General features: G+C 48.0%; 1 protein-coding gene, 1 long non-coding RNA gene and 1 pseudogene across 3 annotated transcripts; 2 read left to right on the top strand and 1 right to left on the bottom strand.

Moving 5' to 3' along the window:
* Positions 1–49,716: 49,716 nt before the first annotated feature.
* On the top strand, positions 49,717–85,002 carry NOX5 (NADPH oxidase 5). Of its 2 annotated transcripts, XM_042941565.1 has the most exons (17): positions 49,717–50,032; positions 55,634–55,757; positions 57,403–57,553; positions 62,165–62,375; positions 64,015–64,249; positions 65,996–66,149; positions 66,334–66,512; positions 67,447–67,629; positions 69,116–69,248; positions 72,486–72,622; positions 74,664–74,855; positions 77,203–77,247; positions 77,649–77,773; positions 78,049–78,133; positions 78,804–78,903; positions 82,876–83,042; positions 84,070–85,002. In XM_042941565.1, exons 1-17 carry the CDS (start codon positions 49,983–49,985, stop codon positions 84,199–84,201), a joined length of 2,403 nt encoding a protein of 800 aa, XP_042797499.1. In that variant the 5' UTR covers positions 49,717–49,982; the 3' UTR covers positions 84,202–85,002. The 2 variants fall into 2 exon arrangements, with proteins under 2 accessions (XP_042797499.1, XP_042797500.1); XM_042941566.1 differs by lacking the exons at positions 49,717–50,032; positions 55,634–55,757 and adding an exon at positions 55,773–56,071.
* A 12,679-nt stretch (positions 85,003–97,681) lies between these two features.
* LOC122222523 lies at positions 97,682–103,277 on the bottom strand (annotated as a pseudogene).
* A 451-nt stretch (positions 103,278–103,728) lies between these two features.
* Positions 103,729–124,936, top strand: LOC122221864. The gene is made up of 3 exons (XR_006203481.1): positions 103,729–104,037; positions 123,210–123,316; positions 124,619–124,936. It is a non-coding gene; the product is annotated as an uncharacterized LOC122221864 (long non-coding RNA).
* The last annotated feature ends 16,616 nt before the right edge of the window (positions 124,937–141,552 follow it).

Here is a 141,552-nt window from a genome sequence, read left to right as displayed (position 1 = left end):
TCTCCCCTATAGTCTGACAAAGTGCTTGAAACTCTACTTTGAGAAAACATTTAAATTGGATTAAAGCATAGTCAGAAACTGCTTTATCTGTTTTGTATGTTCTTGTTTTGGTGGAATATATTATTTTAAATTGAAACCAACTTCTACTTGATTTAAAACTGTTATTAATTCCTACTAAAATCCATTTTAAGTTTTTTTTTTTTTTAGATTAATCTCAATCCAACATGGGGCTTGAACTCATGACCTGAGATCAAGAATCGCATGCTCTACTGACTGAACCAGCCAGGAGTCCCTCTACTAAAATCTCTTTTGGTGTTCCCTGCAGACTGAGACTTGAACCTAGGACCAGCTTTGACTTTAAGCAGGAATAATATAACTCAACACTTTTGGATTTAGCATCAACTCACCTTGACTATTACACTGGCCTTGATCTTGTGAACCAGTTCTAAGATCCCTATTTCTTCTTTATTCCTGAGACTTCATCGCCACCTCACACCCCAGGTTTAATAACCAGAACCTTGTACCTGAATCCCAACTTTAGTAATCTATCATTCCTTTCGTACTGCTCTAGACTAATTCCTGTTCAGGGGCTAGAATTTTGCCAGATCCCAGCCCACTGGGTTGGCACTAATAGGCTTACCTGATGCTTGCTGCCTTCATGAGTGTTCTTTTCCTCTACGTCACTGGTTGTCAGACTGTGCTCCTCAAACCAGCAGCATGAACATTGCCTAGGAACTTGTTGGAAATGCACATTATTGGGCCACACACACAGAGTTTCTAATTCGGTGGTTCTGGGAATGGAGTTTAGAAATCTATGTTGTAATGAGCCCTCCAAATGATTCTGATGCATGCTAAAGTTTGAAAACCACTATACCATAAACACCTGCTCCTTTCTAGGGCACCCAGTCGCACTGTGTTAACCACTGAGAGCACATCAGTGTTCTATATTCTCATCCATGTGTTCTGCCCGATAGACTACATATTCCGTGTAGATAGTTGTATCTGACCTTCACTGCCTACCACATCTTTGTGAATTCAGTCGAGTATTTGTTCCTGCCAGACTGCTCAATCCTGTTTGCCTTTATGTGCAATTAGGAAAGCTTTAATACGTAGTCAGAGGTTTGATAGACAAAAATCTACATTATGTCTTAATTCTCAAAGAATAAGTCACAAATTAGCATATATAAGTTTCATTAAATTAACACAACATATATTTATTGTTTTTTATTTTTTAATTTTTTTAATATGAAATTTATTGTCAAATTGGTTTCCATACAACACCCAGTGCTCATCCCAACAGGTGCCCTCCTCAGTGTATTGTTTTTTAAAGAACAGCATTTAGTAGACAACTATTGGGCTGTACTTTGCATTTTGCTTTGTAATAGACACTATGAAGAAAAATGATCATTTCTGATTCAAATATGATATAAAAACAATGAAGGGTATTCTGTAGAAAAAATACACTAGTGACTTTGCTAATATTGCCTATAAGAATTTGCTAGCATTTCTTTTACAAAATGGAAGTTTGTTTTCTATAAATTATTTTATGCTTATTTTTTGTCATATTTCTTATTTAAGAAATAAGGTATTTATTTATAATAAGGTGTTTATTATAAGGCTTTATTAAGGTATAACTGAAAAATGAAATGGTAATATATTTGAAGTATACAATGTGATAATTTGATATATTATACATTGTGAAAGGATTCCCACAAGTTAATTAACACATCCATCACCTCACATAGTTACTGTGTTTTGTTTTGGTGAGAACACTCAAGATCTACTTTCTTAACAAATTTCAATTATACAATACAGTATTACCAAATAGAGTCAGCATGCTATACATTAGATCCTCAGACCTTATTCATCTTATAATGGAAAGTTTGTAACTTTTTAACAAGCTCTCCCCATTTCCTCCGTCCCTTATCTTCTGGCAATCACCATTGTACTCTCTTTTTCTATGATTTTGTCTTTTCCTTTTAGCTAACACATGGAAAAGATACCAGGTGGTATTTATGTGATTCCCTGTCGAGTTTATTCAATTAGCATAATGCCCTCAAGATTCATTCATGTTGTCATAAATGCCAGGGTTCCCTTCTTTTTTGGGGGTGGGGCATGAGCGGGGAGGGGGCAAAGGGAGGGAGGGAGTAAGAGAGAGAGAGAGAGAGAGAGAGAGAGAGAAAGAGAGAGAAAGAGAGAATCTTAAGCAGGCTTCATGCTCAGTGTGGAGCCCAATACAGGGCTTGATCCCACAATCCTGGGATCATGACCTGAGCCAAAATCAAGAGTCAGATGCTCACTGACTGAGCCACCCAGGTGCCCCAGTTTCCTTTTTTAAGGCTGAATAATATTCCAACACACACACACACACACACACACACACACACACACACACACACTCTTTATTTATTTATCCACTAACAGACACTTAGGTTGTTTCATATTTTGGCTATAGTGAACAATGCAATGAATGTGGAAGTACAGAAAACCCTTCAAGATCATGATTTCATTTCCTTTGGATATATAACCAGGAGTGGGATTGTTGAATCATACGGTAGTTCTATTTTTAATTTCTTGAGGAACCTCCTTACTTAAAGTTTTTTTTTTAATGTTTATTATCTATTTTTGAGACAGAGACAGAGCATAAGCATGAACAGGGGAGGGGAAGAGAGAGAGAGAGAGACATAGAATCTGAAGCTGTGCTGACAGCTCAGAGCTGGATACGAGGCTTGAACTCATGAACCATGAGATCATGACCTGAGCTGCAGTCAAATGCTTAACTGACTGAGCCACCCAGGTACCCCATACTTTTTTTTTTAATAATGGCTGTATCAGTTTATATTTACCAATAGTGTGTAGGGGTTCCCATTTCTCCATATTCTTACCAGTATTTTTCTCTTTTCTTCTTGTTAATAGATATCCAACAGGTGTGAAGTGATATTTCACTGTGGTTTTGATTTGCATTTCCCTGATGATTAGTGGTGTTGAGCATCTTTTCATATACCTATTGGTCATTTGTATGTCTTCTTTGGAAAAATGTCTGTTCAGATCTGTTGCCCTTTTGTTTTTCAATGTTTATTTATTTTTGAGAGTCAGAGACAGAACACAAGTGGGGGAGGGGCAGAGAGAGAGGGAGACACAGGATCTGAAGCAGGCTCCAGACTCTGAACTGTCAGCACAGAGCCTGATGTGGGGCTTGAACTGACGAACTGCGAGATCATGACCTGAGCTGAAGTTGGCTCCTTAATCGACTGAGCCTCCCAGGGCGACTCCAGTTGCCCATTTTTAAATCAGGTTATTTGTTTTTGCTATTGAGTTATATGACTTCCTCATATACTTTGGATATTAACCACTTATCAGACACGTGGTTTGTAAATATTTTCTCTCACTTTATGGATTGCCTTTAATTTTTTTGATGGTTTCCTTTGCAGTGCGGAAGGTTTTTAGTTTGATGTAGTCCCAATTGTTTATTTTGCTTTTGTTGCCTTTACTTTTTATTTGTCAAATCAAAAATCATTGCCAAGATGTTAAGGAACTTACTTCTTTGTTTTCTCCCAGGAGTTTTACAGTTTCAGGTCTTACATTCAGATCTTTAATCATTTTGAGTTGATTTTTATGTATGGTGAAAAATAAGGCTCAAATTCCAATCTTTTGCATGTGAATGCTCAGTTTTCCCAACACCATTTATTGAAGACACTGTTTTTTGGCATCTGTATTGAAAATTAATTGACTGTATATGAATGGATTATTCCTGGGTTCCCTCTTCTGTTCCACTGACGTATGTGTATGTTTTTATGCCAGTACAATACTGTTTTTTGATGACTATAGCTTTGCAATGTAGTCTGAAATCAGGAAGTGTGATGCCTCCAGCTTTGCTCCTCTTGGTCAAGATTGCTTTGGTCATTCAAGTCTTTGTGGTTCCATATGAATTTTAGAATTGTTTTTCCTATTTCTTGGAATTTTGATAGGGACTGCATTAAATCTGTAATATTTCTCTGGGGGTATGGACATTTTAACAATATTAGTTTTTATAATCTACCAGCATGGAATTATTTTTTATTTGTGTCTTCTTTAATTTCTTCCATCAGTTTTTTGTAGTTTTCAGATTACAGATGTCTCACCTCCTTGGTTTACATTTATCCTTAGTATTGTATTCTTTTTGTTGCTATGGTAAATCGGATTGTTTTAATTTCTCTTTCTAATGGTTATTAATGTATAGAAATACAACAGGTTTTTGTATATTAATTTTGTATCCTACAACTTTACTGAATTCATTTATTAGTTCTAACAGTTTTTTAGGGTAGAATCTTTAGGGTTTTCTATATAGAAGATCATATCATCTGCAAACAGATATACTTTCACTTCTTCTCTGATTTGGATGCCATTTAGCTTAGTTTAGTTTAGTTTAGTTCAGTTTAGTTTTTCTTGCCTGATTGCTCTGGCTAGGACTTCTAACACTATACTGAATAAAAGTGGTGAGAGTGGGCAGCCCTGTATCGTTCTTGATCTTAGGTACAAAACTTTTCACTATTTAGTATGATGTTACCTGTGGGCTTATCATATATGACCTTTATTATGTTGAGGTATAGCTTTTCAAATAATCTGATGTTAATTTTGTTGATCTTTTCTATTGTCTTTCTAGTCTTTGTTTCATTTATTTCCACTTTAATATCTGTTATTTCTTTCCTACTATCTTTGGGATTTGTTTGTTCTTTTTCTCGTTCCTTGAGGCAAAAATTTACATTGTTTATATGGAATCATTCTTATTTCTTAAAGTAGGCATTTATTGTTACGAACTTCACTCTTAAAACTGCTTATAAAAGTAAATGTTCCAAAATACACATCAGTATGACAAAATAATTTAAATTTTATTAATCAGATATTTTAATATAAAGACAGAAATGTTATTCAAATGACTTTCTCTAAGCAAAGTATTAAAAGAAACTTGTTTTTTTTAAGTTTGTTTATTTCGAGTGAGAGAGATAGCACACAAGCAGGGGAGGGGCAGAGAGAGAGAGAATCCCAAGCAGTCTCCATGCTCAATGCAGAGCTTGATGTGGGGCTTGATCTCGCAACCCTGGAATCATGACCTGAGCTAAAATCAAGAAGCAGATGCTGAACTGACTGAGCCACCTAGGCACCCCTGTTGAGCATCTCTTTTTGGGCATATTGGCCATTTATATATCGTCTTTGGAGATAGGACTGTTCAAGTCCTTTGCCTATTTTTTGATTGAGCTGTTTTTTGTTTGTTTGTTTATTTGTTTTGCTTTGAGTTGTAAGAGTTCTTTATATATTCTGAATGCTATACCATTCCTTAGCAGATGTATGGTTTGCAAATATTTTCTTCTATGAGTTATCTTTTTGCTTTTTTAAAAAAAATTTCTAACATTTATTCATTTTTGAGAGACAGAGACAGAGTATGAATTGGGGAGGGGTAGAGAGAGAGGGAGACACAGAACCTGAAGCAGGCTCCAGGCTCTGAGCTGACAGCACAGAGCCTGATGTGGGGCTCGAACTCACAAGCCGTGAGATCATGACCTGAGCCAGAGTCAGATGCTTAACCGACTGAGCCACCCAGGTGCCCTTCTTTTTGCTTTCTTGATAGTGGCCTTCAATGCACAAAAGGTTTTAATTTTGATGTACTCCAATGTGTCTATTTTTTTTTCTTTTGTTGCTTGTGCTTTTGCTGTCCTTTTAAAAAATCCATTGCCTAACTTGTTGGGATGAGCACTGGGTTTTGTATGTAAGCCAATTGGACAATAAAATTATATTCATAAAAAAATAAAAAATAAAAAATAAAAATAAATAAAAATCCATTGCCTAATCCAAAGCCATCAAGATTTACTCTATGTTTTCTTTTAAGAGTTTATAGTGTTAGCTCTTTTTCTTCGTTCATTTGAAAATTCTTTCTTTAGTCCTTGCTTTTCAAGATACGTATGATCGTGTATATTTTATTAAGTGTTTTATAGTATTAACTCTTATATTTAGGTCATTGATCCATTTTGAGTTAATTTTTGTATATAGTATGGAATAGGAGTCCAATTTTATTCTTTTGCATGTGAATATCCAGCACCATTTTTGAAGAGGCTATTTTTTTCCCATTGAATTGGCTTGCACAAATTCAGTGTTGAAAAACAACTGACAATAGATAAATGAGTTTATTTTTGGACTCTCAATTCTATTCCATTGGTCTATATGTTTATTTCTGTGCTATTACCACACTGGTTTGGTTACTGTACTTTGTAGTAAGTTTTGAAATTGGGAAGTATGAGTCCCCCAAATTTGTTTTTCTTTTTCATGATTGTTGTGCCTATTCAAGGTTCCTTGTAATTCCATATGAATTTAAGAATTGGCTTTTCCATTCCTGCAAAAACAAAAACAAAAACAGAAAAACAGAAACTGCTGTTTGAATGATGATAGGGATTGCATTTAACCTGTAGGTCTCTTTGGATAGTGTCACTATATTAAAATAGCAATATATCATGAACGTAGGAATTTCTTAAAAATTTAGCTCTTCTTTAATGCCTGTCAGCAATATTTTATATTTTTCTGTGTATGAACCTTTCACCTCCTTGGTTAAATTTATTCCGAGGTATTTTATCCTTTTGATGCTATTGTAAATAGAATTATTTTCAGCTTTGCTGGTCTATAGAAGCACAACTGATTTTTTTTGTGTGTGTTGATCTTGTACTTTCCAACTTTCCTGAATTTGTGTATTAGTTCTAGTAGCTTTTCTTGTGAATTATTTGGGATTTCTATATATAGAAACATGTGTTCGCAAATAGAGATGGAAGGTTTACTTCTTCTTTTCCTTGTGAATGCATTTATTTTTATTTTCTTGCCTAATTGCTCTGGCTAGAACATCCAATACAATATTGAGTAGCAACAGTGAAAGTGAGCATCTTTATATAGTTCCTGATGTTACAGAGAAAGCTTTCAGTCTTTCACCACTGAGTGTGATGCTAATTGTGGGTTTTTTATGAATGCCCTTTATCATGTTGAGAAAGTTCCCTTCTATTTCCAGTTTTCTCAGTGTTTTCTTTTTTTATCATAAAATGGTGTTGAATTTTTGTCAAATGCTTTTGCCATGTCAATTGAGATGATTGCATTGTTTTTTTTCCTTTATTCTATTAATGTGATATATTACACTGATTGATTTTATTTTTCTTTTTTTATTGTTTGTGAGTTTACTTTTTTTTACTTTTTTGATTTTTTTAATTTTAATTTTTTTTTTATAATTTACATCCAGATTAGTTAGCATATAGTGCAACAATGATTTCAGGAGTAGATTTCTTAGTGCCCCTTACCCATTTAGCCCATCCCCCCTCCCACAACCCCTCCAGTAACCCTCAGTTTGTTCTCCATATTTATGAGTCTCTTTTGTTTTGTCCCCCTCCCTGTTTTTATATTATTTTTGTTTCCCTTCCCTTATGTTCATCTGTTTTGTCTCTTAAAGTCCTCATAGGAGTGAAGTCATATGATTTTTGTCTTTGTCTGACTGACTAATTTCACTTAGCATAATACCCTCCAGTTCCATCCACCTAGTTGCAAATGACAAGATTTCATTCTTTTTGATTGCTGAGTAATACTCCATTGTATATATATACCACATCTTCTTTATCCATTCATCCATCGATGGACATTTGGGCTCTTTCCATACTTTGGCTATTGTGGATAGTGCTGCTATAAACATGGGGGTGCACGTATCCCTTTGAAACAGCACACCTGTATTCCTTGGATAAATACCTAGTAGTGCAATTGCTGGGTCTTAGGGTAGTTCTATTTTTAGTTTTTTGAGAAACCTCCATACTGTTTTCCAGAGTGGCTGCACCAGCTTGCATTCCCACCAACAGTGCAAAAGAGATCCTCTTTCTCCGCATCCTCGACAACATCTGTTGTTGCCTGAGTTGTTAATGTCAGCCATTCTGACAGGTGTGAGGTGGTATCTCACTGTGGTATTTCCCTGATGATGAGTGAAGTTGAGCATTTTTTCATGTGTTGGTTGGCCATCTGGATGTCTTCTTTGGAGATGTGTCTACTCATGTCTTTTGCCCATTTCTTCACTGGATTATTTGTTTTTTGGGTGTTGAGTTTGATAAGTTCTTTGTCGATTTTGGAAACTAACCCTTTATCTGATGTCATTTGCAAATATCTTCTCCCATTCTGTTGATTGCCCTTTAGTTTTGCTGATTGTTTCCCTTGCTGTGCAGAAGCTTTTTGTTTTCATGAGGTCCCAATAGTTCATTTTTGCTTTTGTTTCCCTTGCCTCCAGAGACATGTTGAGTAAGAAGTTGCTACGGCCAAGATCAAAGAGGTTTTTGCCTGCTTTCTCCTCGAGGATTTTGATGGCTCCCTGTTTTACATTTAGGTCTTTCATCCATTTTGAGTTTATTTTTGTGTATGGTGTAAGAAAGTGGTCCAGGTTCATTTTTCTGCATGTCGCTGTCCGGTTTTCCCAGCACCACTTGCTGAAGAGACTGTCTTTATTCCATTGGATATTCTCTCCTGCTTTGTCAAAGATTAGTTGGCCATATGTTTGTGGGTCCATTTCTGGGTTCTGTATTCTTTTCCATTGATCTGAGTGTCTGTTCTTGTGCCATTACCATACTGTCTTGATGATCACAGCCTTGTAGTAGAGCTTGAAGTCCGGAATTGTGATGCCTCCTACTTTGGTTTTCTTTTTCAAGATTGCTTTGGCTATTCGGGGTCTTTTCTGGTTCCATACATATTTTAGGATTATTTGTTCTAGCTCTGTGAAGAATGCTGGTGTTACTTTGATAAGGATTGCATTGAATATGTAGATTGCTTTGGGTAGTATCGACATTTTAACAATATTTGTTCTTCCTATCCAGGAACATGGAATCTTTTTCCATTTTTTTGTGTCTTCTTCAATTTCTTTCATCAGCTTTCTATAGTTTCAGTGTATAGATTTTTCACCTCTTTGGTTAGATTTATTCCTAGGTATTTTATGGGTTTTGGTGCAATTGTAAATGAGATCGATTCCTTGATTTCTCTTTCTGTTGCTTCATTCTTGGTGTATAGGAATGCAACCAATTTCTGTGTATTGATTTTATATCCTGCAACTTTGCTGAATTCATGAATCAGTTCTAGAAGTTTTTTTCATGGAATCTTTTGGGTTTTCCATATAGAGTATCATGTCATCTGCGAAGAGTGAAGGTTTGACCTCCTCCTGGCCGATTTGGATGCCTTTTATTTCTTTGTGTTGTCTGATTGCAGAGGCTAAGACTTCCAATACTGTGTTGAATAACATGGTGAGAGTGGACATCCCTGTCTTGTCCCCCTTAGGGGGAAAGCTCTCAGTTTTTCCCCATTGAGGATGATATTAGCGTTGGGTCATTCATATATGGCTTTTATGATCTCAAGATATGCTCTTTCTGTCCCTACTTTCTTGAGGGTTTTTATCAAGAAAGGATGCTGTATTTTGTCAAATGCTTTCTCTGCATCTATTGAGAGGATCATATGGTTCTTGTCCTTTCTTTTATTAATGTGATGAATCACGTTAATTGTTTTGCGGATATTGAACCAGCCCTGCATCCTAGGTATAAATCCCACTTAGTCATGGTGAGTAATTTTTTTAATGTATTATTGGATCCGGTTGGCTAATATCTTGTTGAGGATTTTTGCATCCATGTCCATCAGGGAAATTGGTCTATAGTTCTCCTTTTTAGTGGGGTCTCTGTCTGGTTTTGGAATCAGGGTAATGCTGACTTCATAGAAAAAGTTTGGAAGCTTTCCTTCCATTTCTAGTTTTTGGAACAGCTTCAAGAGAATAGGTGTTAATTCTTCCTTAAATGTTTGGTAGAATTCCCCTGGAAAGCCATCTGGCCCTGGGCTCTTGTTTTTTGGGAGATTTTTGATTACTAATTTGGTTTCCTTACTGGTTATGTGTCTGTTCAAATTTTCTATTTCTTCCTGTCTCAGTTTTGGTAGTGTATATGTTTCTAGGAATTTGTCCATTTCTTCCAGGTTGCCCATTTTATTGGCATATAATTGCTCATAATATTCTCTTATTATTGTTTTTATTTCTTCTGTATTGGTTGTGATCTCTCCTCTTTCATTCTTGATTTTATTTATTTGTGTCCTTTACTTTTTCTTTTTGGTCAAACTGGCTAGTGGTTTATCAATTTTGTTAATTCTTTCAAAGAACCAGCTTCTGGTTTCATTGATCTGTTCTACTGTGGGTTTGTTCGTTTGTTTGTTTGTTTTGGTTTTGATGGCATTAATTTCTGCTCTAATCTTTATTATTTCCTGTCTTCTGCTGATCTTGGGTTTTATTTGCTGTTCTTTTCCAGCTCTTTAAGATGTAAGGTTAGGTTGTGTATCTGAGATCTTTCTTCCTTCTTTAGGAGGGCCAGGATTGCTATATACTTTCCTCTTATGACCGCCTTTGCTGCATCCCAGAGGTTTTGGGTTGTGGTGTTATCATTTTCATTGGCTTCCATATACTTTTTAATTTCCCCTTTAACTTCTTAGTTAGCCCATTCATTCTTTGGTAGGATGTTCTTCAGTCTCCAAATATTTGTTACCTTTCCAAATTTTTTCTTGTGGTTGACTTCAAGTTTCATAGCGTCGTGGTCTGAAAAGATGCACAGCATGATCTCGATCTTTTTGTACTTGCTGAGGGCTGATTTGTGTCCTAGTATATGGTCTATTCTGGAGAACGTTCCATGTGCACTGGAGAAGAATGTATATTCTGCTGCTTTAGGATGAAATGTTCTGAATATATCTGTTAAGTCCATCTGGTTCAGTGTGTCATTCAAGCCATTGTTTCCTTGTTGATTTTTTGATTAGATGATCTGTCCATTGCTGTGAGTGGGGTGTTGAAGTTTCCTACTATTATGGTATTAGTATTGATGAGTTTCTTGATGATTGTGATTAATTGATTTATATATTTGGGTGCTTTCACATTTGGTGCATAAATGTGTACAATTGTTAGGTCTTCTTGGTGGATAGATCCCTTGATTATGATATAATGCCCTTCTGCATCTCTTGATATGGTCTTTATTTTAAAGTCTAGATTGTCTGATATAAGTATGGCTACTCTGGCTTTCTTTTGTTGACCATTAGCATAGTAGATGGTTCTCCATCCCCTTACTTTCAATCTGAAGGTGTCTTTAGGTCTAAAGTGGGTCTCTTGTAAACAGCATATAGATGGGTCTTGTTTTCTTATCCATTCTGTTACCCTATGTCTTTTGATTGGAGTATTGAGTCCGTTGACATTTAGAGTGAGTACTGAAAGATATGAATTTATTGCCATTATGATGCTTGTAGAGTTGGAGTGTCTGGTGGTGTTCTCTGCTCCTTTTTTTTTTTTTTTTTAATTTTTTTAACATTTATTTATTTTTGAGACAGAGAGAGACAGAGCATGAACAGGGGAGGGGCAGAGACAGAGGGAGACGCAGAATCTGAAACAGGCTCCAGGCTCTGAGCGGTCAGCACAGAGCCCGACGCGGGGCTCGAACTCACGGACCGCGAGATCATGACCTGAGCGAAGTCGGACGCTTAACCGACCGAGCCACCCAGGCGCCCCTCTCTGGTCCTTTTTAATCTTTGTTGCTTTTGGTATTTATTTGCCTATTTATTTATTTATTTATTTATTTATTTATTTATTTTCATCTTTTCTCCCCTCAGAGAGTCCCCCTTAAAATTTCTTGCAGGGCTGGTTTAGTGGTCACAAACTCCTTTACTTTTTGTTTGTCTGGGAAACTTTTTATCTCTCCTGTTTTGAATGACAGCCTTGCTGGATAAAGAATTCTTGGCTGCATGTTTTTCTGATTCAGTACATTGACTATATCCTGCCACTCCTTTCTGGCCTGCCAAGTTTCTGTGGATAAGTCTGCTGCAAACCTGATCTGTTTTCCCTTGTAGATTAGGGACTTTTTCCCCTTGCTGCTTTCATGATTCCCTCCTTGCCTGAGTATTTTGTGAATTTGACTATGATGTGCCTTGTTGAGGGTTGGTTTTTGTTGAACCTAATGGGGGTCCTCTGTGCTTCCTGGATTTTGATGTCTGTGTCTTTCCCCAGGTTAGGAAAGTTTTCTGCTATGATTTGCTCACATAACCCTTCTACCCCTATTTCTCTCTCTTCCTCTCCTGGGACCCCCATGATTCTGATGTTGTTCCTTTTTAATGAGTCACTGATTTCTCTAATTCTTAAATCGTGCCCTTTTGCCTTAATCTCCCTCTTTTTTTTCTACTTCATTATTCTCCATAAGTTTGTCCTCTATATCACTGATTCTCTGTTCTGCCTTATCCGTCCTTGCCGCTGTGGCATCCATCCACGATTGCACCTCAGTTACAATATTTTTTATTTCATCCTGACTAGTTTTTACTTCTTTTATCTCTACAGAAAGGGATTGTAGTCTATTTTCAACTGCAGCTAGTATTCTTATTATCGTGATTCTAAATCCTGATTCAGACATCTTGCTTCTATCTGTGTTGGTTAAATCTCTGGCTGTCGTTTCTTCGTGCTCTTTCTTTTGGGGTGAATTCCTTGGTTTCACCATTTTGAAGGGAGAAAAGGAATTAATGGGGTAGAAAAAATTAAAATTAAAAAAAGTAAAACTAAAAAACTAAAACACACACAAAAAATTGAATAAATGATGCTCGATCCTAGGTGTGTTTTGGTCTGGGTGTTGAAAGTGGTTTGATAGATTAGAGAAAAAAGGGGGGAGGAGGAAGAAATCATTTTAGAATTTGAAAAAAATGAATACACTGAAGTAGACTAATATGAAATGATGGAAGTAAAATAGAATTTGAAAAAAATTTACACAAAACTAAAGAATATAGTAGAAAAAATTAAAGAAAAATATTTTTAATAAAAATTAAAAATAAAAATGATTTTTTTTCTCTTTCTGTATTCAAGAAAAAGAAAAGAAATGAAAAAGAAAAAAGAAAAAAAGGGAATCGTTTGAAAATTTGAAAAGTGAATACACTGTAGTAGACTAAAATAAGACGATGGACATAAAATAGAATTTGAAAAAAACTTACATAAAAGTAAAAAATATAGTAAAAAATTAAAGAAAAATATTTTTAATAAAAACTGAAAATAAAAATGATTTTTTTCTTTCTGTATTCAAGAAAAAGAAATGCAAAAGAGAAAAAAGAAAAAGAAAAAAAGGAAATCATTTGAAAATTTGAAAAAGTGAATACAGTACTGAAGTAGACGAAAATAAAATGATAGAAGTAAAATAGAATTTGAAAAGATTTACCCAAAAGTAAAAAATTGTAAAATTTTTAAAAAAATTTACTTGTTTCTTTATTCCAAATTTAAACTTTTTTCAGTAATACAAGTTGCAAATACTGTCCCATTCTTGGATACTGTGTCCCATTCTTTCTTTTATCTTTCAACCCCTATAGGGTGCTATCGTTATGAGATGTTGTTGTTGTTGTGATGACTTTTGTTGTTGTTGTTGTAAGAACACTTAAGATGAGATCTGGCCTCTCAACAAAATGTTAAGTTGTTAACTATAGGCACAATGTTGTACAGAAGATCTCTAAAACTTATTCATCTTACATAACTGAAACTTTTTACTCATTGAACAGTAATTCCTTGTCTCCCCTACCCCAGATCCTGGAAGCCGCCATTCTCTTCTCTATTTCTATAAGTTTGACTATTTATACACCTCATACAAATGGAATCATGCAGTATTTGTCCTTCTATAACAACAAGGTTTATTTTACTTCGCATATTATCCTCCAGATCCATCCATGTTGCAGCATATGGCAGGATTTCCTTCATTTTTAAGGCTGAATAATATTCCATGGTATGTATATACCATATTTTCTTTATCCATTCATCCATTGATGGACCTTTAGGTTGCTTTCATATCTTAGCTATTGTGGACAATGCTACAGTGAACACAAGAGGGCAGATATCCTTCAACATCCTGATTTCAATTCTTTTGTTTTATTTTTTTTTGTTTTAATGTTTATTTATTTATTTATTTATTTATTTATTTATTTATTTTAATATATGAAATTTATTGTCAAATTGGTTTCCATACAACACCCAGTGCTCATCCCAAAAGATGCCCTTTTCAATACCCATCACCCACCCTCCCCTCCCTCCCACCCCCCATCAACCCTCAGTTTGTCTCAGTTTTTAAGAGTCTCTTATGCTTTGGCTCTCTCCCACCCTAACCTCTTTTTTTTTTTTCCTTCCCCTCCCCCGTGGGTTTCTGTTAAGTTTCTCAGGATCCACATAAGAGTGAAAACATATGGTATCTGTCTTTCTCTGTATGGCTTATTTCACTTAGCATAACACTCTCCAGTTCCATCCACATTGCTACAAAAGGCCATATTTCATTCTTTCTCATTGCCACATAGTACTCCATTGTGTATATAAAGCACAATTTCTTTATCCATTCATCAGTTGATGGACATTTAGGCTCTTTCCATAATTTGGCTATTGTTGAGAGTGCTGCTATAAGCATTGGGGTACAAGTGTCCCTATATATCAGTACTCCTGTATCCCTTGGGTAAATTCCTAGCAGTGCTATTGCTGGGTCATAGGGTAGGTCTATTTTTAATTTTTTGAGGAACCTCCACACTGTTTTCCAGAGCAGCTGCACCAGTTTGCATTCCCACCAACAGTGCAAGAGGGTTCCCGTTTCTCCACATCCTCGCCAGCATCTATAGTCTCCTGATTTGTTCATTTTGGCCACTCTGACTGGCGCGAGGTGATATCTGAGTGTGGTTTTGATTTGTATTTCCCTGATGAGGAGCAATGTTGAGCATCTTTTCATGTGCATGTTGGCCATCTGGATGTCTTCTTTAGAGAAGTGTCTATTCATGTTTTCTGCCCATTTCTTCACTGGATTATTTGTTTTTCAGGTGTGGAGTTTGGTGAGCTCTTTATAGATTTTGGATACTAGCCCTTTGTCTGATATGTCATTTGCAGATATCTTTTCCCATTCCATTGGTTGCCTTTTAGTTTTGTTGATTGTTTCCTTTGCAGTGCAGAAGCTTTTTATCTTCATGAGGTCCCAATAGTTCATTTTTGCTTTTAATTCCCTTGCCTTTGGGGATGTGTCAAGTAAGAAATTGCTACAGCTGAGGTCAGAGAGGTCTTTTCCTGCTTTCTCCTCCAGAGTTTTGATGGTTTCTTGTCTCACATTCAGGTCCTTTATCCGTTTTGAGTTTATTTTTGTGAATGGTGTGAGAAAGTGGTCTAGTTTCAACCTTCTGCATGTTGCTGTCCAGTTCTCCCAGCACCATTTGTTAGAGTGTCTTTTTTTCCATTGGATGTTCTTTCCTGCTTTGTCAAAGATTAGTTGGCCATACTTTTGTGGGTCTAGTTCTGGGGTTTCTATTCTATTCCATTGGTCTATGTGTCTGTTTTTGTGCCAGTACCATGCTGTCTTGATGATTACAGCTTTGTAGTAGAGGCTAAAGTCTGGGATTGTGATGCCTCCTACATTGGTCTTCTTCTTCAAAATTACTTTGGCTATTCGGGGCCTTTTGTGGTTCCATATGAATTTTTGGATTGCTTGTTCTAGCTTTGAGAAGAATGCTGGTGCAATTTTGATTGGGATTGCATTGAATGTGTAGATAGCTTTGGGTAGTATTGACATTTTGACAGTATTTATTCTTCCAACCCATGAGCACGGAATGTTTTTCCATTTCTTTATATCTTTTTCAATTTCCTTCATAAGCTTTCTATAGTTTTCAGCATACAGATCTTTTCCATCTTTAGTTAGATTTATTGCTAGGTATTTTATGCTTCTTGGTGCAATTGTGAATGGGATCAGTTTCTTTATTTGTCTTTCTATTGCTTCATTATTAGTGTATAAGAATGCAACTGATTTCTGTACATTTGGATACAGGATTTTGTATCCTGTGACTTTGCTGAATTCATGTATCAGTTCTAGCAGACTTTTGGTGGAGTCTGTCGGATTTTCCATGTATAATATCATGTCATCTGCAAAAAGTGAAAGTTTAACTTTATCTTTGCCAATTTTGATGCCTTTGATTTCCTTTTGTTGTCTGATTGCTGATGCTAGAACTTCCAACACTATGTTAAACAACAGCGGTGAGAAAGGACATCCCTGTCGTGTTCCTGATCTCAGAGAAAAAGCTCTCAGTTTTTCCCCATTGAGGATGATGTTAGCTGTGGGCTTTTCATAAATGGCTTTTATGATGTTTAAGTATGTTCCTTCTATCCTGACTTTCTCGAGGGTTTTATTAAGAAAGGATGCTGAATTTTGTCAAATGCTTTTTCTGCATTGATTGACAGGATCATATGGTTCTTATCTTTTTTTTATTAATATGATGTATCACGTTGATTGATTTGCAAATGTTGAATCAGCCCTGCATCCCAGGAATGAATCCCACTTGACTTGATCATGGTGTATAATTCTTTTTATATGCTGATGAATTCGATTTGTTAGTATCTTATTGAGAATTTTTGCATCCATATTCATCAGGGATATTGGCCTGTAGTTCTCTTTTTTTTTTGCTGGGTCTCTGTCTGGTTTAGGAATCAAAGTAATTCTAGCTTCATAGAATGAGTCTGGAAGTTTTCCTTCCCTTTCTATTTTTTGGAATAGCTTGAGAAGGATAGGTATTATCTCTGCTTTAAACATCTGGTAGAACTCCCCTGGGAAGCCATCTGGTCCTGGACTCTTATTTGTTTGGGAGATTTTTGATAACTGATTCAATTTCTTCGCTGGTTATGGGTCCGTTTAAGCTTTCTATTTCCTCCTGATTGAGTTTTAGAAGTGTGTGGGTGTTTAGGAATTTGTCCATTTCTTCCAGGTTGTCCAGTTTGTTGGCATATAATTTTTCATAGTATTCCCTGATAATTGCTTGTATTTCTGAGGGATTGGTTGTAATAATTCTATTTTCATTCATGATTTTATCTATTTGGGTCATCTCCCTTTTCTTTTTGAGAAGCCTGGCTAGAGGTTTATCAATTTTGTTTATTTTTTCAAAAAACCAACTCTTGGTTTCATTGATCTGCTCTACAGTTTTTTTAGAGTCTATATTGTTTATTTCTGCTCTGATCTTTATTATTTCTCTTCTTCTGCTGGGTTTGGGGTGTCTTTGCTGTTCTGCTTCTATTTCCTTTAAGTGTGCTGTTAGATTTTGTAGTTGGGATTTTTCTTGTTTCTTGAGATAGGCCTGGATTGCAATGTATTTTCCTCTCAGGACTGCCTTCGCTGCATCCCAAAGCGTTTGGATTGTTGTATTTTCATTTTCGTTTGTTTCCATATATTTTTTAATTTCTTCTCTAATTGCCTGGTTGACCCATACATTCTGCAGTAGGGTGTTCTTTAACCTCCACGTTTTTGGAGGTTTTCCAGACTTTTTCCTGTGGTTGATTTCAAGCTTCATAGCATTGTCGTCTGAAAGTATTCATGGTATGATCTCAATTCTTGTATACTTATGAAGGGCTGTTTTGTGACCCAGTATGTGATCTATCTTGGAGAATGTTCCATGTGCACTCGAGAAGAAAGTATATTCTGTTGCTTTGGGATGCAGAGTTCTAGATATATCTGTCAAGTCCACCCAGTCCAATGTATCATTCAGGGCCCTTGTTTATTTATTGACCGTGTGTCTAGATGATCTATCCATTGTTGTAAGTGGAGTATTAAAGTCCCCTGCAATTACCACATTCTTATCAATAAGGTTGCTTATGTTTGTGAGTAATTGTTTTATATATTTGGGGGTTCCCGTATTCGGCGCATAGACATTTATAATTGTTAGCTCTTCCTGATGGATAGACCCTGTAATTATTATATAATGCCCTTCTTCATGTCTTGTTACAGCCTTTAATTTAAAGTCTAGTTTGTCTGATATAAGTATGGCTACTCCAGCTTTCTTTTGACTTCCAGTAGCATGATAGATAGTTCTTCATCCCCTCACTTTCAATCTAAAGGTGTCCTCAGGTCTAAAATGAGTCTCTTGTAGACAGCAAATAGATGGGTCTTGTTTTTTATCCATTCTGATACCCTATGTCTTTTGGTAGGCACATTTAGTCCATTTACGTTCAGTGTTATTATAGAAAGATATGGGTTTAGAGTCATTGTGATGTCTGCAGGTTTCATGCTTGTAGCCATGTCCCTGGTACTTTGTCTTACAGGATCCCCCCTTAGGATCTCTTGTAGGGCTGCTTTAATGGTGAAGAATTCCTTCAGTTTTTATTTGTTTGGGAAGACCGTTATCTCTCCTTCTATTCTAAATGACAGATTTTCTGGATAAAGGATTCTCGGCTGCATATTTTTCTGTTCATCACATTGAAGATTTCTTGCCATTCCTTTCTGGCCTGTCAAGTTTCAGTAGAGAGATCCGTCACGAGTCTTATCGGTCTCCCTTTATATGTTAGAACATGTTTATCCCTAGCTGCTTTCAGAATTTTCTCTTTATCCTTGTATTTTGCCAGTTTCACTATGATATGTCGTGCAGAAGATCGATTCAAGTTACGTCTGAAGGGAGTTCTCTATGCCTCTTGGATTTCAATGCCTTTTTCCTTCCCCAGATCAGGGAAGTTCTCAGCTATTATTTCTTCAAGTACACCTTCAGCACCTTTCCCTCTTTCTTCCTTCTCTGGAATACCAATTATGCGTAGATTATTTCTCTTTAGTGCATCACTTAGTTCTCTAATTTTCCCCTCATACTCCTGGATTTTTTTCTCTCTTTTTTTCTCAGCTTCTTCTTTTTCCATAATTTTATCTTCTAGTTTACCTGTTCTCTCCTCTGCCTCTTCAATCTGAGCTGTGGTCACCTCCATTTTATTTTGCAGCTCATTAATAGCATTTTTAGCTCCTCCTGGCTGTTCCTTAGTCCCTTGATCTCTGTAGCAATAGATTCTCTGCTGTCCTCTATACTGTTTTCAAGCCCAGCGATTAATTTTATGACTATTATTCTAAGTTCACTTTCTGTTATATTGTTTAAATCGTTTTTGATCAGTTTGGTAGCTGTCGCTATTTCCTGGAGATTCTTTTGAGGGGAATTCTTCCGTGTCATCATTTTGGATAGTTCCTGGAGTGGTGTGGAACTGCAGGGTACTTCCACTGTGCTGTCTTGAATAACTTGCGTTGGTGGGCGGGGCCGCAGTCAGACCTGATGTCTGCCCCCAGCCCACCATTGGGGCCACAGTCAGACTGGTGTGTACCTTCTCTTCCCCTCTCCTAGGGGCGGGATTCACTGTGTTGTGGCGTGGCCCGTCTGGGCTACTTGCACACTGCCAGGCTTGTGGTGCTGGGGATCTGGTGTATTAGCTGGGGTGGATCAGCAAGGTGCACAGGGGCGGGAGGGGCAGGCTCAGTTCACTTTTCCTTCAGTGATCCACTTCGGGAGGGGCCCTACGGCACCGGGAGGGAGTCAGACCCACCGCCAGAGGGACGGATCTGCAGAAGCACAGTGTTGGGTGTTTGCGCTGTGCAAGCAAGTTCCCTGGCAGGAACTGGTTCCCTTTGGGATTTTGGCTGGGGGATGGGCGAGGGAGATGGCGCTGGCGAGCACCTTTGTTCCCTGCCAAGCTGAGCTCTGTCGTCCGGGGCTCAACAACTCTCCCTCCCTTTGTCCTCCAACCCGCCCGTTCTCCTAGCAGAGCTGTTAACTTAATAACCTTCCAGATGTTAAGTCCCACTTGCTGTTCGAACATACTCTGTCCGGCCCCTCCACTTTTGCAAGCCAGACTCAGGGGCTCTGCTTTGACGGTGGGCTGCCCCTCCGCCCCGGCTCCCTCCTGCCAGTCCGTGTAGCGTGCACCGCCTTGCCGCCCTTCCTACCCTCTTCTGTGGGCCTCTTGCCTATGCTTGGCTCCAGAGAATCCATTCTGCTCTAAAAAAATTTTTAATAAAAATATTTTTAATAAAAATTGAAAATAAAACTGAATTTTTTCTTTCTGTATTCAAGAAAAAAGAAGTGAAAAAGAGAAAAAAAACAAAAAAGAAAATTTAATGGATCTGCTAACAGATTGAAATACGACTGAAATTACTTCACTTTCCCCTAGAAGTCAGACTATGAAGTACTTTATAGTCCATAAACTAAGCAGGCGGTGAGACTTGTGTTCTTGAAGAGCAAGATTGGCCCAGCTGGGCGGGGCTTAAGTGTAACGGCTCCGTTCTCCACTAGATGGCGCTGCTTAGCTTACCGGGATGGGCATGCGCGTGAGCGGTGAAAATGGCATCACCCAGCTACCCAGTCTATAGTATCGGAACTCTGTTCTCCCTGATCAGCAATCGTGCACCTGTCCTATCTTCAGCTTTCATCCACTCCCTGCTTTTTCACTATCCATGACCAAGCCCCAGGCAGCACCTCCCTGGTGAGTTTTGTCTCTGATACGGCTGGTTTTCCCGACCCCTTACTTCTGAAGGACTGCGGCTTTGACCCATCCCGCCCCTCTGTGGGAGGGTCTCACCAAGCAATGGCCGAATGCCAGCTGCCAGCTGCCCCCAGGAACGATTGCTGGACTCTGCTGCTGCCGGTGCCCCGAGACTGCGGCCAGGTGCCAGCCCGCCCCAGAAAAAGTTTGTAAGATAGTGTAGCAGTAGCATTTCAGGGATTGTGGAAAATCACAACACACATCTGGCACCAGGCTTCACCCTTAATGACCTTGTTCCAGCACCAGCGAATGTGGCCGTTCTCTGGGGTCTGCTGGGACCAGAGGGCCTCAACAGTCTCTACCAAATGTCCTTCCAGCAGTGGAACCTCTTCTCCCCGTGTGGCCCAAGAACCTCCTGGACCCCACTCTGCTCCTGGGAATTCGCCCTTCCCACCAGAGCACCGCCAGGTATGGAGTTGCGGAGTTGCAGACTTTGCGCTCCCCTTGTTTACAGTCTTAATGGAATTTAAACCCTCTCCTTTCTCCTTTCTCCCTTTTTAGTTTAGTCCCTGTGGCTGTTTCCAATTTTCCACTTTCTCTCCAGCTGCTTTTGGGGAGGGGTGCTTTTCCCATATTCTCCACACCCCCATCTCCGTCCTGTTTCTGTCCTCTCTCCGTCCGCAAAAGCAGCTCCCTGCCCACCGCAGCTTCTTGCTCCCCAAGTTCACCTCTCTGCACCATGTACCTGCTGAATTCTGTGGTTCAGATTGTGCAGATTGTTGTGTTAATCCTCACAGCAGTTTTCTAGGTGTGCAGGATGGTTTAGTGTTGGTCTGGCTGTATTTCATGGACACGAGACACACAAAAAACTCCCATGCTATTCTGCCATCTTGTCTCCCCCCTTGATTTTCTTTTTTTTTTAAATGTTTATTTATTTATTTTGACAGAGAGAAAGAGAGGGAGAGAGAGAATCCCAAGCAGGCTCTGTGCTTTCAGTGCAGAACCCAATGCGGGGCTGATCTCACAAACCATGAGAACATGATCTGAACCAAAATCAAGAGCCTATCGCTTAACTGACTGAGCCACCCAGGTGCCCTGAGATTTTCTATTTCTTCTTGAGCCAGTTTTGGTATCTGTGTTTTAGAAACTGGTCCATGTCATCTAGGTCTAATTTGTTGGCATATAACAGTTCATAGTATTCTTTCGTAATCCTTTTTATTTCTGCAAAGTAGGTAGTAATGTTCTCATTTTCATTTCTGATTTTAGTTATTTTAAGAAACTTCTCATTCTCTTTTTTTGTTATTCTAGCTAAAGATTGTCAATTTTATTGATCTTTTCAAAAAACCAATTTAGTTTTGATTGATTCTCTCTTTTGTTTTCCTATTCTCTATTTTATTTATCTCCACTCTGATATTTATTATTTCCTTCCTTCTGCTAGGTTTCAGGTTAATGTGCTCTTCTTTTTCTAGCTCCTTAAGGAGTGAAGTGGCTTATTTATTTAAGATATATTTAAGATATATTTTATTTATTTATTTATTTATATTTATGTATATAATATATATATATTTATATATATTTTTATATATTTATATATTTATTTAAGATATATTTAAGATATATTTATATTTAAGATATATTTATATTTAATATAAATATATTATAAATATATTTATATTTAAGATATATTTATATTTATATTTATATATTTTAAGATATATATATATATATTTAGTTTTAGTTTTATTTATTTATTTTGAAAGAGAGAGTGAGAGAGAGCACATGCATGCATGAACAGGGGAGGGGCAGAAAGAAAGGGAGAGAGAATCCCAATCAGGTTTCACACTCAGTGTGGAGCTCAACATGGGAGCTGATTCCCACAAACCATGAGATCACGACCTGAATCAAAATCAAGACCCAGATGCTTAACTGACTGAGCCACCCAGGCATCCCAAGATAATTCCCGTTTTCTTTTTAATGTAGGCATTTACTGCTATAAATTTCCCTCTGAGCACTCTGAAATTCACTGCTATAAATTTCCCTTTTACTGCACCCAATAGTTTCGAGATCTTGTGTTTCATTTTCACTCACCTCTAAGTATTTTCTAATTTCCTTTGTGATTTTTGATTTGACCCATGGTTGTTTTAGAGAGTAGTGTTTAATTTCCACATATTTCTTACTTTTCTAGTTTTTGTTCTGTTATTGATTTCTACTTTTTTCCGTTGTGTCTGGAGAGAATATTTTGAACCATTTCAATTTTTAAAAATTTATTGAGACTTTCTTGTAGCCTAACATATGATTTATGTTTTATGTACCCTTGAGAAGACTGTATTTTCTTGTTGTTGGGTACAATGTCCAATATGTCTGCTAGGTCTAGTTTGCTTGCAGTGTTGTTCAATTGTCTAAATATTTAAAATACAAAAACATTTATAAATCAAGTTTTGAAAAGTTAAATTTGTCCTCCTACCTCAAAAAATATATATAGAAGGTTAAGATTTAGAATTTTCTAAGACTCCTTGGAATCCACTCTGGAGTATGGTGGCCCTGTCTATGGGTAAGGGCCTGGAAGAAGAGTAGGTCTAAGGACAGTACTGGCCACTGTTGAGGTCAGGCCTCATTTAGATAATCTAGCAGACTATTAATGCTACCCCCCACACCCCCTCCAGGGCTTAAGCCATCATATTAAGTCCTGAATCTTGGGTGAGTGCACTGAAGTCAATAAACTCAGTTGCTTCTAGGGATATGTTAGGGCCAATGGGGTTCTCTGGTCATGTGCCCATTGTCATACTTCCTTCACCATAAAATGGGTACCTTAGTCCAAGGCAATGTAACACGGGATCCCATGAGCAGGCATTCTGTAAGCCCTCAGATGGCAGTTTTGGCATAAGTGCTGTGGGCAGAAAAGAAAATCCCCATATATAAAGAAGAGGAAGGATAAATAACTTCCCCCTCCATGATGAAGGGGTTCGATGTAGTTAGCTGCTTGTTCTTTTCAAGAGATGGTACCACACTGACTGCTCAGGTTCAGTCTATGTCGTTGTACAGTCAGGCAGTCAGCAGTAGCAGTAACTAGATCAGCCTTAGTGAAAAGGAGGTTATGCTGTTGGGCCAACATATGGCCTTACTCCTTCCACTATGGCTGTTCCATTCATGGGATCATTTTGCAAGCACCGAGGTAGCCAAAGACAGAGACTAGCTTACCTGCACTTGATGAATCATCGTTTTCACTGGGTTTCGCAGTGCTCCTCTGAAGAGATACTCTCAGGTAGGCATTGATTGAGAGTCAAAGTTCTACACACTCATGCCCACCCATATGGAACATCTACCTGTCTCTTTCCCAGAGCCGCTAATCTCCATTCTTTCTCCGTTCAGGCCATTTGTCACTATGCAGACACCCCCATATATCTTTAAGTCATTTCTCCCTCCCCAAACTCTTGTGTTCTCAAAGCTGTACTCACTGAGAGGATTCCCCACCACCTACACTTTCTTTGGGTACACTCCTAACGGGGGATGTGCTGCAGCAGGCAGTCCTTCCTGCTTTATACCAACATACCAAGCTAACCCATCTGTGAATCAGATCCGAGTTATTTCTCCTTCCTTTATCTGATTGTAGGGAACCCCTCCCCAAGGTTCAAGGTGAGGTGTTGCTGCGGGCATCTTGAATGTTTGGGTCTCCTGTTCATGTATTGTTGCTGCGGGAATCTTGGATGTTTGGGTCTCCTGTTCACGTGAATTGTCTGTGCCTTCCACGCCCACGTGAGCCCAATCCTGATTATGCCATTTCCGCGAGACAATGGATTACCGCTATATCTATCCATCTTTTGAGGTGGTAGATATGATGATAAACACCTTATGACGGGTGTTTCACGGTCACTTGATATGCTATGGTTATGTGCTCAGTCTCCACTAAGATTCACCTCAGGACCTCTTTTCCAAGCAGAAAGAGTTTTTTTGTTTATTTTGGTTTGTTTTGTTTTTCTGCAGAAGGCCTGGCTTTGCTCCAAACCCTATAGGTCAGAATCATAGGTTTCCTATCAGGGCTTGCCAGAGACTCCTCATTGTGTATTTATCTACTCTGTTTATCTCTAGTGCCTTGGATAGGCTGGGTCGTATGGCCCAAATGTCAGTGCTGTTCACATCCTAGAGCCAACAGAGCCCTCTCTTATTCTGGGCCTCACTCAAAATTGATAACCTGCTGAGTTACCCAATAAATGAATGGAAGCAATACCAAATGAAGTATACATTGTCTCCAAAATCCAGAGACCCATCCCGTGCTGTGTCTCTTTCTTAAAGATACGGGGGAAAGAGGTACGAAAAATTGATATTATGAAAGGATGAACTGGCATGGCCAGACTATTCACTGATATGACAGGCTTCCAAATTTTGGTAGGGTTCACCTCCTACCCTCTGGCACATTTCCCTAGAACTTCCTACTTCTTGTTTACTGAAACGGATTAACATGATGTTTTATCAATACAGTGGACCAGCACGATATTCTGTGAAATGATAAAATTATCAAAATCCCTGAGGACTGTCTCATGACAGAGAACAAGAGTGTTTAATATAGCTCTGGGTCAAGACAATGAATGTGTACATCTGCCTTTTTCATGTAAATATTATCCTCATTTGCTCTTCTTTATTGATGGAGATTGAAAATACTGCATCTGCCAAAACATTAGTCACATACTAAGTATTAGGTCTGTTGTAGCAAACCTGTAACACCTGGTCCAGCAGCTGTAATTAGAGCTACCACTTGGCTTAATTTTTGGTTGTACATCACGTGATGCCACAGTCTGTCTGGTTTTTGCAGGGGCCATAAAAGTGAATTGAATGGGGGGTGTGATGGGGATTACCACCCAGCATCCTTTAAATTTTTGAGAGTGACACTCAGCAAATGCATAAGGATTCATTATTTCTACTGATTTGCCATCTTGGTTGTTGGGGGGGGGGACACTAAATTAGGAGCTTTCACTTGCCCTTCCTATATAATGACCCAAATGCTACAGGTCAGGAAGACAATGTAAGGACTAGTTGCTGCTAAGAAACTCTGCCTCAATATACTCAGGGACAGTGAAATAACCAGAGGGTGGTGTATGGAGACTTTGGAAGCAGTGTGAAACAAATATGAGCAAAGAACCAATTGACCACCTGGGGTCCTAAATCCCCACTCTAACCAGGAGCCAGGATGCCAGGCCAGGATGAGGGTGACCAAGTGGAGGCACCTACAGTGCAGATTTCAAGGAAACACTCTCAAATGCCAACCCCGCACTTGCACAGCCCTGAGAACATGCACCTCCTTGGATGCTGTGCCCAGACATCTTACTTGCTTCACCTTAGTCTTGGCCCTCTGTGATGGCCTCACACCGAGTGTAGAGCTTTTGCGTGTACTTCCCCTCCCTCTTTTAACCACCTGCCAACTCACCGCACGGGATACTCTTAGTAGTTCTGAAGCTTCAACATACCAGGGGGCGCAACTGCCCCACTTACTACCAGCAATGAGACGTGTGCTGCCATCTGACTTAATGGCCCAGTTCCAGAATCTCATCCCAAGGGGACTCCTTTCTCGGGCCATTCCTGGCACCCATTACGTTCCTTTGGCTCCTCCCAGATAGCAGAGTTTAGGACAAAGATGTGGACACAGGAAGTTTATTTGCCAGATGATCCAAGAGAGCAGGGATAAAGGCGTTTGAAGAGAAAGACAGCAAATGCAAAGAGTATTTTTGAGCTGGTGTTTCTGCGAGCAACTGGGGTTTAATCATTCTGGGGACCCTCTAACAAATCATGACGTATATACCTCAGGCGTGTTCCCCCAGAGGAAGTGTGGCCATCTTTTAATTCTTACGGCTGTCTCCCAAGTGTGGAGGGCAGCTCTCCGACAGGTCCAAGCTGGGTGTTCCTTCCACGCATGCTGAGCACGTTCTTCTGGCGCAGGGGAAATGCCTGAGGCAAAAGGGTGGTGAGAACAAGGGAGGTATCTGAGGCTGAAATCAGAGATGGGCGCAGAGAAGGTAGCCTGAGAGCACTTCTGATTTCCACCACAGCACTCAGGTGATAATTTGAGCATTTATGATACCACTATACTCTGTGGATTGTCTGCTTCACCCCTTCTCCCAAGCAAGGAGTATATATCCTTGTGCTGCACAAATATGTGAGCACTCTCACCCTGGAATCCCATTCTGAGGGGCTTTCTGGGGGCCACATTCCATACCACTCAGGGAATCAGATGGCCCTCTCAAATTACGTGATTTTAGGAGAGTTAGTAAAGAAACTTTTACAGAGGTACGGGCAGGGATACCACAAAGAAGAGTGCAGCGTCCCAGGGCAAGTGACAGCGGGGACACCATTATTTCCCTCAGCCCAGAATGGGGAGGAGAAGGAGACTTACCAGAACCCGGGGACAGAGCGTGCTGTGTGAGAGAGCTCCTAATAGGAGGTGTGACCTTAGATAGTAATACCTGTGACCTTAGAAGTAAAAGGTGGTCCGCTTTTCGTTATCATCATGCATGAGCAATTCCAAACAACACCAGTGATAAGATACGCCGTGCTCCACCATGACGGCCTGGCAGCCTTGCACGTATCCACATAGGCCGTGCAGGCCATGGCTTGAGCCGCTAATCTGAGCCTTGAAAGAGTGTAACGCTCTGTACCTGGGCAAGGCCTGGGTTAGGTTTGGTTCTCAGTAAATGAGTCGTGAGTCGCCCCCCAGCCCCATGGGGACGTCCTCTCCCAGGACTCAGGGCTTTGCCTTCTCCGTGTTCTCTGTTCCTTCTCCTCTGTTCGCCTCAGCTCAAGCCAGGCTGGGCCTTCCTCGCTTGCTCCTGACTCCCTTCCAGACCCACCTCCCTTATCCTTGTCCTCTTGCTTGCAAAACCTTAGCTGCGGTTTTAACTTCTCTTTTGCTTTCTTTTTAATTTTTTTAAATGTTTATTCATTTTATGAGAGACAGAGACAGAGTGCGAGCAGGGGAGGGGCAGAGAGCAAGGCAGACGCAGAATCCGAAGCAGGCTCCAGGCTCCGAGCTGTCAGCACAGAGCCAGATGCGGGGCTCGAACTCACAAACTGAGAGATCATGACCTGAGCCGAAGTCGGCCACTTAACCAACTGGCACCCCGCTTTTAACCTTTCTACTGGAGTCTTTCTGGTGCTCTCATTCTAGCAGTGTCCCTATCTGCTGATAAGTCTTCTTTGGCAGTCCTGGGCGGGGACCCCTGCCTGAACACACAAGCTGTCTGCTAATCTTAGCTGCCATCTGAGGGTGAGAGTCTATTATCTGTCTTCCTTTATTAAAAGCATGCAGTTTCCCACCTCCCGGGGCATCCTGTCATATTTCTTGTCTCAAGTCAAAATCACACCCTTCGAAACAACCTCTTTCAATTTGACTTCCTTCCTGACGTCACGGCATTCTATCAGCATGATCTTGGTTGGTAGGATCTAATCCAAACTGCCGAAGGATTGAACCTGCTACTTGGAGCCAAAAGCTAACAGTCAGGGAGCTATGGCAGGGCTTGTGCCTGGAACACCTTGGAAAGGTCTCCAGCAGGTCTGCTCTGGGAAAGAGCTTGAGGGGCAGGAACCAACAGTGTCCAAGCAGGGAGACAAACTGTCCCGGTGTGCCTGGGGCCAGGGGTTTTGCAGGACACAGGACTTTTAGTGCTAAACTGAAAAAGCCCCGATCGCTCTAGTCTGGGACAGCTCAAGAGGCCAGAAGGGGGGTCGTTTCAGTTCCTGTGTAGCACCAAGTCTCCTCCATTGAATTTGCTCAACAGATGCAAGTGTGAGCAGGGGTTTTGCCCGAGCCCAAGTGCTCTGTCCCTATCCAGGTAAGTGGTGACAAGAGACGGGCCCAGGCAAGCCCATGCTGGCCCTCAGCATCCCACCCGAGCACGTGGGGGAGGGAGACTCATACACAGGGAGAATGGAAGAAGTGCCATGTCGGTTTTAGCTATAGTGGCAAGGCCCCACCAAGACAAAAGAAACCCTAGTAAATAATGATATAGCCCATTATCAGGTCAGTTTGCTGTTGCCCAATGACGCCTGTGTAGGAGGTCCAGAAGAAGGTACAAAACAGACCTTGTGTTTTCTTTTGTAAAAGTGAGGTTGTTTTTTTTTTTTAAAGTTTATTTATTTAGTTTTGAGAGAGACGGAGAATGAGCAGGGGAGGGGCAGAGCCGAATACAGGGCTCGAACTCATGAACTGTGAGATCATGACCAAGAGTCAGATGTTTAACCAACTAGGCCCTGCAGGCGCTCCCGAAACAGACCTTTTCCTCAGGTGGATACAGTGGGGAAAGGATCTGGAAATGCATCCTGGATGATTTAATCCATCTGTTCCCTCGGCGCAGACCCGCCACCACTCAATGCGCCTACGGCCCCTCCCTCCTCCCCCCCTACATATCCTCACCTCCGTGACCTTCGCCGCTCCTCTGTTTCAAACCGCAGCCCTCTCCTGGCTTCCAGATGCACAAAGGGGCACTGAGACTCTTGGGTGATGGCTTTCTGTCCTGATAGCCTCCCCAGTCTCACAGATGTCTTGATGTCACCCTTTTATGACTGGGGGGGTGCATCTCCCACTGCATCTCCCACTGAAGGGGTGGACTGAAGCATCGGTGTGATTCGTGTGTGCAGGCTGGAGGCCAGTTCAGATGAAAGTTAAAGCCTCCTTAAACGGTGAGGCCTGACAGAAAGCCAATGACAAAGCCACTCTTCTGTGCCGACCAAAGGGGCCCTCTGGGTGCCCACCAGGGGAAGGGGGCTCACTCAAGGACCTGCACGCAACATAGCATGGAGCTCTGGGGTCAAACGGTTTCCGGTCCTGGCTGTGTCCCTTACCGATCTGTGGCCTGGATAAATTGCTTGATGTCTCAGGGCTGTTTGGAAAGGCACAAGATAATGTCTACAGGCCTGTGGCACATGGCCTAGAAGTGTGATAAAAACGTATTAGGCATGCATCAGTGCATTACCCATGCCTTCTTCTTTTCCTTTTTTTCTTAATGTTTGTTTATTTTTAAAGGAGAGAGAGACAGAGCGTGAGCGGGTGAGGGGCGGGCAGGGAGACACAGAATCTGAACTGGGCTCCAGGCTCTGAGCTGTCAGCACAGAGCCTGACATGGGGCTCGAACTCACGAACCGTGAGATCATGACCTGAGCTGAAGTCCGACGTTTAACCGACTGAGCCACCAGGGTGCTTCTACGTCTCCTTATTTTCTAAATTTAATCTTTGACATCTGGGGCCTTGCTGCCCCTAAAGGAACTGCCCCTCCCCGGGTGAGCTAATTGCTAGAGACAGCAAATAACTCACATATATGAGTGTACCTTTCAGACGGATTGGGCACATTCAGGTGGTGTGGCCGTAGTGTGAGAGCACTTTTCAGTGCAAACCAGCCACTCTGGAGCCCCCACCCCCCCAACCCCCTCCTCTTGCACTTTGGGAAACTACTCACCTCAGGGCCAGGTGCCAGACAACTAGGGACAGACAGCCCCTATGTCCCAGAGCCTGCTGAAAGTATTCAAACTAGCCAATCCTGAGCCTGCCTACCCTGCCTCACCCATCCTTCCCATGGAAATGACCACAAGTCTCCTGCCCACCGCTTCCCCTCTTCCCTCCACCTCCCCACTGGTGCTGGTGCTTACCCATGTGGCCCTGAGAGGCGTGGCATGCCTCCTGTTTCTGGGAATCTGCAGGTACAGGTACACTTCACTTGATTGCACTCCACTTTATTATGCTTTGCAAATATTGCTTCTTCTTCTTCTTTTTTTTTTTTTTTTTTTACACACATTAAAGGTTTGTGACAACTCTGCATCGAGCAAGCGTAGGGGCACCATTTTCCCAGTGGCATTCACTCACTTTGTGTCTCTGTGTCACATTTTGGTAATCCTTGCAATACTTGGAACTTTTTCCTTCTTATTGTTATATCTCCTATGGTGACCTGTGATCAGAGATCTTTGAGGTTACCGTTGTAATTGTTGAGGCTCCACAAACCACACCCATATGAGATGGCAAACTTAATTGATACATATCTCATGTGTCTCTGCTGCTCCTCAGACCGGCCATTTCTCTGTGTCTCTCCCTCTCCGGCCTCCCTGTTTCTTGGGACACAGCAATATCACAATTAGGCCAATTAATGACCTGCAATGCAATGGCCTCTACGTGTTCAAGTGAAACCAAGAGTCACACATCTCTCATTTTAAATCAGAAGTTAGAAGGGACTAAGCTAGTAAGGAAGACATGTTGAAGGCAGAGATAAGCCAGAAGCTTGGCTTCTCGTGCCAAACAGTTAGCCAAGTTGCGAATGCAAAGGAAAAGCTCTTAAAGGAAATTAAAAGCACCACTCCAATGAACACATGAGTGATAAGAAAGCAAAACGACCTTATTGCTGATACGGAGAAAGCTTTAGTGATCTGAAAGAAAGATAGGGGCGCCTGAGTGGCTCAGTCGGTTAAGCGGCCGACTTCGGCTCAGGTCATGATCTCACAGTCCGTGAGTTCGAGTCCCGCGTCGGGCTCTGTGCTGACAGCTCGGAGCCTGGAGCCTATTTCGGATTCTGTGTCTCCCTCTCTCTGACCCTCCCCCGTTCATGCTCTGTCTCTCTCTGTCTCAAAAATAAATAAACGTTAAAAAAAAAAAAGAAAAAAAAAAAAAAAAGAAAGATAAACCAGCCACATTTCCTTAAGACGAAGCCTAATCCAGAACAAGGCCCTAACCCTCTTCAATTCTACATAGGCTGAGAGGTGAGGAGGCTGCCGAAGAAAATTGGGAAGTTAGCAGAGATTGGCTCATGAGGTTTAAGGAGAGAAACCGATGGATTTGAAGGTCCCTGGGTCAACCCCCGCCTAGAAATCTCTGTCCAGGGACCTATGTCCAACCATTCCCCACCCTTCATCTGTCAGTTGAGGTTTTATGTTATAAGTAACTTCCGCAGTACTTGATTAGGCTATCAGGGTGTTCACAGATTGATGGAGAAGTTGAAAAGCCAGGGTCAGAGTGTTCACACACCTAAAGGAAGCTGGTAGACAGAAACACAGCCAAGTCACCTTCAGGAACAGTGTGATCTGGACACCACTTGGCACCCTTGTCCCTGGATTCTCGCTGTTTCCACCTCCATGTTGCTATGTCCTTCTGACACTGATTGAGGATCGCAAGTCACTTTGGGGGACGATGAGTATACTTGCTGTTCACTGTGATATGGTGTTATGGGTTATATGCATGTGCCAAAACCTCAAATTGCACACCTGAAATAGTTGTGGTTTATTGTGTGTAATCATACCTCAGTAGTGCTATTTAAATAATACAGTCTGGAGAGTTTGTGCCTGGAGCTGGGGGCCTACAGGGAGGGAAGTGGAGAATATAAGGGAGAGTGGAGGGCAAAGATAGCCCAGCTTCGTGTTTGGTACCGGCTGCACTGGCCCAGAGGCAGACTGCAACTTTTCTTCCTGGGCCTCTCGCTAGGCTGCAGTTATCAACAGCAAGTTACGTGATGTTAGTTTTTGCTACAGCCACCTTTCCCCCTTCCCTCTGCAGCCAGTCCCTGCTCTCAGCTCCTTTTCTTTTTCTTTTTCTAAAGATTTTATTTAAATTCCAGTTGGTTAACATACACTGTGATATTAGTTTCAGGTGTACAATATAGCGATTCAGCATTTCCATACATCAGCCAGTGCCCATCCCAACAAATGCACGCCTTGATCCCCATCACCTATTTCACCCCTCCCCCTAAAACCTCCCCTCTGGTAACTGTTTGTTCTCTATGGTTAAGAGTCTGTTTCTTGGTTTGCCTCTCTCTCTCCCTCCCCTATGATTATTTGCTTTGTTTCTTTTTAAAAATTTTTAAAAATTAAATTAAATTTTAACTTAATGTTTATTTTTGAGAGAGGGGGAGAGAGAGAGAGCAGGGGAGGGGCAAACAGAGAGGGAGACATAGAATCTGAAGTAGGCTCCAGGCTCTGAGCTGTCCTCCCAGAGCCCAACAGGGGGCTCGAATTCATGAACCTCGAGATCATGACTTGAGCCAAAGTCGGACGCTTAACCGACTTAAGCCACCCAGGCGCCTTTGTTTTGTTTCTTAAATTCCACATCTGAGTGAAATCATGTGGTATTTGTCTTTCTCTGTCTTATTTCACTTAGCATAATATTCTCTAGCTCCACCCATAATCGTTGCAAATGGCAAAGTTTCATTCCTTTTTATGGCTGAGTAATATTCCATTGTCTGCATCTACCACATCTTCTTTATCCATTCATCAGTCAGTGGACACTTGGGCTCTTTCCATAGTTTGACTCTTGTTTATAATGCCTTTATAAACATTGGGATGCAGGTATTCCTTTGAATTAGTATTTTTGTTTAGTTTATTTTTGCTTTTGTTTCTCTTGCGTCAGGAGACATATCTAGAAAAAAGTTGCTATGGCCAATGTCAGAGAAATCATTGCCTGTGCTTTCTTTGAAGATTTTTCTCTTTTCAGCTCTAATATTTAGGTCTTTAATCCATTTCAAGTTTATTTTTGTGTATGGTGAAAAAGAATGGTGTAGTTTCATTCTTTTGCATGTGGCTGTTCAGTTTTCCCGACACCATTTTGTTGAAGAGATGGTCTTTTTCCCGTTGGATAGTCTTTATTTCTTTGTTGAAGATTAATTAACCATATAATTGTAGGTTTCTTTCTGGGCTTCCTATTATTCTGTTTTATTGATGTATGTGTCTATTTTTGTGTCGGTACAAACTGTTTTAATCACTATAACTTTTAAATATAAGTTGAAGTCTGAAATTGTGATGCCTGTAGGTGTACTTTTCTTTTTCAACATTGCTTTGGCTATTCTGGATCTTTTGTGGTTTCATAAAAATTTTAGGATTGTTTGTTTAGCTGTGTGAAAAATGCTGCTGGTATTTTGATAGGGATTGCATTGAATGTGTAGGTTGCTTTGGGTAGTATGGACATTTTAACAATATTTGTTCTTGCAATCCTTGAGCATGGAATATCTTTTCATTTCTTTGTGTCATTTTTAATTTCTTTCATTAGTGTTTTATAGTTTTCAGAGTACAGGTCTTTTACCTCTTGGGGCAGATCTATTCCTAGGTATCTTATTGGCTTTGGTGCAATTGTAAATGGGATTGATTCCTGAATTTCACTTTCTACTGCTTCATTATTGGTGTATATAAATGCAACAGATTTCTATATGTTGATTTTATATCCTGTGACTTTACTGAATTTGTGTATCAGCTCTAGCAATTTTTTGGTGGAATCCTTTGGGTTTTCTATATATAGTATCATGTCATCTGTGAATAAGGAAAGTTTGACTTCTTCCTTGCTAATTAGGATGCCTTTTATTTCTTTTCTGGTCTGATTGCTGAGGCTCAGACTTCCAGTACTATGTTCAATAACAATGATGAGAGTGGACATCCCTGTCTTCTTCCCGACAGTAGAGGGAAACATCTCAGTTTTTCCCCCATTGATGATGATATCATCTGTATGTTTTCCATATATGGCCTTTATTATATTGAGTTATGTCCCCTCTATTCCTACTTTGTTGAGCGTTTTTATCATGAATGCATGTTGTACTTTGTTAAATGCTTTTTCTGCATCTACTGAGAGGATCATATGCTTCTTATCCTCTCTTTTATTAATGTGGTGTATAATGTGGTGTATCACATTGATTGATTTGTGAATATTGAACCAAGCAATAAGTCCCACTTGATCGTGGTAAATTATTCTTTTAATGTATTGTTGGATTTGGTTTGGCAGTATTTTGTGTAGGATTTCTGCATTCATGTTCATCAGAACATGGCCTTTTTTGTGTTGTGTCTTTATCTGGTTTTGATATCAGGGTAATGCTGGCTCCATACAATAACTTTGGAAATTTTCCTTCCTTTTCTATTTAGTTTGAGGAGAATAGGTATTAACTCTACTTTAAATGTTTGATAGAATTTACCTGTGAAGCCATCCAGCCGTGGACTTTTGTTTGTTGGCAGATTTTGATTACTCATTCAATTTCCTTGCTGGTTATCAGCCTGTTCAAATTTTCTATTTCTTCCTCCTCAGCTTTGGTAATGTATCTATTTCTAGGAACCTATTCATTTCTTCTGGGTTGTCCAGTTTATTGGCATATAATTTTTCTTATATTCTCTTATAATTGTATTTCTGTGGTGTTAGTTGTTAATTCTTCTCTCTCATTAATGATTTTGTTTATTTGGGTCCTTTCTTCATTTTGAAGAGTCTGGCTAGGAGGTTATCAATCTTATTAATTTTTTCAAAGAACCAGCTCCTAGTTCCATCCATCTGTTCTACTATTTTGTGGTTTTTCTTTTGTTTTGTTTGTTTTTTGTTTGTTGTTGTTGTTTTTAGTTTCTATGTCATTTATTCCTGGTATAATCTATATTATTTCCTTCCTTCTGCTGGTTTTAGGCTTCATTTTTTCCTCTTTTTTTTTTATCTCCTTTAGGTATAATTTTAGGTGTTTTTTTTTTTTTTTTTTGAGAGTTTTCTTACTTCTTGAGGAGGACCTGTATTGCTATATACTTCCTTCTCATGACTGCTTTTGCAGCATCCCAATGGTTTTGGACCATTGTGTTTTCATTTTCCTTTGTTTACATGTACTTTTAAAATTCTTCTTGGAGTTCCTGGTTGACCCATTCATTGTTTAATAGTAGTATGTTATTTAACCTCTATGTATTTTGTCTTTCCAGATTTCTTCTTGTGGTTGACTTCTAGTTTCATAGCGTTGTGGTCAGAAAAGGTGCATGGTATGACTTCAATCTTCTGAATTTGTTGAGGCCTGTTTTGTGGCCTAATATGTGATCTATTCTGGAGAATGATCCATGTACACTTGAAAAGAATATGTATTCTGTTGTATTAGAATGGAATGTTCTGAATTTATCTGTTGAGTCCATCAGATTCAGTGTGTTATTCAAAGCTCCTGTTCCCTTGTTAATTTTCTCTCAACTCCTTTTCTAACCATCTTGCCTGATTGCACCCTTCGAGGAACTCACCAAGACTCAGTCTGAGAGGGGGACCCTCCATGATGACACCCACCCTTTAGGAGTGGCATTGAGACAAATCTCAATGGCTAGAACTTGTTTGAGGACACCATAGCTCAAATGAATTCCCCAGAAGCGGGTACTGAGATGTGAATTTGTAAGCAAATCATTTAATAAGCTCCCAGGGAACACTTGTAAGGGGATTGATTGGGAAGCAGAACAGGGAAGGGGAAATCCAAGCCAGTGCAGCCTCAGACAAAAGGCCTCACCTATCTCTTGAGTGCCACCCAATCCCACAGGGAGAGTCCAGAGTGTAAGTGACACTCACATGTCCCAAGCTGGGGCCAGGGAGCTGGGCTCTCATGCTGCCCTGCCCATCACCCAGTGGGAGAGGAGGAAGATTTTGGCTCCCAGGCCAAGCCCAGCATTCTTGGCCTCAGCCGTTTTCTCAGAAGAGGTGAGGGTGCCACCTGTGGAATGTGAACAGGGGCACAGAAATGATGAAAAGGGGTCTGTGTGGAGCAGCAACACTATCCACTATAAGCCAGTATCTCCTCAAATCCTAGCAAGCCTGAGGCTTGGCCTACAGAGACTGTGGCAGCCTCATTTGAAGGAAGGTTGGAGCTTGGAACCCTGTCTTCACTATTACATTATTCTTTCACTTGGTTGTATACTTTCAGTCCATCAAGCAAACCAGGCCACCCTAAGACATAGCTGGCAAATTTCTTTTGCTCTTCACATCAGAGACTTTAAGAAAGATCATTTTTCAAGAAGTGCTACATCTTCCATTTTAACTTGGCTGGTGAGTTCATCACACTACTATTATGTTCTGCTGGGAAACTTAGTGGGTATCAGCCTATGGGGCCGGCAAGTGAGAGGGAGGGGGTGACAGTACGGGAGATCAGCAGCTAGGAAGAGAGTCGGGTGACTGGTTCCACAGGCAGGAGCACGTGCTGACCAAACAGAATGGAATGTGGGGACTGGAAACGTGTGGGATGTGTGGCCACTGGAGATCATTCAGTCCATGGCCTCATTTCCCAGACGGGGACACTGAGGCCTAGAAATGAGACACCCCTTGCTTCTTCCACTTATATTTACTGAGCACATCTCTGTGCCAGGGTTTGCACCAGAGCCAGGAATGGAATACTTGGATGCAGGAGACTCCAACCTTGTTGTCATGTTCACTTTTTTTTGAAATAATTCTAGATCCCCAGGGAGTGGCCAATACGGCACAGAAAGGTCCCAGGTACCCTTCACCCAGTTTCCCCCAATAGTAAAAACATAAGTAAAACTACCATGTAATATTAAAACCAAGAAGTTGATATTGGTACAACCCCACAGAGCTTTGTGTGTATGTGTGTGTGCGTACTTCTGTGTATTGTTGTCACATGTATAGATTTGTGTGCTCATCACCACGATCCAGGTACAGAGCTGTTCAGTCGCCACAAAGGAACTCCCTGTGCCTCCCTTTCGTCGTTGTGCCCTACCTTCCATTCCTAACCCTTGGCCACTGCTTTCCCTTCCAGACCTTGCCTTTGGGGGGGTCAGCCTAGGAGGGAGGGAGATGCAGATTACAAATCCTGGCAATATGTGGAATATTAGGCATAAATATATGTCGACAGAAATGCCTAGATAAATGTAGAAATGAAATCATTCCAGGTGCAGCTAATGTAACATTCCTGAGAGTGTCTAAATCAAGGAAGTCCATTGAAACGGGACTGGAAATGGGATGCTTGCAGCCACCAAAAAGAACGAGGTGGTGCGTGCAGGTGGCTCTGTGATCATCCACTGTGTGCAAGTCCACAAACATAACACCACGAATGCTCTCACCCCTGGAAACTGAGACCAGGGGCTGAGGAGGGAGGGGGGCTCCTTTTCCCTTGTCTACTCTCTTGTGCTGTTCCAGTTTTCACTATGTGCATGCATGCATGCCTCGTTTATTTATTTTTTTTTTCCTTCATCCCTGGCTTTTGTTAAAAGGAAGTTAAATCCCATTTGGACCCTCCTTAAGCAAGGTTGAACAGAAGTTCCGTATTGTCACATCCTTGCTTTCTCCTCTCCCCGGGGTTTGCAAAAGCTCCCCCTCAGGATTTAGCAGTCTGAAAAGGGGGTCTGTAGCCTCTAGTTTCCATGGCAGCCATTGCTCCTGGTGACACAACATATAGGCCTGGCCTGTGTGCAGGGGGCTTGGACACCCCCTCCCCACTGGGACAGCAGCATCCTCACACCAATCTGGGTCCCAAGTGTTCAAAAGATGCCTCTAGTAACACTAGTGTGTGAGTGAGTCAGCAGTGTTATTTTAGGACTCTGTATTCTGTGCTCTGTGCTGCACGGTGTACCTTCTCTGAAGACAAGTGTTTCTCGTATAAAAGCACCTTTACGGGAACCTGGGTGGCTTAGTTGGTGAAGCGTCCGACTTCGGCTCAGGTCCCGATCTCGCAGTTCGTGGGTTCGAGCCCCGCATCGGGCTCTGTGCTGACAGCTCAGAGCCTAGAGCCTGCTTCCGATTCTTTGTCTCCCTCTCCCTGCCCCTCCCAACTCACGCTCTGTCTCTGTCTCTCTCTCTAAAATAAATAAACATTAAAAAAAAAAAAAAAAGAGTTTACCAGGTAAAGAAATGAGGAGGAGAGGTATCATATGTTTGGTGCTTAAACCAAGGGCCTGACTCTATCTAGAGCCTTCCCGAACTATCCTATGCTGCCACGACCCCAGCCCTTTCACATCTCCAGGATTTAAGGAGCAGGTTCAGGTGAACTCTGAGTCTGGAGAGAGGCAATGCCCTCTTGTCATTGGCTAGGACATGTTTGGTCAACCCGGAGCCTGTAATATGCCAATATACTCCGAATCACCAGATGCTCCATCGCTTCTCTTGTGGAACCAGCATTCTGGGCACAGGCTGGGCCATTGCCTTAGAGTAAGGCCTTGCCATTCATGCTGTGGTTCCTCTGGGTGCAAATTAAAGGGTTAAAGGAACACAAGAGAAGGGACAAAAGGAAGGACAAGGCAAGGTAGAGAAATGAGGCAGGGGGGAAGCGGGGGGCAGAGGGGAAGTCAAGGCAAGTCAGCTTTGGTGAAGATCTCAGGCCACAACTCACGGTGGGAACCAGGGATAGGCATTCTCCAAAGTCTAACATCTGAGCCCACGCTTCCTTCCTCTGGCCTTCCCAAAGCCTGGTGGCTCTTAACAAAACCTCTTAATGACAAAAGGCAAGAATAATATTTTTACTTCTTCCGATAAAAAGTCTGAGTTTACAGCTGCTAGCCTTATTCCAAGAACCAATTCTTAGGGAACCGGATTAAGATACACATCTGCAGAGTTCCTGGATTAGCTGAAGATTCTTTTCTCATGTAAACTGCAAGTACCCCATCCTGTCTCCCTCCTCCTTCTCAATGCTGAGACGAGCCTCAGTTTTGCAGGCACCTCCTCAGTGTTAAGGCTACTGGAAAGAATGCTGTGTTAGGGGACCAGGGATCTAGTCCCAGCCACATCAACTCCCGAGTTACCTCTAGGAAGCCACACCCACTCCTCGGGCTGGGCCTCACCTTCCCCTTCTAGAAAGGAAAGGTTGTACCAGATCTTTCATAGAAAAAAATCTGTATGCATTTTTTTTTTTTTTTACTGAGGTCAGTTAAAACATGACCCAAGGAGCTAAAAATTAATGTTAAGTGTTTGGAAGCCACTGGAATACGTCATCTCCAAGGCTGTATGCAGACATAATTTCTGTAAGTCTCTAGACTTCTCCAAGCTCACAAAGCAAGGAGGAAGGAGGGGGAAGGGGTCCCCACAAAAACCCCTGCCCGCCCATTGCCTTCTTTTACCGATGGGAGTGTGCCTCACACTTGTCACCTGAGCTGAACAGTGGGGGCAGCAGCTGTTGGCTCTGGCCGCGTGTGTTTCTGAAGGCGGCTGGGAGGGGGTGGTGAGGGTGGCCAAGGAGAAGAGGCCCTCACCCAGCCTTGGAACCCTGCCCCACTCTCTCTAGAGAACAGACTCCTCCAGGAGGAGAAGCAACGGGGGACAGGAGCCAGCATGATCCAGTGCCACCTGCAGAGAAGTGTATCCGTGGTGGCATCTCAGCAGAGTCTGACAACCTCACGGCGGCAGGGCTGAACAGCCCCTTTTTAACAGGCAGAGAAAACAAGGAATAGGGAAAGGAGCATGTTGGCCTCCGACATCAAGGGGTGGACCCAAAGCGCCCATTTTGTGGGTGGTAGGGTGAGCTGGAACATCAGGACCGAGAACCCTGGGGCGGCAGTTGAAGTCACGTGCACTCAGCTCTTTCTGCGTCAAGAAGACCAACTAGGGTTCTTTTTCAGGAACTTGGTTGAAAATAATCAAAATGGTCTTCTGAATGAGTGAAAACGAATTGAGTGTCTGTTCTGGGCCAGGCGTTTGATCTAATCCTCCCAAGCACGGAGAACAGTGGTCAGAGCGGACAGAGCCCCACTACCGAGAGCTCAGCCTTCGGGGGGGTCTCTTTCCACCCACACACTCCTGTGCACCAGAATTGCTCTCAACTGCCAGGCAGCAAAACAGTCCTTCTCTTCGGCAGGAAATCCTACCTCAGTGGGATCCTCGGAGAAGAGCACTGGGCTAGGAGAGTGACTACAGACCTCTAGGTGCCTCGGTTTCCCCTTCTATGCCAATAAATGTTCCCTTGGTGAGCCTTAAGGCCTCTTCAGGGCCTGAGGGCTTTGACCCTTTTATGGGTGGGCCCCCAAAGTATCCCCGGAGCAGGACCCAGAAGGAATTCCTTTCTGGGGTTGTCACCTAGAAGGTGCCCCACACAGACCCTGTCTCTGTGGTCCTTCCTGCTTGGCTTTGACCAGACCAAAGGGACACATGGTGCTGGAACTCGCCGGCTAGAGGCTGTCCCCATGAACTCTTGCCTGCTGGTTATATAGCTGGATTATATTGAGTTGTGTGGGGATATAAGGAATAAATAGGGAATAAAAGCTCTGTGAGGACAGGAACCGTGTCTCCCTTGATCACCAGTTTATCTCTTGAAGGGATGGATGAATGAAATAAACAATGAATGGAGATGGTTTCCGCCTCTCTAGAGCTGATGGGCTAGTGGGGAAGAGAAGAGGTACACACACACACACACACACAAAGGGAAATTATGACCCAAGGACTAAATTACCATACAAAGTAATGGTATGAGATGTTGCAAGACAGCACGTGTTCAGGCCAAGTTTGTGGTGCAGCCAGTAAGGGCTGCAGGAACACAGGACACTCAAGGCTAGGGACAGCAGTCAGGGTCTCCAGGAGGCCAAAGTTGGGCCGGGCCTTGACAGATGAGCCTGGTTTGCAGTTTGCGGGGCAGAGAGCTCCCAGGGGCTGGCCCAGAGGAGAGGCAATTCCTGTAAGGGCTCCGCGTTGCAAGCGAGCAAGGCACACTCAGCACCCAGCCGAGGATACATCTCTGCCAAGAGGGAAGGAAGCCCGGGCAGGACTGGCGGGGCTCAGAGCATCCTGGTCCGGGCTCTGCCCCTTAGTTTGTCTGTCTGACAAACAGAGGCTCAGAGTGTCTATGCCACTGGGGTCTTATTGGGACTTCCTGAGAAGTGTTTGCACAAGCATGTTGCAGTCTGAGACGTGGACTGCTAATGCTAATGCCCCCCACAATCCCGGGGGTCCCTGCAAAAGCTGCTGGTCCAGGGGCAGTATTTGCTCTTTCCACGTTTTCCTCAGACTGCGGGACAGCAAGTCAGGGGCCCAACAGACCGACAGGGACCAAATCAGCAACCCCTGGTGGAGCTGCTCCTGCGGGCCGAGCACTGCAGGGGATAAAGAGAAGGAAGACCTGTCCCAGCCTTCCAGGTCCTACAAAGGAACTAAGAAAAGCCGGTGAAATCATACCCTCTGAAATACCCTCTGAAATTGTATATATCAGTCAAAATCATAACAGAACTTTCTGGAATGGTGTTAGGTGACCTTAACTGCCCTGTTTTTCCATGGAAAGATCAAGGGGAGGAGTTGGGAAAGATACACCATATATATTTCACGCCACAATGGAATGACCCCTACTTACAGCAGCAGGAAATGAACTTCTGCATATATTTTTTTTGACCCCAGGGGTGGCAATCTGGGGGACAGGCTTCCAGGAGGAGAATTATCCTCAGCAAATGGTCTGTAAACAGAGCCTTGTGAGCCTTTCTCCCAGATGTGAGTTGCATAATGAGGTCAACTTGTTTGGGCTTTAAAGTACACATTTCCGTACCCACTCTTACACTATGTCCTGATTTAGGGAGCACAGGAAAAAACAAAGTCTCCAATGAGCAGATGAGAGACCGAGTCCTGGAGAGGAGGTGGCTGTTCCAGGCCATGCAGAGAGTTAGCAGGCTGGGTGGAGGGGCCACTTCTCCTTACTAATGCCTGGAGCTGGGTGGCCCTCAGTTCCTGCTGACCCTCCTTAGAACCAGAGTGGGGCATTGGGAACGGTCAGCTGGAGTGGGGAGATTCCTCTACGGGGTACTCACAGCCCAGGTACTGTGCTAGTCTCTAGATTCATTTGCTAATAAAACAGATAAGTCCTCACCCTCCTGGAGCTTACATTCTAGTTGGGGGGAAGGCAGACAAAAAACAAACATAAGGAAGTATATTTTTGTATAGTATGTTAGAAAATAATACATGCTGTGGAAAGAAGAGAGCAGAGCGATGAGAATTAGCAGTTTGGGGTAAGGTGACACCCAATTTTAAAATAGGGTGTTCTGGGTAGACTTCCACTGAGAAGGTGTGAGGGAAGCAAAAGCTTGAAGGATGTGAGGCAGTTAGCCAGGTAGATGTCTGGGAGAAGAGTGTTCCAGGTAGAGGGAATAGTCAGTGCAAAGGCCCTGGGGCAGAAGTGTGCCTGGTATGATCAAGAAATATTGAGGGGGTGTCTGGGTGGCTCAGTCAGGTAAGTACCTGACTCTTGATTTCAGCTCAGGTTATGATCTCAGGTTTGTGAGATAGAACCTTGTATCAGGCTCTGTGCTGAACATGGAGCCTGCTTGGGATTATCTCTACCCCCCCCCCCTCAAAATCTCTCAAAATAAATAAATAAACATTACAAAAAAAGAAAGAAATACTGAGGAGGCCAGTGTAGCTGGAGTTGAGTGAGTGAGGGGGAGAGCCCAAGACGAGGGCACCAGGTCATGAGGCCATGTCATGGAGGGACTACGGGGGGGGCCTTGCAGGACGAGAAACCACGCGAAGACTTTAAACAAGGGAGTGATTTCATCTAACTTACATTTGAACAGAATCTCCAGGGCGGCTGAGTAGAAAACAGGGGTGGAACAGGGAGGTGAATGAGGCTGTCAGAGTCCGGGTGAGCGGTGATGGTGGCTTTGGCTGGGGTGATGGCCGCAGAGAGGCAGTCAAATTCTGGATCTATTTCCAATGTAGAAGCAATTTGCTTGTGGGTTGGATGTCAGGTGTGTGGAAGAAAAGAGTAGATGAATACTCCATTGTTTATCGTCAGAAAAGCTAGGTAAAATGGAGAGGGGATCATTCACTGAGATCATTCACGCCAGGTGACTCAGAGTTAAGGACACCGCGAGTCCAATTTGGGAGGCGTTCGGTCTGAGATGCACGTTGACATCTAAGTGGAGACACGGAGCAGGCACTTACAGCTAGATGCACTTAGCAGGAAGCTAACCTATAGAGAAAAGAAAAGAGGTCTGAGGACTGAGCCCAACTTTCAAAGTCACATGAAAGGACAGTATGTACCAATAAGGCAGGAGGCCGAGAAGGAGACAGTGAGTTAGAAAGGACACCAGGAGAGGACGAGATCCTGGAAGTCAAATGAAGAGCGAGGTTCAAAAAGGAAAGGGCGCCCTCACCTTCACTGAAGGCTGCTAAGGACTGAGAATAACCCCTGGGCATAGCCATGGACAGCTTATTGGTAATCTCATTAAGAAAGGCTTCTTTTGGGATGGAAGTCTGATTGGAGTGGGTTCCCACCCTCTCCAAAAAAAAAAAAAGGAAATGAGGAAGTAGAGACTGAGTGTAAGCAACTCGTTCAGGAAGTTTTGCTATTAAGGAGAAATTGGGCAATAGCCGGAGACCTCGAGGGGGTAAGGGGATTCGGGCTCCAGGACACAGGTGGCAGACTAGCCACCCAGAGGAGCACAGGCCAGTGACCCACGGTCTCCCCTGCCCTCTGTCCACATCTCAGCGGCCTTCCCTGACTTTCCCTGGTAGAGGAAATGCCGTAGCAGTGTCTTCATCCTCCAGCAAGCAGGGAAGTATCTATGGGCTACAGACTCGAGACTCAAAATCAGGCCCAAAAATCAGCCATCTGCCATAGGGATAGAATGAAAACATGTCATGCCTTCAAAAAAAAAAAAAAAAGTAGGGAATAAAAGGTACTTTATTCCCCAAAAAACCCAAAAGAAAACAAAAAAAATCCACCAGTTGGGAACATGACTATAAAAAAGAAGCTCATGTCCCTTCTATGGCAAAATATGTGCCAATTCATCTGAGAAAAAAGAAAAAGAGCATTTTACAACTTTTCCTTCCATGATGATGTTTCACTTCTTCACTAATCAGACAAAGGCAAACAAAACCTGTAAGGTATCATTTTTTTGCCTGATTGACAAGTATTTTATTTTATTTTTAAGTTTATTTATTTTTGAGAGACAGAGACAGAGCATGAGTGGAGGAGGGGCAGAAAGAGACAGAGACACAGAATCTGAAACTGACTCCAGGCTCTGAGCTGTCAGCCCAGAGCCCCACGCGGGGCTCAAACTCATGAACCCTGAGATCATGACCTGAGCCAAAGTCAGACGCTTAACCGACTGAGCCACCCAAGCGCCCCAGTGGTTGACGAGTATTTTAAAGAATAATCCCTATTATTCACAAGTATTTGGTGAAGTAGGCATTCTCTTAAAACATGGGTGGAAGGGGTGTCTGGGTGGCTCAGTCAACTAAGCATCCGACTTCGGTTCAGGTCATGATCTTGAGGTCAGTAAGCTCGAGCCGTGCTGACAGCTCAGAGCCTGGAAACTGCTTCCGATTCTGTGTCTCCCTCTCTCTCTGCCCCCTCTCTCCTGCCCCTCCCCCACCCACAGTCTGTCTCTCTCTCAAAAATAAATAAACATTAAAAAAATTTTTTTTAATAATAAAAAAAATAAAACATAGGTGGGAGAGAAAACTGGCCCAAGGTTTGGGGGAAGAAATTTGGCTCTTTGGCTTTATCAAAAGGCTTTGTAAAGTTTATTCCTTTTACCCTCAGCAATCCCTTTTTGGGGAATGGAGAGAAACCATTGAAAACTTGGGCAAAGGTTAATCACAAGATTTCTCAGAAACTTGTTTACAGTAATGGAATATATATGGAAAAATCAAATGTCTAGACATTGAACACTAGCTTACAACATTTGGACACTTTCATATCTGCCAATAATGAGAAATGCTTAGAATATGTTGGTAAGTGAAAAAAAGCTACAGAAGTATGACAAATGAATGATTCCATGCTATCTTAGGGATTGTATATTCCCTCTTCAACTAGGTCTAGTTTAAAAACGTTATCCTATTTATTGAATTGTAATACCCATGTCATTCTCCCTATGTCTAGCTGGGTTTTCTTCACACCGGCTGAAACTGGTTTCCCTTCTGTCCATTTTTTATTTCTTTATTTCTTTTTTCTAATGGGTGTTTTTCTTTCTTTTCTCTTTTCAAGGAATCTACATAGGCTTAAAGTCTATGATTTTCACAACTTACAGAATGAATTCTCCCTGTTATTGGTTTGATTGGCTGTCTTCTTAGCATCCATTCTTTTGGGGACTTTTGGAATCCTAGCTTGTTGGCTCATCTTGAATGGGGTGTGTATGTGTGTGTGTGTGTGTGTGTGTTCATGCTCAGTCTTCCTCTAGACGTTTCACTGTTGCTTCCATCCAGCTTTCTGCCTACCCCTCCTTCCCAATTCAATACTGGTTTTACCTTGGTGGCCCAGGGCTCCCATCCATGGAGATCTGAGGGCACTGGGAGTGCAGTCACCAAACAGGCATTGGCCTGTCCAGGTCTGGGTGAGGAGACAATGTCAACTCCTCTTTTTCTCCCAAGTACAAAATAAGTGAATCCCCGGCAATGGTTGGTCACAGCTGTTTTCAGCCCTGATCCATCAGTCGGGAGACTCGCATCCTACCCCAGGAGCAGAGTTCTTAGAAGCCTCTGCTCCCAGAGGCGAGCGAGACGAGAGATTCCATTTTACAGCCATTGTGTGTTTCTGTTTCATCTCTGGCCGACAGAGATATTTATCCTATTTTTGAGAGCAGCTGGTCTTTTACATTTTTTAAAGTATTTTATCAGTCATTGCTTTGTGTGTGGTATAGATGAGGGGTCCTCAAGGGGCAGACTTCGGGCCACCTTAACCAGAAGCCCCAAGTTGTATCTTCTTACTTTGCTGACCCCAGCTTGCGTGTGTGAAGGAAGTCACATTAGCTTTCATGCCCACCTTTTTCTCACTGTGGATCTTGGCCTCCCTACTCCGCTTCCAACTTCCCCCAGGGGTTTCTCCCATGGGCCTTTGCTGTCGCTGGTGCTCACAAGCCAGCCTGCTCAAATCCCTGCCACCCTGGTGCTCCCGGAGATGTCCACCACCAGCCAGCCATTTGAGGACATCTCCTCCACTGCTCAGCCACTGATGTCCTCTGAAACTTCAAGACTCCCTGAGCCCACACCGTACCGGGGCCACCTGCATTCCCTGCAAAAGCAGGAAGAGCATCTCTGCTTTCCGAGAGCTCAGACCAGAGGTCAAGGGTAGAACAGACCCATGCTTTCCTCCTCCTCTTCCCAGGTGCCACCCAAGCCTTTCCCACAAGGTTGTCGGCTCAGAAAAGAGGCTGCGCTAAAATAAAATGCCAAACAAAATATTTGAGCCAACTCTCTAAAATAAATAATAAAATAAAACAAAAGCATATATTTGTGCTCTCAGAATTGCAATTCAGGGAAACAGAGGTAGGCAGTGACCCAAAGGTTGCCCTCCCAGGGAACACAAGTCAAGGGATTTTAAAGACAAAAGGGAATGCTTGTATAAATTGTTTACAAAGAATTTCTGTTGGTGGCAGAAAACCAGTGTTGGCTGAATCTAATTGGTTGCTAGGGCTATCGCGAAGCAAAGTCTCTTTGTGTAGCAAGTTGCAGGTGTTCAGGCTGGATCCTTAGAATATTTGTGGTTTGGCCCGGTTCAGAAGTTCACGGTCTACCCGGTGAAGTGTGCAGGCCCACCTCCTTAATGACCTCCCAACTCCATTGTAACACCCCATGGGGTAAAACCCCATGTCTTAAGCCATCCCATTTCATTTCACCTTTCAAAAGGCAAACCAGCTCCTACAAATGGGTTCCTCAGAAACTATTCCACTCTGAATCCCATGTTGGGCTATCTTCTGAATGTGACTAGAAAGGAACCCTTCATTGTAGCAGAGACTTCACCTGGGTGGGTGGGTTTACAGTGACTTTTTTTAAATCTGTGTGTGTGCGCGCGCTTTTATGTATTTTTTTTCTATAATTAATGTTTATCATTTTTGTGATCATGCAAAAACGTAACCAGGGAAAAAAGTCTATCCTCCCCAAATGTTTGTGAAAAGGAAGGCATGTTTAAAAATACATTTCACAATGTTTATTATCATCCCTTTAAAAATCTGCATTTTGCCCAGATACTAGGATATAAATTAGACTTTTATGTGCCAGAACGTTGGCAAGTATCGGATCACGTTGCTCCATTGCGTTATATTTTTTACTGGCACCCCACATCCCAGGGTAGGGTCCTAGCTCTTTAGCTTGCCTCGCACAAGACCCTTCATGATCTGACTCCTGCTCCTGGCTCTGGGTCTGTTTTCAGGCTCGTCCTTCCCCATGTCGCTGTTTAGTTATACCTGCACTGCTCCTAGCTTCCTGAACACAGTATGCATTTCCGTCTTCGTGCCTCTGTGTTCGATCTTCCAGCCGCTCGGAATGTCCTTTTTGTTCTCCAGCTGGCAAACTCCTATTCATACTCTAAAACCCATCTCAGGTCAGTCACTTCCACTGGGGAGTCCTCCTGATACTCTCTTCTTGGCACTTCTGTATCTGCCTTTACTGTGCTGGATTCTTTTACTCATCTCTGTAGACCCAGACGGTGCATGGCACATGGTATTTCATAAATACTTGTCAAATTGAGGCAGGTTTATTCATTCCACAAATACACATGCAGTGCCCACCATGTGTTGGGCACTGTGCTAGTTTCCTGGGATTCAAAATTAATGAGCCAAAGGGGCGCCTGGGTGACCCAGTCGGTTAAGCATCTGACTTCAGCTCAGGTCATGATCTCACGGTTTGTGGGTTCGAGCCCCGTGTCAGGCTCTGTGCTGACAGCTCAGAGCCCAGAGCCTGCTTTGGATTCTGTGTCTCCTTCTCTCTTGGTCCCTCCCCTGTTCATGCTCTGTCTTTGTCTCACAAATAAATAAACATTAAACAAATTCAAAATTAATGAGCCAGAGTCCTTGCCTTTAGGAGCTCACAGTGCAGTGAGAGTAGACAGAGAATCATACACGGGTAATCACAGTGACGCCAGGACAGGGGCAGCTCTGTCTCACCTCTTCTTAGTCCTCCTTTTCTTCCTTAACTGGTTACCACCTGAAAGCATAATTCATACTAACTGCTTTGCCTATTTCTTCAAAAGAATTTTCCATTTCCTACACATAGTTTCTAAAGTCACTTAATGGAAGTTTCTATTTCTCTCTTCACTCTAGAACAGAGGAACACTATTTGAATGCTCAAAATAGCCCCCCATTTGCTACTTCCCAAGCAAGTGATCCCCCTGTGACTGGGGGTGTGCAAAGTCAGGGCTGGCGACCACCAAGTGTGGTTGGGGAAGGACAGAAGAGAGACTTAAGCTAAAAAAAGGTTGGTTAAGCTCTACGACCTTGAAGGTCTTTCTGATCCTGAGTCGAAGGAAAGCACATGAAGCCTAAACCAAGATCATGGCGATGAAATTATGAAATTTGGGAGTTTGGGGTTCATGAAAGAATGGCTAAGAAAGAATTCTTGAGATGTTTTTGCTGCAAAAAGGTGATTTTATTATGGCACAGGGACAGGACCCATGGGCAGAAGGAGCCGTGCTGGAATTGTGAGGAGTGACTGATTATATACTTTTTAATTGGGTGGGGGGGGGTGGGAGGTTAGAGAGAGCATAAGTCTCTAAGGAATTTGGAAGCAGGGCTTTCAGGATCTTGAGAAGCTAGCTGCTGTTAAGTAACTAAAGTTACTTTTAGTCTTTAATAATATCAAACATAAATATTAAGGCACTAAGGCAGCCATGAGTTCTTGGAGGAAGGTCACGTTCTATATGTTTCAGGTGTGTATCAATGGGCTGCAAGCTGTAAGGAGATTTAACGTAAACTACACGTTCCCTGGGGCACCTAGGTGGCTCAGTTGGTTAAGTGTCCGCCTCTTGATTTCCCCCTCATGATCTCCTAGTTCGTGAGTTCTAGCCGAGCGGCCACTGCCAACGCGGAGCCTGATGGGGATTCTCCCTCCCCTTTCTCTCTCTGCCCCTCTCCTGCTCTCTGTCTCTCACAATAAATAAACTCAACAATTATTATTGCCCTCATTTTGGAAATTAACCAGAGACCTCTAAAATCACCAGTCGGGGGTCCTAATCTGCCACAGATGTTCAGCCTCAGCTGATCTCTTGCCAGGCAGGACAAAAAGTAAAAAGCACTTCAAATTTTAGTTGCAGCATGGCTTTGTGTTTGTATAATCTCTCTTGGGTTTTTAGCAAATAGAGCTCACAGACCTCCCTCCCTCCCCAGGTCCCTTGAACTGGCAACCTCTTCACAGGACTGTTTCAATATGTTTTTACTCAGTACTTTGGGACTGAGCTTTGCTCCCTGGGTAGTTAAATACAGTCTCCACGGGCGCCTGGGGGGCTCAGAAGGTTCAGCTTCCGACCTCGGCTCAGGTCCACGATCTCACAGCTCGAGAGTTGGAGCCCTGTATTGGGCTCTGTGCTGACCGCTCAGAGCCTGGAGCCTGGTTCGGATTCTGTGTCTCCGTCTCTCTGCCCCTTTCCCCCTCCCCTCCCTCAAAAATAAATAAACATTAAAATAAAAAACACAGTCTCCGGAGTTAGCCTACCATGGTTGAATGCCTGCCTGCCACGCCATCTGGACATGTTATTTCACATCTCAGAGCCCCACTTTCCTCTTCACTGGCTTAATGATGATAATGCCCACCAGACAGGACTGTGTTATATATTTACCTGAACGCTGTGTATACAGTCCTTAGCACACCACATGGCTCAGAGTGAGTACTTCAACATTTCTGTTGGTAATCAATGCTATTGGGATCAATGAAGTCTCAGTTGGCTCACTAGGTGCTGAGCAGAGCCTACTCTGACTTATTGGTGATTTATTATTATTATTATTATTATTATTATTATTATTGCATGGTGCATTTCTAGATCTCCTACCTACTGATCTCCTTGAGGGAGGGGAAATGCAAGATATCGGGCCAGATGGAAGACAGCCAACATCTTTCCAGATAAATCCTTGCCCTACCCTCACAATAGGCTCCTTGTTGGAATTCCTCAGGAGCAAGTTGGCCAGTGGCCAGCACGTGCGTGACCGAGGGGCTGTGGGTGTGAGCAGGGCTTTAGAAGACTCAGGAAGAGGAGGAGCTGGAGAGAAGTGAACTGTGGGTTCCTCAACGCAGGCTGCCGTACAGACCACAGCCTCTCTGGGACCTGTGGTCCAGAAAACAGGAGAAAGGATGAGCACACCGGGAGACCCAGCCCAACCAGACCTTGAAAGCTGCAGAGGGTAAGTGGCTCATTTGTCTAGCTTTCCATGCCACTGACAAGGGAAAGGCAAGGGTTCTTTTGCCTTTGGAGATGGGGTGAACTACAAAGGATGACCATCTGCCCGGGACAGAAGTGAGGAGACCCGAGCCTGGTCTTGCCTTGTCACTAGCAAGCTGTGCAATCTTGGGCAAGTCACCAGACCTCTCTGGGCCTGTTTTCACATCTGTAAAATCAGGCATCGACATCGTCAGACTAATGACGATATCTGGCATTTGTACAGTGTTTGCCAGTTGCACTTTCCCAAATGGCACCTCGTGTGATCCCCGCGGCAGCTCTTGTTGGAAGAATGCTTGTCACATTTTACAGATGAGGAAACTAGAGTGCATGGGGCCAGTTATTATTCAGTTAGGGCCAAGCAAGCCCGGACCCAGAATCCTGGTCTCCTGAGGAAAATTCTGGCCTCTGGTGAGCATACTGTTCCCCTGGAGCTGTGAAATCTGGATTCCTCGCTCGTTGTTGAGGACTTCTGTCTCCTTCTTTTCTCCCCCATGCCCTCCCTCCTTCCTTCCTGCCAGCTGTTCCAGCCTCTTCTCCACCAGCCTCCCAGAATTTCTTCTCATTCTGCAGGCCCGAAACACTCATATTTCTGAGAAGGGGGTGGTGAACATCAGAAACCCATCCCCACCCTCCCTGGGTTAGCACCTGCATGCAATGCAGCCTGTTTTCCAGAATTCTCTCTGCTTTGTGGAATGCCTTCCTCTAGGTCCCGAGAGGTGAAGTAAGTGGGGCTTTAACCTTCAGGGCAGCAGTTCTCCAGGTGTGAGCCTAGACCACTCACTGTGGGTCGCAAACTTCCAGGGTGCTTGGTTACACGTGCGGATTCCCAGCCCCTCTGCGCCGAAGTTGGTGAGTCAGAATGGGCATCTTAGCAAAGCCCTCCCTGCTTCTGACAGGCATGTATCACAGTTTGGGAATCACTACTCCTCCCATACTGCACTACTGGCCAGCAGAGGGCACTTCATAGATTACTTAACAGTGAACTATCCTTGTATTTCTGGGAAAAGTCCTTCGTGATAAAGGTGGATTCTTTTTTTTATTTTTTTTTTAATGTTTATTTATTTTTTTTTTTGAGAGAGATTGGCAGAGGAGTGTGAGAAGGGGAGGGGCAGAGAGAGAGAGGAAGATATAGAAACTGAATCAGGCTCCAGGCTCTGAGCCGTCAGCACAGAGCCCGAAATGGGGCCCGAACCTACGAACTGTGAGGTCATGACCTGAGCTGAAGTTGGACGCTCAACGGACTGAGCCACCCAGGCGCCCCTATTATTTTTTAAGTAAACCCCAGGGTTTAGCTTGGTTGTATTTTAGTTGGAGTTTTGCATCTCTACAAGTTACATTTGTCTAGAATTTTCTATCTATCCATCTATCTTGCTTGCTTGCTTGCTTGCTTGCTTGCTTTTTTGTATGCTATCTTCATCGGGATTGGGTAATGCTGGCTTTGTAAAGTAAATTGGGAGTCTTACCATTATTTTTTACCGTCTGAGATGATTTGGCATTGGACTTATTCTTTGAAGATTGGCTAGGACTCAGCTGTAACAACAAGCTGGGCCTGATATTATTGTAAAGGGTTAACATTTCACTGCCTTTCTCCTTTCTTAAATGATTTTTGGTCTGTTCAGGTTGTTACTTCTTCTTGAAATCGATTCATTTCCCTGAGTTCACCAAAAATCTACACACAATACTCTTCCATTTCTGTAGCACCTCCATTTTTATTGCCTTTCTCAATATTAATGTACTTCTTTCACTTTTTTTTCTTTAATCATGTTTTTCTATTCAGACTTTTCCAAGACCCAACTTCTTTTTTCACTGAGTTGAAGCATAATTGACAAAAAACAAACTGCATAGTTAAAGCGAACAGTTTGATGAGCTTTTAGCATATGGATACATCTGTGAAATCATTGCCCGAATCAAAATAAATTTATTATTTTGACTTTATTCAGTTTTCTAGTTCCTGAATTTCAGACTTTCTACTTAATAGTCAATCCTTCTATTTATTGTGTGTGTGTATTTTTTTTCCCCAGTTCCTTAAGTGAAAGTTAGCTTGTTTATTTTTAAATTTAATATATAAATACAGTTGATTCTCGTTATTCATGGCAGTTGTGTCCTATAAAGTCATTGAAAACAATGAATTAGGGAATTCTGAGCCATTGCTCCTAGGGAAAATACAGGGTTAAGTCCTTGCTAACATCTGGGTGCAACGTTTTTGTCAAAAAATCAATGTATAGCCTTGGGTTTGTTTGTTTTTTTAAGTTTACTCATTTATAATCTCTACACCCAATGTGGAGCTCAAACTCATGACCCCCAGATCAAGAGTCACACACTCCAGGGTGCCTGGGTAGCTCAGTCGGTTAAGTGTCTGACTTTGGCTCAGGTCATGATCTCATGGTTCGTGAGTTTGAGCCCCACATGGGACATGATTCGTGGGTTCAAGCCCCGTGTCAGGCTCTGTGCTGACAGCTCAGAGCCTGGAGTCTGCTTCAGATCCTCTGCCCCCCTCTCTCTCTGCCCCTCCCCTGCTCCCTCTCTCTCTCTCAAAAAATAAATAAATAAAACTTAGAAAAAAAAAGTCATACACTCTACCAACTGAGCCAGCCAGGCACCCCTCAATATATAACCCTGTTTTATGTGTGCTTGTGGTTAAAGCCTCCTTTAAGAATGTAAGTTGTTGGGGCACCTGGGTGGCTCAGTTGGTTGAGAGACCGACTTCAGCTCAGGTCGTGATCTCATGGTTTGTGAGTTCGAGCCCCACGTCGGACACTGTGCTGACAGCTCAGAGCCTGTGTCTCCCTCTCTCTCTGCCCCTCCCTCACTCATGCTCTGTCTCTCTCTGTCTCAGAAATAAATAAACATTAAAAAAAATTAAAAAAAAAAAAAAAAGAATGTAAGTTGTTGAGGGGCGCCTGAGTGGCTCAGTCGGTTAAGCATCCAACTTCGGCTCAGGTCATGATCTCACGGTTTGTGAGTTTGAGCCCCGCGTCCAGCTCAGTGCTGACAGCTCAGAGCCGGAAGCCTGCTTCAGATTCTGTGTCTTCCTTTCACTCTGCCCCTCCCCCACTTGTGCTCACTCTCTCTCAAAAATAAATAAAATGTAAAAAAAAAAAAAAAAAGAATATAAGTTGTTGATTTGTTAACGTAGAACTCACAGTCCACAGTGCTAAAACTCATGTCTGAACAAAGCTTACCTAATACACATATTTTTTCCATAAGGCATATCACAGCCTTTTTGTGCTGAGGAGTGCTAGCCAGCATTTCAGCATCACTCTTGGGGCCATTTTAAAGAGCAAAATCCCTGGTGCAACACAGGGAATGTATTCAATGACATTGTAATCATGTTACATGGTGACAGATGGTAGTTAACACTGGCTGTGAGCACAGCATAGCATGTAGAGATACATTATACACCTGAAAACTAATGTAACATTGTGTGTCCCCTGTAAGAAAAAAAAAATTAAGAATTTTTTTATGTTCATTTATTTTTGAGAGAGAGAGTGCGCATGCACAAGCAGAGTAGGGGCAGAGACAGAGAAAGGGAGACACAGAATCTGAAGCAGGCTTCAGGCTCCAAGCTGTCAGCACAGAGCCCCATTCTGGGCTCGAACCCACAAACCGTGAGATCATAACCTGAGCCGAAGTCAGACACTTAACTGACTGAGCCATCCAGGCGCCCCTAAAAATTTTTTTTTATTATTATTATTTTTAATTTTTATTTATTTATTTTTGAGAGAGAGGGAGAGCATGAATAGGGGAGGGGCAGAGAGACAGAGGGAGACACAGAATCCGAAGCAGGTTCCAGGTTCTGAGCTGTCAGCCCAGAGCCCGATGCAGGGCTCGAACCCATGAACCTTGAGATCATTACTTGAGCCAAAGTCAGACACTTAATCGGCTGAGCCACCCAGGCATCCGAAAAAAAATGTTTTTTTAATTTTTTTCTACATTTATTTATTTTTGAGAGAGCACAAGTGGGTGAGGGGCAGAGAGAGAATGAGACACAGAATCCAAAGCAGGCTCCAGGCTCTGAGTGGTCAGCACAGAGCCTGACACGGGGCTTGAACTCACAAACTGGGAGATCATGACCTGAGCTAAAGTCGGATGCTCAACCGACTGAGCCACCCACGCGTCCCCCCAATTTTTTTTAAGAATGAAAAAAATGGGGCATCTGGGTGGCTTAGCGAGTTAAGCATCTGACTTCGGCTCAGGTCATGATCTCACGGTTTGTGGGTTCAAGTCTGGCATCGGGTGAACTTGAGCCCATGCTTCAGGTGAGCATGAACGCTGCTTCTGGTGAACACAATCCCCACGTTGGGTGAGCCCCACTTCTCTCTCTCTGTCTGTCTCTGTCTCTCTCTCTCTCTCTCTGCCCTTGCTCACTTGAGACCTCTCTCTCTCAAAAAAAAAAAACAAAACACACACACACACAAAGCAAGATCACCAACAAAAAGCACAAAAATTCAACCCTTGCAGCACTCAGTAGATCATGAGAAGGACACTTGTTCATAATATGAGAGCTGAAACAAGAAACAAGAAGGCAGAGCATCACTTTGTTCAACCCCAGCTGGGAACGTGTACATTGGGCAGCTCAAGTTTATCACTGTTCTGCTCAAGTCCACAATGTCTGCAAAAATGCCACAAGCATTGATTTAGGGGTCACAGGTAAAGTGTAACAGATAGGTGAATTCACAAATACAGAATCTGCAAATAATGAGGATCAATTGTAGCTAAATCATTTAAGGTTATATTGAACTCATGGGATACAGACAAAGCCATTCTCTCAGAGGGAAGTTGATAGCAACAGGATGTTATATATCGTCAGTCACAGTCTCAATTCTGGTTTGTCGGATTCTGATGCCACAGAAAGTGGTGTCCTCATTTATCACTAACCTCTGTTCAGGTCATTGTATAGCTAGCTCATCTGAGAGGGTGTCTGCCCACTGATACCCTTGGAACATCATAGAATATGCCCTGGACCCAGAGAGTCAAGACCCGAGGCCTGAGTCCTGGCATGGTGTGTACTAGAAATATTCAAGCAAAGGGTGGGGGCTCTGGGGCATGATGGAAAACACGCCAGCCTTGGATTTGAGCGCTCACTTTCTCTCTCTCTCTCTCTCTCTCTCTCTCTCACTGGCTGAATAAATTTTGCTCAAGTACTCAACTGCTCGGAATCTATTTCCTCCTTATAAAATGTCGTGACCCACCAGATGGTGAAAGAGACCAAATGAAGTGGTGGGTGGGAGGTATTTGGAAAACACTAAAGAGCTGTGCAAATGTGAGGTGGGGAAGGATTGTCACCATGTTAATGGCATTCCCAGAGTGTGCCACTCTCTGACCTTATGCCCACAATCTGGACTCCATCTCACTGGGACCCTGTCATTCCGAAACCTAAGGAGACACGAGCCCAGGCTGGCTGATGCCAGATGGAAGGGAGAGACAGGGGCTCAGCAGTCCTGGGGAGACTGATCCAGCCCATGGAAGGCCCGAGGCCCTCGTTGGAAGAAGGCACAGGGCCTGGAACCACCCGGAGCCCTTGGCCACCCCAAGCCCATAAACCTGTCTCCTTTGTCTCAAGCACCATGAGTGCCGAGGAGGACGCCAAGTGGCTTCAGTGGGTGACACACCAGTTTGAGACCATTGCGGGAGAAGACCGGGAGATCAACCTGCAAGAATTCAAAACAGCCTTGAATGTGAAAGAGGCAAGTGTCCGCTCCAGAAGTAGGGCCCCGCGTTCATAAGGGAAGAGCCATCCGGCTCTCAGGGACACAGTACGTCACAAGGAGGGAAAGATCGTTCCCCGGGCGTCCTCGGGGCTCTAGGCCCCACCTCTAAGCAGGATCGGAGGACGTTTCTGTCTCTGCTATCGATGCCCGTCCATCCCTTTGGTAGCCATGGCCTCCTGGGGTCTTCAAAACAACATGTGAAGTTGGGTATCAGCAGCTTGCCAAATCTTAAGAAATATTTTTGGCCTCATATTTTCCACCAGCCTCACGGGCCGGGTTGATGCTATCGTGTACGTAAGCCTCCTTCCAAGAAATAATGTTTTTCAATGGTTTGTATCCGTGAGACTCCCACACTGTCCCCGTTCCTCTCCCATTTGATAGGGTCTCTGCACATCCCTGGAACAGCCTGCATGCCGGGCAGACTGGGGAGACATCCACAGAGAGACAGGGGGAGTGAGCCGGCAAATGTCAACCTCTCTCCACCTGTTTTGTGGGCTGGCATCTGGTGGTGGCCTGTGTCCTTGATAGGGGCGGGCCAGGGACCATCTACATGTCCCCGTTTGGATCAGAGGGCCCCTCACTTGCTGGTAGCAGGGATGCTGCTAAGAGCTCTAAATGCCATGCCTCCTTCTATATAGTGAACATGGGGAAGGAAAAAAAAAGACCTGCCTGGCAGAACATTACACTGTCAACAGGAGGCTGCAAAATACCTTAAGATAAAGACCATTCAAGATGGTGGAGGCTGATTAAGGTCTTACCCAGTGATCTAGGGAAGAAAGAGGAGAGCCAAGGCAGGGCTGACTGTCTACAGCCGACTCTGGCCCCCACTCGGCGCTTGTAAACTCCTCACGGTCCCCTTAGGTGAGACCTGAACCCTACGAACCCCTCCCCCCGCCCCGAGGGGAGCGTCTGCGCTTGGTATATCTGGGGCTCTGACCCAGCGTGTCTTAATTTCTGTGTTGAGTGTCTATCACCAGGCCCGGCAGGCAGGAGCTGTGCGGGACATGGCTGCCGAATGAATGAATGAATGAATGAATGAATGAATGAATGAATAGAGTGAGTGAATTGGCGCTTAAGAACAAGCCTGAAGTGTAGGCTACCGGCAGCTTAAACAGTACAGGAAAGACACACGTGTTCAAGCACCATCCTCCAAGACCATCCTGGTTCACTCATCCCTCGTGTTCACCCCAAGGGGATGAGACAGGACCTGGGAGGAGCCTGCAGGGGACCTTCTGTCTGACCCTTTTTGCAGGTTGAGGGGTCTGAACTGCAAGGCTGATGGGGGCGATGGCAGGTAGGAGACAGTCCGTACAAATGACCACGCTGCCGTGCCGGCAGAGGGCCTGAGGCCCAGACACAAGTCCATCCTCCCTGCAGGGATCTGAATAGTTCTTCCACCGGGAGTCCGAACTTGCTCTAGGCAGGCAGGATGGGCCATGGACACCGCCCCCTAGTGTGGCCAAGCGGACAGATCACACCCTGCGATCACACCCCACGCACCGGACGGAGTCCTGCCGGAATCCCACCACCCCACGGCGCATGCGCGCACGCACACCGCGCGACTTCAAAGCGCAGGCCCTGAGTCTACGCTGTGCCTTTTCCCCTCCTTCTCTGGCCACAGTCCTTCTTTGCCGAGAGATTCTTCGCCCTGTTTGACTCCGATGGAAGTGGCACCATCACGCTCCAGGAGCTGCTGGAGGCGCTGACCCTGCTCATCCACGGCAACCCCATGGACAAACTCAAATTCCTCTTCCAGGTGTACGACGTTGACGGTAAGGGCTCTTGGGGGTGGGGGTGGCCTCAGTGGGAGGGGACAAAAGGAATCGACCCATCTCAGCGTCTCTGGGGCAGAACAGGATTGTTTTCTCCAGGCCAGGCTGATGGCTGTCTCCCTCGGCGTGACCCCGACCCGTCTCTCTGTCTGATCTCTGCCTCCCTTTTGTGGAAGGTGGCGAGAAGGGGCCATTCTAGCCCAGGAGACAAATGCCTTTGATTCAACTCACCAGAATCCAGAACTTTCTTTTGTTCTTTTCTATGTTTGAGAAAAGAAATTGCTTCATTGCTTTTTCCATATTATAATAAGAACGTTAAGTCCACTGTGAACATTTTAGATGATACAGAATGGTTTTAAGAAGAAAGCAAAAATCACCCATAACATTTTTCTCTACTGCTTTCTAATTGATCTCTGTCACACACACACACACACACACACACACACACACACACACACACACACATTTTTAAATTAAAAAATGGGATTATACTATGCATACTGCCTTTTCTTACTAAATAATATAAACACTTGTTTATGCAAGACTGTATTGCTTTGTAACATCATTTTTACTGTAGCAGAATATATATAACATTAAATTTACCACTTTCACCATTTTAAAAATGTTTTTATTTATTTTTGAGAGAGAGAGACAGAGACAGAGTGCAAGGGGGGAGGGGCAGAGAGAGAGAGAGAGACACAGAATCCAAAGCAGGCTCCAGGCTCAGCACAGAGCCCAAACGCGGGGCTCGAACCCACGATCTGTGAGATCATGACCTGAGCCCAAGTCTGACGCTTAACTGACTGAGCCACCCAGGAGCCCCCACTTTCACCATTTTTTAAATGTCAGGTCAACAGCATTAAGTGCATTCACCTTGTTGAACGATCATTACCACCACCCATCTTCACACCTTTTTCATCATCCCAAACTCTATGCCCATTAAACACTCACGAGCTTCTATTCCTCCCTCCCCAGCTCCTGGCAACCACTTTTATTTTCTGTCTGTAAGAACTTGACTATTCTAGGGTATTTCATATGAGTGGAATCATAGAATACTTGTCCTTCTGTGACTGGCTTATGTCACTAGGCATAATGTCTTCAAGGTTCACCCATGTTGTACTATGTGACGGGACTTAATTCTTTTTTAAGGCTGGACAATATTGCATTGTGTGGATAGACCCATGTTTTGTTTATACATCCATCAGCGGACCCTTGGGTTTCTTCCACCTCTCGACTATTGCGAATGATGCTCTTATGAATACGGGTGTAGGTCTTCAGAGACCCTGCTTTCCATCCTTTTGGGCATCGACCCAGAAGTAGAATTGCTGGATGAAATGGTAGTTCTATTTTTAGTCTTTCGAGGAACGCCATACGTAGTCTTCCACAGAGGTTGTAACGCATGACGTTCCCACCAGCCATGCACGAGGGCTCCAGTTTGTTCACATCTTGCCCACACTCGTTACTTTCTGTTGTTGTTGTTGTTGTTGTTGTTTTTCTAATTGTAGCCACCCTGGCTACTAAGTGGTAACTTAGTGTGGTTACAGCATTACTTCCTGTGGCCACATCATATTCCACTGTATGTATATATTGATCCTGGGTCCCATGCCGCAGAGTCTAGGAGTTAAGATCTCTGACTCGGAGGTCAGGCTGCCTAAGTTCAGAAATCAGCTCCATCACTTATTAATAATCATGGTGGGGGTGCCTGGGTGACTCAGTCGGTTAAGCATTCGACCTCGGCTCAGGTCATGATCTCACGGTTCGTGGGTTCAGACGCCACAACAGGTTCTCTACTGTCGGCACGGAGCCTGCTTCAAGTCCTCTGTCCCCCTCTCTCTGCCCCTCCCCTGCTCGCGCTGATCTCTCTCTCTCAAACATAAATAAACATTAAAAAAATAATAATTATTATGGTGAGCCTTGGGCAAGATACTTAACTTCTGTGTGCTTCAGGGTTTTTTTTACCTATGACATGAGAATAATGGTTATAATAACAGTACATACTCATGAGGTTGATAGGATTAAATTAGTTAACTTGTGTAAACTCAGAACAGTGCCCAGCACAGGATACACCCTTTATAGGTGTCAGCCACAATGTGTTACTGTTTACTCAAACTCCATTACCAAAATGGACAATTTGTCTCCCCCTTCCCGCCACTTTTTTTTAAAAATATTTATTTATTTATTTATTTTTGAGAGAGAGAGAGAGAGAGAACACCAGCAGGGAAGGGGCAGAGAGAGAGGGGAAGAGAGAGAATCCCGAGCAGGCTCCATGCTGTCAGCGCAGAGATAGATGGGGGACTCAACCTTAAACTGTGAGATCATGACCTGAGCCAAAATCAAGCATCAGATGTTCAACCGACTGAGCCACCCCCATGAACATCCTGCTTTTAAATCTTTGGCAACTCTGAGGCGCCTGCTTGGGATTCTCTCTCTCTCTCTCTCTCTCTCTCTCTGTCTCTCTCTCTGCCCTTCCCCTGCTTGTCTTCTCTGTCTCTCTCGAAAATAAATAAATAAACTTGAAAAAAAAAATACACTTAAACCTTTGGCAACTCCATGGCAGCAAGCATCTCTGAAGGCCTGGAATCATCAGAGGAAGGGATACTGCAGTGAGAAAGAGGCACCCAGTGAGACTGGGATGGTTGGGGAGGCCAGACTGTGCGGGCCTCGGTGGCCAAGGGTTGGAGTCTCAGTACAATTAGCAACGGGGAGTCGTTGAAGAGTGTTGAGCAGGGAAGTCACTGGGCTGGATTTGCATCCTGAAAAGCTCAACCTAGGTGCGGGCATGCTGCTGGGCAGGGCCTTCTGGCCTATGGGGTTTCTCTAGCTCCCCGCTGCACCTGACTCAATCTAGCCAGACCTCATTCCTGGAACCCATTCCCCAAATCAACCCCCTTCCCCTAGTACGTGGGCAGTTGGCCAAACCCACTTCCTGAACATCTTCCTCAGACCCCACCCAGTCTCCATGGGACAATCCTCACTGACTGCTTTCTGAGCATCAAGCTTTGCTCGCTCCTGAGGTTTACCGATGACCTCAGATGGAGAGGTCGGTTTGTGACGGGAGGAGTGGCACACTCACGTTCTCCTAGCAGGCAGTGGCGGGGAGGAAGGCAGGGCAGGGCAGGTGAAAGGAGATTTGCAGTTTTATGGCAGGAACTAGAGGGCATTCCCTTCCGGTGGCTTCTGCTTTCTCTGAGATCCAACGAGGGACTGGATGGCCATGGAGGTGAGAAGTGGTCCTTGCAGACAGCAGGAGAGTGACCACACTAGAGAAGCAGGAGAGGGTTGCAGGGCAAGTTGAAGGCCTTGCTCTGGCTGGGGATAAAGCTTCCTGCCCTCTTGGGTGCTTTTCTTCGGGAGTGTCCTATTAGCTGCCCTGGTGCAGGAAGGGAGAGAGCAGGTGGCTAGATTCCCTCAGAGATGGGATATTTTTAGGTCATTGGAATAGAAGGACAGCGGGACAAGGAAGAAGAACGTGTGTCTGAGAATAATTATCAAGGAGGACCCTAGATTTGAAATTAGCAAAGGAGAGAATAAAGTTGGATGGATGACAGGGTGTGAAGGGGACAGGGGAGGGACCGGAGCTCCAGATGCGGTTAGAAACCTGTTGCATGGTGGCTCTTGACTAGGAAAGCCTAGTCCTAGAGAGGACAGGAGTGTGACTGGAGAGGGGTACTTTAGACTCTGCCCTGGCATGTGATTTGAGACTTTGGCTTTGGGTCTTCCTGACGATCATAATACCAGTAAAGACTTTCCATTTATATGCAACTACTTTTTTCCAGATACTGCAGTAAGTGCTATATAATGATCTATCATCCTTGAACCAGTTCTGAAAGGGAGGAATTATGATCCCCATTTTATAGATGAGCAAAGTAAGTTTCACTACTCCGAAGGACTTACAGCCCACCAGCAGTTAGCAAGGGGCAGAAATCCAAAGCTACCTCAAGTGTGTCTACATCCCAACAGGCCAAGAACTCATTAATCACAGGCCCCGCTGCTCATGAAGTATGGAAATACACACAGAAAAAAATATGCCTCTAATTCTCATCGCGGTGGAGAGATTTGGCTTCTTTTTCCCATCACACTCTCAGTCACCCATATTCATGTAAAGTCATGTGGCTGGACTTGAGTGCCCAGCTGTGGCCTCTCAGGACAACATAGAAGAGGAAGGTCTGCTTCAAGTGAGAGAGCAACAGGGAACTTTCCCTCACCACCACCCCACGTACAATTGCTTCCGGATAATTAATACTCTAAGCAGAGTAATCCTTACAAATTAAGCAAGCAAGTGCATCTTCTGTGCAGATGGTCTTGGAAGCTCAGTACTTAGGAGGCTGCAGATTCTCGAGAAAGACATGCACTGAGGCTAAGAGGAGTTTATTTGTCCTGAACTGGGCAGGAGGGAGCCATAGAAGGTTTCTGAGAGGAGGGTGATAACTGTGTATTTTTTGATTGCCTGGTCTATACCCCGAAAGGGAGTTGGTTCGCAGAAAACTGGAGGTGGACGATTAGGGAACGTTCGCCACTCGATGCAATGGCTGTGTATGGGAAGGGGAGTCTGCGGGTACAGAGTGGGGTCCCGGGCAGGCCCCCACTCGTCTTCATCCCCACTTGGGACAGGCAGCGGCTCCATCGACGCGGATGAGCTGCGCACCGTGCTGCAATCGTGCATGCGCGAGAGCGCCATCTCGCTGCCAGACGAGAAGCTGGACCAGCTGACGCTGGCGCTCTTCGAGTCGGCTGACAAGGACAACAACGGCGCCATCACCTTCGACGAGCTCCGGAACGAGCTGCAGCGCTTCCCCGGGGTCATGGAAAACCTGACCATCAGGTGCGGCCCTGTCTCCAGCGTGGGCCCTGCCCGCGTAGGGGTTACCCTTCAGGTGCGCAGAGACGCCGGAGGCCCGGGGGATCCCTCAGCTCCGCCCCCAGCCCGGCCAGCCCGGCTCAATCCTGCTCCAGCCCCGCCCTAGGCCCACCCCAGCCCCGCCCCCCCACGCCCTACCCTACCTAGGCCCGCCCCATCAGTGGCCCGCTCCAGCCCCGCCCCGCCACGCCCTACCCTGCCTAGGCCCGCCCCACCGGTGGCCCGCTCTAGCCCCGCCCAGCCCCGTTCCAGCCCCTCCCTAGCCCCGCCCAGTCCCGTCCCACCGGTGACCCCCCCCTTCAGCCACGCCACGCCACGCCCTACCCTGCCTAGGCCCGCCCCACCGGTAGCCCGCTCTGGCCCCGTCCAGCCCCGCCCAACCCCACTCCCGCCGCTCCCTAGCCCCGCTCCGGCCCCGCCACGCCACGCCCGACCCCGCCCAGACCCGTCCTACCGGTGACGCGCTCCAGCCCCGCCCAGGCCCAGCCCCACCACGCCCTACCCCGCCCAGGCCCGTCCCACCGGTGACCAGCTCCAGCCCCGCCCAGCCCCGCTCCACCCCAATCCAGCCCAGCCTGCCTAGGCCCGCCCCACCCGTGGCCCTCTCCAGTCCTGCCCGTCCCCGCCCCCGCCCCGCCCCAGGCCGGTCCTTCCCAGCCCAGTCCCAGCCCCACCATGCTCCAGTCCCACCTCGCCGCACCCTGCCCAGCCCCACCGCTCCACACCCTACCTAGTCCCAGCCCGCCCCACCCTCGCCCAATCCCGCCCAGCTGCATTCTGCCTAGTCCCTCCAAGTCCGGCCTTTGCCCTCTTTTTCATAGGGGACAAAGGTCTTGTACTGCGGGGCAGCTATGGTCTTGCCCCCGTTTTCTACAGTGTCTTTTCAGAATCAACCTCACAGTATTAAGCACCTACTGTGGGCTGGGCATTTATACAAATATACCAGTGCATTTTATAGCAACGCCCCAAAGGAAGTTAGTTACCTCACCTGAAGTAACTTACCTGGGGTCACACAAATAATTAGCAAAGGCAGTCATTTATTCAGCTTGATGGAGCAGGCACCGTTAATTTATATGTAATTGATACCAATAAACAAATGCATAAACTAGGGAAGTACTAAATTGGTAAGGGCTGCGGAGGAAATAAAATAGACGTGGTGTAACAACACACCAAGTTTGATTCCGAGGTCTGAAAAGTGCCGGTTTTGTAATTCATTCTTTTCGTGTATTAACTTACTTGTGGGTTATTCACCACAACACGTCTCAGATTCTTCCATCCTTTTCGATTGCCTTCCCCCACCCCCCCCCACCCCCCACCCCCAATTGGCAAGTAAGGGAGGTATTGAAAATAGCCATGGTGGATGAGGCATCGGACAGATGGGAGTTCCATCTCGGCTTCACCTAACTGTGTGACTGTGAGCAAGTCGCTTGACCTCTCTGTTTCCTGGTGTCAAGGGAAGCCGGCCCACTTGCCACGAGGCTCCAGAGACTTGGTCGGTTACAAGGGTCGGGGGGTGGGGGGGGGGTCTCTAGGTTCCGACTTCGGTGGTGCCCGCCGCAGCCCGCCTGGCCGAGTCCCCCTGAGCCGAGCCCCTTTCCCACAGCGCCGCCCACTGGCTGACGCCCCCTGCCGCCCGGCCGCGCAGTCGCCGTCCTCGCCCTCTGACCTCCGCCTACTGGCACAACCACCGCAGCCACCTGCTCTGCCTGGCCGCCTACGCGGGCCTCCACGTGCTGCTCTTCACTCTGGCGGCCTGCGCGCACCGGGCCCTGGGCGCCAGCGTCATGGTGGCCAAGGGCTGCGGCCAGTGCCTCAACTTTGACTGCAGCTTCATCGTGGTAACACTCCGCCGTCCCAGGGCAGGGAAGCGGGCGGGAGGACTGATGATGTAGGTTCCTCATAGACCGACAGGTGGACACCTGGGGTGCCTCAGGGCAGGATGGCAGGTCAGCTGGGGCAATACGCGGTGGACATGAGGCCCAGAGAGGGGCAGTGGCTTGTCCATAGTCACGCAGCACGTAAAGCACAGCTGGCGTTTTTATTTTATTTAAAAAAAAATTTTTTTTTTAAGTTTGTTCTCGAGAGGGAGAGAGAGAGAGCGTGAGCGGGGTAGGGGACAGAGAGAGATGGAGACGCAGAATCCGAAGCAGGCTCTAGGCTCTGAGCTGTCAGCCCAGAGACTGACACGCTAAGGGAGGGGGCGGGGGGCAAACTCACAAACCGGCTGAGCCACCCAGGTGCCCAACACAGCTGGCATTTTTGTGCACTTACTTACTCTGTACAGTCACCGGGCTAAGCACTTTCCGTTTGATGTTCACAACAGCCTTATGGTGGACCCTGGAGGAGGTGGGGCTGGCTCTTGTGCAGGGCTCCTAGCAGAGAGCACGCTGTAAGAGCCCTTGAATGCCAGGCTAACGAGTCAGAATATGATACTCTGGGCCAGGGAGTGAGGTCTCCAAGTGGTTTCGATTCTGCTCCTACAATTAAAACAAAAATCCCTTCCAATAACCCAATTCATGCTCATTTACTTGTAATTATGTGCATGCCCTATTATCATTAGCTATTAGACTTCCGGCACACTATGTGGCAAGAGTTATCCTTAATGATCAGGGACGTATAGCTTTAGTTCAAATACTCTTCTTGATAATATCAGTTTCTTATGTGGGTTTTTTTTTTTAATGTTTATTTTGAGAGAGAGAGAGAGTGTGAGCAGGGGAGGGGCAGAAAGAGAGGAAGAGAGAGAATCCCCAGCAGGCTCCATGCTGCCAGTGCAGAGCCCGACTCGGCACTCGAACCCACCAACTGAACAGTTGAGCTCATGACCTGAGGTGAAATCAAGAGTCGGATGCTCAACCGACTGAGCCACCCAGGTGCCCCGTGGGTTTTATTTTTATCCTCAGAACTGGCTATGTGTGGGAGTTGGAGACCCATGACTTATCTTCTTGGTCACTTGCTCTTGCATTATTAACATTGCTTTCAATCAGCACTTTCTCTGCAGGGAATCTTTTTTAAGCTACTTGTCCTTTCTGTGAGAGGTACTTTAGCTTTGTTAGAATCAGACAATGTAATCTACAAGTCCACATATCTGGGCACACGTACATTGAAAGCAAATGAGCAAGGAGGGAGCCCTTGTCAAAAGCCCCTTGGAAAAGCCAGTCTTTCTCCTCCAGGACACCTTGAGAACTAGACATAACATGTGCCTGTCTGACGTAAAGACTAAATGAGGGCACCATGTCAACACAGATATCAAATATTACCAAAAAGCTTATGTACTCCTCCTGTGTTTAGATCAAAGTAATACCAGCAGTCATTCTGCAACATTTTCTGTTCCTGCCCCACCTCTGGAGACGCTGCTTTGGACACCCCAGCTGTGGACCTAGGGGGCAGTGAAGGCTTGGGGACAGGGGAGATGGGGAAGCGGCCGGTGCAGGAAACACAGCTCAGAAAGAGGATGGGAGGTGGCTGCCGGGGAAAAGAGAACGGGGCCGAGAGAGAGAGAGAGAGAGAGAGAGAGAGAGAGAGAGAGCGCGCGCGCGCCAGCCAGAGAGAGCCAGCTGAGGCTCTCCGCCACTTTGCCCGGCCAGGTGCTGATGCTCAGACGCTGCCTCACTTGGCTGCGGGCCACGTGGCTGGCTCAGGTCCTGCCGCTGGACCAGAACATCCAGTTCCACCAGCTCATGGGCTGGGTGGTGGTTGGGCTCTCCCTTGTGCACACCGTGGCCCACGTTGGGAACTTCGGTGAGTCGCCTGGGGGCCGGGAGCCCGGTGGGCCTCCCACAAACCACTCATTATCAGCCCTGTGTGCCCTGCATGCCCGGTGGGTGGAGAAGGGGTCTCTGCCTGGGTGGGTGCCTGATGGGGAAGGGAGGGGACCCCAAGGGAAAAGTGGAGAGGGAACAGCTTGTCTTGTGCTTGTCTCCAGCGCTCCAGGCTCAGTCCGGGGCCAGCCCCTTCCGGTTTTGGGAATTGCTGCTCACCACGAGGCCCGGCATTGGCTGGGTCCGTGGCTCCGCCTCCCCGACCGGAGTGGCGCTGCTGCTGTTGCTGCTCCTTATGTTTGCCTGCTCCAGCTCCTGCATCCGAAGGAGCGGCCGCTTTGAGGTGCCAGGCCCTTGCCCCTTTGCTCTCCCAGGCTGGCCTCCCAACTTCGTTTCATGCCGTGTCCCCTCTCACTTACTCCAGAGCCCAGGAAGTGCCCAGGCTGCTCCGCATGTTATGTGCCCGCGACTTGGGTTCTTCCCCTGGGCTGCAGTTCATGTCTGCAAAGCGAAAAATGTTTTGCTCTGGAAGATTCTGCCTGTTGGCTGGCATGCCCCCTGCCCTAATGGGATTGAGCTAGGAAGGGGAAGGGACACAGGCTCACTCAGCTTCCCCATCTATAAAATGGCCCTATAATTCTCTACCTATGAATTTATGTTAGGAATTAAATGGGATACTATATGTGAAGCCGCTAAGTATACACCTGGCACGTCGATGCTCCAACAGAGGAGCGTTAGTTCTGCGCAGGAGGTCACAGATTTGGTTTGGAGCCCAAAACCAAACCACGTCAGGTAGACAGAGAGAGCACCAGCAGCAATCCTTTGAAGTCGGAATCCGTATCTTCGCTTGACCCACAAGGAATCCGATGCTCAGACAAGTAATTTCCTAGCCCACGCTCCCACAGCCAGTAGTAGAGGAGGCATTCCAGCTCGGTGCTCTGCTCTTTTCTTCTCCATGCTCAGGAAATGGCTGTCTTCACGTCCCCCTGAGAAAGGGTCAATGTGATGGGGACCGTGATGCTCATGAGCCCTTTGGGGGCACTCTACTCTGCCCAGAACATCCCCAGGCAGAGGTTTCGGATGTTTGGTGTGAGCTCCAGGAACCCTTATACAATCCTTGGGCCAAGGGCCCAGAATAAATAAGCCCCAAAGCTTCCCAGCCCCAGCCCCTGTCCCCAGGAGAGCAGTGCATGACCAAGGCTCTGGGGGCTTCCCTGTTCCACCCCCAGGACTTGAGCTCTGGAAGCTTACTGCCCCCTCCCTCCTCACCCTCGCAGGTGTTCTATTGGACTCATCTGTCCTACCTCCCCATGTGGATCCTGCTCATTGTGCACGGGCCCAGCTTCTGGAAGTGGCTGCTGGTCCCTGGCATCTTGTTCTTCCTGGAGAAGGCCATCGGGCTAGCAGTGTCCCGCATGGCAGCCCTGTGCATCGTGGAAGTCAATCTCCTTCCCTCCAAGGTGTGAAGGGGGCCTGAGGTGCCTAGGGGCGTTGCGGATGGTAGGGCGCAGCAGCCGGGTACCCTGCTAGACCCGCAAGGAAGCAGGGAATAGCGTAGCTATGGCCCCTGCACAGCAGAGGAGACAAGCAAAGTGTGGGATCTGGTCTAGCCTTCAGGAGGGACATTTTAGGAAGCGGCATGACAGGTAGGCAGGATACCATGAAAGATCAGTCTTAAGAGCCTGCAAACTGCCAGGCCCTGTGCCAGGTCACGGAGACAGCTCGGGCACTGTCCTGCTTTGCCCTTTAGTTACAGTGCAGGGCTGTATGGGTGAGAGCAGAGTGTCAGGAGGTAGGAAACTATCTTTGAGAGGTCAGAGAAAGCTTCAGAATGCGGAAGGAGATGCCCCATCGGGATTTTGAGAGATGAGCAGGAGTTTGTTGCGTAGACAAGATAAGGAAGGGTACTCCTGGGAGAAGGAACAGGCTGAGCAAAGGCACTGGGTTGTGGTAGGGGTGCTGTCCTTGGGGACTATGGGTAATTTAGCACAGCTACAGCCAAGGTGCCAGGGAGAGGGGTAGGCGGGGCCTGGTGGAACGCCTGATCAGGGGGAGGGGGGTGGGGGTAGTAAGCCAGTTTATTTTCCAGCTAGATTTCTGCAGTGGCTCTGTGGAAGACGGTCCAGTGAGGACCATTTGGGGGCTGTTGCACAAGATGCAGACGAGAGCTCATGAGGGCCTTGACCCTAAACAGGGGCAGTGGCTGTGGGATGAGAAAGGGGTGGCATATCACAGAAAGACTCAAGAGGTAACTGGCTGCATTTGGGGGTGGGGAGAGGAAGGAGCCTAGGACATCTCCTGGGTGTCTGAGTGACTGGGCCATTTATGGAGAAAGGGAAGGCAGTTCTGGGTGGCTCAGCTCTGGACAGCCTCCGCCGTGATTAGCTGCGGATCCCGTGGTTTCCTAGCTGGTGGCCTTGAGCAAACTCCTTAACCATTCTGAGCCTTCGCGTCTCATCTGTAAAGCGGAGAAAGAATGGCATCCGTCTCAGAGAACTGCCGTGAGGACCAGAGATGACACTTCTAAGTGCCTCGCACGGCTCTGGCACGCTGTGGGTGCCCAATAAACAGAAGCTGTTGTCCAGGGGGATATTGTTCTCCTGGGGGAGATGCCCATTAGTGGTTGGATGCCAGCCAAATACTACAGCAGTTGCAAGAAACGGGCTACAGCAGTCAGGGGGCTTCACCGAGAAAGGCCACTGCCAGCAGTGTTCACCCCATAAGAAGTGGGATCAAACCAGGATCAAACCCTACTGTCCCTTTCTCTGATCATCACCTACCGCCTGGCTGGCAGAGGTGCCGCAGGCCAAGCCCCACTCACAGGCCGGAGGGTCTCACGTCCAGGGCTGGCCTGGTGTGTGACGGAGGAGGATGACCTAGCCTCTGCCCTCTCGCCCGGAGGCCCCTGGGCCTGCTCGGATGACCCCAATCTTCCTCTCTTCCCAGGTCACCCATCTGCTCATCAAGCGGCCCCCTCTGTTCCACTATAGGCCGGGCGACTACCTGTATCTGAACGTCCCCACCATTGCGCGTTACGAGTGGCACCCGTTCACCATCAGCAGCGCGCCGGAGCAGAAAGGTACGCCAGCCCCGCTGCTCGCTCGGCAGGCATTTACCGAGTTCTGCCTGGTGCCAAGCGCGGGCTGGGAACTGGGAACCCGGACGTGAGCAAGGCCAGGGCCACAAAGTCGACCTCCAAAAGCTCCAGGAAGCTTACTAGACAGAGAAGGAGATGAGGGAGGAGACAGAGCAAAAGACGTAAGGAACAGCATGGAAAGCTGGGAACACAGGACAATTTAATGTAGTCGGCGCTACATCGGGGGTGGGGCGGGGAGGGAAGAAGGGAAGGACAGGGCGGGGAGGCAGGAGAGAGGGTCAGAGAAGAGGTGAAAGGCAGACAAGGTGGCTGGCAAAGCTGGCTAGAGCCTGGGTGGGGCCGAGGGGGACTCTGAATGGGGACGGTTGGTGCCAGCACTTGGGAGCCCGCAGGGGTCTGAGGCAGAGGAGGAGTGAACTCAGAGGAGCCAGGGAGTTCTCAAGGGCGCTGTGGCGGGAAGCCAGGCTTCCCCCATCTCTGTGGAGCCCCGAGGCAGCAGAATCCCTCCAATCCTTCTTCCCCATCCCTGGACCACTCCCATCTCTCTCTGGGTCACCAGCACACCCGTGGAACTGCTCAGCTGACCCTCCCTTCACCCAGTGGACCTCTGGCCTCCACCCATGTACGTGCCGTCCTTCTGGTCCTGGACTGTTGTTGAGCCGGCACCCAGACCTGTGCCCTCTTCCTAGGCCAGAGATCGGCCTTTCCACCTTAAGTGGTAATTCTGGCAGCGAATGCCTTGCCTGACCCTTGCTCGGCTTCATGAGGGATGAAGGGTCCTGGTTGCCTGTTTCCTCTGACCCATCCCTATTAAAAACTTTAGTTCCATTTAGGATGCCTCCCAGCGCCGGCCCAACAGGACCCGTGGCCCAGCCCCCACAGTTCAGACCCAAGGCAAGGGTTCCTCATGTGAGGCTACGTACCACCTGCCCCGGAGTCACCTGAGTGGTGGCTTGGACGTACAACGGGGCAAAGGTGGGGGCGGAGGCAGGAGGGGGAAGGTTCTCTTCTTCCTATTTTTCTTTCCTGTTCTGTTTCTCCAAAAGAGATCTGCTCTCAGAAAATTCAAACCGTATAGGAATATGCACAGAAGAAAATTAAAATCCCTCAAACAATGCCATCCAGAGAAAGCCCTTGTCAGTCTTCTGGTGAACAGTCTTCCAGATCTGTCTTTATATACCCACGTGGTTCTATAGATGTGGAGATGGTTTTGCCTACACGGGGTCACATTCTTCACACTGTTTTGCAGCCCGCCTTTTCCCTGTGAGCAGTATGTCATAAAAGTCTTTGCATGTCAGTTCTTTAAAAAAAAAAAAAAAAAAAAAAAAACTTTCCAAGGGGCGCCTGGGTGGGCCAGTCGGTTGAGTGTCCGGTTTCAGCTCAGGTCATGATCTCACGGTTCATGAGTTCAAGCCCTGCCTCGGGCTCTGGGCTGACAGCTCTGAGCCTGGAGCCTGCTTCGGATTCTGTGTCTCCCTCTCTCTCTACCTCTCCCTGGCTTGTGCTGTGTTTCTCTCTCTCTCAAAAATGAATAAACGTTAAAAAAATTTTCTAATAAATAAATAACCATTTTTAAAAATACGAAAAAAATAAATAACTTCCCTTTGCATGGCTGCATAGTATTCCAGTATAGTGATACCAATTTTGATTAAAATGACCACATACACTAGATGGATGTGCCATTGACTTGGCCGATTCTCTAATGGGGTTTCTTCAGGGCGTTTGCTTGGAACCTGCCTGTCTCTCAGGCCCTGAGCCTCCTGTGGTGGGCTGAGTGAGTCCGTATGAGGGCTGGTACATACTCCGAGTTGGTTTACAGAGCTGGCTCACAGAAATCAGGAGTGGACTCAGGTCGGCAGTAGTAACTGATTGCATTCTCCCAGCGTTTAGGGAGGCCCCCCCCCCAACATGCACACACTGTGTGGGGCGCCTCAGAGTGTGTTGTGTAAACAAGGCACAGCCCAGCCCCCCTGGCACTTGTAGGGTCAAGGGAGAGGAAGCCTTGGAGAATTAACTGAACCTTAGCATCTTCTTCGATTGTGAATGCCCACAGCCAGCCACTGAAGCATTAACAATACCTGTGAGTCTTTCAAAATAAAAATCACAAGATTCTTTGAGATCACATTGTCATGGTTGCCGGCACCTCGGGGTGTCCTTTATGCTCATCAACGACTTCAGGTTTCAGTGGCCACGCAATTCTGGCGGGACCTCATAGTTTCCTGTGTTGGCAAAGAAGCAGACGTATTCTTCAATCACACATTGTGTGGGGGGGGGGTGCTTGTTTTTTGTGTTTTGGTTTTTTTTGCAAACAAATACATGCTGTTTCATTTGTGATTTCCATGTGTGTGACTTTGTGTATTTAAAAAACCCTGCTCTGAGAAGGAGTCTCTCTGTTGTATTCACAGGACTGCCAAGAGAGTCCATGGTTTAAAATGTTTTTTAAGTTTATTTCTTTATTTTGAGAGAGACAGAGAAAGTGCAAGCAAGAGAGAGAGGGAGAGAGAGAGAGAATCCCAAGCAGTCTCTGCAGGGTCAGCACAGAGCCCGATGTGGGGCTCAAACTCATGAACAGTGAGATCATGACCTGAGCTGAAATCAAACCGGACGCTTAACCCACTGAGCCACCCAGGCGCCCCCATGGTTTAAAGAAATTGTTTAAAGGGTAAGAATGCCTGAGCAGGAGATCTCTCGGGGTGGGGGGCTCCTTGTTCAAATGTTGTGGATTCTCTCTGGTACCCTTCAGCAGAGGGGTGGCCACCCACACCACCTTTCTGCCGGTCACCCCTCAGCAGAGAAGCTACATCCCAGGTACTAGGCACAATGAAAGCCATTGTTCATGCCACAGACTGAACACCTACTGTGTGCAGAGCCGTTGACAAGCACCTGGTTGAATGTGGGAGGGAGTGGTCGCCACCTTGGTGAGACCCTGGCCTGATCAAGGAGGCAGGAGCTTCTAGCGTGCTCAGGGCCACTCTGACCCTGGTCTTGGCAAAGCAGACGGCTTAAGTTGACTTCATGGAGGAAGACTACAATATCTGCACCAGAGAGATGAGATTTCCAAGTCCCAGGGCTGGGACTGCTAGTTTGGGCCCTCGGAAGGACATTCAGTCTGGAGCTTGAGCAGTAGATGCCCAGCCCCAGTCCCTCAGGTGAGATGGGCCTGCTCCCTGCTGGAGGCCGGCGCTGACCCCCTCTCCCCCTGCCCTGTCTCTTGCTCAGACACCATCTGGCTACACGTCCGGTCCCAAGGGCAGTGGACAAACAGGCTGTATGAGTCCTTCAAGACATCAGACCCTGTGGACTCCAAACGGCTGTCAAGGAGTTTGAGGATGAGAAGGAGCCAGAAGAAGCCCCAGGTAGGTTGCTTCAGGGGAGGAAGGGTCCACTGTGGAGTCAAACCCAGTGGGGACCGAGTTGCTGATGTTCTCAATGGTGAACATCAATCATTGAGCAACGGCTGTATACACTGGCTGGACGGCAGCACAGGGGGCGAGGCAACTGTGGACAGTGTGATCCAACAGCCCAACCGCCCCAGGACCTCCCGAGCCCCAAGTCCTCCGTTAGAAGCCAGGTGGACAATGGAAAGAGAGGGGAGATTGAGATCGGAAAACCCCGCCTCCACGTCCCTGCTCCAGCACCTTGTGACTGTACGGCCTTGTATGTCCCTTCGCTTACTCGAGCTTTAGCTTAGTCATCAATGGACTAACTGCAGGTGGTTCCCATCCTTGGCCTCCCTTTCTCACGTGATGCTTTTTAAGGGCCAATGATGGAATGAATGCAGGGAAAGCCCTGAGCTGACGGGACCGCACGGTCCACGTGGACCATTCACCATCAGCGTCAGCAGCATCAGCGGCAGCGCTGTTATCTTTTGAGCCCTGATGAACCCACGAAGCTGACAAGTTGCCAGTGTCTGGAACGAATACTGACTCGGGGAGGTTTTGGAGGAGGGCAGCGAGACGACAGTGAGAACGGACAAAGGAGGCTAAGGCGCCCGAACCCACACCTAGTAGGCTGTACGGCTCAGCTGGGAGACATGTTAATATGGGGAAGCCCCTGCTGAAGGTCAAAGCAAAAGCAGCCCCGGGCCTGGCTCAGCCCTGTCGTGCCCCTGTGGAATTTAAACTCTGAGGGGAGAAAAACCAGGTGGAATCCTGCCAGGCCAGATCACGAACCCCTCTAGAAAGATGCCCAGAGCAAAGCTTTGGGAGATGAAAGGGTCAGTAGAAACAAGCAGAACGTTCTCTGTTCTTAATCAGGGGAAACTTCCTGAAGGAGGAAGCTGGCTTTGAACACCAGGAGAGTCACGCACACCAGGAATCTGTGGGTAGATACGTTAAAGACTGTGTTTCTTTAGGACCTTAAGGTACCACCGCCATAGAATAGATTGGCATAATCTTTCTGGCAGGCAGTCTGGCCACATGCGTCAACATTTTAAATATGTGTACCCACAGGCCCAGCCATTCCATTTGTAGGGATTTGTCCTAAAAAGCTAATTGGGTAGCTGCACAGGAAGTACATTAATCACCTTGTTCCTTCATTCATTTAGCAAATATTTATTGAGCACAGCACCTACTGTTTTCCAAGCACTATTCTAGATGCTGGAGATAAATCCGTAAGCAACAGTGATGCAGTGCCTGCTTCCCTTCCAGAGGGAGAGGTAGACAATAAACAAACAAAATACAGACATAATGTGTCAGGTGATAATACGTGCCAGGAAGAAAAATAAATCAGGGTAAAGGGATAGAGATGAGAAAGATGTTATCTTCTATATGGTGGTTGTTAATTAACACTAATGAGAAAATGGGGATGATCAAAATTGTCCAACACTAGGGATGTAGCTAAATAAATTACTGATCACCCTTATCACAGAATAGTAAGTTCCTTAAAAAAGATTATGTAAATGTATATGCATTAGCATGGAAAGCTAGTCAAGATGTAGTGAGTGGAAAAGGCAGGTTACAAAGCAATATGTTTCATTTATGTAAAAGAGAGAGAGAGAGTAAAAGTCTGGAAGGACATAGAAAAAAGTGTTTAGAGAAGTGATTCCACTTTATTCAGGGTACTTTTTCACCTTAATCTTTATAGTTCTATAACATGTGACTCTTTAAAAACTAACATGTATTGATTTCATGATTTAAATTTTTTTAAATGTTTATTTATTTTGAGAGAGAGAGAGAAAGAGCTTGAGCAGGGGAGGGGCAGAGAGAGAGGGCAAGAGAATCCCAAGCAGGCTCCACACTGTCAGCACAGAGCCTGACGTGGGGCTCGAACTCACGAACCCACGAGATCATGACCTGAGCCGAAATCAAGAGCTGGATGCTCAACCACCTGAGCCACCCAGGCACCCTAGTTTCATGATTTAAATAATAAAGCCATTTCCACTTCGAACCCAAACAGAGTTTTCAGTGCCAGCCCGTCCGGTCCGGAGCCGCGGTGCAGGGAGCTATGGCCTCCAGCAAGGATGTGACCGTGGAGCTGACATCCTACAGGCCCAGGGGGACTCCACAGCATGGGGACCCAGGCCCGGTGCCCACAGGGACAGAGGAATCGGCTCAGGCACAGCGGAGAACCACGTCTGAGTGGGGTCTGGTAAGGCTCCGGAAGCTGGGGCTGGAGGCGGGAGAGCCGGCCTTTGTGTCCCCAGGGGTGGTGGATCCATGGGACTCAGGAGAGAGAAGTCCTTAAGGGCAGCCACATGCACGAAGCTGTGCATATTATGTGGTGCTCCTGCAGCCAGGCATGTACACACTGTCTTCCTAACTTCTGCCGTGTTCGCTCCTCACTGGGAATATTTCCTACCTGGTCTCTCTCCTCACACCCCAACATGACTTTAAACTTACTTGTATTAAAAAAAATTTTTTTTTTGTAATGTTTATTTAGTTTTGAGGGAGAGAGAGACTGAGTGCGATCAGGGGAGGGGCAGAGAGAGGGAGACACAGAATCGGAAGCAGGCTCCAGGCTCTGAGCTATCAGCACAGAGCCCGACGCGGGGCTCGCACCCACAAGTGGCGAGATCATGACCTGAGCTGAAGTAGGACGCTTAACCGACTGAGCCACGCACGTGTCCCTATAAACTTACTTGCGTTTAAAAGGACGCTGTAGGGGCGCCTGGGTGGCTCAGTCGGTTAAGCGGCCGACTTCGGCTCAGGTCATGATCTTGCGGTCCGTGAGTTCGAGCCCCGCGTCGGGCTCTGTGCTGACAGCTCGGAGCCTGGAGCCTGCTTCCGATTCTGTGTCTCCCTCTCTCTGACCCTCCCCCATTCATGCTCTGTCCTCTCTCTGTCTCAAAAATAAATAAACGTTAAAAAAAAAAATTAAAAAAAAAATAAATAAAAGGACGCTGTAGATTGCTATCTTGAATGGTAAACTAATTTCGTGTGCCATAATCAGAAGGTAACTCTCAAAGTAAAATCAAGGAGCGCCTGGGTGGCTCAGTCGGTTGAGCGTCCGACTTCATCTCAGGTATGATCTCACAGTTTGTGGGTTTGAGCCCCACATCGGGCTCTGCTGGAAGCCTGGAGCCTGCTTCGGATTCTGTGTCTCCCTCTCTCTGCCCCTTCCCCACTCACACTCTGTGTCTCTCTCAAAAAAACAAAAACATTAAGGAAAAAAAAATTTAGGAAAAAAAAAAGTAAAATCAATAAAAGCCAATCTTAATCAATTCTGGCCAGATGTTCCTGCCTGCTGACGCTCTGAGCCTGAAGCCACAGTCTGCTGCTCCTTCTCCTTCTCTCTCTCTCTCTCTCTCTCTCTCTCTCTCATGCTCTTTCTCTTTCTTGCTTTAGTACCAGAAAAAGAAAGAGGTGGGCTTGGTAAGCGTAGCACGTTAAAGATTACTAACCGTGATGTGGGCTTTCTCCTTGCAATTGGAAGGTTTAAAGACCACGGAAAGGAGAGTCGCTCTCGTCCAGGGTACCTCCTACACAAGTAGTTCAAGTCTGACACCGTGGGGGACACAGCATTCAGTGGCCCCCGGACAAAGAAGCAGCAGGCTGTAGTGTGACGGGCACTGGACGGTCAGCAGGAGACCCAGGCTCTCCCCTGAGCTTGTTCCCACTCTTAGACTGGGCTCCTTTTCTGTCAAGTGAGGGATTGCTCTGGGTAATTGTGAAGGTCACTCCTAATGCTGCCCTCCAGCAGCAGACAGAAAACTATCACAGGCCCTATAGCCTGTTTTGGGGTGGGGGGGGTGGGGGTTCTATTTCCTTCACCTTGTGGGAGGAAGTGCGCTGACCTCCCAAATCTGGTCTCTCATGCGCTCAGGCCTGGAGGAATCAGGCAGAGCAGACAGAAGAGGCCTCCTCCTTGCCCTCAGTGGCTCCCATCAGCAAGCCCAGGACAGGGTCCCAAGGGCAGAGTGGAGCCATGAGCCAGGCCAGCCACTGGCTTTTCTGCCTGGCGAAGCCGGGCAGAACTTCAAGAAGGAGCAGCTACTTTAGATGAGCTGGACTCTGGAAGATGCATAGGAATTTGCCAGCTGGGGAAGAGGAAAGGGTGTTGTTCTCAGCTGAGGGAAAAGAATGGTCAAGGCCAAGGGGTGTGTTTGGGGACGTGAAAGGTATAGTAGTGGCTGGAGATAGGGGGAGGGAGGGAGTGTTCTCCAGTCACCCCCTGGAGCTGATTTGTATTGGATCACAAGAGCCAACTGTTAGATTTTCAGGAGCTTTGAGAGCCGGTTCTTAGACACAGTCATTATGGTGGCCGCCGTGATGGCAGTGTTTCTACCAGAAATCTCCAGACGGAGTCAGGAGCGTGTTGTTGTTTTCTTTTCCTGAAGAGCCGGTTCACCGGCACACTCCATGCTCCCTGCCATGCTTGGGACAGAAAAAGCAATTCCCCTTTTGTGAAGGTGCTCAGACTGGCAGAGGCCAGGATGCCTCTGAGGATTGCCTGACCCCTCCACTCCCAGAGACCCACAACTCTCTCCTCATCGCAGGTCTCCGAGATGTCCTCTGAGAACCATCTGTTTTGCAACATCAAGGTAGGAGGCTCCAGCAGGTGGACATGACCGAGAATCCCTGCCGCAACCAGAGAATATGAAGCCTCTGCCTGCAGGGAGGGCTTGCCGTGGCCCTGGGTACCCCAGTCCCTCAAGTCCCCAGGGCCTGACTTCCCGGTATCCAGAGAAGGGGATCGAACCCCGTCCCCTTGCAGGTGCACACGGGGATGCTGGCTGGGTCCCACTCTCACCAGTTCTGCCTTCTAATATTCCAGGGCTCTCCCAGATTTGGGCTCCAGGCACTGCAGTGGGAGCCACTTAGATCTGGGCTCCAGCCCAGGAGGTGACTGCCTGCATATAAGAGGGAGATGCTGAAGCCTTGGGGTTCAGCTCTCCCCCATGCCTCCAGCCCTCCCCTCGAATGCCCTCCTGTTTGTTCACAGTGCTATATCGACGGCCCTTACGGAACCCCCACCCGCAGGATCTTTGCCTCTGAGCATGCGGTGCTCATCGGAGCAGGCATCGGCATCACCCCCTTCGCTTCCATCCTGCAGAGCATCATGTACAGGTGGGCGGGTGGGCTGCATCCCGGGACAGAGTCCAGAGACACTCTCCTCTCTCCTCTCTTCCCTCCCCCTTGCTCTTCCCTCCTCTCCTTTCACCCTTTTTTCTCTTTCCTCCCCTGCTCCCCCTCCCTCTCTCTTTTGGCTCTCATCCCTCCGCTTCCTCACAGGGTGGGCCCTGCCACCCCACCCTTTTCCCCTGCCCCCTGCACTGTTCTTTGGGGTCCTGAGAAGTCTTATACTCACCCCAAATTCAAAATCCCTCATCACCTCCCCCCAGGCACCAGAAGAGGAAGCACATCTGCCCCAGCTGCCAGCACTCCTGGATGGACAACGTCCAGGATGAGGACATGAAGCTCCACAAGGTGAGCGCCACCTCCTCCAGGCAGGCCTCTGGGCCCTGTCTCCCGGAAACCTCCCTGAACCACAGTGGGCTCTCTGCTGCAGATGAGGGGAAGGGACAGATGGCTCTCTCCCCTGCTTGGATCCACTGGGCCCTATGGTGCCTCCTGAGTGTCCAGGCCTTCTCCTGTCACTTCTGAGAGGCATTGCGGGCCCTGAAGATGGAATCCCACTAAAGACCTGGGAGCCTGAAAGTCAGGCACCTGGGATCCAGTTATATCCATGAAGTGTTTACCATTGTCTGGTGGTGGTTTTAAAAATGAAAACGTTTGCCTTTTGAAAATTCGTTATTTTCTATAGACCACTGAAAAGAGTTTCTAAAAAATAATTAACTAATGTTCTGTTGGCTTCTTCCTAAGCTTCCTATTTCAGAACCCTGCTTGCTATAAACAAATAGATCATTACAGAAAACCCCGAGCCGGCAGTCAGGAACCTGGGTCCTGATCCCACGCTGCCCTGTGACCTGGGCAAGGTTCCTACCTCTGCAAGCCTCAGTTTCCCCCTCCATTAAATGGGGGTGATAATGTGTGCCCTGCTGACCCCCAGGTGGTCATCCCGCGGTGGGGACCGCAGGTGTGAGCGTGCTGTGAGCAAGGCAGCACCAGCTCTGAGCAGAAGGGCCCCTCCCCCTAGGTGGACTTCATCTGGATCAATCGAGACCAGCGGTCTTTCGAGTGGTTTGTGAGCCTGCTGACCAAACTGGAGCTGGACCAGGCCGAGGAGACACGAGAGGGTAGGAGAAGGACGGGGCTGAGGAGCGTGGCAGCAGGGTGGCGGTTCAGGCTCAGGGTCTATTTAAGAGGGTGTCTAGATAATTCCATTTCTATGCAAAATGTGGGAGAAAGAGGATGACTTCCCCCTCCCCCCCCGACTAAAATGTAACATTTGTGAAACCAAAAAAAGAGGAGAAAAATGTATTCATAATCCCATCAGGCTATGCACACGGTCTTTAAAAAAAGGACCTCCTGGGGCACCTGGGTGGCTCAGTCCTTAAGCGTCCGACTTTGGCTCAGGTCATGATCTCATGGTTCGGGGGTTCAAGCTCAGAGCCTGGAGCCTGCTTCAGATTCTGTGTCTCCCTCTCCCTGCCCCTCCCCCACTCGCGTTCTGTCTCTCTCTCTCAAAAATAAACATTAAAAAAATATATTTAGAGAAATTTAAAAAGGACACCCTGATATATTTTCTTACATTTTTTAAAGATGTATATTTGTATGTTTGTTTGTTTATTTTGAGAAAGAGAGAGCATGAACGGGGTAGGGGCAGAGAGAGAGGGAGAGAAAGAGAATCCCAAGCAGGCTCCGCACTGTCAGTGCAAAGCCTGACATGGGGCTCAAACTGATGAACGGTGAGATCATGACCTGAGCCGAAGTCAGAAGCTTAACCGACTGAGCCACCCAGGCGCCCCATCCAACATAAATTTTTAATGTACATAATCTGCTGGTAGAGATGCACAGGTAAATAAGCATAGGCGTTGATTGAGGGTGAATGCTCATTCTTTTTCCTGACGAGGTGCTAATCAGAAAGTGTGGGGAATGGTCTGAACACCTTAACGTGTATGAATTATTTTACTGTCTGGTCCCTTCTTTTACACTTTCGTCAAAAATGAATGTTTCGAATGTCCCCCTCCAGCCCTGCGGTCTCCGTCCACCAACCCCTAAGTGTTGCTGCCTATGTGTTGTGCTAAGCCAGCGCTTAGCCTATACAATAACATGCTTCTCTGGGTTCCATCATAGTCTTTACGGAACATCTTTACGGAAGTTGCGCTGCGTTTTAAAGTTAATCTGTTAGAATCGTTTGGTTTCGTTTCCTTGTGGAATAGCTAACATGAGGAGGAATACCTTTAGATATGTTTCTAACTTTAGAGAACTGGCGGGTTTTTCTTACACTGGTTGAGGTCAGATTTTATTTGGCTGTTTAATTATCCTAAAGCTGCCATGAGCGAATTCAAATTCCTATGAAAAACAGTTTATAAGTTCAAGTACTCAGATGCAGTTTTCTATAAGAAATGTTTAAACAGACGACGCTTACTACAACAAATATTCAAAGCCATAAAGCACAAGTCAACAGTGTTTGCTATGGAATCGGCAAACTTTAGAATGTTACAGTAAAGCTCTTTGCTCTTTCTTGTAAATAACAATTATAGCAAATATTTATAGAGCCTCGACTTTGCTCTAAATGCTTTTATGTATATTAATTCATTAGAAACTCACTTTTATGATGATGAGCTAGGGGGAAAGTTTAGATTTCATTTAAGTTTCCTGGTTACCGGTATATAAATATTTGCCGTTTGCTTCTTCGTAATCTGTATAAACAAAGGGTAACAGCCAACCTGGTGCTTTGCGTTCTCGAAGCCCCTTGAGTCAACAACTTTATTACCTCACATTTCTTCCAAGGCTTCTCATTAACGGCAGCTGAAGCCCGCGACTTCTGATTTCGTCTTTAATTATTTACCAAGGTTTGAGTCCTAGAATTTGTGGTTCATCGTGTTCAGTTTCTGTAGCTTCGGCTTCGGACATTCTGTTTGGGTTTAATTTTTATTCTATCCTGTAATCGCTGTAGAAACCTGACCATGGTATTGCCTTGCTTACGTTTCTCATGTGAAAAACAAACAAAACAAAAAAACATGGATACAACTAGCGCCTACCCCATAGGGCTGCTGGGAGGATAAAAAAGGGAAACTCGGGCCAAGCTGGCTATGTGCATACGTGACATCCCTCATGACCTTGTAACCTGAGACCACTTAATCAGACTGCGCGTTTGTACGTTACCAGATACGGGAGACAAAGAAGTGGCAAGTACATAAAAAACCACGCCACGTGGCGTTCGGGGCTCAGGTGCAAACCCCAGTGAGCTGTGCCGGCACGAGTAAAGTTACCTCCTGGAAAGAAAAGCCTCAGCGTCACCGCTAACAGTAGCAGTATTTAATGGCTGTATAATGAATGATCCAGTTAACGGTTTGCCATGCTTCGGCTACTAGACACTATATTTATTCCTGATGCTCCACTATATACATATACATATACATATACATATACATATACATATACATATACATATACATATACATATACATATACATATGTATATGTATATATATATACATAAAGCTGCAATTAATATGTATGTGCACATAGTTCAAGTCTTTCCTTAAGAGAGTGTCCCAGAAACGGACTGACTGTCTCCCACACGACTGTTTGGAGAGGATGAAAACCATGTCAGGTCATTCTCCAGAGCCCCTTCTTCTCCCTCCCACTGTGGTGTCGCTCCCCCTTACCCCTCGCAGGGGGATGGGGAGTCTCAGGGAGGGGGGAAGAAGGGTCGGGGCTGTCTCAGATGAGCGTCCCCTACGGTACATCTTCTTCCCTCCCACACCACCCAGCCCTACTCAACTGGAGTGATATGTGAAATAGAATGTGGAATCTCTCCTAGGGCCATTTGCATTTTAACAGTGACTGAGACCTTGAGCCAAAGGAAAAGCAGGCTAATGGTATATCTCGCAAGACAGTAGAGAGCCAGCTGGCATGGCGTGAATCCTTTAGTCTTGGGAGAGAAGGATGAAGTGATCATCAGCTTGTGGACCCAGCGTCCTAAATCGGGGCCTGTCATTAGCTTGGACTAACGCACAGGTGGAAGGCATCATTCGCCAGCCTTTTCCCCATCGTGGCACTCTTGGGAAATGAGAACATTTGTACGCCATGTCGGGGGAAACGGAGGAAGGTGCTTGAGCCCAGAGGTGCCCACCAGGGAGCTCCAGTTGCCCTGAGAGCTCAAGGGATCGGTGTCTCGGCAAACCTGTCCTGTTGCAGGCACTGAGCTGTGTGCACCCACCAGTGTCCAGGCAGGTCCAGGCCAAACTCTGCCCTGTCCCTCCTGTCCTCTGGCTCCCCTTTCTGGGGTGCTGTTCTCATCCCATCATGCCCTGCTCCAACACCCACTCCCTTCCCCCTTTTGCTGGCTGGGAATTCAAGCCCCTTCACGTTCTGGTCTCAGTGGGTGTCCAGGCCCATCTCGCGTTTGCTCCCATTCAAGGATCCTGTGTTCCAGGCAGGCAGTCACATCATGCCCCACAAACACCACATCTGTTCGGGCCTCTCATCCTCGGCTCACCTGGTCCCCCTTCTTAGGATGCCCTCTATTCATCCCCTCCCCCCACCTTGGAATCTTGGTCCTCTCTCAAGACCTATCCCAGCACCCTCCCTCCCCCCCCCCCAACCCTCTCAGGAAGCGGCTCAGTCTGCCCCTTCCATTTCCTGTAGACCAATAGCATTGCCACTCATATAACCCTTGACCTTTTGTTCTCAGTTACATTTCCAGGTGTGCCTGGCCTGTGTCCCCAAGCAGACTGAGCAGACACCATGAGGCAGGAAAGGGCATGAGCTCAGAGCCCAAGGACTGCTGTGCTGTGCTGTCCTGGGATTCATTTCCCCGTCTATTCCTGGGGTGGCTGTGGGGCGCACATCAGAGAGTGGATGGACAGTCACTCGTGTATGCCATGCACAGAGTAGGCTCCACTCCAGCAGTGGACCACCTTTCCTTTGTAAAGCGCTGGTCCCTTGGAGGTCATGGGCGAGCGCAGTGGGCTGAAGGTGTGAGTTCAGAGCACTCTTGCTCTCTATCCAAGCCCCAGGACTAGGGGCTGGCGTCCTACCCTGTCCTCATCACGGGCGCGAGCTCCTCAGTGCCACCTTCTCCCCCCGCCACACAGGCCGCTTCCTGGAGCTGCATATGTACATGACCTCTGCACTGGGCAAGAATGACATGAAGGCCATTGGCCTGCAGATGGCCCTCGACCTCCTGGCCAAGAAGGAGAAGAAGGACTCCATCACGGGCCTCCAGACACGCACCCAGCCTGGGCGGCCTGACTGGAGGAAGGTAAAGGCCAGCGAGGGCCCCACAGCCTGCAGGGCCCAGTGGGGCTGAGAGCCTAAGACAGTGGCTGGGAGATTAGGGCCGGGAAGCTAGGGACCAAGCATGAGGCCAGCATTCAGAGTCCAACCGGGATCCCAGAGCCAGAAAGGGAGGCAGGGGACCTACGTTCTGGTGCCATCACTAGCTTACCTTGTCGTATTATTGGCCTCACTTACTCCATCTGTTCAGAGACGTTAGCCTATATGACCTCCTAGGCCTCCCCCAGCCCTAACTCCCTATGAAGGGAGGCTCAGAAGGCCTGAGAAGACAAGGGTCTTGGGGAAGTAGCACCATGTCTTCTTATTGTTTCTGGTACAAATGGAAAAGACTGAGACCCAAAGGCACAGAAATTTACAGTCTTTCTATTTGATTTCTCAGATTGGTTTTCAGATCATTTTTCCTGCTGAGTACTTCCCAATCAGGTGCAGAGTTTGCATGAGGTGCCAGAAGGGACTGCTTTTCAAAGTGCTGGAGACAATTGTCCCCAGTGAGGGAGCAGGACGCTGCCGGTGCTTGGCCACCAAAGAGGACTTTCAGCAGTGGCCTCCTTAAGCAGAATGTGGGGTGGGGAAGGGTCCTCACTGGGGGAAAAGCTGGACTTTAAGAAAGAGACATGTCAATGGAGGCATGTGACCAGGGGAGGACTAGTGTGAGGTCTGAGCAGTCGGGGTTCAGCGTGCTCTGGGGTTGCCCTCCAGCCCTGCAGTCTCCCCACAGGCACGCTCTGGGAGTGGAAGAACTGGGTCGTTCCGGCCCAGCCCCTTCCTGGGGTCTGGGTCAGGCTGGGGGGTGAGCCAATGGCCCCCAAATTAATGGCTGCACGTTGGACTCTGCTCTGAAGCCATGTGGCTGTGCCTTGGATTTCCTCATGGGGACAGAAGGCCATCCCGCCCCCCCCCCCATTATGTTGTCAGCTCCAGGTGGGTAGGTACCTGAGCAGGTCCACAGGCCTACTCCCCCTCCCTCTCTCCTAACCCCGTGTGGGCTCCAGGTGTTCCAGAAAGTGGCTGCTGAGAAGAAGGGCAAGGTGCAGGTCTTCTTCTGTGGCTCCCCAGCTCTGGCCAAGGTGCTCAAGGGCCATTGTGAGCACTTCGGCTTCAGATTCTTCCAAGAGAACTTCTAGCCTCACCTCTGCCAAACCCACCCCGCCAGCCGATTTGATCACATTGCTTCTGTGCCCCGCAGGGGCCAGCCTCAGAGGGCCTGCCTAGTCCTGCTCCACACCCGGCACAGGAGGGCCCAGGGGCAGATGGACTTCCTTCAGGACCCAGGGGACAGGGCAGTGGCCTGCGCGGGGGCCGCTGTGCATTCTGGGATTGCTGAGAAACTGATCAGACCCAAGGCGCCGCGGAGGGGGGTACAGAGGGCGCTTGCCAGGCGACTGCTCCTCCCAAAGTCCTCGGAGGAAGCCTTCCCCTACAACAGTGGTCCCAGACCTGCCTAATCAGCACAGTCATTCAGGATTCTATCCCAACATTTTCTTATGAAAAATTTCAAACATACACACAGCTAAACGGATCGTACAGTGAACGGGGTTACCCACTTGCTGGATTCCTCCGTTAACATGCCGCTGTATTTGCTTTACTGCATATTATCCGTCTGCCCCGTTCTGTCTCCACCCATCGACGCATCTTGTCTTTCGGATGCACTTCAAAGCACGCTTTGCTGCTCAGAGGAGCTTGCTTTCCACGCAGACTCCTGGGCCCCACTCCCAGAAATTCTGATTGCGAAGTTCTGGGGATGAGACCTGGAAGGCATATTTTATTACAAATCCATTCATTCCCTTAGGAAGAGATAAGCAGCTTATTTCCACTTCTCTCTAGGTCACTGTCTCCCCATCTGTGTCCCTTTGCCGTCCCCCGCCTTTCTCTCCCTGCCTCTCTCTGCCTCTCCCCTGCGTGCGTCCCTCCGTGCCCTTCCCTTGTTCCACATGTCAGTTTCTCCCTTCTCTCCATGCATGGAGTCATTAGAGAAATAGGAAGGTGACAGTCTGGGGGTGGGGGGGGGGACATGGCAAGGCTGTGTGCCTGGACACTGGGCGGGTGGCTCCCAGAAGCTCAGTTCAGACATGGCCCAATGGTGTAGCCCTGGGAACCCCTCTGAGTCGGATTCTTCATCTGAAAAATGGCACTCCCGGTCACAGTTGCTGTGAGAGTAAGAGGAGACATCACCATCCGTGCCGTCCGTACTCAGGACACGTGTCTTCCCTCCCTGCCCGTCTCTTTATCTCGGCATCTTCTCGTGGCCCCTTCTGTCACTGTGTGGCCAGAGTACCTGGCAGAAACAGCAAATGCCAAAGTTCTCCTAGAAGACACTTTGTGGAAGGGAGGCCCTGGGCTGAGGGCAAGGGAGGGTGGGCTGGCCTCACCCCCTCGGATCTGAGCTGTTTTCCGCCTGCCCCGCACAGCAAGCCCCCGTGAACCCCACAGTTCCTGGGAGTCCTCCATGTTGCGGCCTGCCCTTCTAGTTCTCTCCCTTCCGTGACAGCCTAAAACCCTCCTCGCCAAAGCTGCCTTCCAGGGGTCCGGCACGTTCCCATGGAAAGTGCTTTTCTTTCGTGTGGGTCGGAAGACCCCGAGGGAGAACAGGTAAAGGAGCTGGGTGACACCCGTGACGATGACACCCCTTATAAAGGTCTGGGCGTCCAGGGAGGGAGCTGGGACACAGGCAAGGGGAGGGGGTGTGCAGCAGCTGAGGGGAGAGGACGATGGAGGCATCATGTGGGTGACAAGGAAAGCGGGTGGGAAAAGTTCTCTTCACAAAGTAGCCACGAGAGAAGGGGATGGTGGCTGAAGGAGTTGAAGGGCCCACTGGGGGAGAGGACAGTATGCTCCGTGAGGACTGAGGCAGACGGAAGGTGAGGGGCATGACCCCGGAAGCAGGAGGCAGGAGGCTCAAGAGGAAGAGGAGGAGAGGAGGAGGGACCAAGCACCTGCAGGGAAGGAAGGCAACCGCATTGGGAGGGAAGGTGGGGAGGAGGGGAGCCTCACTGAGCCCCTCTCTGGCTGGGAGCCCGCACAGCTGGGAGACCTGGTGTTGGGGGCCCCTCCACATGTGGCCAGGTTTAATTTCCAACACGCTTGGGGTACACACGCAGCTCACACGGAGAAACTCGGATCTGGAGGAATTGTGTTATCTCACTGAGATGGCAGAGTCTTGGAACCCATTTCCCCCTGCTGGTTTAGGGTTTCCCCCCCAAGTTTCATCAAACTTGCGAAGGCTTGGGGGGAAACAGGCACTATCAGGAGTTAGAAGTTAACTAAGAGGGTGTCCTGACTTGGGGCTGGGGGATGCAATAAGAATGGACCAAAGTCATTTGGAAAATTGGCAGAGCAGAGTCTATTTAGCATGGGACTTTCCCTTCTCCACTCCTCCATACAAACAGCCAACTGTCCTTTTAGAATTTTCTCTCACGCAGAGGGTGGGGAGCGGGTGGAGGAACTTGCATATAGATTCTAAAATCCAGTAAGGAACTTGCATATAGATTCTAAAATCCAGTAATGACCTGCCACGTGGAGTCCTAAGACTTTCTCTGCAGACATACTCCCGTTACCCACTGGAGGGCGCTGCAGAATCAGAGATCGCGGAGGTTTTGTTTGCCGGGAAGGAGACCGGTTCCGGAGTGGCAGTGAATCAAAGGCCGGGGGAGGCTGCGCCCCACCCCGAAGCTCGGGCTCCAGTCTTCAGACCCAGACTTGGGCAGTTCTGTGAAGTCAGGAGAATTCAGTTTCAGGATCAGAGTTCCCCTAGCTGCCAGCCCCTAACCCCAACACTCGAATGCATACACAGACCCTCCTTCCACTGCCACACCCCCCACGTAGCGCTCCCTTCCTGGTCCTTGCTGTCCAGGTTCTGGGCTTCCCACTTTTCCATCTGTAAGTGGAGAGAGCCTGTAGGCCCTGAGGCTCTGCCACCTTCTATCACTGTAGGTGGCGGGATCGATGGGTAGCGTGTCCATCTGGATGTTGCCGGACGTCCAGATGGGGGCCATCCTGCTATCAACAAGAAACGAATGTGTCCATATGGCTGGCTGACTGTTCTCCATAGACACATCTGGGTCTCAGAGGGCTAAGGCAGACACACACAAAGAGAACAGAGGGAACACAGGCGAACTGCGGTAAAGGGCGGATTATATATAGGTGTGTGCTGTCCTCCTCCATCAACCTGTGAGCTCCCCAAGGTCAGGCCTGTGGCCCCAGAATCTAGCACAGAGGGAGGGGCAAAAGGCCTACCCCGCATGTCAGCTCCCACAAGGCCAAGGGCTTACTGAACTGGAATTATCCTTGGGAAGAAGGGTCCTCTGCATATAACTGTCATTTGTAGTCTGGGAAACAAAAGCCCACTGAATGAATCACTGTGTCAGGCTCCACGAGGCCACTCTGCACTGAGGACAGCTCTGACAGAGACGGCAGGCGTTTGTGAAGCGATTAGACAGGCCCACCCGGACGAGAGGCACAAGTGCAGTCTATTAATACACCGAGAGCCAACAGGCGCTCACGGGAGGGGACGGTCACACGGGCAATATTGAGAGGTGTCACCAGCCTTGCACACAAAGTCAAGATTAGGGAGGGATTAGAGACACCAGGAGAGACTGGCTTTGGGCAAACAGCTTGGAGACGTGCAGTGAAAGGGCCTCCGCCCACCACAGTCAGGACATTGGTTTCCACATTTGCCTCTGTCCCAGTCGGCTGTGTGACCTTGGATAAGCCCTGTGACCTCTCTGAGCTGTCACTTCCTCGTCTATAAAATGGACACAGTAAGGATGAATATATTTTTTAAAGTTATTTTGAGAGAGAGAGAGCTGGAGCAGGGGAGAAGGGCAGAGGGAGAGAGAGAATCTCAAGCAGGCTTCAGACTCAGTGCTGAGCCCGACATGGGGCTAAGCCCATGACCCTGGGGTCATGATTTTGACCTGAGCCGAAATCAAGAGTCAGACGCTCAGCTGCCTGAGCCACCTAGGCACCCCAGAATGAATGTGAATATTTTTAAATACTGGTGTATACATAAAATATATTTCTTTAAAAGATGCACAAATATATACATATATGTGTGTGTATATATATATACATATATATACATATGTATATATATATATGTATTTGTATCTGCTTTGGTAGTAGGGATGAGGAACAGGAAGGATTTTCTTTTTTTTATAATTTTTTTTACTTTTTATCTTTTTTTTTTACTTTTTATCTTTTTTTTTTTTTACTTTTTATCTCTTTTTTTTTACGTTTTATCTTTTTTAAAAAAACTTTTACCCTCCATAAAGTTTGAAGTTTCTATGATAAATGTCTGTAGGTTTTATTTTTTTTTTAATTTTTTTTTAACGTTTTATTTATTTTTGAGACAGGGAGACACAGAGCATGAACAAGGGAGGGTCAGAGAGAGGGAGACACAGAATCTGAAACAGGCTCCAGGCTCTGAGCTGTCAGCACAGAGCCCGACGCGGGGCTCGAACTCACGGACCGCGAGATCATGACCTGAGCCGAAGTCGGCCGCTTAACCGACTGAGCCACCCAGGCGCCCCTATTCTTTTATTTTTTATAAAAGAATATTAAGTAAAAGAAAAAAGAACAACTTCATGTAACCCAAAATACCCCGTGTATGCGTGGGGAGCAGGGGATACATCAGTAGAAATGCGTCAAAAGAGTTAGGAGACACAGCAAACATTCACAGTGGTCAGCTGTAGAGGAGGCGAAGGAGGACTTTTGCCTTTTTCTCTTTCGTATTTCATGTATTATCTGTGTATGTTTTATATTATGGTATATAAATTTTACATCATGCTCTTCAGGAATTGCTTGTGTGGTTGTGCTACTTTTTAAAAAACGTTTTTTCTATGTTTATTTTTGAGAGACAGAGACAGAACGCAAGTGAAGGAGGGGCAGAGAGAGGGGGACATAGGATCTGAAGAGGGCTCTGTGCTGACAGCAGAGCGGGGCTTGAACTCACTGTGAGATCATGACCTGAACTGAAGTCGGATGCTTAACCAACAGAGCCACCCAAGTGCCCCTAACCGGTTTACTTTTTAATCTATGACCTGAGGTTAAGGCCTATATAATCTTTTTTTTTTTTTTTTCCAAGTGTAAACAAAATGGAGAGATTGTCTGGAGTATCGTTAAGATCCCAAAGACCATTAGCTCCCGAATGAAAGTGTCTGGGACATGTCTGGGCAGTGGGACTGGCCTCTCCAGTGGGGGGCGCTCCAGGCCTCTTCTGAAAAGTTAGGCTGCCACAATATGCCAACCTGGGCACCCTAGCCAGGCCCCTTCCGGGCCTGGGGCTGGTCCGCAAAGACTGCAGAGGCCTGGGGCACTCAGGAGAAGTTGCCCGCATGGGGCTGGGCCCAGCAATAGCCCAGCCTCTCGGGCCAGATGTGTGGGGTGGGGATGGGGCACACTGTTTCTGCTAAACAAATACTCATAGTAACCAGCCTTCTTGACAGATTGATGCATCTTTTTATGATCTGTCTTTACAATATGACGACTCCCTCCTTTGCAAAATAAGATTAATTCAGACGAGACATTTATTTTACGGGGAAATCCTTCCCAGGGGGAAAAATACTCAAGCTGCATGGCAGAGATGGCTGGAAGGAGACTTGACTCTCAAGGAAACTTCCAGCCTCCCAACCGTAGCCACGCGGCAAATGGCCCCAAACAGGCTCCCTGATCGTGCCCGTGGACATTTGGGGCCATACTCGAACCATCCCAGTTGTGTGCGTGCAGCCTGCTGGAGAAAACAAAATAAAGAGAAATAGGCAGTGAGTTTCTGTGTGGCAGAGGAGCAAAGGGCACATTTTTTGGTAAAAGAAAGAAGCTATTTCCTCCCCCCCATTGGAGCATCCTCCCCCACCTGTAGACTGAGGCTTCAGAAGAGCTCATCACCCGCCCATCTGTGAAGACTGCCTTGCTGGTCCCTCTTGTCACAGAATAAATAGTCTCCTCCATATGCTTGCACGGGACTTACTTCCACTAGACCATGTACCGCAGGTGTTGTGCTTACCTGTGTACTAGCCCGCGAACCCCCTGGGGGCAGGAATAGAATCTGTTTGTCTGTCTTTCTGGCGCTTGGCACATGGCAGGTGACCAGTGAAGGTGTTGGTAAGCTGACAGGACCCACTTGAACCCCCATCTCTCCTTCCTACCTTCTTTGCTGCTCCCCTTTGAGGGTGAGAAAACCCCCACATTCCGGCAAGCGTGTCAGGAGACCTTGCATGTGAATAGAGTAGGCGGCTGCCTTCAAGGTGGGGCTTCAGCGGTCCAGAAAGGCCCCTCCCTCCCCCACCTCCCTTACCTCCCACACTGGCTTTTCTCCCACGGGCAGAGGTCAGGTGTAATAGAGACATCCTAGGGGGAGAGGTGCCGTTGTCTCCGGTGCAGTCGGTGACAGGAGGAGGCGGGGCTCCTGGCCCCTCGCCCCTGTGACTCCTCCTCCTCCTCTTCCTCATTCTTCCTCTGACTCAAAAAAGATGAATGACTTAGGAAGAACAAATGAATCAGAAATAGGGAGAGCAAAAAAAAGAGAGTAATTTTGCCAAGTTATTATTCAAAAGGAGCTCTCTGGGACCCAGAGCGAGAGCAGCCCCATCAATCACCCCGCAGAGCTGCGTGGGCAGTTGGGGGAAGAGGCCGGGCTGTCTGTAGATGGCTCCGCGTGAGTGAGCAGGTGCATGAGTGTGCAGCCAGGCCAGGAGCCTGGAGCCCTCTGCCAGCTATCACAGAGGGAGGGGGGAGGACAGAGGGACACAGAAAGGGGTCAGCTAGCCCCAAGGCCTGGGACAAGGTCCAGTGACTTGCTTTTCTCGGCAGACCAGAACCCTTTAGGCTGCACTCTAGGCTGGACCAGCTCTGGGGAAAGGTCCCCTCAGAGCAGAGAGAAGAGAGATGTGGGGGGCAGGCCTCTGGCCTGGAGCCCGCTCTCCTCAGCTGCTGGCCCCAGGCCTTTGCTACCCTTCACTGCCTCCTCCCACTGGAAGCGGGACCTAAGTCACTCTCATCTCTGCATCCCAGGGCTGAACCCACTGAATGCTCCTTGAGTGAGTGAATGAATGAATGAATGAATGAACGAACGAATGAGAAAATTATTACAGCACATTGTTTGCTTCTCTTTGTGATTTTTGTTACTTTGCCATGGTTTTTCTGCATAGGTCATCCCTGATTTAAATTGTAATTATAATCTACTCGGGAGCCAAACCTAAATCTGATTTCCCTCTTTGTGAAAGTGCTGCATGTAAGTGGCCTTGAAAAATAAGCGTGGATGAAAAGAGGGCAGGAGGCAGGGGCAGACCTCTTGAATGGCATCAGAGCCTCAGTCCATTTCCCAGGTCCCACTGGGCCATCATCCGGGAGGTTGTTGGCCCCTGAGCTCCCCATTAGAGCACATCATGGTGCCGTTAAACAGACGAGTACGTTGAATTCCTACCATTCCGGGTGCTGGAGTTCAACAGTGGACAGAAGGGTCAAGGTCTCTGCTCTCGGTTTCCTCATCTGTAAAATGGGCACAAGAATAATAATGGTACCTATTAGATAGGACAATGGTAAGGATTAAATGAGGTAATGTGTGAGAGCTACTTAAAACAGTCCTCTGCATGTAGTACATTTCAATAACTGTTGGTTGTTTGAGCTGCTGTAACAAAACAGCACGGACTGGGGGCTTATAAACCACATGATTTATTTCTTGCAGTTCTGGAGGCTAGGGGTCCAAGGACAGGGTGCCAGCCCTGTTGGGTTCTAGGGAGGACACTCTTCCGGCACTGCTGTCAGGAAGCACCTGTAGTCCTTGTCTTTAGGTCCTTTATGACCCACCACCTTTGGAGGGCTAATAAACACCCTCCCATCCCAGGGAGGGCCACCAGGCTCCCAGGGGTCAGCAAACACCACCGCCCCACCCCTCCCGTCCTGGGGGGTGCCCTGGCCAGGCTGTGTGGATGCTGGTGCGGCAGACAGCGCCCCTCCCTGCGTCCCGTCCCACACCCAGCAGTCCTGGGCTGTAGGAGGCAGGACAAGATCAGATCATAGCTCATCTAGCTCATTAGCGGTTCATTGTGAATTCCAGGAATAATGTATGTTCTTTTCTCCCCTGATTGCTTCTGAAACCTCCTGCCTGTTTATCAAATCTGAGCCACACTTTGCAGCCTCTGCCCTTCGGCTCTGTGCTCCTCTTCTCCAGAAGACGAACACAGCAAAATTCTCCTGGGGGTTTCAATTCAGTGTTGAGGACAAGAAGGCCGGTTTCAAATAGCCTGTCCCCATGTCCCCAGATGAGCAGGGAGATGGGGTGGGCTTTAGGAGGCAAGAGGGCCTCAAAAAGAACCTGGCAAGGGGCGCCTGGGTGCCTCAGTCAGTTACGTGTCCGACTCTTGATTTCAGCTTGGGCCCTAATCTCACAGTTCATGAGTTCGAGCCTTGCGTTGGGCTCTGTGCTGACAATGCAAAGCCTGCTTGGGATCCTCTCTCCCTCTCTCTGCCCCTCCCTCACTTGTGCTCTCTCTCTCTCTCTCCCTCTCAAAAATAAATAAATAAACAAACAAACAAAAAAGAACCTGGCTGTCCACCCAGGCTAGACTGAGGCTAATCTCCCAGGAAGGAAAACCCCCTCCTCGTGCCCTCTTCCCCCAACAAAACCCTGTCGAATCATCTGAGGCCTGCTGGCTCACCATTTGAAAATCATTCATTCATTCATTCATTCTAGAAGCATTTGTTGAATGCCTGCCTTGTGCCAGGTGACAAGGACAGCAAGTGTGGTCCCAATACAATGAAGCAGATACCAGGGGAGGTCCTCATAAAGTGCTGTGATGGCCAGAGGAGGGAACCAAGGTCAGGGTGGGGTGAGATGAACCCAGGCCTTGGTCCTGAAGGAGGAGTGGGAAACGGGGGTGGAGGGAAGTGGATATTCATTCATACAGGTCCAAGTACGTGCACAGGTTTCCCCGTGGGACTGTGTATCTCGGGGTGGTGGAGGGTGGCGGGGGGGGAGGGGTTGGGGGGGAGCTGGCAGAGCAGGAGCGCAGTGGTGGAGCTGGGTCCGCAAGGCCGAGCCGTGAGGAGCCACTCAAAGATTTAGAGCAAGGGCATGCCAGGGTCAAGTTAGAAAGATCACTGTCCACATGTGGAAATGAAATGGAGGCAGGAGAGCCAATGCAGGGAGACCAGTTGGGGGAAGAGAAGCCGGTGCAAGGTGGAGGCGGGGGATAGATTGGGAAGCAGGTAAGAGGTGGGTGAAGGGGTGAGGGGTGAAGGGTAAAGGGTGGAGGCAAAGCCTTCCCACACCAATGGCATTCAAGCCGAGACACAAAACCCACTCAAACCAGCCCTAGTAAAAGGGAAGTTGATGGTCAGGATGGAACCAGAGAGGATGGACCCAAGTCAGGAGTGAGAGGCCTCAGCTCTCTGCTCCCTTCAGGCCCCATCTGGTATCAGGACCTCTTGCACAGGGGCTGTTGTCTCTGTGTCCCTTACTTTAGATGAGAGAGAGAGAGAAAGTATCTGAGTGGCTGGGCTCGCCTCCTTGCCGCCAGCCAGGGGATCCGCTGCCTTTGACTCAAGGCCCATGTGTGGTCCCCACAGCCGTGGGCAGCGGTGGGAGGGGCCTGTGTGGGATGGGGAGGGGCCTGCGTGGGGTGGGGAGGGGCCTGCTGGGGGTGGGGAGGGGCCTGCGTGTCACAGGACTACCCGTTAAGAGCTGTGAGCAGAATGTGTTCTCCAGGAGGGGTGTGGGCAGGGAGGGCCATGAGGGTGCCTCATGCGATGATGGCCTTTACCTGGACCTCTGTTCGATATCTGTACATTGAGATCCCACCAAAGCCTTTTTATTCTCTCAGGGGCATAGGCTGTTTCATGTGCCTGTCATCTCCAGCTGGTCTGAACATTCCCTGAGGCTGGAGCCTTTCATCCCCCTTCACACGTCCTGAAGAGCGCTCGCTCGCCAAAGAGCTCAGTAAACAGCAGTAAATGAGTAAAGCCTTTTTGCTTCATCTGGGATTGTATCTAATGCCACTTTTAACTTGTTTCTCTATTTACTTAAGATTTGACCACAGAGTGTTTACCTTGTGGGTGGCTGCCGACCCCCAAGAGCCACGGGGGGAACAAGACAGCCTGACCCCAATGTTCCTTCCCCCTTTTCTTTTGCAGACTAAACCCCGACTTTGTTCTGGGCAACCCCAGGTGATAAATGACAACCAGATTAACTAGTCATGAAAAATCTGAGGTAGCCGCACGCTGCCCCAGGGTCTCCCCAGTGATGATGGTAAGTAAGAATCTGCTGGGGGTTCCGGGAAAGATTGTGTCCTTCTGGTAGAGAGAACAGGAATGGCTGGTCACCTCTGTCTCCTGCTTCCTGTCTCCACTGAGATTCCTGGACATCCCAAGCCACCTGTTGACCACGAGGCAGAAGCCAATACAAGGGGGGACTGGAGGAGAAAGGTGCCCGGGGTATTCAAGGCAAAGTCAAGCCCCTGCCCTCACAGGAGCTACCTTCTTGCTCCGGAACAGGAAGTTCGCTTTTCTCTGCTCTCTCCCCAGCTCCTACAACAGTGCCTGGCATGGGGTCACCTCTCAGTAGTTCTTTGTGGATTGGGGGAATGTCTTTATCATTTAGGGCACAGTTCGTTGGGCGCTGTATTCCTCACAGCTAAGCAGGCTCCTAACCGATTCACTCCATGCCTATAAAAATTAATAACAGTGAATACTGAATTTATCAATGGAGTAAGCTGGGTGGACCCACAAGTTCAGGTGCCACCCTACAATTTGGAAAGACGTGGCGGGGTAAGCCGCCTGGCCCCTGACCCTGTCAGCCCTTCCGTGCCTAGAGCAGGGACCACGTGCCCCTCTCCCTACAACTTGCACTTGGGCCCCTGTTTCCTCAAGGGAAGGGCAGAATCGCTCATTTTCTTAGGAGTTGACGTTTCTTGGGGCTAGCCATCACCTTCTGGCCCTGACTCCCGGAGCCGCGGAGGCAAACATGACCCAGATCTTCCCAGGTAGGAGAGGTCAAAACCCCACCAAACACGGAGGGGAAGGAAGGGATTTTAAAGTCATTTCCTGCCCTGGCTCCAGCCTCACGTTAGCCCTGAAGTGAGCCATTAACTGTTAATTACCTGTTAATTACCAACCAGTTCGCTCTGGTGGCTGCTGCTTCCACAGATTTAAGTCTTCCCCTCCTCTTCAGCCACGCGGAGCCCCCTCCCTCAGCTTCACTTCCCGCCCCCGCATGCCATCCTGGGAGGAGACCTGTGCACCCCCTGAGCCTCCTCCAGGGGGTGCTGAAGAGTCCCCAAGAGACTGCAGTGGCAAGCTCGAGCATGTGCAATTCTGCAGCGAAGGATGCTGCCATTCACAAGTTATATTTTTACCAAATGGGATGGAGAAAGTAAAGCTCATGAAATAACCAGCTTTTTCTGAGGCTCCCACAGGCCTAGCTTGGCAAGATCCCCTTTCCGCCCCCCTTATTTTTTTTTTAATTTTTATTTATTTTTGAGAGAGAGATAGAGAGACAGAAAGACAGAGCATGAACAGGGGAGGGGCAGAGAGAGAGGGACACACAGAATCCGAAGCTGGCTCCAGGCTCCGAGCTGTCAGCACAGAGCCCAGCTCGGGGCTCCAACTCAGACCACGAGATCATGACCAGAGCCGAAGTGGGACGCTTAACCAACTGAGCCACCCAGGCTCCCCAGCCCCCTTCTTTTTATACCCAGCTAACACCAGACTTTAAGTTTCTCAGCTCCTCCTCCCCAGGGTCCTAATTTCCCCACCATGCTGCTATCAATGCCTTACCCTTCATTCTCTGAGACATCTTCTCATGTCATCTGCTCTTTCCTTCAAACCCAGCTCAAAACTCCTTTTCTCTAGGAAGTATTCCTGCCTCACCCTCCCAACGCCATCATCAACAGTCCGTGCATCCCGCTTCTAAGCACACCCTTGAGTGTGGATTAATAACAGTCTCAAATCTTCATGCTTGCCCGTGTGCAACCTCCTTGCCCAAACCAACCTCCCAAGGGCGGTGCCTGTGTACCTCTCATAATGAGCGTCCATGGTTTGTCACATAGCGATAACTCCAAGATCCCGCTAACTGCTTCTTTATCTATTGCTGTATATAATACACAGAATTTAATGGCTTAAGACAACCGTTTTATTGTCTCTCGTGAGACTGTGGGGTGATTGGGATCTGCTCGGCAGTTCTGTTGCACACGATGTCGGCTGGGACCGCAGTCATGTGGGGGCTGGACTGGGCTAGAGTATCTGGGTTGGGTCACTCACATGGCTGGTGCCTCAGAGCCGTGGCTGGAGGGCTGGGCTCCGTGGCACACGGGAGTGGCTGGGCCTTTCTCCCACTGTCCGTCTGTCTCTCCCTCTCTCCATATATTCTTAGGGTTTCTCCTTCTCCACGTGTTCTTTCTATATGGTCTCTCCAGCCCAGAGAGACTAAATTTCTTACATATTGGTTCCAGATCTCCCCAAAGCACAAAATTGGGACCTTCCAGGGCTTCTTAAGGCTTAGGCCCAGAACTGCCTCCGCGTCGCTTCTGCCACATTTTATTGGTTAGAGCAAATCACAGACCAGCCCACATGGGACGTGGAAGGAGGCCACACCGAGCAAGACTTTTGGGAGGACGGTCTTTGATACGCCCCCCCTGGCAGCATTTGATAGAGGCTGGGGTCTGGTTTTCTAAAGTGCTGAGATTTCTACAAAGACTCTGGTCTCTCTCCCCCACACTGTTTTCATCAAGAAGCACCCACCCACACCCACACCCACACCCACTCCCCTCCTGGAACACTGCCACCCCAACCTGTAAAAATGACCAAACCTCTAAGACGGTGAAGTATGTCACCTGTGTTATGAAGGAGGAATTACACACCACCCTTTTTTAGCTGCCTATTTATAAGGTGCCTTAAATATATTATCTGGTTCGATCCTGATTTCTGGCCCTATTTTAGAGCTGAAGAAACAGGCTAAGCCACGTGCCCACAGTGGCGAGCTAGGTCTGCCTAACCCCCAGACTCTTCCGTCATAGCAGAAGGAATGATTAGAGAAAGATGTAATGTTTCTGGTTTCAAGAAACGAGGCCCTGAAAGACCAACGTGCCCAGACTCCCGCGACCAGAATCCTGATTCCCCCATGAAAGAAGGGAAGAGGGGCGCCTGGGTGGCTCAGTCGGTTAAGCGTCCGACTTCGCTCAGGTCATGATCTCATGGTCCGTGAGTTCAAGCCCCGCGTCAGGCTCTGTGCTGACTGCTCAGAGCCTGGAGCCTGTCTCAGATTCTGTGTCTTCCTCTCTCTCTGACCCTCCCCTATTCATGCTCTGTCTCTCTCTGTCTCAAAAATAAATAAACGTTAAAAAAATTTTAAAAAAAAATTAAAAAAAAAGAAAGAAGGGAAGAGACGAAAAAGAAAGTACTGGGCCTGGCACATAGGAAGCATCAGTAAATCCGAGCCTCACCCCACCTCCGCAAGCCGTATTTCTTCCACAGCTCACCGTCATGGGCCACAAGAACACAGCGTGCACTCTGAGATGGGCACAGTCGCGGGCACGACGGATTCCCTGTCTGCTCGGGCAGGAGGCTGGTGGGCGAACTAGAAGGGCGCTGTCACTCCACCTCGGCCTTCCCCACTCACGTGACCCACGAGTCATTTGCTTCTTGAGCAACCCGTTCCTGGAAAGCAGAGGAGAGCAACAGATTGATGCATTGACTGTGTGGGGCTAAGTGATTTATTTTTAATGTGACTAAACAGGACACACACCTGCCTGTGGAAACGTAATCACATTGAATCATCAGAGACTCAGATGGCCGTTTAGGCAAGGAAGAGACACAGAGGGAGCTGAAGAGACAAGAGAGGCAAGAGCGGGGCGCCTGGGTGGCTCCGTCGGTTGAGCGTCCGACTTCGGCTCAGGTCGTGATCTCGCGGTCCGTGAGTTCAAGCCCCGCGTCCGGCTCTGTGCTGCCAGCTCGGAGCCTGGAGCCTGCTTCCGATTCTGTGTCTCCCTCCCTCTCTCTCTGCCCCTCCCCTGCTCGCACTCTGCTTCTGGAAAAATTAATAAACCTTAAAAAAAAAAAAGGTAAAGAGAGGGAAGAAGATATTAAAGAAGAGAGGGGAGAGGAGGTCAGGGCCGGCTCCCTAAAAATTACAATTTCGACAGCATCAGCGAAGCCCCTCCTAGCGGGCCAAGCGCCCCCACCTAGCTTCACTGGTGCCCGAAATTTCATAGTTAGACTTTTCACGTCTGTGGTCTAGTCAAGCACAGTATGTCCCCCACTAGAGTGTACGTGTAGCAGGAGAAGTGCATTAAACAATACCAGTCATTCTTATCTCGGTGAGAAAGAATTTATGAGATCTTTTATGAAAGCAGGTTCCCCCTCCCCCCCCCCACCCCAGGGAGATGGGTATTAAAATCTATGTAAGTTACCAGTGAGGGGACAAAAGGGCACAGAGAGGAAATGGGGGGGGGGGTGCTGGAGGCTTTCTTTTATAGCTTTTCTTAATTATTTTTTAAAGTTTGTTTATTTATTTTGAGAGAAAGAAAACACATAAGCGGGGGAGAGGCAGAGAAAAAGAGAGACAGAATCCCAACCAGGCTCTGAGTCATGGCCATCAGCACAACGTGGGGCTTGAACCCCGACCTGGGGCTTGAACTCACGAACTGTGAGATCATGACCTGAGCCAAGATCAAGAGTCAGAGGCTTAACCGACTGAGCCACCCAGGCACCTATATAGCTTTTCTTCATTATAACAGCTGCCTGTACCAAGGCTTTGCTGCCTCCAGGTGCTGTGGTCACAATCCGATGCTCATGTAACTTCATTCGGTCTTTGCAATGGCCCTGGGAGTTGCCCCCACTCTCCAGGTGAGGGACTGCAGCCCAGCCTGGCTTATTGTCCCTCTTGGCCCTCCACAGGTGAGCTCCGGATACAGCAGTTTCTCGAGGGAAACTGCACCTGGCGCTTAGCGGGCACTCAGGTACATGTCACCACAGACAAGTGGCAGAGATGGGACATGCAGGCAGGCAGTGTAACCCCATTTCTCTCTCATACAAAAGTCTAGGCTGGTAGGAAGTCCTGCGAAGAAGGGCAGCTCCATGAGGGGATCCAGGGATGGGTTCTTTTTTTTTTAATTTTTTTTTTCAACGTTTTTTATTTATTTTTGGGACAGAGAGAGACAGAGCATGAACGGGGGAGGGGCAGAGAGAGAGGGAGACACAGAATCGGAAACAGGCTCCAGGCTCCGAGCCATCAGCCCAGAGCCTGACGCGGGGCTCGAACTCACAGACCGCGAGATCGTGACCTGGCTGAAGTCGGACGCTTAACCGACTGCGCCACCCAGGCGCCCCAAGGGATGGGTTCTTTCTACGTGTCACTCCACAATCTGCACAGGGAAGGAAGTATGCCAATAGCTTCCTTTAATTTAAGGGCACGACCCGAAGTTTCACACAATACCTCTCACTGGGCAGGACTTCGTCGCACATCTCCATGTAGCAGCAATGGAGGTTGGGAGGTACATTCTCGAGCTGTGCCAGCTAAAAGTCAGGAGGTCCAGTGCTAAATGGAGAAAGAGAGACGATGGCTATTGGAGGACGATGAACGGTTTCTGCCACAAACAGGAATTACCAAGATTCAAAGTGCATATATCACTTGATCCAGTCGTTGAGTTCTAGAAATCTATTCTAAGGATGCCTTCGCATAAGTCCATACAGATCGTGCGTCAGGGCAGAACTGATGGTTTTAAAATATGTTCACAAATCCTTTGCACTCCTTCCTTCAAAAGTGCTGGACTTAGTGACTGGTTTCTGATGAACAGAATGTGGCAGAAGTGACAACATGTGACTCGTTTGTTGTTGTTTTACAAGGAGAACACCAAACATACTTTATTAGCATAAGAACACAGATGGAACAAGGCGCAGCAAGCAGGAACCTAGGTTAGCCATCAAAGGGTTAGGGTTGCATACAAATATAGCTTTTCTTTCGTGTAGCCTTGGCAATAGCCATCAGGATGTAAAACAACTTTCTGTGGCAGCAGGTAAGGAAACCAAGGCGCACTCACCAGTGGTACAGAGCACGTGAACAAAAAGACACACGAATGGATTCGACTGGTACGACATGTCTAGGACAGAACTGTAAATGTAGTTCAATACTAAGAAGCAAACACTGGAACTTGGTATTACTTGCAAGATAGCCCCCTCGAGTAGTATGGCACGCTATTCTAGGTGACAAAAACGTGCTAAATAATTTACAAATATAATGGTTGCACAGTACCTTTAAAAAAAATTTTTTTTAATGTTTAGTTTTGAGAAAGAGAAAGAGACAGGGCTTGAGCAGGGGAGGGGCAGAGAGAAAGGGAGACACAGAATCTGAAACAGGCTCCAGGCTCCAAGCTGTCAGCACAGAGCCCGATGTGGGGCTTGAACCCACGAGCTGTGAGATCATGACCTGAACCAAAGTCAGACGCTCAACTGACTGAGCCACCCAGGTGCCCCTGTACAGTACCTTTTAAATCTACAATGTAAGTTTCAGATTTTCCGTTAGAAATTAACTGCACTGAAATTCTATAAATTGTACTTAAGCAATTCAGCTATGAGAGTTTACAACAAAGAGATAAATCCAAATTGTTCATTACAGTTTAACAATAATCACAACATCAGCAACCACTGTAGTTATTGTTGATATGACCTGGTCGGGCATCTTCTAGTCTCATTTTCTTCATGGTTCACAAACTCATCATGGGCCCAGGAAAAGATGCAACTTTAATCAACGGTTAGACTGCATGTATTAACCTGAAAAATCAGGGGCTCCTGGGTGGCTCAGTCCGTTAAGCATCTGACTTCGGCTTAGGTCATGATCTCACTGTTCATGGGTTCGAGCCCCGCATCAGGCTCTGTGCTGACAGCTCGGACCCTGGACCCTGCTTTGGATTCTGTGTCTCCCTGTCTCTCTGCCCCCCCACCCCGAGCTCACCCTCCATCTCTCTCTCTCAAAAATAAAATAAAAATATTAAGAAATTTAAAAAATCACACACAGGACTACATTGCAGCTTTCCCCAGTGTGTTTTAAGTTAAAGCACTCATTTTTTTTAAAAAGTTAATACCTAGGGCCTTTAAATAAAATTCTATTGCCAAGTTTAGAAGCCTGAAAATTTAGAACAACTACTTAGAAAACCCGGTTTACTTAACAGTACCTTTTGCAGAAGAGACAGGGGACTGACTATAAACTATACCAATACCTTGTGGCCAGAAAACTGCATTTTTTTTTCCTCAAAGGAAGGCCGTCTTTATTTTTTGGACTTCCAAAGCTTGATTTATAGTCACTACAAACATCATTACTTTTGGAAGCTCACAGAAAAAGTCTGGGAAAAAAAAATAATGATTTTAAACATTAGTCACACTGTTGAAACACTCATCCAATATTAATAATTTGTTCTTTAGTAATAAATAGAATTCTTCACGGCAAATGCCCCGGAGTTGCCTCACTCAATTACTACAGTTTGCAAAAACCAAACGGTTAGCTCAATGGACAAAATGTGTTTGTAGCCTTCCTGAACACCTGTAGCCCTGTCCTCTGATGTCTCCATAGGCACCACGTTTATCTGAGTAAGTAACAGCAGATTGCCTCTGATGGATACTAAGCCTACATCCTGTACTGAAAAAACCTAACACTGATGCATACAGTACTTGCTATAGGTGTATTGTTTGATGCACATAAAAGCAGATTTAGTTAACGCCCTTTGAGGGCAGGAGAGTTTCCTTTGCCTTCACTGGTTCTCATTCTAACCAGCGAACTCTACCTTTTTGCCTATAACGATACTCTTTCAAAAAAAGTCCTGCAACGCTGATGGTAAAGGGAGCCCATCAATTCCATCATATTAGTGCGTCTGCAGATTACGGCATGGCAGATATACTGCAGGCTAAAAGGGAAAGTCCTGCTTGGTGAGATAGTAAGCGATGGTTCAAAAAAAGAAACGATGCCAGCACTGGGACCTTTATAATGTTCCGAAAGTCCTGTGACAGCGGAGGAGTGAAACACACATGGTCGTGGGCGTCAGAACCAACGTTGTGGTTCCACTGTGCAGTCGGGGCACACAGGGATCTGTTGTAGCGCCGGGAGCTCATGGAGAAGAGGGAGACCTTTTGCTCAGAGTCCCTGAGCGAGAATGTGCCTTCAGGTTTCCCTTCAAGGAGGCTTAGCTTCGTAACGGTCCATCACTCCCCAGCAACAGGGATTCCCTGTAATCTGAAGCAAATCAGGCACGAAGCGGGGGATGTAATCAATCTGTGTATGGACTTTCCAAGCTCCCTGTCTGCTAACCTGTGAGCATAGGCTGTCTCCGGACACCTGCTGTTGCTTCTGCCTCCTTGACCTCAGACACAGGGTGGTAGTATCCCCTGCTGAGTCACATCAGCTTATGGAATTGCAGGATTGTCCCCACTTAGTTCAGTCATTCCAGGTTAACGTCAGTCCCACCTTAAAACGGATCAACCTGTGTGGTCCACTTCAAATGTACATATGTGTGCGTTGGGAGGGGGGGTCAACCCCCTCTTCAATACTTTGCTGCTTTCTTTTTCTTTTTTGTTTATTTATTGAGAGAGAGAGAGACAGAGTGTGAGTGGGGGAGGGAGGGGGGCAGAGAGAGAGGGAGACACAGAATCAGAAGCAGGCTCCAGGCTCTGAGCATTCAGCACAGAGCCCGACGCAGGGCTCGAACTCATGAACCATGAGATCATGACCTGAGCTGAAGTCGGATGCTTAACCAACTGAGCCACCCAGGCGCCCCGCTGCTTTCTTTTTCAAAGCTGATCTCCTTCATCTTTCGTAGAAACCGAGGATCTATCAAATGTATCAAAAAACGTGGAGTGTAGGCTCACAGGGGCTATATGCCGTGTAATAAGTGCCGTTTGGGGGCTAAATCTGAGTTAGCAGGAAAAGGGCATTTCTTAAGCACTAATTCAGAAAGGTGTATTTTTCCTTTATTAGAAGAGGGGTTTTGGCCGCTTGCTGTAAGTCCTCATGGGAAAACACAGGCCCACAGTTTCCCGCAACCTCTGTGTCAGAGAGCGACTTCCTACAGTTCTGTTGGACCCTCTGTCCGTCTTGTGCACAGAGCTTACGCCATACCTCTCTTCTTTGGAGTCCAATTCGAGTTCTCCCAAACCTTTTATCAGTATCCGATGAACTGTGTCTTTGGAGAACAAGAAAGTTTTTTTCTTCCACTCCATGGAACATGCCCAGAGTAGGAATCTCTTGTTGCGAGTCGTGTTTCTCCCGAGGGGCTGCTTTGTTGCTGAGGAGCTGAGTCACCTATCCTGATGTTTCTCTCTTTAGCAGACAAATAACTGTTGGAGTTCACGTCCACGTGTTCACTGTGGCTTCCTCCGTCATGACCGAAGAGATTCTGGCACCTGCGTTTGAAATTATCCCCCGTCTGCCCCGCTTAAACCGTTGATGATTGAGATCTGTCGGCGGGGGCGGGACGGCCTCAATCAGGGGCACCTGTGACCCTGGACGGGTCCAGACGGCGCAGGCGCGGTCGAGAGGTCGCTGAGAGTCCGCCGGCTCCCTGGCTGATGTGGTCCAGTCCCCTCCAATGGAAGGCAGTCTAGCTTCCTCCGGACTGCCCGTCCCCAGCCAGCTCCCCCTCTCCCCCCTCCCCCAGCCCCCACTGGAATGGAAAAATACCTCCTACTGACCACGTGTGACCTTTGAACTTAGGTTTAACAGGCATTGCTGCGTCTGCTTTGCTCGCTCTTGAATAACTCCTTCTGGGGGAAACCAGCCACCATGTTGTGAGAGTGCCCAGTGGAGAGGCCAACATGGGGAGAAACGAAGGCTCGCCGCCATCAACTGAGACCCACTGGCCAGCCCTGTGAGCGAGGGGACCCTCCGGCCCCCGCCCCCCACAACCCAGTGACTGCAGCCTCGTGAAAAATGCGGAGGCAGACGCCACCTGACCGCGCGGCTCCCAGATCAATGCCTGGCAAAAACCGTGAGTGATAATAAATACGTATTATGGTTTTAAGCCACCAAGTTTTGGGGTGATGTGCTAGGCAGCGACAGATAACTGATCATAATAGTCATCACTTCCTTGTTTGTGATACCAAAACAAACCTTTGAAACCCCAGAACTGTCCATAACGAGAGGTTAAAAAACCTGCAGAAATCTGCAGGTTGGAACGTGCAGCTGTTAGGACGAGACAGGGCTCCGGTGTAGACCTGTGTGTTCTGTGATTGACGGTTCCCCCAAACACATCACACGCAAATAGCAAGTTGCAGAACACTTATGGTATGGCCTCGATTACATCAAAACATCGCAAAAGTTATACGTACGTACATGTACACGTAGGCATATAGGTAAGAAGGCCGTACTTGTATATACTGGGCAGACGTGTGTATTCACATATGTGTAAATGCAGGAACTTCCCCCAGCTACGGGGATGAGATGTGCATACCAAACTCTGGCAGTGATTCCACCTGGGAGGAGGAAAGGGGGATTGTGGGGGAGGTGGAGGCACGGCAGGATGCTGACGCTTTGCTTTGTAATCTCAATCATGTATGGTCTCAACGTCTTACCTGAAAATGCGGTTGTGTATCCCCTGTGTGATGGAACAAGGAAAATCATGAAAAGAGAAAGAGGCAGGCAGACAGGACATGGAAGGAAGCGGAGGAGAGGGAGAGGCATTTCACAACTCACTGAGTCTTCACTACAGGCACCTGACCTGAAAACAGGAAGGAAGCCTCTCTGTGGCCTTGCCCTTGCTGGGCGCCGTCCCGCAGTGGTGCTCAGGGTGGTCTGTTGAGGAGAAGGAGGATGGTAATTACCTGATTTGATCCCTCCTTGTCCCTGGACCCCGTGCTCCCCTTGTGGGGTTTGAGGTACGGAGGGGGTGCAGGGGTGGGGTAGGGTGCCTACACCCAAAGGGCAGGGTGCAGGCCATGCAGAGTGGCTGAGCGACATTAGGGGAGAAGGTGGAAAGGGGTGTGGGGCGTTCTCAGTCCCCTGGGCGTGCTGCACTGCTTGCCCTGCGGGGACAGCGGCTGCCCCAGAGTTCCCAGGCTCAGGAAGTCCACGAAGATTCTGCATAAAGGCCTGGGGAAGACTCAGTTGGGCCCTTCCTTGGGCACAAACCAGAGACTGGAGGAGGGGAAACAGAGAGGCTTGAGCCGGTTTGCAACCCTACAAGGTGCAAGGGAGGGAGCTGGCCTCCGGCTCTGGGATCTGGCCTCTTGGCCGCCGTGCTTGTCCCCACCCTGCTTAGGCCTCTGCAAGAGAAGGGAACATGGAGGGGGCTCTGGACCTGGCGTCGGACAGGGGACTGCAGACCTGAGGCATCTGTGGATGTCAGACACGCCAAGTACGGGGTTCCTCCTCCGCCTTCCTCCCTGCAGGCTGGACCCCCATCTCAGGCAGCCTTACTGAACCAACTTCCCTGGGCACCTGAGATGAAACGAAGAGAACGCTGGGCTATGGTTTGCTACTCCCTCCCCTGCGTAAACCCTTCCAAAGCTCCAGTTAGCCTTAAGGAGCTCACAATCAGAGCTTTCTCCATCACAGGACTTACTGCACTGTAGGGTAATGTTGGGGTCTTCACGTTAGTGTCCCCTCCCCCTGACCCCCCACCAATTCATGTTTTGGAGCCCTAACCATGTGGCTATAATAGGAATTAAGAAGTTAATTAACATTAAGTGAGGCCATAGGGTGGCCTCTGATCCAATAGGACTAGTGTCCTTATAAGAAGAGACACCAGGGGCACCTGGGTGGCTCAGTCAGTTAAGCATCCAACTCTTGATTTCAGCTCAGGTCAGGATCGCATGGTGGTGGGATCGAGCCCCGCATCGGGCTCTGTGCTGAGTGTGGAGCCTGCTTGGGATTTTCTCTCTCCCTATCTCTGTCCCTCCCCTGCTCACTCACTCTCTCTCAAAATAAATCTATAAGCAAAACATGAAAAATAAAGAAGAGACACCAGACGGCTTTTTTCTTTTACGCGTACCAAGGAAAGGCCATATGAGAACACGGCGAGAAGGTGGCCATTTTGTGCTCAAATAAATACATCAATATTTGAAATTAGCCTTTTGTGCATATAGAACAGATAGTACCCAATAAAAATGCAGAGTCCGTTCTGGCCTATGCAATTAATTAATCATTCCTTCACATTCAGCTTGTCAACATTTATTGAGCTCCTCCTATGTGCCAGACAGGTAACGCTCAATACAAGTTAGCCTCCTTCATGCTAAAATGAACTTGGTATCCACCTACCTTTGCTGGAACCCTAAAGGAAACTAATTATCCTGCCCTTTCCCCGGGTGTCTGATTGAACTCGGCGCGTCCATCATAGCCATAGAAATATCACTAACAGGCAATGCCAGCAGGATTAGATCTGCAAAGTGTTTAAAGTTTAGCAAGAAAGCTTTCTGCAAATGTCAACACTACTGTTTGTTCCCTGCAAACCAGCATTCTAATCAGCACGGCTGCCGTTTCCAGCTCATTGAGCAATGACATAAAACAGTCCGGACACAATCAGTTCTCTAGAAGAAAAACACTGGAAGGCAGAGGGAGGTAATAACAACCAGAACTGCCTACTATGTGCAAGGTTTGGTACTTGCTGCTTCGGTCCCGGCACTGCTCATTCTGTTTGTTTGGTTTTTTTTCATTTTATTTATTTTTGAGAGAGAGAGTGAGAGAGGGAGCACAAGCAAAGGAGGTGCAGAGAAAGAGGGGGACAGAGGATCTGAAGCAGACTCTGGGCTGACAGCAGCGAGCCTGATATGGGGCTCAAACTCACAAACCGTAAGATCATGAGCCGAGCCAAAAGTCAGACGCTCAACCGACTGAGCCACGCAGACGCCCCCGCACCCCTGATTCTTTCAATAATACTGACAGATGGAGTAACTGAGGCTCACAGATGTCACCCAGCTCCAGCCAAGGCCAGTTAGGGAGCTTTCCTGCAAGTTCATGTCAGGGTGGGAGTGATTTCAGAGGCGAGTCATAAGAAAAGAGAATAGCTAGGCTCCTCTCACCTGGATGTCCTGGGACCCCAATCTTTTCCCTCTTCAATCCCCCTCAGAGGCCAGGTGTACGGATAGAATAATTTTGGAAATTTTGATCTGAAAAGGAAAACATTTTGTTTTCTTTTTTTTTTTTTAAGAGGGAGTTGTTAGGGTGTTTACATATTGGGTTCTTGCCATAGCACCTGGTAGACTTGATGGGATTTCAAAATGGAGTCACTAATGGAAATTCTACACCAGGGACTTTGCAAAGAAATTGCTGACGGAAAACAACCTGTGCTCGGGGACTGGACTGTCCTCCAGGCAGTCACAGCTGTGCACAGAAGGTATTAGGGCCTGACTGAAATGTTATGGTAGGGGTCACCTCCCAGACTTGGCTTTGTACAGGAAGCATAGCCAAGGAGGAGCCGAAGCAAAAGTATAAAAGCAGATGCGAAGGCACAGTACGCCAGCTGGCCATCAGTCTGTCCCTGGGTGTAGATCTGAAGACATTTAGCCTTGGACACGGGCGGGCAGGTGGGTGTAAGAGGCTAATCGTGACTCCTGGGCAGGAGTGGATAGCCTGGGAGGAGCGAGCTCCTAATTCCGATCTCCAAACATCCCTGAGACTGCAACAGCCCTCCATTCTCAACCCCCGGCAGTTCACTAGCATTACCTGGTGAGCTTTTAAATAAATACAGAAGCTCAGGGCTCCCCCAGATGGATTAAATCACAATCTTTAGGGGAGGGACCCAGGTGTCGTGCACATGAAAGCGTGTCATGTGATTCTATCATGAACTCGCAGCCTAAGTTCAAAACCTCTAATACAGCCCAGGCAGCCAGTGATCACAAGAATCAACTGAAACATTCTTTCAAGTAATTTCGCCAAGTCTCTCCCCTGGAGATCTCCAGTGAGTGTATTATCATCATTATAACCACCACTTCTGACATGTCATATTTTTACTTGTGCGTATGTTCCTGTTTCATACCCATCACTAGATTGTAAGCTCTGCAGGGAGGAGACTTGGTCTTACTTGTTGGGGTGTTTTCAGTACGGAGCCAAGGGCAGACAGATCATCACGGGGGCTCCATGGACGCTCCGTGGACGTTTCTTGAATGAGTGAACATGTTCTTTTGCACTTTGTCAATTGTACCTTGTGACCCAAGTCAAGGATGAGGTAGAGATGCTGCAATAGAAATATATATATTTTTTTCACCTTTATTTCACTTTCCTTTATAGATCAAAAGTCCTGCTGTTAGAAACATAAAGATGTATTTGGTATGGAACTTGATTTCATTCTATAATCAAGTTTGGGTTATTTGGAGACCTGAAAGACCTAGAGAAAACCAGTCATATTCAGGAAAAAAAAAAAAAAAACTTTCAGAAGTTTTCAAGAGAAAATCCCCTAACCCCGCCCGATTTTTTTTTTCCTGAAAATTTCTGCTTCCTTGTGGAATTTATTTACCATGTAACTACTGTTAGCCGTGGGACGAGACAGTTACAGTTCAGAGTGATAACATGTGCCTTCTGTTGTAGGATGTGCCATTCATTTAGGGCCCACCAACAAGCTTGCTTCGGATAAAACTAGGACACGCTGTGGATTGTAAGACCTGTTCTAATTTCAGACGTACAAATGTAGAGAGGGAAACGTGCATTTTAGAATTAGTAAAATACGCGAAGTGGTGAGAGGTACATTCAGATCCAAAGAGCTAGCCCCGTGGAGGGTTCTGGAGTGTGGCTGGGCACAGAGAGCTGGGGGCTGAGCGGGGAGGCTGGAGAGGGCCGCAAGGGTCAGGTCGTGACCACCCGCGTAGGTAGGCGACTTTAGTCTCAGGTTACACATGTAGCACCGACCCCCGTCCCACCTCAACACTGCCCTGTTGCGCAATAAATTCTATGGTCGCCCTACGGCTAAGCCATCTGGAGATGGATGTACACTCTTTATCCTAACGGCAAGGAGAGCCATTCAGAGGTTTTCAGGGAGCGGAGTAAATAACACGATCAGGTTGGTAAATGTGCATGCGTTATGTGTGCTGGGGGCTTTTGGGATTTGCCGGATGAGAATATTTCTTGAAGAGCTACTATGTTCATGCAAGTCAACATTCTTAAAAGGCAGAAAAGTGGAAATTCTCCCTTCCATCCCTGCCCTCCTCCCACCCCTCCCCTCCCTAGAGGCAAACCATCCGATCAATTTCTTGTGTGCTCTTTCAGAAGTAGTTCACGCACATACAAACAGCTCTTTTTTTGTCCTTCATACCTACTGTCTCCCAGCCGATCCATTTCTGTAATTTGTACTCCTCTGGCTATTTTTCACTGAGTTTTTAACAGGATTTATGGTCCCCTTTACTCCTTCCGATTTTAGACTTTATTTTAAGAATGAAGATTGGATGGCTGTCTTTTTTTCTGAGCACTCCGGCTCGGGATCCATTTCCTCCTACTGTTTCATGACCTCTTCCGGGATCTCTAAGGTCTGTACTTTTCTTCACGGAGGCGATTGCTTCCCTACGTGCTCTTCATTTTCCGGTTAGAGTTTTCATCTGCTCTGTGGCAACATTTTTGGGTGTATCTTCTTTGCCTGCTGTTTGTTTCTCCCCCCACCCCTCCTTTTTTTCTTGTCATTGTTTTGTATAGATTACTTGTCACTGAAGCAGGTGATTTTTTTTTTTTCCCCTTCCCATTGCACCTTCCATATGACAGTGGACAAGGTTGTCTTCCAGGTGGGCTAAATTTTCCTTATGACCCGGGGGCAATATAAGGGCACTTAGCCTTGAATTCTTTTCACCAATGGCGAGGCTCTTCCCAGCGCAAAGTCGCTCCTCCCCTGTTGCCACAGAGACAAACCACTTCCTACGAGTATGGTTAGTCCTGGTCCAGCAGAACCCATGTCACCAGCACGTGCACCTGCTTCCAGCTGTCGCAAACGAGGGCTCTCTGCATTGCTCGTCCAGGTGCGCCCCTTACCTTCTTTGCCAGCTGGCGGTTTGGTGTGCTCTCTCCGCTTCCTCCTACGAGCGCCTCTGCTGAAGATCCATCGTTTGGGGGGGTCACTCTTCTGCCTGTTTTGTGTCTTAGGTTCTACTTTTACTAAAAACGGAGTTAGTGCTTTGCTTTCAGTTCCTTTTTGGTTTTGGATTATTTCCAGTAACAGAAGGGGGCACTGTTACCTTTACACCATCTTGGAAACAGAAGTTCAACGATCACGTTGGCTGTGGCACGTGGGGAATAGACCCACGGCAGAAAGATTAGAGGTGGGTGGACCAGTGAGGAGATCATCTCGACACTGGGGAGTTGGTGTTGGAGAGGAAGAGAAGTGGATCCAAGACAGACTTTGGAGGCAGTGTGGATGACTTTCACTGGCTGACGGCATGTTTGAGTGGGTTTGGGGGACCATTTCAGGGCTGGCTACCAAAAGCCGCTTGTGATGTAGCAGGGAGCTAGCTTCCTCTTCCGCGGCTTCCTCCCCAGTTCCAGGCCACATCTGGTCAGGCTGGGCCCTCTGGGAAGACCATAGAGGAATCCTAATGGGGCAGTGAGCAGCCCATCACTTCCCTGGAAGGTCCCCTGCAGATATCTGGATGAAACTTGGGACTGTTAGACCCATCTGGGAAGACCTAAGGCAGTCAGAGTTCCTTGTCATACCCCCAAATTTCTGTCCTATTAACCAAGTCTCCCGGATGACGAGACTTGAAAATAGGTTTGCAAAATTAAAAAAAAAAAAATGGGCAAAAAATACTCCTGACATCCCAGGATTTGCTGCCAAGTCTTGGTGGGGGTGGATGTGACACATACTGGAGGTCATACAGTCCACCCCCCTGCCTTCAGAAAGGCATTCTAGGGTATCTAAGCCGCACAAACTGAACAGAGAGCTTTGGCTTTCCCTAGGACTCTCCGGGGGCGGATCTGATTTTTATTTTTAATCAGACTGTGATTAAGTCCTGGGCATTTCCTTTGGGTTTGTGTTTTGTTTCCCCCCCCCCCCCCCCCAACGTTCAGTCAGCGTTGAGAACTGAGGGCTACCTAGTCTCAGAGATGGTCAGAGCTTGAAATTAGGAATCTCCTGCTCCTACGCCTGTTCATTCCCATCCAGGAATACAGCTGTCTGCCTGTGTCCAAGATGAAATGTCACTGATTCTACTCCTGGGGGACGGTTGATGGCTGCTGCCACAGTCACCCAGGTTGAGTACCTTTTGTGTCTGTTTGGTTTTGTTGTTGTTTTTTTAATACTTTTATCTTGGCCCCTCCTAGGATGTGATTCTTGACCCAGCTCACTCGGGTTACAGCAGGGCTGGCCTCAAGCTGTCTTGCACACAGCTCTGATATCCTAGAACAGCCTTTCCAACTTAACGTAAGCTGTTCCCTATTAGTGATTTCTCTGGAAAGTCTCCAGCAATTCCCAAGCTAGTTATTAGGGCTCTTAAGGATTTATTTTAGCAAGAATGATCCTGGGATGTTGACTTTCTGCCCCTAAAAAGCCCAGGCTCTGTTCTACAATGGAATGTTACACAATGGTTTTATATGGTGCTTATATAAGACAGGGTGTTTGGGGAATTTTTTAAAAAAAATGGGGGGACAGTGTTTATCACATGGTGAAAAAAAGCAAGATACAAAATTGTGTATTTTCAAGTACGTTAAAAATATGTGTGTGATAGACTGAAAGAGCGACTTTTCGCCCCACCCATCCCCCCACCCCACACCCACCCCAATTTCCTTTCCGAGCAATTAAAGCAATATGCTTTTTTGTCAAGTTAATGAAGGATATCTTGTCATCTAACCTTGACAGAGAGGAGGTAAATGTTCTCTTGAGCTAATAAGGTCAGGCAGTTTGCTCACAGGAAATAGCGTTACGAGTATAGTAATAGGAAGAATATTAATTTCTTATGTGTGTCAAATATTATTTGTACTGTTGTGGGTATTTTTGTTCCTGGAAGAATTAGTCTTAAGCTCGTGAGACATGTTGTATTATAGGTACATTGTTGGGTGAAGCGGCTATGATTTGGAGGAAGGACCCTCCACCTGCCCCCCTCTGTCCCTGCACTTCAGAGAACAGGGCTCCTCCCTCATCCCCTGCACCCCCCTGCAGAGGCCCTCTTGTCTTCCAGACAGGAGCAGCTGTGGCAGCAGTGGAGACGAGCCGTGGTCATTCAGAGCCAGGAGCTGGGAGCGTGGGAGGTACAGGAGTGGATTTAAGAGTCTCTGGTTTGTTTCAGGGAGAGGTTGTTCCAGAAGGGGATGAGCTGGATTTCTGAGCAGGAAGAGGTGCGGCGTCAGAGGGGCAACAGGAAAGAGAGGAGAGGAGAAAGACATCCAAGCAGGAGGGCTCCTGGGCTGGCGGGGGGTGGGGGGGTGGGGTGGGGGCGGAATATCACGAGATACCTACACCACCTTCCCACCCCCTCCAAATAGGACTCCCATTCTGTAAGACTTGGAGACGGTATTCTGCTGTCATCCAGTACGGAACTGAAATGTTCCTTAAGGTCCCAGGACCGCTGCCGAGAAAGGTTGCTCAACCTTCTCCCTGGTGGCATGGGCCAAAGCAACATGGCCAGCAACCCCCTACTGGGGATACGTGAAGGTCCTAAGTGAATCTCCAGATGCCCCCTCCCCAGAAGACCCCAGAAAGAAGCCTCTCACAGGAGTTACAAATATATATGCGTAGAAAGACTAGAAGGACATAGGCTAAAAGGTCAACCGTGGTTCCTCCCGGATACCTGGATTGGGGGTATCATAGCTTCCTGCTTCTTTATGTTTTTCTGAGACTGTCAACTTTTTAATAATAAGAGGCATGTGCTATTTTTATAATCAGGAGGCACAAAAATTCCATGGCCACTTGCCCAGGGAGGTCTCAAATCTGGAGGTTTCAGAGAAAGAGGCAGATTTGCCGGGGTGGGGGTGTGGCAGTTGTGGATACGTGGGACTGGTAGCAACCCCGAGGGGCCATCCAGTCCACCCCCCCCCCACCGCCTCTGAGACGAAGTACCTGAACAAGACGCAATATCTGAACTCCTTCCCTATGCCAGAAACCACCCCTTGCCCTCCTCACCCTTCCACCCCCAGCAGAACCCCGAAAGACGCTCAGCTTCATACCAAGTGTCCCTGTTGCTCCTGTGGTGGCCCCAGCATTGTGCAGAACAGAAACCAGGGCACCGATAGCTAGATGGAAAATAGGGCAAGATCCTCCTGCAAGGTCTCTGCTCTGAGGTGGCCCTTAGAAAACCCAGGCACCCAAGGGGAGAGAGAAGTCAAGCTGAGCTCCAGGTGAGCAGGAGGGAAGAGAGAGGGAGGCCCGCTGGGCTGCAGAAAAGCAACCGGCTCCCTTTCTTCCAGCCCCCCTCCTTTCTTTTCTCTCTGACAGCAGGTGGTACCACAATAGGCATATTGGGTACAAACCAACAAAAGCTGAAACTTCCAGGAGCTTAGAGCCTGGTCAGGGAGTAAGGTCCAGCTGGGAGAGTTAATTTCTTAGCACAAGAGCTTGATTTCCAGAAGTTGTCCCTGTGCCAGATGGGAGGGGGGTTTGTTGGGGTGAGAAAGAAACAAACACGGTGATATGCCAGCCCTTGAAGAATAAGAGTACCCCCCCTTTTTTTACACTTATTTATTTATTTTTGAGAGACAGAGACAGAGCACAAGTGGGGGAGGGCAGAGAGAGAGAAGGAGACACAGAATCTGAAGCAGGCTCCAGTCTCTGAGCTGTCAGCACAGAGCCCGATGCGGGCTTCGAACTCACAAACCGTGAGATCATGACCTGAGCCGAAGTCAGACCCTTAACCTACTGAGCCACCCAGGTGCCCCAGGCTTCCCCTTTTAGATGGGGTTGGAAGAAGAGGTCTGCACTGAGGCTTAGGTCACACTGCATGTAGAAAGTTCTAGAGTGCCAGAGATGGAGGAGGGGTGGCTATGCTTTGGAGCAATACTACCAACCCTTCTTCCCACCCCTCCTCCGCCCGCCAAAAGATGTCCATGTCCTTATCCCTGGACATAGTCACAATTTACATGGCAAAGGGGTCTTTGCCAACGTGATTAAAGATTTTGAGATGGGGAGATTATCCTGCGTTATCTGGATGGGCCTAGTGTAATCACAGGGATCCTTCTAAGAGGAATCAGGAGGCTCAAATAGAGAGGAAGGATGTAAGGATAGAAACAGCCAGGGAGAAGAGGACTCTATGATGCTGGCTTGGGGGGAGGGGCCAGAAATCAAGGAGGGTGCCTAGAAGCTGGAAGAGGCAAAGAGATAGGTTCTCCCCCAGAGCCTCCAGGAGGAATGTAGCCCCGCGACCCACTTCAGACTGCCAACCTCAGACGGTAAATTCGACGGTTTTAAGCCACCAGATTTGTAGTAATTTCTTATGGCAGCAGTAGAAAACAAATACAGCCCCTTCCTGCCCTCCTCCTGGTCCTTATGAAGCAATCATTTGAGCTACCTCTAGGAACAAGAAATGTGAACATGTGTTTGAGATTATACAGTGAAAAATGAAGACAATGTATTTGTAACACATAAAGTTGACCGAAAACTGACTCCTGTAAGTCCTAAGAGTTTGATGGGGAAAAAGACCCCAAACCGGGTTTTTCAAACGAGCAAAGAAAATGAACACCATGTGCTCAGGAAAAGGAAGGTGGATGGTCTGGTGCTAAAGTGGGAAGATTCTCTCAGATGTGGTACGGAGTGAAAAAGAACAAGGTAAAGAAAGAACATCTCAGGGGTATCATGTGACCCTACTCCTGTCACAAACAAAATACAGTCCTACGCGTATGTGTTCCTTTTGGCTGAAGGAATCACAAGAAAATGTTAGCAAAGATTGCCTTTGGGGGAGAGAGAGAGAAGGTAATAGTACTTAACTTTAAAAATGTTCCTGCTGTTTGAATTTCCTGAATTTATACTTAGGTTTTCCACCCCCAGTTTTATGGAGATATAATTGACAGGTAACATTATATAACTTTTAGGCGTACAACATGACGATCTGATACATGTGTATTTTGTGAAATGATACCACAATAAGTTTAGTGTCCACAAAGTCTAACCTGACCAGGGAGCTTAATGGCTCGCTTTGGGTTTTCTTCTTGGAATCTCTCCATATTAAAAAGAAAAAGAGGGGCGCCTGCATGGCTCAGTTGGTTAAGTATCCAATTCTTGGTTTCAGTTCAGGTTGTGATCTCGTGGTTTGTGGGATCGAGCCCCACGTTGGGCTCTGCTCTGATGGTGTGGAGCCTGCTTGGGATTCTCTGTCTCCCTCTCTCTGACCCTCTCCTGCTCTCTCTTGCTCACTTTCTGTCTCTCAAAATAAATAAATAAATATTTAAAAAAAAGCAAAAGGGGCGCCTGGGTGGCTCAGTCGGTTGGGCGTCCGACTTCAGCTCAGGTCACGATCTCACGGTCCGTGAGTTCGAGCCCCGCGTCGGGCTCTGGGCTGATGGCTCGGAGCCTGGAGCCTGCTTCAGATTCTGTGTCTCCCTCTCTCTCTGCCCCTCCCCCATTCATGCTCTGTCTCTCTCTGTCTCAAAAATAAATAAACGTAAAAAAAAATTTTTTTTTAATAAAAAATAAAAAAAATAAAAAAAAGCAAAAGAAAAAGTTTTAAGCATCATAATACAAGGCGAGCCTCATATGGAGAAATCAGGCAGAGAATCTATCATGGTACGCATGTATTATTTTCTTGCAAACGTGAAACCTGGACTGTTCTGTAAAGTTTACTGCTCAGGCTTCTCCTCGGGAGCCAGAGCCAAAGGCAGTTTGAACCCTCCACCCCCAACCCGTCCCCTGTGCTTCTGACATGTGTGATGCAGGTTACAGAGACCCTAAAATCTAACCATGGCCATGTAATCAGCCTGGTGACAAGGTCTATAGGAAAAACAGATTTGCACGCAGGGCGCAGTATTGACACTCGCCAACCCCTCAGCCTCTGACAATCGGGGGCCTTCTCTGAGCCTTTGTCTCTGCCTCTATAAAAAGGAGGAAGGTGAAGATGTTTGTTTTCAAGGTTACCGTGAGGTTTAAATAAGATCATGCTCGGGAGGTGTCCGTGGAAACTGGCCCAGGCAGGAACACGACAAAACAGAGTCTTCTCCTTCCTTTCCCTTTTGTTCCGAGCCTGCCGAGGGCAGGAGGAGGCCCCTGTTCAGCGGGAGAGAGGTAAGCGCGAGTCTTTGTCTAGAAAAGTACAGAGACCTCATAGAGAAAACCAAAGTCGCGGAGCCACACGTCTGTTTCCACATCCGTGTGTTTGCCACCAGCTTACCGTCTCTGCCAAGTCACAGGAGGTTAATAAAGTTGGTGAGCTTTTTACAGCCCAGCAGGCCCATTTTGCCTTCTCCTCGATACATGTTTTCATGTCACCTCAGGAGCTGAAATCCTAGGTGTCATTAACCCACATGCCCGGCACCCGTGACCGTGACCTGGGCGGGGGAAGAACAAGCACGCTTTGTTCCCAGAGCCCCTGGCCTCGAGATGCTCGTTTTCTGATGAATTCAAACAAGAAACGGGGCGATTCAGCTTTTAACTGCTCCCATGGTCATCGGGCCTCACCACACCGAGCCTGAGGGGATCCCAGGATCTGGAGACCCAGAGGACCTTCAGAGTCCTCTGCCCTCCTGGCCGCCTCACAGGGCCTCACAGATGCTGACTCTTTTCCCCAGGAGGCAGTCCCTTTTTCTTTTCTCTCTCATCCATTCGTCCGTGTGTTCAATCCACGCAGTTCTGGGGAGATCTTTAAGCACCAGGCACCGTCCCGGCCTCTGCTCAGGCAGCAGTTACAACAATACAGACCCTGCCCTCGTGGCAAGGCCATTCTGGTGGCTGCGGGAGCGCTGAGGTGGTTGTGCAGAATAGGGGGTGTGGCCTTGGCTGAATCAGAAGCCATCGGTCACCCCGTGCTTCCCGAGCACCTAACATGAGCTGGGCAGTGGGGCTGGAAAGAGGTAGATGGATTCCCCAGAGATTTATAGTTGGGGCTTCGTTATATCTGGGGGAGAGAGGGAAGAAGGGTCAAGGCTGACCGGGTTTCAGAGCAGTTTTGGAGCGGGTGGTTTGGGGGGTGGGGGTGAGAATGAGTCAGGTTTTAGGGATGTTGGGTTTCAGGCCCCAGCGGGTCCAGCAGGCAGCTGGACTCGTGGTCTCATGGCACAGGGTGAGACCTGGATGGGCGGTGTGGATTTAGGAGCCAACAACTGGGTGGGGAGGGGACATGGAAGAGGGAGAGAGAAGGCCTAAGACAGCACTGTGAGGACCCTCATACCTCAAGGATGGGAAACGAGAAGGATCCCCAGTTTCTAGGAGGAGTGGTCACAGAAGCTAAGGACATAGGGAGAACCAATGTCATGGTGGCCTGTGTCCATATGCTACTTCTGAGGGCAGTTTCCTTCAGGAAATCACCCTTCCTCTCCTGTCATTCTTTCATGTGTTTTGAGTGTTTTGAGGTCCGTCCTTGGGCAATTGTGTCTCCCAGCCCCTACCACACGGCTCGGTTTAGGGAGGGCCGTATAAGCTCTCAAGGCCAATGGAAAGCAAGGAGACACGGACTGAGTGAGGGGAGGAAAGGGTGGCTGTTCTTAGAGGAATACTTCTCCCAGAAGAGAGACCCCACACACATACAGCACCCATCCGGCCTTGGAAAGAGTAAAGTAAGGATGTGAATCAGGCACCAGTGCAGCCATTCATAATTGTGAGGAGGAAGCCTGGGGTGGCTGGAGATTGTCTAAGGCCTGAGGAGGAAGTCTAAATTGCAGATAGCAGGACAGAGAGCAGCCAATTCTCCGATGACACTGTTTGAGCCACTAGATCAAGCTTGACCTGAAGCCAGCTGCCTCTAGGCTTTTTAGTTATGCAAGTCAGTAACTTCCCTTTACTGCCCAACCCCACTTGAGCAAAGGTTTTGTTTGCTTTGCTGCTTGCAACCCAGAGTCCTAATTAATGCACAAGCTGAAGGGGAGGTCTCCTCGGGTCAGTGGGTAGAACATACGATGGGAGGAAAAGTGTCAGGATTTCAGAAAGTTTGACACTTCTATGTCCCTGAATCATTGTCACCTGCAGAGCCACACTTGCAATCTCTTTACGGGTTTTTGTTGTTGTTGTTGTTGTTGTTGTTTTCTCTCCTGCTGTATCACTTCCCTGACTGTACAGTTAACATCCTAAAGTTGCTTACTCATTTAGAAATGAGATGTTGCTGGAAAATAGGTTAGACTCCCTTTCTCCTTATGTTGCCTGTTCAGATGCCGAAGCGCCGTCCTCAGAAAGCAGGGTCAGCGGCAGGTAACAACATGCCCCGAGTCTCTCTCCACTCAGATCCATCTTCCACACTGCAGCGGAGTGGGCTCTCTGAAACGCACGTTCCTGCTGATAAAACGCTAGTACTTCCCATGGCCTGCAGGGAGAAATCGCAAACCCGCTGGCCATGGTGCATGTGATCCCATACGTGCTCTAGATCCTGGGTCACTCTCCTGCGTCCGATACCATCCCCTGAGCCCCGTGCTGCACCAGCCGTTGGCAATCCAACTATCTGAGCGTGCCATGCCCCTCCGCGCCTCTGTTCCACTTCCCACTCTGCCTGGAGAGGTAATTAATAACAATAGCTAATGTTTATCGGGCACTTTCGTGCGCCAGGCGCTGTACTAAGCGCTGCACGTGAATGGTCTCATTTAATCCTTACAAATCCCCCATGAATAGTGCCATCCCTCCTCCTCCCCCCGTGTCACCCCGGTCAGTGCCCCAGCTGGAAAGCAGATATGGATCCCGGCTGGAAGTCAACCACCGTAGTTAGACAAAAATATGATAGTTCAGACGCCAGGAGTTTGAACATGAATTGGGGACATCTAGGTGAGGAACGGAGGAGGTGGCCACAAGGGTGGGAAACTCCACCTCAGCTGACATTGAGAATCCCCCTCAACTCGAGCAAGGGTCTCCGGGGCCTTACGGAATATGCACTGTTGAGGCTAGGTACTCCAGTCTCCGTTCCGCTGTGGATGCCACAGGTAATAGCTATGTCCAAATTTTCTAGACCCCGAAGACTAGAAGCTCCATGGTGTCCCTGCCAGGCATCTGTGCGTATGAGGGATTGTTTGCATCTTTGACAGTGTTGGAAGCCTGTGTGATGGGGCTGACCACTCCCCCTCTAAGGTCCCCCAGCGCACCCTCCCCACCTCCCAAGCCTGACCCTTTTCTGGTTGGGAGACACTCCCAATTCTCTCCTCCAGCTGTTTCCCCCACCCTCACTCCCTCCAAGCCCCGCATCCCTCAGAGAATGCAGCATAATTCCCCTGAAAACGTGTTTTCACAAAACAAAAGCCAGGAAGGGGAGGGATGTCTTCGGGGTGCTTGGCAACAGCAGCCTATGGCTGGCTCCCCCTGCAGCACAGAGGCCTCTGGGAACAGAACTCACAGACACTGGGCCCCCTCCCATGCTGGGGGCACATCTGCTGCAGTAGGAGCCAAGGAAGCACACGTGAGCCCCTCCCCTCCCACCTCCGGTTGCGATTGCATAGTCATTTGATGAATGACCGTCTCCGGTGTTCGCCAGTTGACCATAAATAGGCTGCACGAGGGCAAGGTTTTGTGCCTCTTTTCTTCACTTTGGCCCTAGCACAGGCCTAGCACACAGGAGGGCTCAGTTAGTGTTCTGGAAGGGAGAGAGAGAGGGAAGAGAGAGAGAAAGGAGGGAGGGAGGGAGGCAGGAGAGCAGGTAACATACAGCCTGAGAGAGAGCCCTTGATTTCCCCTTTATCCCCTCCTCTTTTCCTGGAGCCCCGCCTACCGGCTTCGTATTCCCACACCTGGCAGGGAGAAGCGCGCTGCCTGCTGGGAACACCTCGGTAAACTGCTCACTGCAGTGTGTGTGTGGGGGGGGGGGGTGGGGACGACTAGATAGGGGGGCCCCTAATCAGAAGCTGTGCAGCTTCGCGGGAAGCACACAGACTTCAGAGTCCGGCAGAGCTGAGGACGAATTACAGCCTTGTGACCATGGGCAAATTATTCTCATCTGCAAAATGGAGGTGCTTCTTTGTAGGACAGGAGCTGCTAGTAAGTAAATGTGCCTGGCGAAGGGCAGGCGCTCAAGAAACAGTGCCATTGTCATTTACGTGCCATTTTGAGCTTCATTCATTCAACCCACACTAATGAGCACCTCCAGGTCCTCCCCTCACTGGGCTTCCTCTCAGAAAGCCCCACAGGCCCCTTACTTTCTGAGAGGGGCCCCTGTTGCTAAGGGGCCAGGGATCTGGGGATGAAGAGGATAGAATCCTGTACATTGGGGGGGGGGTCACATCTCCCCTCAAGACATTCTGGTCCCCCAGTCTTTCCTTCTCCTTCTCTAATCCCCTTGGGCTCCAGTGTCCCCTGGACTCAGTCACTGTCTCTCTGGAAGAAGCCACTGCCAGGCATCCTGAGCCCGGGTGCTCCTGCTGTCCTTCCCCTGTCCTCTTGACAGTAGATGCTCACCACCAGTGCAGGCCCAGAAGGAGGGGGGAGGTCAAACTCTTCCCTCGGCTCCTCTCCCTGACTGTGAAAATTCCAGGTCTTTGCTGCTGGCTCTTCTGGGACTCCTCTTTTATATCCCAGCTTCTCCCAGCTGGAAGAAGACCGGTAGGAGGAAGGAAAATGCAGCCTCACCGAGGATGCCTCCTTTCTAGAAGGGCTTCCCAGGCTCAGAGAGGGAAGAAAGAAGTTTGGTACCATTCAGGTATTGGTGATGCTGGGCCTCATCGCTGCCTCAGCCTCCTCCTTCCCACCGCCCCATCCCCCCACCCCTCTCTTGGGGATATTTGAATTTCAAAAAAGGAGCATGGGGATCTGACAGAGGACTTGTATACAGAATATATAAAGAACTCCTACAAATCAATAAGGAAAAAAAAAAAAAAAAACCAGTGAATATATAACGCAAAAGGCTTAGAGCAGCGGCTTCACACAGGAGGGTGTCCAGATAGCCAATACCCATGAAAAGATGCTCGGCTTTGTTGGCCATCACGGAAACTGAAATCAGAATTATACCACCATGGAAGGTCATGTCAAGTTTTGGTGAGGGTGCGGGGTAACTGGAGCCCTCATGAGCTACAGGTGAAAGAGTAAGGTGGCATAGCCCCTTTGGAAAACAGTTCAGAAGTATCACCAAAGAGGGACATACTCAGACCGACCCCCAAAACCCTGAGCCTGAGTATACACGTAACAGAAACTGGTTTCTAAAACACCGAAAGTCCTGTACAGTCGTGTTCGCAGTAGAGCTATTTGCAATAGTCGCGAACTGGAAAGGCCCAAACTACTCTGGGCGGTGAATAAATGAAGACAATATGGTAATTTAGACACAGGAAATGTGTGCGGCAGCGAGCATGAATGAACTTTGGCCACCTGCAACACCATGAATCGCACAAACGTAACACTGAGTAAAAGAAGACACCTGAGTGTGCACACCAGGTGACCACATCAGTTTAAGGGCCAAAGACCAGCAAACCTTAAATCTACCGATGGTGTTAGAAGTCAGGACGGTGGTTACCTTCGGGACGGAGACAGGCACGAAGAGATTCGGGCGAGGGTGCTAAAATTCTGCTTCCTGATCTGGGCAACGGTGACGGGCTGCGTTCACTTTGCAAGGATTTGAGTTGTCCATAATTCAAAGAGCTTTGCACCTTTCTGTATGCATGTGGACTTCAACAAAAAGGAAGGTTACTAGACAAAGAGGCGGGGTGGGAAAGAAGGTTGCAAGGGCAACGTTCAGGCTGAAGGCTCAGCCACAGACTCAGATGGACGCGAGTGGTGTTAACAGAGGACCACTGGTTAGGGAGCCCCTGGGATCTGCAGCGGTGGGAGGGAGGGAAGGCAGGGGAGGCAGAGGCAGAGGCAGAGGTCACAGTGCAGTAGGGACCCACTGACAGCCTCAGCTGACCTCTCAGGGAAGTCCTGGAGCTAGATCAGCCCCTCAGAGTTGTCTTGACTTGGGCCACAACGGCCAGATCCTTACCTTCTGGCACCGGTCATTCTCTGAATGTGGGCTGCGGCGGGGGAAAGCGGGGGGAGCTGGCATACAGCCCCCTCTGCAGCTAGGGCCATCCTGCAGGAGCTGACCGCTTCCAGCAAGCCCCCCCGAAGAGGCATGTGGGCGGCCACCAAAGGCAGCCTGCCACCTGAGTGGAAAAGATCTTTCGGCCTGGAAAGGTTTTTCTCAGACCCCTCAGCCCAGCACTGGTCATCTGGTTAAACTCTCCCCTGGGCACGCCTCACAGACCTGCCTCGCATTGCAGCCCGCGGCCATCTCCCCACACGGAACCAGAGGCCCGGATGCACCATGGTGCTTTTGTAGTTTCCTTCCCACACCTCCGCAAAATCCTCCCCTCATCTGGATGCCCTCACCTCGGATTCACTCGGTGAAATCCGGCCAGCCTTTAAGACTCAGGAGGCACCTCTTCCAGGAAGCTCTCCCTGATCCTATACCTTTCCTAGGACGGGTGGCCCTCCCTCTTCCGAGCCTCCTCCGAGCACCCTAGCCCCCCACCTTTTGTAAAACTCTCATTGCACTATTTGTTTATCAGACCATGTCTCTGACTGGTAAAGCCAATTTGATGGGGAGATGCCTTATTGATCCACTGCACAAATGGATGGCTGCCATTTGAGTTCCTTCGGGGAGCCTGGCACTGTGCTGTGCACTGGAGCCTGAATTCACATAATTCTAACGACCCTGCGAGGTGAGAGGGGAGCACCTGCCCGCCGCCATGCCATCACACCATCACTAAGCATCAGAGTTAATACACACATGGGAGTCCGTGTGAAACCTCCAAGTCCTCCGGAAATGGTGGATAGGGAAGGAGAGCAGGGAAGGGAGGGAGGGAAAGGAAGAGGAGGGCAGGGAGAAGGAAAGAGAGAAGAGAGGAAGGGAGCGAGCTAAAGAGGAGGACAGGAAGGAAGGAAGGAAGGAAGGAGCGCTCCTCTGTTCAGCCCCTATGGGCAGCCCATTCCACCTGCCGGCTCGCTGCTGGTGGCTGGTGAAGGGACTTGCTGGGTTGGGGGGGGGGGGGGCAGCTCTCTCCCCTCCCCAAGCCCTGCCCATCACTCGTCCCCAGAAGCCCCTCATCCTGGCCTGGGGGAAATGCAGTTGCAAATCACTGCCAGTCTGTGGAGGAAGGTCCCTGGGCCAGGGCTGAGCAGGGGCACGGTCAGTTCGCAGTTTTAATCCCGACGTGTGCCTCCTTTCTTTCCACCCGCAGTGCTCCCTTTGAAGAACTGCCTCGGGGTTCACGTTGCAGCATCAAACAGGGACAGAAGGTGCATCTCGCCTTAGCAGTGGGAGCGTCTACAGCTTAAGTCGCTGGAGGTGCGTGGCACACGGAGTGCTCCACTGAGTGAGTGCTCCACTGAGCCCAGAGCGTGAGGGGCGGGGGCTTCGCCCTTGGACTGGGAGCAGCAGGTGGACACACAGACCATGAGACAGACACACAGATACGGTCGTGCGTACAGATGTGCCTGATAGCGTCCGGAAGCTCCCGGACACAGGTAGGTGCGTGCGAGCCCCAGCGTGCGTCCAGAGAGCAGCGTCACGTGCACGTACGCACATGCACGCATACACGTGACACGCACGTAAACAGACGCACACCGTCACGCAGACACACAGACACACGCCTAGAGGTTCCTGGCAAAGAACGTAATCTTGTCCTCAGCGTCTTGCCCCCGAGGGTCTACTGATTCCCTCTCCGAATGTCTCACCTAACCGTCCCTCTTCCCCACCTCCCATGGCCCTGGCTCCCTTTACCCCCCACTTGGACCCCTGGACGACAGCCACAGGGTCCCCACCTCTCTTCTGGCCCTAGACACAAGAGCAGGGGCTGTGTGGGTATCGGGCAGATCTGATCCCATCACTTCCCTGCTTAAAACCCGTCTGCCGCCTCCCCTTTCCCCCTAGATGCAGTTCAAATCCTCTGGCCTCCCAGAAAAGGCCCTTTGCGATCTGGCTTCAGCTCGTGGCATGAGCTGGCACGGAGCCCCACGCACTTGGCGCTCCAGCCGAGGGACTCTTGCAGGAAGCCGCCCTGCACCACACTTGCGACCATACCAAGCGTGCCGCGGGAAGCTCCCTCCTCCCGGCTTCCCTTCCGTCGTGGTTCCTTTGCTAAGCTACCACTCGGCCATCCCTCGAGGCCCCGCATCTCTCCACTTCACCCCGATATTCAAGGCACGGCCGCCGTCCTGCCCCACCGCTTTCACAGGCGTTTGGTTGCCCCTCACCGGTGTCGCTGTCACCGGTGTGCACACCAGCCTCTCCCGCGGAGCTCCCAGCATGGCTGATATGAAGCCCAAAACGTACTGTGGGTGCGGGCCAGGGAATGAACTGGCCTGTATGATGCTCACCTCACACGAGGTGATCTCGCCTGGCTAGGTGATCCTCGGGCACGCACGTGACTCTGAGCTCCGCCTCCGCGCGGGTGAAGGGGCATCTTGCTGCAGTTACTGGTGGGGGCTGTCACCGGGATGCAAGTAAAGAGCTGGGCTGAGTGGCTAACGCATGGTGGGAACTCCATCAATAATAGCCAAGCTTACTGTTGCCAGCGTCTATTTTTATTTCCACTGAGGTCTTCCCACCACTGTTTTCTGATTCTCGTCCCCCTCACTGCCTACTCAGTTTAGTGCCGGGCTTCCAGGACTGACTCACTGATGGTTCGCTGTGGGATTGATCGACTACACGGCTCTCTGAAGGCTTGTTTGCCGTCCGAGGATTCTGAGCTGAGCACCGCGCCTTCTCCCTCCCAGCCTCCCCCGAGACTGGAAGGCGAGAGCCACAGAGAGTCCGGTCCCCCTCCCTTCTCCCCAAGCTCAACAGCTGCTCTGTTCCGAGTCCCGTGAACCGAGCCAAGTTGGGACCTGGGGGGACGGGAACAGCTGGGCCTTTTTGCCCCAAAGCGCAGCGTCATTGCCGCCAGCCCCCCAGCAGCTGCGCACTCCCCCCCCCCCCCGCCCCGCCCCACTCCAGGATGCTGCACATGTGGCTGGGGTTCCCATAGCAACCTCTGTGGGGACCTGCCGCCTCCACCACCTCACTCCTCCTCCTCCTGGACTTGTGTGAGAGGTCGGGGCGAAGACGAGGGGAGAGGGCCGTCGGGCACTTTTCACAGGCAAACACCTCCAGTCCGGCGAGGAACGCGCTGTTACTATCATTTTACTGGCAAGGAAACCGAGGCCCAAAGGCATCGGCTTCTAGCCCCAGTTCGCCCACCAGCCAACAAGAGCACTGATCTGCAGTCACATCCGTTTGCACTGATGCAGCCAGCGGCGGTCAACATGGGGTCAGGGGCTCTGGCCACCAACAACTGAAACTGACCAGCCCCCACACGGTGAACAAGGAGGCGTGGACGGAAGGACGGTGGTGCAGCTCCAGAAAGAAACAAGTGAGACACAGGACTGATAAGGACAGGAACAGGGTGGCTTTGAGGACCCGGGGTGGGGCAGGAACGAATGGACAGTCATTTCGTCGGAATGAATAAACTGTTTTGAAATCTTCCTGTCTCTCCACGTAGGACTCGGGTTCAGGCCTGGGGCCAGTGCCACCTGTTGGCCGGGAGAGGGCAGACGCTGTGATCGACAGTCCTACCAAACCTGTATCTCATGGGGTCGGGAGTGGTCTCCAAATTAAGCTCGGGATGCGGCTTCCAGAAGAAAGGGGAACGAATGCCAGGCAGGCCAAAGCCCAAGTTCCCCTGACCATCCCGTGGTGATGGGCACGCAGGGTGGGAGACTTCCTACGGGGAATGAAGAAGGGGATAGAAGATGCATAGAGGGGGCTCTTCTGAGAAAAGCTAGGGCCAGCAGCAGTGAGGAGACGGGCACCCAGAAGAAAGAAGGTGTAAGGTAACCTGTCTGCTTTCATGGGAACAAAATGCACCTATGTCCACCCTGTTAACTGATCATCCTTCAGCACCCCAACACACACACACATTCCTTTTCTCGTTAGCTTCTTACCCAATATTTAATTCCCAGGATCGTGGACAACTGTCTAGCATCAGCCTTGGTTGACAGAAAAAGTCCGGTCACCTTCTAATATTCTATATAATTTACTTATTATAGTCATTGTTTATGGCCTGCCTCTCCTGTCCTTTCTAGAATATAAGCTCCAGGAGGGCAGGGATTCTCTCCTGTTTGTTCACTGCTGTATCCCTCATGCCTGAGGGAGTGCCTGGCACATAGTAGGTGCTCAATAAATGTTTGTTCAATGAGTGAGGAAGTACCAAGCACTCCGATAGGCGTGTGGGATACAATAGTGAACTAAAGGAAGGTCCTGACCTCATGGAGCTATAGTCTAGTGAGACCCAAACCACAGCAAAAATAGATAGCAAAAGAACAGAATGAAAATACTGAAAGTTGTAATATATGCTTTGAAGGAAACAAGTATTTTTAAAAAAAGGAATAAGGAAGCGGGAAATCAAGATATGGCAGTCATAGGACAGAAGTCCTCTCTTCAGCAACATCTATTTAAAGGGAGAGCTAAAGGATAGGAAGGGGCTGACCACGAGAGGTGTGAAGGCAATTCTTCCCAGAAGTGTAAAGAGCATGTGCGAAGGCCCTGAGGCTGGAAGGAACTCAGTGTGTTTGGGAAATGGAATGACGAGACCAGTGTGGCTAGAGTTTAGTAGCCAAGGGCCAGAGGATACAGGTTGAGAATGGAGAGCGTGCCAGGCACCAGGCCCCCGGGGGCCTCGTCAGCCATGGTGCTTGGATTGCATTGCGGGAAAGGTGGGAAGCTGTTAAGGCATTTTTCGCATGAGTGCTTGACCCTGTTTATGATGCAAGCTGATCACTCTGTTCTGGCTGCCAGGTGGAGAATACACTAAATCAGGGCACGGTGGACCGGTCACTAGACACTTGTGGCAGTCCAGATTGAGCACAGGTGGTCCAAGGCAGGGGACAGCAGGCCACTCTCAGGTCACCTCTCAGTTAAATCAGCTTGGATGATATCACCCTCTGGGGGCCACAAAGGTACCCCCCAGCCCCAGTCTGCTACTCCCAGTCCATGGGTGATGGATGGACCCACTGATGATCTGGCTGGGCCCTGTGCCTAAGTGACGGGTGACAGATGGGGTTGGAACAGAATGCTCTGAGCCATGTGGCCAATGCACTGCTCTGAGGAGGACTTGGGAGCCAGGAGTTAATTTAAAGAAAGGAGTGGGGGAGCTCAAGATCGCTTCCTCCACTGCTCAATTAGCGGAGAGGGCTGTAGGGAGCTGGAGTTTTAAAGATCCCCTTAATCATCTTCTGTCTGCCTGGCAGTGTGCAGGAGTGTGGCAGGGATAATTGCACCTACCCATTAACAAATGCAATTAAGGCTCTGGGGCCTCCAGCACCCCCTTCTCCAATTAAACAGCAGATGAGGGGCCCATGGGGGTGGCCTTTGAGATGAATCACTTGAAGCTGAAAACTTGGAGGCTGGAAGTCTGGACAGAGAGGCGATTACAGTCGATAGAATCGTGATGGGAAAGGAGAGACTCTTATCTACTCCCAGCCTGCTCCAGCTTGAGGCCCTCCGGGCAGTTGGATGGCCATTCTTTAGGGCAAATTAGAAGTTCTGCTTTACACAGAGGACAGCCAATATTTGGAACCCACCAACCAGCGCCTCAAACCAGCCGCTTCCTCTCTGCCAAGCACACACTCACAGAGTGTCTAGATGCAAGAGAATTCCTAGGTAATTCATGCTGTGAGAAACTAGGCTGTCTAGTGTATGGGGAGGGAGGGCATGGGGGGTGGGGGGTGGGGCATGCTCCTAGCCTATGAAGAAGGGGGGTGGAGGGAAGGGAACTTCCTTGGGCAGCTCCAGTAGGCCAAGCTGTGCTCCCTCCTTCCCTATGGGCCATGTTCTTTCTTTCTTTTTCTTTTTTAAAATATTTATTTAATTATTTTGAGAGCGGGGGAGGGGCAGCGAGAAAGGGAGAGAGAGAGAATCCCAAGCAGGCCCCAGACCCGGGGATCGATCTCACGAACGGCGCGATCATGACCTGAGCCAAAGTCAAGAGTTGGACGCTTAACCCACTGGGCCACCCAGGTGGCCCAGGCCATCTCCTTTCTTTCTTTTTAAATTATTTTTCACTTTTTTTTCCAAACATTTATTCATTTTTGAGAGACATAGAGCATGTGGGGGGGAGGGGCAGAGAGAGAGGGAGACACAGGATCTGAAGCAGGCTCCAGGCTCCGAACTGTCAGCACAGAGCCTGCCGCGGGGCTCAAACGCATGAACCATGAGATCATGACCTGAGCCGAAGTCGCAGGCACCCAGGCACTCCTCCTTTCTTTTAATCCAAATCCCAACAGCTTCAGAGGAGGGACATGAGCTCTGTTACAGATGATGGAACAGAAGCTTGGGGAATTCAAATGCTTTGTCTAAGATCACAGACCTAGCTGGGGTAGAGCCGGGATTTGAACCCTGGCCTGTCTGACATCCAGCTCTTCCCTCGCCTCTTTGAGATCACGGCTGCCAAGATCTTGCCCCTGTGCGCCATGGGGATGGGCTCCGGCAGACATTTCAAATGCTATTCCCAACTCTCTCCCACCTCCTCCCTGCCCCTGGCTGGATCCCAGAACTTCTGAAAGGAGCCTCTGTGGTTCCTGACACGGCCTGAGGTAGGACTTGACAGGCTGCTGAGTACTGAGCTGCCGACCACCACGCTCATCTCATCTCCGGCTGAGAACAGAAATCCCTCCTACCTTCCCTGCCTCTCCCTAGTCTCTTGATGTGTCTCACCCATTACAAATGCTGTGAATCATTATGCGTGTGCTGATTGTCACTTTCACTTAGCGTCCCCACCAAAGGCTCAAAGGCTCGGGTGCTGAAGTGCATAATTGGAGGGACGCACCATTTGTTTGCAAAGAGGAGACCGGCTCCACCTAAACATCACAGAGCGCAGGTCCCCCTGCAGAGGCCCTGACAGGGGCCGGGAGACACGGCCTCATACTGCACCTGCCCAGGGATGCGGCCACCCCAGGCGAGCACTGAATCTAACTCTGCTTCCCCCCGAGGGAGCCCAGGGGGTGAGTAATGTTTCCTAGCCCCCACGTCCCCCCATCTTATTGCCCTGAGAATCTTGCTTTAGGTTTATGGTTTGGTTCTGTTTGTCTCTGGGGCTTTGCTGAGGAGTTGGCTCTGGAGAGCCAAGTTGTGGATTAAAATTGTATTAACAGGGGAGCCACCTGCCAGTCACCCCTTCCTTTGAGGCTCTCCTGAACTAACAGCAGAACACCTGCTGCTTCCTGTGGCCTAGATTCTTCCTGAGTTTGGAACTCTCCCACGTCTGCCTTATCTACTCTCGACTCCGTAAAAGCCCCAGTGAGATGGGAAGAGAAGGGAGCAGGGGTGACCGGCTGTGGCTTGGCCCAGATGGGAAGCCCGCTGCCTGCCTTCAACAGCAACCAGGGCTGACTTCTACAGTTCCCTCACCGCCCCCCCCCCCCCCCCCCGCCCCAGGACTCTGCTGGGAGTTGAGAATGGCGGTCGAGTTCTCTCTCCTCGCCTCCCCCAAACAGTTACCAAATGTCCGCTGTGAGTCTGGCCAAGTTCCAGGGGCTGGGGACCAAGTGATAAATAAGCCCGTTCCCTGTAGGTAGGAGAGACACTCAAGTGAGGAACACATAACAACAAACACAACGCAAGGAGTTTCTCCGTAGAAGCAGGGGCAATGGCCTCCCTCTGGGAGCACGGAGGAGGGGATAATTGACTCTGGAGGAGGAAGCAGGCATTTACACTCAGTCCTAAGGGTAGCTGGGGCCCGGTTGGCGCCAGCTTTCCAGGAAGAGGGAAAGCCTGAGCCAAGGCACAAAAGACATAACAGACGTGGCAGGTTTGGGGCCACCTGGACCCTGTGGCCTCCACAGCCCTTGAATCATCAGAGTTCCCCAGAGCCAGCCCCAAAGTGGAGGAATGACACAGGCCTCCCAGATGGCAGCCCCTGAGCCAGTAGGAGCATCAGAGGGCTCCGGTGCCTTCTCCTCCCGCTCTAGGTACATTGGAGTAGGGACAGGGAGGCTGCAGACACCTGCTCAGGGGGCCGGACTCCAGATTCGGGGAGAGCCCTCAGCCCACACACCTTGTGCGTCAACGGGCCTAGTCTGGCCAAGACTTCCCTAAGCCGGAGAGAACACACGCATGCGCACACGCCCCTCTCCCCGCCCCCTCCCGCACAGGGCTGCGGGCCTGGCTCCCTGGATCCTCTCGGAGCCGCCTGTTCGCCTCCCCTTCCGTGAGCAGGTCCCCCTTCACACCAAGCTGAGCATCACCAGCCGCTCGATGCCAAACAGATGGCGGGAAAGAGTGCTTGCTTTGGGGGGGGGGGGGTGTTGGTGGGCTGCAAGGTCACCGCTGACACGCGAGGGCTGGGCTGCAGGGCAGTGAAACGTTAACGAATGGCTTCGCCTCGTGCTGATGCTCAGTCGGGGCCCTTTCCGGCCCAGCCACCCGTGTTCAGCTGAGGTGCGGCTGGGTTTGGAGCTGGGCAGCGGAACTCGTTCAACGGGTTACTGTCCCCGCGCCCACCAGCACCGTTTCCTTCTCTGCCTCTTCTTTTCACTTCCTGAGCCGCACACCTTCCTCACTCTTAACTTCCCCTCTACTTTCCTTTGCCGCTGGCTGGGAAGGAGGATGGATGGGAGGGTTTGGTCCGGGGAGAGAAAACAGTGGCGACCTGACATTCGGAAGCCAGCCTGACACGCGGAGCCAAGCCAGGCTAAGCTCCTATTAGATCAACACGGTTTCACAGAACGCCAACCTCGGACAAGTTTGCACTGAGACCAAGATGAAATGAGACGAAGCAAGGCCACGTCATCATTTTGTTTAAGCACAGACAAAACAAGATCACTCTGCCACCCAGCAGTCAGTCACCCTCTTGGCCATGACGAGTGACTACCTCTTGACGATTTCAACTTTGTCTTCATTCCAGTCTCCCCTCCCCCTAGAGGAGCTCTATTGAGATATTCATAGCGTTGCCCCACTTGCTGTCATTGCCCCCCCATCCAATCTAGAGCAACCCCCACTTCCTGAGATGCACCCCTCCCTCCCCCCCCCCGTCCAAGTCGCCCATCAAAGCCAAGTGCATTCACTTGCTTAACTACGGATGTGCTCCTGGTGCTCTTTGGCTGAAGAACATGGACAGAATTGGAGGTTTCACTGAGACTCAGCTGATACTCTCACCACCTTGGCCCAGGACCCTCCCTCAACTCAGTGACTGTGCATACATCTTTTAGGGCGTGGGCACTGGGTCCTGGTGTTTTTGTTAAGGCTCCCTAGGTGATTAGAATATACATCCTGGGTTCTGAGGGACTTTGGGAGGCTGTGGAGGGGCCAGTAGGGCGATGCCTGTAAAGCACTGAGCTCGGGCCACGTGGTGCTCGTTACTGTAAACTGTCACTGGTTCGCTTCTACGCCTCATTCACTTTGCTGTCCCTCCCAGTAAACATCTGTTGGATGAGCATTGATGTCACGGATGGGAGGTTGCGAATCACATCCGCCACAATACATCTCGGATCGCAACGCCATTTTTCTCCCGAAATCATCTTTCCCTCTGACTCGGTGCCCTCCCAGTCACCAGGGGCGGAGTCTGGAGTCAGAGGCTCTGACTCGTCCCAGTGCCCTGTCCCCCCACTCCACGTAGGATCTCTTGGCACCCCTTATTTTCCTATCTCACTGACACCCCCAGTTCAGACCCCAAGGACCCCACGGTGGCTTGTGCTCTCAGTCTGCCCTCTGGTCTTCCTCTCGATGCCGTTTATAACATCCAGGAGAGCTCTTTCCAGGGCTTGGCCTGACCGTGACACCCCCCCAGCTCAGACACCAACCATGGATCCTCATCACCTCCTAATGGAGTTATCTTGACATTCAAGGCCTACCATAAGCCCGCCCTACCTCACACCTGGATCACACCCAAGTGTTCTGCTCATTAGCCCCACGGACACTCTCCATGCCTTCTAGTCACTGTGCTTTGCTTAGACCATGCTGCTTGCAACACCCTGCCCACCCTTATGTCTGTGTCATTCCCACGTATCATTCAAATCCCAGCTCACAGGCTACTTCCTCCATCCTTGCTCACCCCAACCAAAAGGGACTACTGCTCCCTTTATGATCTCTTAAAACCATCTTCCCTTTTGGACTCACTCGTGACCCTCTGTCAAACCCAGATCTGAACTGTGATTATTTTTATTCACCCTGCGTCCATCCGTGATAGGAGGCACTTCGGACCAGAGGGTGAGGCCCCGGGCTTTGCCATCAGGAGACCCCGGAATTACAATGTGACTATCTCCTGCTGCTAGTTCGGTGACCTTGGGCAAGTTTCTTAACGTCCCCGAGCCTCAGCTTCTTCACAAGCATAATGGGGGGGAAGCTCGTAGGGTTATGGCAAAGATTAAATGAGATAGCCATACATGTCGAATGCCTCACACAGAACCTGGCAGAATTCTAGAGCAGAGTGTCTCCTCTCTGGTGTGCACCCAGGTCACCCGGGGATCTTGCTAAAATCCAACTGTGATTCAGGAGGTCTGGGTGAGACCCGAGATTCTGCATTTCCCATAAGCCCCCGGGGGTGCCCATGCTGCTGGTCCAAGGGGCACACTTGGAGTAGCAAAGTCCTAGAGGGCCGGGCTCGTGTGTTGCGTAGCAATATCTCTTCCGCGGAACCTAGCATGGTTTCCTGCACAGAGTAGGGGCATCGTCATGTTTTAAAATGAATGCATCCTCGTGGTGGTGTAGGAATGATATTGCACTCTCAGTGCCTTCCTTACTCAGAAGATTACACACACACCCACCCCACACCAGCTAATCTAACCTTGCGGAGGACCGAGATTTCCCAGGGGCCCCACTGCTGTGTTTCAGAAATCAGTGCTCCCGAGATGGAACCGGCTGTGCTCTAACCTTATAGCCCTGATTAATTCCCTCCCTTTGTTTGCCTCATTATCGTGATTAGGTTCTGCCCGTAGCATAGCAACGGCTAATTGTAGGCTGGTTGCAGAGTGCATAATTCCCGCTATTAAAATTTTATCGAGGCTTAATTGTGCTTCTTTTTGCAGCAGCAAAGCTTCAAAGTTTCAGAAAAGAGGGGATGTGGTTAGTGGGAGCCGATGATTTTTTAATCTCAGCAAGCTCTGTAAAGCCCTGCTCTGCAATAGCATTGACCTTGAGACGGTTTCCCGTGGCCAGAAAGAAGCCCATCATTTATTTATTAACCCTCCAGAAGGTCTGCAAACAATCCCCTGTGGCCAGGCAGAAAGCATATTATGGGTCAAATGCCATTACAAAAAAACCCCAAAGGGCAGGCCTACCAAACAGTTTGGCAGCGAGGGCATTTGGGCCGGAGAGCTGCAGTTTGCCCGCAGAAGTGGTTCGGTGTATGACTCGCAGAAGCCCCACAGCACTCAGTACCCCTCCCAAACCAGTGGCATTCGAAAGTGGTTTTCTAAGAACTGGAGTGCCAGATTGCCCTCCCAACCCCGTGCTTAGTGGTGGGTAGAAAGAGATGAGCCCATTAGCAGGTACTTTCTACAAGTGATCACCTAAGCGATCACTAGCGTCCCCTGGGGAGCTTGTTAGAGGTGCACACTTCCAGGCTCCAGCCCAGACCGGCTGATTCACGTGGGGATGGGGACGAGCCGGGAACCAGTCCTCAGGTGGTACCGATGCTGAGCCACTTTGGGACTCGCTAACCTGCTGCCACGAGGGACTCTGGAAAATCTAAAAAAGGCAGCAGAGGGGCACCTGGGTGGCTCAGTTAAGCAACCAACTTCTGGAGGGTTTTGTAATCGGGCTCTGCCCGGAGACATTACGAAGGCGTTGGATCCTGGGTCCTGAATGCAAACGTGGTTGAATCCAGATGAATCCACTACCATTATTAAGTCAAGCAAGGGCTTTTAAGGGGAGGTGGGATTTGGGGCACTGCTTAAACAAAAAGGCAAGGCGTTGTTTTTGTTGAGCTGTCCTCAAGCGGGGCGAGACTTCGGGCCCAGCACAATAACGGAATTACGGTGAGTGAGTGAGTGGAAAATAACAATGAGCACATTTTACAGGGAGGAGATAGATTGTGGGGGCGGGGGGAGGAGGTATGGTGAAAGAGAGAAAATTCAGAATTAGTTTCAAGCAGGGGTTGCGACTCAAAAACTTTCGGAGGCCTGCCACATAAAAGGAAGGAGTGAGGCAGGTAAGTCGAATTGGAATCCGTTGTGGGGAGCCTGGTGGGCTGGGGAGCCATGGCCCTCCTGAAAAGGGAAGCCCCAACAGCCCTTGCCTGTTGTTGCCATGGAGGAAGGGGAGGCCAGAAACTCCTTGCTCTTTCCCATTTCCAAGGGAAGCTGCGAATCTGAATTCCCACGCGAAAGTTCCCAGTTTTTTAAAAAATCGAAGTAGAGTTGACAAACAATAGTATATTAGTTTCAAGTTTAATACCTAGCGATTCAACACTTGGATACATTACAGAATGCTCACCACAGTAAGTGTACTTACCATCTGTCACCATATGATGTTATTACATTATTGTCTGTGTTCCCTATGCTGTCCTTTTCGTTCTTTTCTAACTGGAAGGCTGTACATCTTAATCCCCCTCACCTGTGTTGCCCCCCACCCACCAACCACTGGTGTGTTCGCGGTCTTTGAGTCTGTTTGTGTTTGTTTGTTTGAAATTTCCCTACTTTAAAAAAAATGAGCTCCAATCGAAACGTGTCTGTAGGTGGGGCACCTGGGTGGCTCAGCCGGTTAGGTTTCTGACTTCGGCTCAGGTCACGATCTCATGGTTCGTGAGTTTGAGCCTCTCGTGGGGCTCTATGCTGACAGCTCAGAACCCGGAGCCTGCTTTGGATTCTGTGTCTCCTTCTCTCTGTCTCTGCCCACCCCCCCTTGTGCGCTCTCTCTCTCTCTCTCTCAGGAATGAATAAACATTAAAAAATACTTAATAAAAAAAACTCAGTTAAACAATTAAAAAAAACAAACAAACATGTCTGTAGCCTATCAGTTTATAACCCTAAAGAGTTCAGGTCCTAATCCCTAGATTCTAAGTCACTGAGCTGCTTTTGTGGAAACGTGGCACATTTTTTGCCTTTTTGGGGGGTGAGGGTTAGTTGTAAGAAGAAAAGAGGAAGAAAGGAAAGAAGGATGGAATCGTGGAAGACACTGTGAAAAGAAGGAATCTACTATCTAGAAGGGACCCGGGGGTTAATGTCGTCCTATCCTCTATGTAAAGAATATATTCTTTCCACAACGTTCCTGGTGTGGTAGACTATTAACCTGGTCGCACAGCGACTCTGGGTTTGGCTAGTAGGTCATTAACAAGCATAATGCAAGCAAAGGCTTGACAAGTCCTTGTAGACTGGAATGTTATCCTTGGGATCCAGCTGCCATGTAAAAAGACATGTGGAAAGACCATAGAGAAAGGAGCCCCCGGTTTTCACCTGTGACTGCCAAGATGCCAGCCAAGCACAACCACATGAGACCCCTAGAGAAACCAGCAGAAGGATCATCCAGCGGAGCCTCATTATTTCACAAGAAAAAATAAAATGGTAGTTGTTAGGGAACGCCTGGGTGGCTCAGTAGGTTAAGCGTCTGACTTCAGCTCAGGTCATGATCTCGCAGTTCGTGGGTTCAAGCCCCATGTCAGGCTCTGTGCTGACAGCTCAGAGCCTGGAGCCTGCTTTGGATTCTGTGTCTCCCTCTGTTTCTCTCTCAAAAATAAACATTTTTAAAAGGTGGTTGTTTTAAGCCACTAAGTTTTGGAGTACTGTGTTAGACAGTGAAGGGAAACACCTAGTAAGTAGCTGGCCTATGAATCCGATAGAATTCACTTGGTCTTTGTCTCTGGTTCCTAGCCCAGGAGCTCCTAAAACCCTTGGAATCTCTTGAATGATACCGTCTTTTATTTGCTAATGCAGTGACGGGTGACTGCTCCCCACCCCAGCTAGCTTCAGGCTGGAACCAGGAAGACCAAAGCTTGATTAGAGGAGTGGAACTTTGAGCCCCATCTCACCTCCAGGTAGGGGAGAGGGGCTGGAGATTGAGTTCCATCATGAATGGCCAGTGATTTCAATCAAAAAGCACCTGAACCGTTGCAGGTGCTTCCGGGTTGGTAAACTCCTAGAAGTGCTGAGAGAGTTTGGTAGCTCCATAGGCACCCCCAGACCTTACCCTGGGCACCTCTTCCATTCAGCTGTTCCTGAGTTCTAGAGCTTTTATAATAAACCAGTAAACACAAGTAAAATTCTGTGAGCGGTTCTAGCAAATTAGCAAAACTGACGAGGGGACAGTGCCGCCCCCAATGTATATAGCTGGTTGATTAGCAGTATGGACGGCCCAGGACTCATGACTGGCATCGGAAGTAGGGGGCAGGTTTGTGAGGCTGAGTCTTTAACCTGTGGGGTCTGATGCTAACTCTGGGTAGACCGTGTCAGAACTGAATTGTTGGACACCCAGTTGAGGATCTGAGTATTGCAGAGACCCCGATTGGCTGGAGGTAACAGAACATCTGATAAACAGTGACTCGTAGGAGGTTTATCAACTCCTGTAACAAAAGTCAACCTTTGTGTCGCCGATAAGGACAATCTGCCCCGGGGAGTAGGGAAGTGTGACTGGGCACATTCACATCCTGACCCAACCTGGGGTTTTAACTAGTAAGGACGAAGGAGGAATGGGTTTATATTTTGCCGTGTCTGCCACAGCCAGCTTCTGCTAGGAAAAGAAATTTGTGTTTCTTCTCACAATTTTTTCCTTCCCTGCCAGATTTAGCCATAAAACCGCAGGCCCCGCATTGCCTACACCCAGCACATACTTACCCCGCGCTCAGAGGAAGAAGTCTCTTGTCTCAGTTTAAAGGCTCGACATTTCATGTTCGTCTGTCTGCTGCTTCCATATTCATTTCATAAGAAGCCAATTGATCTTGAACTTGATTCAGCCCATTGGTATCATCACTACTGATAAAAGGTCTCCGGGCAATCAACTTGAAATCTGAAGCAAAAGAGATGAGCAAACATTTTCAAATGAGCGTACCTTCTGCAAACCTTCGCTGACTTCCAGGGTATTTGGCACAAAGGAAGAGGCCATAGAAGGAGCTAAAGATAAAGCCTGTAGTTCACAGAGTTAGCCTGTGGCCGTTTCAGAAGTTAGAAGTGTCTTGATGGGAGGTGGGAGAGGAGCGATAAAAGAAAATGAGATTGAAATTAACTCATTTTCTTTCTTTTTAGCAACTTCTTGGAGGGAGGAAATGGAGATGAATGAGACATAAAATCACAGAGCTAGGATTTGGCTACGCTCGTAGAAATAAATTATCCAACCTTTCACCCAGTTGCAAATAATAATAGCTAACATTTATTGAGGGTTTGCTACATGCCTAATGTTGTAGAAAATCGTTTATTCTCTTTAATTTTACTTTTACCGTATCTCTAAAAGTCAGCATGATTTTATTTTATTTTTTTAATATTTATTTATTTTGAGAGAGAGAGAAAGAGAGCACAAGTGGTGGAGGGGCAGAGGGAGAGAGAGAATCCCAAGCAAGCTCCACACTGTCAGTACAGAGCCCAAGGCAGGGCTCGATCTCACGACGGTGAGGTTATGACCTGAGCCGAAATCAAGACTCAGATGCTTAACCGACTGAGACATCCAGGCGCCCCAAGGAAACGTGGTTTTAACGTCTGTATCATCTGGTCTGCCCACCAAAGCAGCACACAGGCCAATCCCTCTACCTATGACTGTCCTTCCAATATCCGCTCTCCACAATTGTGTGTTCTCTGAGCCTTACTCTTCGCCAGGCTGATTATCTACAGTGTGACCCTTCCAAGATGCTGTGCCTCTTCCTCTGTGTGGACTGTTGTCAGACCGTGACTTCAGGCTTCTGCAGACGCCGGGCTAGTCACGGACGCAAAAAGAGCAGGCCAACTCCAGTAAAATCTCGCGGCCGCCTCACTCCGCCATTGACCCGCTTTTCATAGAGACAGGGATACAAAGAAGTTTTTCTCTGCAAATTCAGTGATAAAAGGCAACCATCCCTCAGGCTCACCGTCAGAGACGACCGTGTGTGGTGGGCACTGTGCAAACGGGCAAGCAAATGGCTTGGTCTGAAGGAAGCCGTTGCTGTTCGGATCCAGCCTGGAGTCGTCTCTGAGGGAGGCTGCCAGATCTCCGAAGCTTTCCAACGCTGCTGGAAATCTGGGTTTCTATTTGAAATTTTTTGATTTTTATCAGATCCCTTTTTATGGGTTTCGTTTTTTACAGCATCGTGTGAGCCAAACAAAATGTGCCTACGGGCTGGATCCAGCCCCTGGGCTGCGGGTTTACAACTGCTGCCATTGTCGTTCACCCGCCAGACCCCAAACCCCAGTGAGGTCTGGCCAGTCCTGAGGAATTGGGGGAGGGACTTCCCCACCCCTCTCCTCCCCTCCCTTCCCCTCCACACTACACTTCTAGGAATGCAGCTTCGTTTGCAATAGCTTTCCTCGCAGCTGTGTCCTTTTCTGTTTTAAGTTCCTATGGAATTTGTGGCCAAGTAACTTCAAGCCTTCATGTAAAGTGCTGTCCAGCCCGGCCTCTCCAGCCATCTTGTGCCATGATATTTTGAACCTCTCTGCGTGCCTTTGCACCCATCCCTGTTGGTCCCCATTCTGTCTTGGAGAGTTTTGTCTGTTTCTTCCTAACCCACTTTTGTGCACAGCTTTGAACAATGCCGCTTCCGTGAAATCACCTGTTGGGCCCAATACCCCGATGAACTCTGACCAGTTCAGAGGGCTTTAACGTTGGCTGGAAATATGGAATTCTAAGGCACCCCCAAATCTCACCAGTGCACTAATAACACTCCTTGGCTTCAGGATGGAAGGCGACATCCTTCAGGATGGAAGGATGCCCTGCGTTGGGCACGTACTGTGAAATCAAGCCTGTTAACTCGCTCATCCCCAAGTCCTACCCACTGCAGAGACCCCTCCTGCAGCTCTGCCCAGTGACCGAGGAGACACCCCAGGCTTCACCCCCATCACTACATCTGAATTCTCAGCTCTGGATTGGAATTCCTAAATCGATTCCAGATCGGACGGTGTATTTGGCTCTAAATCCCTGTTTCACCTCTGGATATATGCCTACATCCTGCAACTCAAGGATCAGTGTGGTCCCCGCCTACTGCCCATCCTAGGCACCTGGCCCCTTGCTTGTGGTCTGAGACCGAACAATTGTTTGTCCAGGAGGACACTCACTGTGCCAGGCACTCTCCTTGGCACCACAGCACCCACTATCTCGCTTAATGGTGGCGAATCTACTTACTTCCACTGCCATCTGGCCCACGTTTTCCAATCGATCCTGTTTGATCACCGAGGAATTTGTATCGTGTTGTTCCTGCTGCGTTGGGAGTAATTGTGAGCAAGGCGCTGAGCTGCTCAGCAGCTTGTACAAAGCCAGCAGTGAGCGGCTTATCAGATTCTCTCTCTTTGGGGGAGCTTTTTTGTGCCTCGCTGTTCTCCTCTACAAAATGGGGTTGTCGCGACGGATCTGTTAACAGATGTTAAGCGTTCATGGCAGAGCTAGGCAGGCAGTGGGCACTCATGTGACGTTAGCTCGAAGGAGTAACAATTGGAGAACTCATTGTGGGCACCTCCTTGGCTGGTTCCCAGTAGCCAAAGAGGGGACGCTCCTTCTCCAAGGAAGTGCCACTACTCCCCTACCATCAATGAGCTCGGCAGCAGGGGCTCTGTCATTTTTCCAGTAAAGGGGAAGATTTGGCCTCTGCAAGACCCAGGCCTGACTCCAGCCTCTGCCCATTGCTTGTTGGGTAACTTTGGGCCCAACCATCTGCCCTCTCGGAGCGCAAGTTCCCCGTCTGTAAAATGAGGGTGCTGGTACGGAGCTTATGGCACGATGGTGGGGGATCAGGTGAGACTTAGAGTAAAACGCTTGGCACATGGAAGGCCCTGGATATGGCGACATTGATGAAGACACTGAAGGTCATCGGATCTTCCCAGGGGGCAAGAGCATGAAGGTCATCGGATCTTCCCAGGGGGCAAGAGCAGCCTCTTGCCAGATTTGCAAATCTTTATCCTGCCAGATTTGCAAAAATTAAATTACAAATGTATTGCTTGGTTGTTGTAAAAAAAAAAAAAAAAATTCAAACAAACAATATAGGGATTTATAAAATAGAAAGTTGGAGTTCTCTGCGCTCCTAGCCTACTCTCCAGAGAGAGCCACTGCTGACTGGTTTGTGTCCTTGCTGATGTTTTCCTACATTGCCCCTCCCCCACACATTATTTTTATATATATTTTTTAAGTTTATTTGTTTATTTTGAGAGGGGGACGGGGTGAGAGACAGGACGAGAGAGAATCCCAAGCAGGCTCCGTGCTGTCAGCACAGAGCCCAATGTGGGGTTCTAACTCAAGAACCATGAGATCGTGACCTGAGCCGAAATCAAGAGTCAGAGGCTAGGGGCGCCTGGGTGGCTCAGTCGTTTAAGCGCCCGACTTCAGCGCAGGTCACGATCTCACAGTCCACGAGTTCGAGCCCAGCGTCGGGCTCTGTGCTGACAGCTCGGAGCCTGGAGCCTGCTTCATATTCTGTGTCTCCCTCTCTCTCTGCCCCTCACCCACTTGTGCTCTGTCTCTCACTGTCTATCAAAAATAAATAAAATGTAAAAAAAAAAAAAAAAAAAGATGACCCTCTTGACCTCGGTTTTGTTCACACCGATCACCCCTGTCTATTCCAAAACCTTGGTATCATCAACCACCTGCAGAAACACCCAAGGTTCATGAGCGGAGAAAGCTCTCAGCCGACTGTGTAGTCCCTTCATGGTGAAGGTAAACTTGATTAGAACAAACAGCCATGCTACAAACAGAAGCATTGATTTTAATCTTTTAAGAGCATAAACAGATTTGAATCACATACAGTATACTGGATTTCGGGAGGAAATATTTCATGACAACCTGCCAATATCTTTGTTTTCTCGTCTTTCAGCAAATGGCAACGGCGGTTGAAAGCTGCAGAAACGGACAGAGGTTGGCAGCGTTGTTTTGATCTCAGCCGATGTGCCTGGCTGGCCTTTTATTTGGAAAGGAAAAGATCAGAAATGGGAACTGTCTTCTGTGGTGGAGATGCATTTGGGGGCGCCGTGGTCCAGGTCCTTCCCGGTGAGTGCAAGGGGGTTTCCCCAAACCGCGAGGGGCTTTTTCTTCCTTCTTCTAGCTCCTACACTTTTATACGTATGGGTGTGTCCAGAAGAGCTGACCATTAAAAGAAGTCTACGGAAACAGAAGCCATGACCTATCAGCCACTTGGAGGATATATGCAGGAGGCGTGCTCATGCCCCATGGTGGTTGGGAAGGAAGGCTGGCTGGCACTCTCTCCTTTACCCTGGCATTTATATATCCATCTGCCTACCTGAATCTCCATCCGGGTGCCAAATTCTCATCTCCAGCTTAGAACGTTCAAGACTGAACTTCAGATCGGGGCGCCTGGGTGGCTCAGACAGTTAAGCGTCCAACTCAGCTCAGGTCATGATCTCATGGTTCGTGAGTTCGAGCCCCTCGTCGGGCTGTGTGCCAACAGTGTGGATGAGATTCTCCCTTTCTCTCTGCCCCTCCCCTGCTTG

The sequence above is a fragment of the Panthera leo genome, chromosome B3 (genome assembly GCF_018350215.1).
Source record: "Panthera leo isolate Ple1 chromosome B3, P.leo_Ple1_pat1.1, whole genome shotgun sequence".
In the NCBI taxonomy this organism is placed as follows: Eukaryota; Metazoa; Chordata; class Mammalia; order Carnivora; family Felidae; genus Panthera; species Panthera leo.
This window is presented reverse-complemented; position numbering and strand designations above follow the sequence as displayed.

What these genes read in the sequence shown, in the direction of transcription:
- NOX5 (XM_042941565.1), top strand. Translation starts at nt 49,983, where the DNA reads ATGAGCACACCGGGAGACCCAGCCCAACCAGACCTTGAAAGCTGCAGA. An exon ending in CAGCCTTGAATGTGAAAGAG is followed by an intron (nt 55,758 to 57,402) that starts GCAAGTGTCCGC and finishes CTCTGGCCACAG; the next exon opens with TCCTTCTTTGCCGAGAGATT. An exon ending in ATCTGTTTTGCAACATCAAG is followed by an intron (nt 77,248 to 77,648) that starts GTAGGAGGCTCC and finishes GTTTGTTCACAG; the next exon opens with TGCTATATCGACGGCCCTTA.